Source organism: Trichomycterus rosablanca, chromosome 1, assembly GCF_030014385.1.
Source record: "Trichomycterus rosablanca isolate fTriRos1 chromosome 1, fTriRos1.hap1, whole genome shotgun sequence".
NCBI lineage: Eukaryota > Metazoa > Chordata > Actinopteri > Siluriformes > Trichomycteridae > Trichomycterus > Trichomycterus rosablanca.
Window position 1 is genome coordinate 69895931 of NC_085988.1, and position 144179 is coordinate 70040109.

Genomic DNA, 144179 nt, shown 5'->3' on the forward strand with positions numbered 1-144179 from the left:
ATGTGAATGTCAATCAAACGCAATGGACCAATTAGAATTGACGCAGTATTTGGTTGAGATTTTCCGCTAAAGTTCTGTCACGTTTTTAGATTATTAAAAACCAAAGCACGCTTGTTAAAAAACCTGCTGGATTTCGAAGAGGACATCTGTGGCTAACGGTGCAGTTTGTTTTATTTCATAACACTAATGGATTAAATTTTGTTGAGGATGTGAGAAATCTCCAAGCCTGGACAAGATAGATGCATTTGTTCATTTTTTATTATTTAATTGTTTCATTTTTATTGTTTATAAAAAATATTATTTATTTTTATTTTATTATTTTATTTTTTCGCTGCCTCTTCAAGGTGTAGATTTGAAAGTTGACAGATCTAGAATTTTATATTGAAATTATAATTTATTTGTTAAATACAGATAAAGTTGCACTTTAAATTTTATTTTAAATGTTTGTATGGTGCTGTTAAACAAGCCAAAACTGCTGCTAAATTTTCTGTGTGTAAAAGTGAAAATAAAAACAGCAGTTTTGCATAAGTGTGATGTTGTAGGTTCTGTATTGATTCCTTTAGAATATTTGTTTCACCGTCTGAGCATTGTTATTTAGATAGCTAGTTTAACCATGGTGCATTGAGACATGTATTATTACTGCTTAGTTGTTTGAGAGGAGAAATGACGGTATCAGATTGGTATCAGTATCGGCAGATACTCGGTTTGCAGTATCTGTATCGGACATAAAAAAGTGGTATCGAGCCAGCTCTAATATATACCCTGTGTTTGTAACCTCCCTGGTTTGTCACTGAATGTGAATGTATCTGTGTCCATGAACCTAATATTGAGATTGTGATTCTGATCCTGTCTTGTTTCCTGTCCTGACTCCTCTTATGATTGTCTCGTTCTGCTTTGTTTGTCCTTGCTTGTCTTAGTCCTGTGGTCTGTTTTGTTTTAGCTTAGTGTTGCTATTAGCTTAGTTGTTAGCATTTCCTGTTTGCTTGAGTTAATTCTTAGAGTAGCTTAGCCCAGAGATCTGTTGTATGTTTAAAGTTAGTTTAGCATTTAGAAAATTAGTATAGCATAGTGTTAGTCTGGCCTTTGCCTAGAGGAAGGGCAGGTTGGCATCCTGTCTATTAAAAATGTTCCCGTCGGCTGCTCAGGTGGCGCAGCTGTAAAATACGCTAGCACACCAGAGCTGGGATTTCAAATACATCATATGCATCTGTTGTTCACAGGGTGGGATAAGCCGGACCAGGGTTCCTCATGACTGGTGCAACTGCTGGCTGATTGATGGCAGAGTCAAGGAATAATGCTGATCAAGGTGTGGCTCTCTGTGCACAAGGCTGATTCGCATAAGAACTCACCTCGTGCAGGCGAAAAGATGCAGTCGGTACTTCACACGTGTCGGAGGGGACGTGTGTCAGTTGCGAAGCTCCTCAGTCAGCAGTGGAGGATTGTATCGGTAGAGGTGAAGCGTAAAGAAATCAGGGTAATTGAATACGACTAGATTAGGGGAGAAAATTGGGGGAAAAATTTGAGAAAACGAAAAAAAATGTTCCGGTCATTCTTCAATAATGCATAATAAGACATCTTTTTAAAGTCTTTAAAAATTAAGATCAAACTTTAATTCACAAAAGCCTTTAGACTCTTTGCTGTGGCACTGCATTTTGGTCTGGTGAATCCTGTTTGCTTTTATTAACCTGGAGAGTTCAAAGCTCACTTGGAGTCAACCTGTAGCAATTTCAATCGATTGGATTGAAAAGGTACATGCCTGAATGTGTCAATAATGACACAAACTTTACACTGAATTGTCAGCATTAAAAACAGACCCTGAAGAGCTAAGAACTGTCTGTGGATCTCAGTATGGTCAAATTATGGTTAGGACATAATATCTATGGCTTTGAGAGTTCCCGGGATCACAGTCATCTCTATCATTTTGAAATAGAAGAAGCATGGTACAACCTTATGCCTACAGTTGGTGGCCTGGCCAAATTGGGCCGTAGTCAAATGGGTAGTAAAAATCTCAACAGTCACTCTAATTGCTCCAGAAGTCATGTGCAGAGATATAAGAACCTGTTGAATGGTTGCAACCATCTCTGCACTATGTCTGACAGCAGGCAGCAGCTATGGGATCATGCTATGGTGTTGGAGTCTCTATATGTTCTAAAGTGGCCCAGCTAAAGCCCAGACTTAAACCTGATCAAACATCTGTGAAGAGACCTGAAGATGGCAGTTCCTAGACACTGCCATCTGATCAAACAGATCTGCCATGAAAAATGAGATAAAATGTCCAAATTTCTTGATGCAGCAGCGAAATGTGTTTAGAATGTGCTCTTGAGCTCATGTGGCTATGTCTATCAGTGTAGCATGACAGTTTTTTCAACAGTACAACCTGAGGGCTCAATGGTCACGCACATTCAGCAGCAGTGTCTTTGGCCTTTAATCAACAAGATTTCTCCTGACTCCCTGAATCTTTTCATGATATTATGAAGCTGTAGAAGGTGAAAGACCTAAATTCTTTGCAATCTAGCAGTGAGAAACAATTCACATATGGAATTTGACTCAAAGTGGTAAACAACAAATCCTTGCTTTGCAAAGACTAAGCCTTTGGTGGATGCTCTATGTATACTCACTCTTAAAGACTTGTTAATGACACCTGTTAAACTGCTAATTGTGAAACCTGAACAGTGTTACATTTACATTTTCAGCATTTAGCAGACGCTTTTATCCAAAGTGACTTACAGTACTGTGACAGTCTAAGCAATTGAGGATTAAAGGCCTTGCTCAAGGGCCCAACAGTGGCAACCTGGCAGTGGTGAGGCTTGAACCGGCAACCTTCCGATTACTGGACCAGTACCTTGGGCTACAACTGCCGTTTAACTGCTGTTACTTGTATAACCTTAGTCTTATTTTGCATCTGACCCAACATTGATTGTTTGTTTTGTTTTATTAGGATTTTAACGTCATCTTTTACACTCTTTGGTTACATTCATTACAGGAACGGTAGTTACTCATTACACAAGATTCATAAGTTCAGAAGGTTATATCGAACACAGTCATGGACAATTTTGTATCTCCAATTCACACTTGCATGTCTTTGGACTGTGAAACCGGAGCACCCAAAGGAAACCCACGCAGACACGGGCTAAGTGTTACCCACTTAGCCAGCGTGCTGCCCGACCCAACGTTGTATTGTTTTTGTTCTTCACAAAATACTATTCGAGTTTGTCAGTGAAAACACTGGAAATATTTTCTTTGTGCTTTTACTAGTTAAATAAAAGTTTAAGCAATTTAACAAAATACAGTTTTTAGTTTTATTGCATTTTTAGAAAATGTTCAAACTTTTCTGGAAATGGGGTTTGCAATTGTGATTCAGTCACTTGAATGTCTGGCTCCTTTTTGTGAGATGTTTGCATTATTTCATCTAACACCAGTACATTTGTACACACAGTAAGAGTTCTTAAGGGTAAAGTTTTTTGGAAGAATCTTTATACTTTTACTTGAGTACAGATTTTGTGTACTTCTGCCACCTCTGGTGGTGGAGGTGGTGATGGGGGGGGGTATAGGGTGGGGGATAGAAGACAGGAGGGTTTGCTTTGAGAGAAAGAGATACTTTGATATTTCGGAATGTTAGAAGGGTGAATGCGGAGAGCTGGAGGTTGGGGATCTAATTACCGGGCCATAATTGGGGGCTGGGGAATAGGCCGCCGTCCTCTCAACTCGCTGCAGATCAATTATGTTAAGAGAACATCTGTAAGTAGAGCTTAATGAGGTCCATTAGAGCAACATGCGCTGCCTCTCCCTAACCGGGCTTGTCAGCAGCTCCTTGGATGATCCGGAGCGCAGCTAACTGGGGACCTGCTGGAGCTGCTTAAATACCAGAGGAGGGGAGGGAGCGAAGCAAAGCAAGGGAAGGAAGGATAGGAGAGAAGAAAGCACTCAGGGTCGCTCTTACTTAGCCTTGCTGTTGTGGAAGAATCAAGCTTTTTTTCACGCATGGAGTTGGAGAAAGGAGGGATTTGAGATCTTTGCAGGAAAGGAGTTTGCTCCCGGTGTTGACGGCTGCAGACTGAACGAGACTTGGCTACACTCGTAGCGCACGAGTTCGGCATACGCAAGCGGCAACTTTCCCTCGGTACAGTACCGCACGACTTTGACACCTGAATGCATGGACTAACGAATCCTTATAGGCATTTTAGCACTAAGAATGTACAGATGTCAGTTTGATTTATTTTATTTGGTTTATTAAAGTGAAAGTAAGAGTGGTGTGGAGCGCGGTGTTAACGCACGACTTGGTGCGCGCAAACGCGTAAACACTTGAACGCACGAACGGACCTCGTGCAGTTAGTTGCGATGTGTTTGTTACTTTTTATCTGGAATTAAAAGGCTATTATTATAAATTATTATAAAACCATATCAACATTGTTTTTTTAATCTAAAAAAGTCAAAGTTTTTAGGTTTTAGTTATGATAAATGTACGGCAGCTTATGATGCAAATCCAGGTGCGCATCAAAACGCAGCCAGAGATCTGAAAGCTGCAGATCTTCTAAATACGAGTGATTATTAATTACAAGTCATTAATCAATTATGTTGTATATATTTGCATCAGGGAAAACTGCTTTGTTTTACTTGCTTTGGTCTAAATCCAGCTTTTATTCGGCTCTGTAGCCTACTGTACGAATTACACGCGTGGATGTAAGAATCGTATCCTAACAGTGTTTGTGTACACTACACTTCTATTTTTTCTTTATGAAATGAAATTAACATTACACACAGAGTGTATACATCGTAATATTCAATTACTTTAATATATATTTCACCCAAAAAGTTAAAGTAAATATGACAACTGTGCCAGTCTACAACTAAGGATTTAGAAAGATTTTATGAGATTTAAAGTTTTTAAGCCAAAGCTATATGATATCTGTTTGCCCCTGGGACACATTAGTTTGTTTTTCGCGAATATTTAACCTAGACATTAAATGGTAACTTTTCCTTAATACTGTAGCGCACGACCTAAAACACGTGGACTCACGAATACACGGTGTATGTGCTATGCTGTGTTACTTTCCCATCTCTAAAAAAGTCTGATTAATAGCAATGACTGTCTGTCCTTATTCATTATCGGAATATTAAGTAATCTATAGACCACATTAATCCAATGAATTGACAGTGTGAGCATCCACAGGTTCCTTACACTGTATTGAAAACTATGTTCAATGCAGCTTCAGGTCAGTAAGTTTTATCATTCCTCTTTAAAATACATGCAGTCAAATGATCCTAAATAAAGACTTAAGCCAGCAAATGTACGCTTGGGAATAACTCAGTATGATTATCTGGAAAGATTTACAGAGGTCGCCTATTTCAATGCTGCTGCCCTTTGGTATTCTATCTCAGACTATAAATACAACAGCAATAATAACTGTGTAATGACAGTGATAGTAAATATCCAGATAGCATGACAAAACTTTTTTTCTTCATATATTGGCTATTTATTGATCCAGTATGATCCGGTTGTCTTATAATAACTATAGTGTTTTTATTTACTAATGATTGCAATTGCAATTGTGGAACCTGAACAATGTTACTTGTATAACCAACATTTTTTGAATGTGTTGCAGGTGTCATATTCTATTGTTTTTGATATTCACAAATTACTATTCAAGTTTGTCAGTGTCACTTGTGATTGCACTCAGGACTTAACTGTATATAGCATGGAAGCTCAACACATTCCTAATCCAGAAAATGTCAGTTTGCATATGCTTGCATTAAGTGCGGCATTTCCATGAAAATGCACAAGGCATGATTTTTTAATATAAGCAATAGTTGTAAATGTTCATATATATATAGCATATGGCATATCTTAACAGTTAACAGTTTAGAACATTGTAGGATAAATAGATACTGGATCCATATTAAGTTGTCACTATGCATTAAGCGCAACTTTCTTTAATGTGGTACTGCAATACCTGAACGCAAGGATGGGCTAATCGCAATGGTCCCTGTGTAGTTACTTGTATAAGTGTGTTGTCAGTTGCCAACCTAAGCTTTCAACATTAACCCAGTTTTTATAAATCACTTTAAACTGCATAGGCTCTTGGTGGGTCCTGTTAGAACGGGAAACATTGGGTGCAAGGCAGGAACACCCTGGACAGGGCACCAAACTGTCGCAGGGCTATGGCCAAAATACATAATTGTAGACTTTATTGCGCCTGAACTTGCAGATGCGCAAATCAGGATTTTTTTTATCAGATAGATAGATAGATAGATAGATAGATAGATAGATAGATAGATAGATAGATAGATAGATACGTTATTTATCCTGAGGGAAATTATTGGTCTCCAGTAGTTTAACAAGCAAAAGAAAAGAAACTAATACAAATACAAATAAAGTAAGTAGGGTGTAAGTTGCGCAAATGTCACACTTCTTGGTTACCAAAAACATAATATTGCAAACAACGCAAATACCAAGTTTACTTATATTTCATTTATTTACATTTACATTTTCTTCAATCTTAAAAAGATGGAATAAGTTGTTTAAAGCTTTCCAGTTGTTATTGGTGGTGTTAAATGCCAATTTCAAGTGCTGGTCAGCAGGCAAGCAGACAGCAAAACATTTGTAAATTCCATGTCAATAAATGGTCTTCAGACAAGGCTTAAATAAACAAAATGTCTTCATCTGTTTGTTCTTCTTCAAAAAAAATGTAATCGATAACTAAGCTAGGCAGTGCTTTACATTTCCTCTCTGATTCTTATTCACTGAAATATATCTCATTACTGATAATATTTTGCGCTTATTGACATTTAATATAACAGTGTACTGCCACATTGTATAAGGCACTTTATTCTAGGTAGCAGGTTTAATCATATGCTCTAATTGCTGTCTGTGTATAGCTGGGTTTGTTCTATTTGTTCTAACATAAGTTTCCTCAGAGTACTCAGATCCTTCCACCCCTTAAAAACTTTAAAAATTACACGAACTAGCTACTTAAAGTTTTTAGGTGTAAATGAGTTCCACTCTGCTCTGGAAAGGACAGTTACCCCTTTAATGATGTTACTGGGAAAGCAGTCCTGATTAAAATAATTGGTTTACATAGAATTGGAGTACTCTGATTACCAGGACCACCCAAATCATTAGGACCACCTATTAAATATGTTGTCAAAACAGCTCTGATTCATTAAGACATGAACTACACAAGAGTTCATGAAGGATTCTGCTTTTATGTGGTACCAGGGCATTACCAGCAGGTCCTTTAACCTCTGTATGTTGTTGGGTGGATTGTCTTCCAGTGCATCCTGCTTGAATTCTCTTTTATGAGTAAACAATGCACGTGTCCTACATCCAGTTGATCTAAGAGACAACAGTATTCGCCAGACCAGTTAACCCTTTTCCTGATGCCTCTGTGCCCATTGTAAGTGCTTTAAACAAAAAACAGAAGTTATCATAGCCAACTATGCAGCCCCATACACAGAAAGAGTTGATGGACTGTGTGTTGTGACTAATTCTTCTAATCACCATTACTAAAATCATCTGCAGTTTGAGCCACAGCAACCCTTCTGTTGGGTTGTACCAGACACCTTAGCAACCATGTCCTCTGGCAGGAATGAGTCTTAGTCGACCGACAGCTTGTCAGCTGTTTGTGGCTTGTTCCTTCTGAGACAAGTGTCTGTTGGTACCATGACTGTCTGTAAGCACCCAATTGCGGTTTTGGCATTACTGAACCATTTCAAATTCACTAAGCTGCTGATCATATCTGCTGCATTTAACACATGAACTATGAGTAACTACCATCAGTCTAACATTATATATATTCCTGACCATCACATGCACAATTATTCTGGAACAGACATTGTCATGCACATTTTTGGGGAATGGTCTAGCAATGGTCAAGCGATCCACTTTTTTCACACATCTGAGAATGGCACCCTCTCTAGATTATCCTTAATCATTTAAATATCTTTTGTGAATAATTGGTGTGATAATGTGATATATAATGTAGAGCCAAAAAATAAAAAAGGAAGAACAGGTTAGTGCCCCCCACCTACTCTGCCCCCTCTTCTCCTTCTTACGCGAGTAGCATGATTACGCAGATAGCTTGGCTCTGAAATAATTCAATCCATGACAAAAACCTAATTACTGGCAGGTCATATACCCTGTCAGCTTTAATGCATCTCATCACTCATAATGGTGGCGAGGAGCATTTTTATGACCCATCTCATTACAGCTGCGTTTTAGGCACGGTGATTGGCAAGAGGCCGCAATGCTAACAATTGACTACACCAAGTCTGACACCATCTTTCCCACTTCTTTTAGAAATTCGCTTAAAGAGAGGCAATTCACACTGAGAGTAAAAAGAGAACGTTTTGGCCCACTGTCAAAAGTAAAAGGCTAATTGTGCATGTGTGTATGTGTCTGTGCGAGAGAGAGTGTGTACATTATGAGTGTACATCATTCTCCACGGCAATGTTGGCATCAAAAGGCGCTAATTGGAGTGCGCAGGTGTAACCAATGGGTGAGGAATAGCTTTAGACTGCATCACACAATAAATCAGAAGAGAGATATGCACAGCATATGCAATCGCATACTTATTTACTGGAAAAAATGAAGGCTGTATTATGTAACTTTGGGGTATTTAAAGGTCTTCCTGAGATGTTTTGTTTATAAATATTATTAAAGTGTCTTAAGTTTTAAACCTCTATTAATTGCTGTATTTTCATGTACTGATTTATTCTGCTCAAAGTAGCAATTGTCCAGCACTTAGTTGTTGTATGGCACACATTGTACCTGCTGAGCCACTGCGCTATCTTAAACAGCATTTTCTAACGTGAGCACTAGTGTGCTCCATTAAGCTTTTACTTTTCCCAAAAAAACATGCATGAGCTGAACTAGCTTCTCTGCATTCATCGCCTGTGTGTGAGTGGGTAAATAAAAGATTGAACCTGTGGTGCCCTGTGATAGACATGAATCCTGACAAGATTGTATATCTGCCTTGTGTCCAGTGTTCCCTGACCTACTTCAACCCTGACCAAGGTATGGTTAGTGAAAAGTAAATGATGAATAACTGCATGTCCATGTAAGTTTGTCCCATCATGGAAAAGTAGCTGCCGGTTTCCTATTGTCTTTTGTGTTTTTACTTATCACATGTTTTGTAGCAGATAGAATCTCCAATATCTTGAGGTCCTAGTTCTTTAGCACAGAAGTTTGCCATGTTTACTTTTGTGACCAGTAAAAGTAGAAGTAGAGTAAAGGGCCCTTGAAAGCCTGTCTTAAATGTCACTGACTTGAGAGACATATAAGCCAGCCCAAACTCTTTCAAGTGTTGTTTTTGATATGATGAGTTTGCTTGAATAAAGATTTGCATTCATATCATTTGTTTCCTATTTTTACCACATGGGCACTGCAGGAAGTGTCAGTGCAACACAGCTCCAGAAGTTCAGTCTCACTTCTGGTTACTGCCTGTGTCTATGTTTTTCATGTCCATGCTTCCGGCTTATTTCAATTGCCCTTACATCTGAAAGAGTGTGAGTGAGCGAGTGAGTAAGCGAACTAGCACCTGTACCCCTATTTTGTTTATTGGATAGGTTTCTGACCCATCATGAACGTGAGCTGGATAAAATGGTTATTGAAGATAACTAACGATAAGTTTATGTTTCTCATGCACAAACTGACTGTATACACTCCCAGTCCGACCGCTAATGCCAGTGTGTGTTTGTGTGTGCGCAGATGAAATGAAATAAATGTATTCTGGTCTAGGTATTTAGATTTAATCCTAAGTGGTTATTATTGTATGTAAAGCTTTGTCCAGGATACACCTGACAACCCTGACAAGGATAAGTGATTACTGAAGATAAAAAAAGTGTAATTTAATGGAATTGTGTGTATCTTAGCATTGGAAAATCACAAATTCAGCCCATGAAGCCCCATAATTAGCTGATGAATTCATTGCTAACATGGAGCCTGACAAAACAATAGGATAGCTTTGCTCAAGACCAATACCTGTGCAATGACTGAAGTGTGCTGTATGTATAGCCTATTGAAATACAAGCTAAACCTTTAAGTTATATTGGAAAATATATAGAATAGCTAGTGTGATTATAAAATGCTACAACATATTGCAATAGCAAGTGCTTAAATGTGGTATCCTAGCTGGTAAAGGACACCTTTAATATTGAAAATATAGCATTTTTTTTTGTTTGTTTTATTAGGATTTTAACGTCATGTTTTACACTTTGGTTACATTCATGACAGACATGGTAGTTACACAAGATTATATCAAACACAGTCTTGGACAATTTAGTGTCTCTAATTCACCTCACTTGCATGTCTTTGGACTGTGGGAGGAAACCCACGCAGACACAGGGAGAACATGCAAACTCCACACAGAAAGGACCCGGACCGCCCCACCTGGGGATGGAACCCAGGACCTTCTTGCTGTGAGGCGACAGTGCTACCCACTTAGCCACCGTGCTGCCCAGGATATAAATTATTATAAGATATAAATTATGTTCTAGTATTAAGTTCTATTAGTACTTTTGTAACCAATATGTAATTGATTTTTAGCTTGACTGACAAATGCTAAATAGTACACTAGTAGAAACCCATGCCTAAAAATAAAATTTAATAGCCTAATCAGCTGAACCAGTTTTATGGTGGTTTTAGCTTGTTTGGTTTGCTAGTTTTAGCTTGTTGGGACTAGTTAAGCTGGTCTCCCAGTGTGGAAAACCTAGTACTGGTATGTTCCACTTCGTTTTACAGACTGCCCAGCTAGAACAAGTCTGAGCAGCATCTAAAACCTCTGTAAAACCAATAAAGCCAGTCAGGGGTCTGACATAGCTAAAACCAGCTTGTTGTGCCCATGTTGTTTTTACTTTTTTTATTTTAACAACCAGTATTTAAGTTGTTATATGTCATGTTACAGGTACATTACAGTTGTCTAAATGTTACAATAAATATAACATTGCACAACGACGCAGTTAATCCCTCAAAAGGTTTTAGGCTATAATAATGATCTAGCGACGGTTATACAAGGCTGCAGATCCCGTATGTAAATTAGCAGTAGGAACGAGGCCGAGGCAGAGCTCGCGTGTGCGCGCATTCAGTGAGGAGAGGGCAAATTTGTTCTCGGGAGCACGCACCACTTCTCCTCATGTCTGTGATTAAACTAAAGATGTTCTTCCCCCGTCGGGCGGTGTGTTACCGGTATAAGACTGGCTTTATCAGATCATGAAGCCAGACTTCGGTAATCTCGCGTTCTGACTCGCTGCTGAGGAAACTGTTCTGAGCTTTTCCGCTGTGCTCAGTTCGTGATCAGTCGTGTGAAAACACCTGTAGATTTCAGCGCGATCCAGCCGGACCTTGTTAGTTTCGCGCTATAGATCGTTGTGGTTCTGCACTGTGATCTGGGGTTTATGAACATTTTTGGCTCTGAGGAATACAGAGTGGGAGTGTGCACCGAGCATTAAAGTTCAGCCTGCCGGATAACTTTGGTAAGAAGATGAGTGCTGGGTTATCCAGATTCTGATTGTGATCTGCATCTTGTATTTAATACATATATGCATAATATTCTTAAGACTGCATTATTGGTTTGATTTAGTAATGCTGTGTGCATGGCTTCATTTGCACAAGTTGGTTATTTGCATTTTGCAAGCTTAATATCAAAAACTAGATGCTTTGGTGCTGTGTAAGTTTATATTTAAATTAAAGTCTTAAACGTGCATGCTGTATTCAGATTTTAAATTGTCTACCAAACAATGCATGTATTTAATGTTGCAGTGTTAAGACACAACTGGATAAATGTCATGTTTTGTTTATTTTCTAAGTAGGATACGTTTTAACACATTTTCTATAGAAATAAACCACTACAAATTGTAATGCACAATTACTGTTTGCTAATTTTATTTATTAAGAGAAAATAAAACATGTAATAGGGCATTTGAAACTCTTTTATTGATTTGTTTTTGCATATATTTCCCAAAATAACAATTTCAGCAAATAAACAGAAAGGGTTTATTAACATTTGCAGGCAAATGTCATATTTAAATGCATTCACTGAATAGATATAAGATTATTTTTACGTATAGTTATAAGATGTTTCTGAGCTTGACTGTATTGAAAAAAAGCTGTGGTGCATTCAATTTCTGACTGTTTTTACTTCTTTGTGAAGTTCAGCCTGCTAAGCAAGTTAAAAATATTTAAGTGCTGGGATGGCAAGAATAATTTAGAAAAAAAAACTAAAAACTAGAGCTTTCCTAAAGAAAGGTTCTAATCTTAGGTTTAAAGAAACACACGTGGTACTATGGTGGTGCTCTTAATAAGAAAAATCTACATAAATATCTGTGCATTTATGTTTATTATAATTTGAATTGCTTGTACATACACAAATGTCACTGTTGTGTAAGCGCTGGACATGATTATAGACTGGAATTTTCACATATCTGAGGTTTTACTACACAACTTAACAAATTATGAAAACCACTTGTTGTGGGGCTGGTACTTTTAGTTTTAGAAATATTATTATTATTATTATTATTATTATTACAACGTAAGGTAAGTAACCAGGCACTAATCATGAGTGTTACACACTTCTAACTGACCGTACAGATAAAGTTTCTCTTAAAATAAGGTGAGGAGGCAACAAGGAGGCTTACTTTCACACCTTGGCAAAGAGGACACTGTTTTTAATGGGCAGCAAAAAAGGCCAACTAGTCCTATTTATACTGTGTGTACACTGAAATCACCAGACATTGTCAACTATGGTAATTAACAAGGAATTATGAGGCAGGTAAAATGACATACTAATATCAAAATTCATATTCCTTTGACCGACTACATTCTCAAAAAATATTTTAAAAAGTTTTAATCAGACAGAAAAGGAACAGGTGCAAAATCAGTGATAAAATTTCTCTTTCAAGAAAGTGTAAACACATTTTCACTTTTTACTATGTTGTTTGTACATATGCAAGCATAAATGTATATGTTTATACATTTTTGCAGTGAAATAATGTGGTAGTGTTTTATTGCTCTATATGTTTAATACAGTATTTCTCTTTTTATAGTGGGAGAACAATTAGAAGCAAATCACGGCTGATTGGATTAGTTTGATTATCAAACTTGGTTTTGAAACCAAATGGTATTGTTTTGTCAAATATACCAACACTATGTTCTTTTAGTCTAGCACGAATTGATACGCAGAACAGCTTGCTCCACTTACAGCTCAATTTTCAATCAAACCAAGTGGGACTGGAAATGATTTAACCAAAGCATGTGTAAAACACTCTAGTGTGCTGGCTTTATTCAGTGACGAATAACCATGTAAGGCCAAAATTATGTGGACACACCTATTCATAACTGAGTTCAAGTGCTTTTATGTATTGCTGCAACTGTATGGGAACAGTTTAGGGATGGCACTCATGACTGTACCCCGGTGCATAAAATAAATCTGTTTTACAGGGACTTCTATACCTCATTAAACACGTTTGGGATAAAATTCCGCAATCAAAATGCGAAACAATATTAATGGCACCAAGTTTTAGCAAGACGACAGTGAACAAGACTGCATAGGACTGTATTAAATAGTTTACTGTAGTAAATGATATGCAATTTAGGACACAACCTGGAAAGCAGGTCAGTGGCAGCCAGGGAGGATGTTGCTTATAAACTCACAGTTAAAACAAGTCTGATTCAGCATCCAACACTTGCCAGTTTAGGTAATATCAAACATGTATTATTAGTTTCGACTTTTATATTGTGCTGATTACATTTGTCTTCAGACTAGGGAAATGTTTTGTCAAAATAAAAAATAAAAAGGTTGTCAAACAAATGCATTCGCGGTCCGGGCTGGTGTGATAGGAGCGGAGCTGTTAGTGCAGTGTGATTAGGGGATGACGGAGCGGAGGGGAGCGCTGCTGAGCGGAGGGGTGAAGAGTGCGCCTTTGTCGTCCGCTGTCATTCTGCTTCTCGCCTCCTCCTCCTCCGCTACTGCTGCTACTACTGCTGCTTCTGCTGCCGCTGCCTTTCCACCTCGTTTCATTCATACCCGAGCACTGATGAGCGGCTTGTAACCGGCGAGCTGTTCTGTACACGATCTCCGTTTGTGCGTGGTTTTCGCTTCACGCTGTTTTTGCTGCTGAATCGGTTGTTTGCTGTTAATCTAACAAAAGCGAGGCGCTCCGTACAGCCGCTCGATTCACTGAGAACGAGGAGTCGCATGGTGGTGTTTTCAGGACCAATGCAGAAAAGGGAGAAAAGTTTCGGTAAGATCGCAATGCGTAATTACATGTTTTATTGGCATACACGGGTGAAATCGGTTCTTTTTTAGATTTGCTATTGGGGGCAGAAGGATTTGTGTGTGTCCTTTAAACTGAGCTGTAGTATCGGAAACGATGTAGTAGTTTACGAGCGTGTTTTGTTTATTTGTTTCATTTTCTTATTATCATGTAGTGTATTGCCAGTCATTTATATATTTATATATTGAGTGAGTCCATGTCAACCTTTGGCGTTTGTCCGGTGTATGCTGATCTCCTCCGTTTCAGAGTTAAATGCTGATCATCCCTGCAGTTTCAGTTAAAATTGGGCTCGCTTGTATCCAATCTGTTGGCCTTTTGCGAGCTCCGCTGCCATGGCAACAGTAATTAAACTGATAAACGGGTGAAATGTCAGCATCCAGGAGACCGGCACATTAAATTGGTAGCCTACTCCCAGTCCGATACCACAATACATTCTGAACCATTCAGCAGATCTTACTTGTTCGATCACACACACACACACACACACACACACGCAGGACATAATTGCGTTTTTAATGCGCCAAACGAATCTATTGTTCACCCTTGACTCCGATTAACAATCAATGAATCGAACACGTATCGACCCGCACAAACTCAGTGCAGCATCCATTCAGTTTGATTCGGTTAGAAGCTCCACACAGGCTCGACTCCAGAGAAACTTTGCTTGGTTTGGACATGAAGCGCATCGGTACTTGTAGTGCACATCTGTAGCTCTTATTTGCACGTTAAAAGATCAGCTAACCTGCTTAAACCCTTAAACACTTAGATGCCCATGAGGTAGTTTTAACAGGATTAGTCTTAACACCCTTCTAGCATTTATGAATAGGCAGTAACCACAGTCACGTAAATCCCAGTTACCATGCATAGTGCAGTGTCAAACCAGTAGCTGGAAAGTTAGTGGTCAGCCAAAAACAGTACAGATGTTATTAAGTGAAAGAGTTTGGTTGAGAATATTAATGCTTTTGTGATAGACATTTTAGCAATGGTATAATAAATATTACATTATCATAAGATTTATTGTGTAAATTAAACTCTTTTTCTCTCTTTTACTAAAGTTATAAACATTACATAACATACATAACATCTACTTATCTACAATTTAATATGGTTATTTTACATTTATCTATGTTACTAGGGATCAGTAAGTAAATAATAGTAAATAATGCCTGCCATAAACATGTATTCATAAAAGGTAGGTCTATTCTGGACTGGGTGTATCCACAGTTACATCCACTGTTCCTGGCATGAGCTTCATGTTCACCAAGAACATGATCAGGATAAGAAAGTGACTAAACATAACAGAACAAATGAAAAAAGTGATGAAAACATGTTGTGGCAACATAATGCATACATATTATTGTGCACTGGCCACTTTAGCCAGCCTCAATTCATTGTCATTTGCATCATGTAATTGCTGCTGATTTTTCCCCATAGTGCTCTGTTTCAGATTCAGATCTGTTAACTGGTGAGGCCAATAAAGTACATTCAGCTCATCATCGTGTTCCTGTGCTTTGTGAGATAAAGCTATATAATGCTGGATTAATTGTGCCAATAAAGAATGCACATAGTCAGCGATGATATCCAAAGGAGTTGTGGCATTCAGTTAATACCTGGTTGGTATTGGGGGCACATAAATACACCACAAGTGTCCTAAACCTTTTACCCAAAGCAGATTGAATCCATGTATTCATGCTGTTATGGCATAACACAACAGTGTGCATGTCACAGTGTAAATCAACCCAATGTAGCCTCAGATTCCTGTTCTTGGCTGACAGAAGTGGTGTAGCCAATATGTGTTAAGGTTTGTGAATAGAAGAAGAACCTTTATTGTCATTGTACTTGCATACAACGAAATTTAGTTTGACACTCTCCGAAAGATAAAAAGATGCTCTCCGTACCTTTGAATATGATGAGCAGCAAGATGTTTTCCATAGTTGTAATAGTGGTTATTTGAGTTACTGTCATCCAGCTGCCAGGCCATTATTTTTGTACTTCTCTTATTAACATGGTCTTAACACTTAGAGAACAGCCCTTCACTGGATGTTTTTTGTTTGTTTATTAAACACCTCTTTGTAAATTAAAGATTTTCTTACATTAATTCTTTTGCAAATGTTTTTTGAACCAGCAACCATGGTCACTCAAATCAGATTTTTTTCCTATTCTGATGTGTGATGTGATTATTAACCAAAGCTGTTGACCCATGTCTGTATGATTTTTTGCAATGAATAATGGCTAATTGTCAAATTCTGTGAATGAGCAAGTGTGTCTAATAAAGTGACTAGTAAGGGTGTATTATTTTTTTTTAATTAAAGCAAGTCAAATAATTAGGATTCAACAATTGTGTAATAATTGCAACATGCTACTTATTAGTCAGCCAAAAACAAGGATTTGTATTATTGACTTTAGCAATATGCATCAGTTTGTCATCATATTTTTGTTCTTGTTTAAGTCCTTTAAATTATAAACTATTTGTGTCATAGTCCAAAAGGTTTCTATACACATGTGGTTGTTGATATCTAATTAACTTATTTGCATTTATATAATTAGTTTTTATATATTTTAATTATTAATTGTGCTTTTCTTATTTATTTTTTATATAGCATCTAAATGAAAGATATAAGTTTAGGTTTCTTATATGGTGATGTTAATAAATTATTGCTTTGCAGTATATGACTTATAATACTACTGTCCGAGGTATGTATGTAAAAGTGACACAAAGTCAGCAAGAAAGATAATTTTTGTATGGAAATTAATTAATAATTAAAATGTTTTGGTGACTTTTTAAAAATTATGAACAAAAAGTAAATAGTGTAAATTTCACAGACCAGGTCCAGGCTCACTTTGCTCAACACATAAATAAGTATGGTAATAAGCTTATGGCCTGGGTTAGTGGCCATACTTTTCCTAACAACAATTCGTCCATTGGTCAGTCCATTGGATGGTTTCCAATGGCACCTAATTACCCCTTCCGATCTTATAGTCACAAACACCAATGTCATATTTCCACTTGCTTGTTTACTCTGTCACTTTCAGTTTCGGCACTCTGTGGCAGGTGGGTGAGGCAGACCATTTTGGCCTCAGCACAACAGGCAGGAATCAGGCACGCTTCTAATGGACGACACAAACTATTAGGGTAGCACAAAAGGGGAACAGGAGTGCAGACGTGGGGTAGAGCTCACTCCTCTCTGTATGGAAGTAGAATACTAATTATGGGCCGTTTGCATGAGCCCACATTGTTCCCTTTCAACTCGACAAAGCCCTTTCACAGCCTAAATAGGGGCCACACAATGGCCGGTCTGGGGGCAAAGCTTTTCCTGGTCCCTCATTTAATAGAGGTGGGGTGCGAGAAACAGAAAAAAAGAGCGAGTTAGAAAATCCAGCAGCTGTGAATAGATTTTTGTTTGTTAGACAGTAGCAGTATGTTTGCATTCTGAATGTTCATTCCAGTTGTTTGGCTGACAGTTTTGTTATTTTGGTAACAGCATGTTCACATGTGCATTGTTTAACGTGTCAGGTGTTGTCAGTTAATGGTTGTGTTCTCATACTTCTCAACCTCATGTTATTTTCCTTGGCAGGTATACAAATGCTTTCCGTCCAGCCGGACACCAAGCCAAAGGGCTGTGCCGGCTGCAACCGGAAGATCAAGGACCGCTACCTACTGAAGGCCCTGGACAAGTACTGGCATGAAGACTGCCTAAAATGTGCATGCTGTGACTGCCGCCTGGGTGAGGTCGGCTCCACGCTCTACACAAAGGCCAACCTCATCTTATGCCGGCGGGATTACCTACGGTAGGAGTCTCCACCACACCAGCAGCACCAGACTTTTAATATTGATTCTATTTGGATGTAGCATATTCTATCTATCCACAAAGTTGAATCAGTTCATCTGGACACAAGTTTGTTGTAGAGATACGTTTCGTCACTCAATCCGAATGACTTCTCCAGACTGAGACTGAAGACTGAAGACTGAAGACTGAAGAAGTCATTCGGATTGAGTGACGAAACGTATCTCTACAACAAACTTGTGTCCAGATGAACTGATTCAACTTTGTGGATTTGTGTACCTGGATTATTGAGCATGCATCAACATATTCTATCTAGTCTATTTTTTAATTTCTATTTCTATTATCTTGTATTGTGTTATATGACTACAAAATTGTGGCAACAGTATGGGGGAAAACCCCTTTCTTTCCCAGCATCTCTGTTCTCCTGCATGGAAAGCAAGGTTCATAAACATTTGGTTTGACAAGTTTGGTGTGCAAGGACTCCAGCAGCTCTTCAAAGGACCCTGACCCCAACCCTGTAAAAATAATAACATTTAGGAGCCAGGTGTTCTCATCCAACATCAGTGCCTGACCTTGCAAATTTGAATGAATGGGCACAAATTCCTACATATTCAGCTTAAAATCTTCTAGTGATAGCTTAGTGGTTTAGGTACTAGACTAGGTAAAGAATAGAATAGAATAGAATGCCTTTATTTGTCATATATACATATACAGACGTACAGTACAACGAATTTCTTTCTTCACATGTCCCAACTTGTTTGGAAGCTGGGGTCAGAGTACAGGGTCAGCCATTGTACAGCGCCCCTGGAGCAGACAGGGTTAAGGGTCTTGCTCAAGGGTCCAACAGTGGCTGCATGGCAGAGCTGGGATTCGATTTACCAATTTCTATATATTGTATAAATGCATTTGCCAGACACTTGGTGGGTTAGAACTAGAAACCTTCAACAGTCCAGTATCTAAACCCATCCAGCCAATAGCACTCGGTCGGCCATTAGCTTAATAGACCCCTGTGCCACCCAAGCCATCCACACACACACACACACCTTATTATGATAAGTTAATATGTAAATATATGAACGTAAGTATTGTTAAGTATAATTTCTGATTCCATGCTATGAAACAGCAAACTAAAAATGTGGGATATTCCACTAGCACACCTGCGCCGAGATTCTGAACTCCTCGGTTCGAAACTCGGCATTGCCACTGGTTGACTGGGTGCCATCTAGCAGGCAGAATTGGCAGTGGGGATGACTGATCTATGTGGGCAGGGTCTTCAAACTCTGTGTAAGGACCCTGATTAGCAGATAGAGAGGCACCTGTGCAGAGTGCATAGGTGAAAAAGAGTTCTGCTAAGGGCAGCATGCGGGTCGGAGGAGGTGTGAGCTGCAATATACCGCAAGCAGGGATCCCCCAGCAGCGGAAGACAAATTGACTACGCTAAATTGGAGAAAATGGGAGAAAATGTATAAATAAAATAGAAAAAAAAGAGCCTTACTAAAAGAAATATGAAAAAAAACAACTTAAAAATAAATATAAAATACTTTTAAAAATAGAAATTAAATAGAAACAAAACCAATTGAATATAATACAAATCAAAAAAATAATAACAATTAAAAATCATTATTATCAGAATAAACTGTCACTGGCACTTAAAATATATATACACTTTAACTGATGCATTTAGTAGAGCAACATGAGTAAGTTACCTCCAGAGCAAGTACATGTTCCATTTGCCTCTAAATAGAGGCGTCTGCAACTCTTTTGCTACCCATTAATGTTAAAATTAGATTCAACAACAAAAGCAGGATATGAAGAGGTTCAGCCTTTTACTTTTATTGGTGCCTAATGAATAAAACAGCACCTAAAGAAAACAGACACATTAAAGGATTCAGGAATCTTGCAAAGCAAAACAGAAAGAAAGAGGCGACACGAGAACTAAACAATGGGCCGGAATTGGGCTTGTAGTTTGAATAGCGCTAAATAGGCTATTTGCAAATCAAGGCATCGCTTTAACGGATAAAAGTGGACCTGAAGTTTCTACTTGATTGACGCTACAAATCAATTCAGCAGATCTTCATTCTGAAAAAGTACGTCCTCATGGCTGCATTCAATACTTACACAAAAGTGCTCTGTCTGGTGATTCTAAACACTGTGTTAATGCCAATTTTAGCCTTGATTACTCTTCACATTGATATTCTGGGTATCCTCTCATGCTTTGCATATGCTGTTCTCTTCACTGAAAAAAAAGGATCTTTACGAGCCAATAAACCACTGGTGTTTCTCATTTAAAGGAATTCACTTGTTGGATCCAATTAGCCTGCTGGGCCACAGAAACTCCAGCATTGAGTTGAAGACCACCCCAAATTCTGTATATTTCCCATGCTAAAAGAGGACCAGGAGTGTCCAGTGTAGCGAGCACTACTCTGCTTTACCACCCAGACTGACGTGGCTTCATTTGTTTGCAAACGTTTCATTATAGTTTGGCTTAGCTGTAAGCAGCCTGAGGTGGCCCATTTATAAGCTCTGATATTTATACAGGTTATACTGTATGATTATATTGATACAAGCCTAATATTTGTATAAAATGTTTTATTTAAAATGAACACAAAACACAGTAGAATGGAAGTCGACATGATCAAAACATTTCCTTTTTTGGAAGCATCCCTAATGTTTTGCAGCAGTAACAAGCATCTGGGCCTTGTGTTTAATCCTGTTATAATATACAAACTGTGTATTCAGCACCTGGGTGGCGCCTGGGTGGCACAGCAGTCCATTACACTATCCCGCCACAGCTGAGATTTAAACCCGATGCTATCGACTGGCCGGGTATCTACATAGACATAACAGATTATGTCTGAAGAGGGGGGGGGGGTTTGAAACCCTGTGGAACTGGACCTGCCCTGACCAAGATAGAGACGTTGATAAAATAGACGTTGAGTCAAAATATAGCTTCGGCAGCACTACACCTATTAACCTATATCTATGGAAATCCTAATTTAATTATACTAAGTATAATTCTGTAATATTAAATATGGGAAATTATGTTTACAATTTCTCATGCTCTTTTTCTTAATTTTTTTTCTATATTATTAACGCATTTTCTACGCCCAATTTAGCGTAGTCAGTTTGTTTTCCGCCGCTGGGGGATCCCTGATTGCAGTCGAGGTGGGTATATTGCTGCTCATGCCTCCTAAGACCCGCGCTCAGCCCTTAGTGGAACCCTTTTTCACCCATGCATTCTGCACAGCATTTGAAGACCTCACCCACATAGTCCGGGCATCCCGCCCTAGCAGAAACGTGTCTGCTGCAGGCAACGGCAAGTTTTGAACCCAAGAGTTCAGAATCTCGGCACTGGAGTGCTAGCGAAATATCCTGCTGCGCCACCTGGGTGCCTTCTTAAAATATATAATATATAATTAATAATAATAATAATTAAAAAAAATAAAAAATAAAGTAAAATAAAAAATATATACATATATATATATATATATATATATATATATATATATATATATATATATATATGTATTATAATTTTTATTACATAAATAGTTTTTCTTTATGTATCAGTGCAATTTTAGGTAAAAATGATAATTTAAAGGATTAAGTCAGAATGAGAACATGTCATGTGACAGGCTCAGCTAAGAACCTGTAATAGACCAGTTTTAATACAAATTGAAAGTAGAAATGTTAAGCTTTAATGGTAGCTTGGATGTCCATATGATGTTTTAGGAGCTAATATTAATGTATTGGGCATGGGGGGTGGGTAGTGTGCCACACAGCTCCAAGTGCTGTCTATAGAGAGTTTGTGTTCTTCTTGTGTCCAGACCAGACACATAGGGTGGGATGGCTACTCTAAATTGCCCTTAGGTGTGAGTAATTAAGTGAATTGTTAATCGTGCATTGCTTTTCTAGGATTGATGCCTACTTCAGCAGGATCAGTTACAGAAGATAAACTGGTGGGATAAATACTTTTATTTTCGACTCGTCTGTGGTTCTTTGATCCTTAGCAGAGTCCTCATAAATATGTGGAATGCAACTACATATCACAAAAAAATCATTTTGGGTGCATTTACCCTTTTAATGATAAGCAAACATGGCAGAGGCCTGGCTTCTGACGTCACATTTAAATCACAAATAAAAAGCTGTGTCTACCTACAAGACTTCAAATTGATTTACAGATCAGCCTAACAAACCTCAGCATATGGTACTACCCATCCTCATTTCCTTAAGTAGCACTGCAGCTGGATGCAGATAAAGAAAAGACCCGATCCTACTCTTGCTTTCTTTGTTCAGTTTCGGCTTCCTATTTAAAAGTGAATTATGCCTGGATTTATTATACACAGGCTCCCCTTCCCCCCTCACACTGAATCAATCCGGTCCTGTTTAGCAGGGTGGCATGTTATTAAAGGCTGACATAACCAGGGTTAATAGAATTCTTCAGGGGTCTACAACCATGAGCGACCAAGAGCAATGTGATCCCACCAGCTGAGAAATAATAATCCCTATCGCACACGTGCACAAAAACAAATTAAATAAGGACGGGGACAAAATTCAGGCTTTTCCTACCCCCATCTCTTTGGCTGGGTATTGCATTATCAAATAGAGTACAGGCGTTAACAGCTGACTGTCAGTGGGCAGAGAATATGACTCAATTTATATTCAGAGCACTGAGGAGGTAATTACTGGTGTCGCACGAAGTTTCATTCTTTTGTTGCATTAGGGTAACACTTAAATCACACATCGGATCTCGATGAGCAAACGCTTCAAGTTGAAAATCTTTAGTGATATAAATTGTGCAGTTTGTAGAGAACAAAATGACGTAACAATGGTCAGTGGAAACCAAAATCATCGACCCACTGAGGCCTGGATAAATACTCACACCGAAACTTAAAGTAAAGAAAAGACTGATTAAATTTGTTTGAATTTGAAGATAATTCAGTAGTGTATATGGGGCAGTTGTAGCCTAGTGGTTAAGATACTGGAATAGTAATGAAACGGTAGCTGGTTCAAGTTCCACCACTGCCAGGTTGCCACTGTTTGGCCCTTAAGCAAGGCCCTTAACCCTCAATTGCTTATACGATATACTGTCACAGTACTGTAAGTTGCTTTGGATAAAAGTGTCTGCTAAACGCTGAAAATATAAATGTAGTGTGTACATTGCCTGTATGCACTACCGACAACATCTGGGCATGCTCCTGATGCATCCTGTGGATGGTGTCCTGGCAGATCTTCTTCCAGACCTGGATCAGGGCATCAGTGAGCTCCTGGACAGTCCATGGTGCTGCTTAGCAGCATCAGATGCATTTGAATCCAACTGAGAACATAACAACCCACCCCAAAGGTTCTCAGTTGGATTCAGATCTGAGAAACCTGACAGCCCGAGAATGGCATCAATGCCTTTCTCATCTAGGAAGTGCCTACTCACTCTGGCCTCTTGAGGCCAGGCATTGTCCTGCACCAGGAGGAACCCAGGGTCCACTGCACCAGTGTAAGGTCTGACAATAGCTATGAGAATTTCATCCTGGTACATAACAGCAGTCAGGGTAGCATTGGCAATCATGTGGAGGTTTGTGCGACCCTCCAACGATATGACTCCCCAGACCATCACTGACACATGTGCTTAAGGTGAAGCCGCTCAGTGAAAAGAACTGGGCACCAATGGCAGACCTTCCAATTCTGGTGTTCTCTGGTAGATGCTGGACTGTGAACACAGGTTCCACTAAAGGGTGTCATGCCCTCATGTCAGTTACAAATAACAGTAGAGAGTAATTGTCTATGGCCACCACTTGCAAAATTCCCATTTTTGAGGTTGTCCTACTGTTGCCCATCCAGTGCTTTTGCTCACAATTACTTATGCTGCCTAACTGGACAGATTGAATCCTAAAGTTTAATTGACTTGGTGTTATATTGTGATGATTAAGTGTTTATTTAATTATATAGTTATATATTATACACCGATCAGCCATAACATTAAAACCACTTTCTTATTTCTACACTCACAGTCCATTTTATCAGCTCCACTTACCATATAGAAGCACTTGGTAGTTCTGACTGCACTGACTGTAGTCCATTTGTTTCTCTGCATGCTTTGTTAGCCCCCTTTCATGCTGTTCTTCAATGGTCAGGACCCCAACAGGACCACCACAGAGCAGGTATTATTTAGGTGGTGGATCATTCTCAGCATTGCAGTGACAGTGACATGGTGGTGGTGTGCTAATGTGTGTTGTGCTGGTATGAGTGGATCAGACACAGTTTTTAAATACTCAATGTCCACTCTATTAGACACTCCTACCTAGTTGGAGATCTTTATCAGTGGTCACAGGACGCTGCCCATGGGGCGCTGTTGGCTGGATATATTTGGTTGGTGGACTATTCTCAGTCCAGCAGGGACAGTGAGGTGTTTAAAAACTCCATCAGCGCTGCTGTGTCTGATCCACTCATACAGCACAACACACACCAACACACCACCACCATGTCAGTGTCACTGCAGTGCTGAGAATGATCCACCACCCAAATAATACCTGCTCTGTAGTGGTCATGCGAGAGTCCTGACCATTGAAGAACAGGGTGAAAGCAGGCCAAAAAAGTATGTAAAGAAATAGATGGACTACAGTCAGTCATTGTAGAACTACAAAGTGCTTCTATATGGTAAGTGGAGCTGATAAAATGGACAGTTAGTGTAGAAATAAGGATGTGGTTTTAATGTTATGTTTGACTGGTGTATAGAGCAGTATATATGATTATTTAGATACTGTGTTGACGTCTTTTATGATAAAGCATAGCAGCATCAAGCAGTGTTTTCACTGATGTTACTGCCTTACAGAGCAGTGATAAGGTTAAAAGCATCAGACAAAAAAAGGGAGACCGACACATTTTAGTTGACAAGGTGGCCGAAAGAAAATCATGCAGCCAGCAGAGAGTAGCCACAGACAGGGAAGCAATCCGCCAAGGCCAGGATGCGAGCAGGGGAGGGGGAGCTGTTAGGCATCAGTTAATGGAAAACTGTAAATTTCAGACATCCATTTTAAAGACAGCACTGGGAGACCAGTTATTTATTTATCTATCTATTCATTCATTTTTTTTGCTTAATCCTACTTCAATTTTCCTCTACAGTGGTTTTACTAAGATTGTAAATGCATGCAAACTCACAGAAGCCGTCGACACGACTGGATTTATTACCATTTCAGACGCAGGCTATCGGTGAAAGATAACCGACATGTGAAGCTTGGTTCAGTTGTAATAACTTCTAGTCCTCGCTTACTTATTCGAAAGCAACTTTGCGCATCACGTCCACCTTGTACTGTATAAACACATGGAAATGAACCAGGAAAATGTATCTTTTGAGTTTTTATTAATTTTTTATATGTATGCATCAGCCATATCGTTTGTCGGTTGTACAGGGGATCAATCGAGGGTTTCAGGTTTTTTCGGCTTATCTGAAGAACTGGAAAAAACTGAAATATATTTTACATACCTGTCGTACTATTTATCATGTTTTAGTTTGGCAAGTCTAGCATTTCTGATATGGCAAATCTCCACAAACACACATAAAGGAACGCCTAAAGGAATAAAAATAAAGTGGCACAATTTCCCCTAACTCCAAACGTAGCCTCTGTTGCATAAACTGCATTTCTAAATCATATCAGACTTTTAAAATATGTTTAAAATTATATCGTTTGTACCGCTGAGATTTACATTTTCAGCATTTAGCAGATGCCTTTATCCAAAGCGACTTACATTACAGTCACAGTATACAGTCTGAGCAATTGAGGGTTAAGGGCCTTGCTCAAGGGCCCAACAGCAGCAACCTGGCAGTGGTCGGGCTTGAACCAGTGACCTTCTTATTACTAGTCCAGTACCTTAATCACTTGGCTACGGCTTGAGATCTTGAGCTCATACGTTTAAATCTTACCTCTGCTATCAGCCAGCCAGGCGCCTATATAGGGAGACGGGGAATAATAGAGAGCAGTGCGTGACTCTCCATAAGTGATATTGATTCCTGTGTAAGGTCATGCAGGTGAAAAGAAACAGTTGACCACTGCACACGTGTTAGGTATCGCCCTCCTTGGTAAAGATAGGGGTCTGTAGCAGTAGAGATACAACAGGGTAAATTGATATTGACTAGTTTGGAAGAAAAAGGAAAAAAATGCATACATTAGAATTAAATAAATAAATAAAGTAATACAATGTGATTACAATCGCACAATGGCAGGTTCGTTTTCCCTGGAATCACTGGGCACAGTGCAGTGACGCACCCCGGATAGGACGCCAATCCATTGTGTGGCCTTGCCACTCATCCCCCTTTCCCCAGACACAGTCAATCATGTCTGTATGTAGACTTCAACACTGCTGGGGATTCGAACCTGGAATCCAGCAGCAGTGGACTAGGTAAAATGTATAATTTTACCCTTGTGCACACCCTGATTATCACTAAGTCCAACAAGACTTAAAGGAAGCCAGCAATAATGCTTTTAATCACCTAGCATCGAAAAGCAACATTTGTTTAACTGTTTTGGTTTAATGGTTTTGTTGGAGTCCATTTTTCAGACTGTCCATGCACTGCAAGCTGCTGGGCCACGTCCGGCAGCAAAGTCTGCTGCTAAAATATACCATATAATATGTTTTATGGCCTGGCACACTGCATTTATTACAGTAATCTGCAGCTAAACAAACTGTTCACCTTCTAGTCAGCATAACTGTGTAATCTGTTGCTAAATATTGATTTACTCTGTAAGGACACCAGACCATAAGCTTGTTGAAAATCTTGTTCCAACTACTCAGGGATTACATTTACAGCATTTAGCAGACAAAAAGTGACTTGCAATTTTAACAAGACAATTTAAGAGCTTTGCGTAGAGGCCCAACAGTGGCAGCTTGGCGATGGTGGGGCTTGAATCAGCAACCTTTTTAGTACTAGTTCAGGCTTAGCATTAACAAGGAGTACATACATTCAGATCAGCAGCAATTTTTTTTTACCTCTTGTCGCCTGAATCGCTGATCGCTCATCACCTTGTGTTCACACCGGAAGCATCATCACCACCTGTGAGGGTTTAGTGGCCATTAATTAACACCAAGCAAAAAATGTGTTTCTCTTCCATCTCTAGTAGGACCTACAAGGGTTCTTCAAAAAGTTTTCGCACTTTTTAAAAAACTCTATTAAGAATTTTAAAAACTTAATACATCATTTTTTGCAATATAATCATCTTTGTTTGCGATGCATTTTCCCAGCATTGTACCAAGATTTCAATGCCATCAGCAAAAATGTTTTTGGTTGAGCGTGTAACCACTGATGCATCACCGCTTTCACATTATCATCACATGAAAATTATTTTCCCCTTAAAGCTTCTTTGAGCAGACCAAAAAGGTGGTATCAAATGGCACTAAATCCAGACTATGAGCTCTCTCCCAGTCTCTAAGACACAACCAATTACTACTCCTCCCACCCTCACCGTTTCCAATCAAAATATAAAAGTGCGGAAACTTTTTGAAGAACCATAAACGAAGCATACTGTTTCACGGTGGCGGAGATAATGCTCATACCACCTGACTTAATTCTCAGTTCCTATTGGTAATAGCCACATCGGTTTGCTTCTAATTTGTTAAACTTTGCTCAAGTTTTTGGCATCGACAACCGAAAATCACCAGCTCTAATTAAAAAGGGTCAGACCCCATTTTCAGCTAAACAGCCCTCACTGCTCTGAATAGGCTTTCTGCAAGATTTTGAAGTGTCCGGTGGAACGTGGGGCCATTTAGCCAAACAGCATTTTGTTAGGTTTGTCAGGGCTGTGTGTGAAGGCCATTGGATTTCCTTCACACCAAATTTTTGAAACCTGATTGTCAGTTAGTTTAATATAATAGAATTTATACACCGGGTAGCATTGGGTGTGGACGAATCACATGAGCTGAATTATTAGGAGGGTGCCAAATAGCCATATTGGGTTTAATTCTCGCTTTTTCTTATTATTAGGCACATGTTTACGTAGGTTGCCATTTAGGCACTCTGGTTTCTCCCCCAATGTTCACAAACATGCCAAGATAAATTGGCTGGTTTAAATTACCCCTGGGGGTAAGTAAGTGAAGATATGAGTGTGTGCTGCCTTGTGATAGATTGGCGCCCTGGATATTACCGGGAGGGAGAAGTTAGAAAACTATATGAATAAATAGGGCAAATATTAAGATTTATTCTCAGAACGACCACAGACAAAGCATAATTTCAAGATATTTCATTAGATTCTTATGTTGTGCAGGTGTTCAGCTGTTTTTAAACAGTCTGTTTAGCATTTTGCCTGACACAGTTCCAAAGAAGGCATGTAGGACTTCTACAAACTCGGTCAAAAACTTTCATACCACCCATTCGTCACTGGGATAAATTAATCACTATGTAATAATTCTCATGTCAGCTCATTAATAGGTTGCTGATGACACAGTGCAGCAGTGTCATCTGAGAAAGGTTAGCGTGGGCTTTCCGCGGGGATTAGAACCGTGCAGCCGGTCGCAGTTTGTCATGAGCTCTCCCCAGGTTCCTCTGAGGCTAGCTGAAAGATTGAGGCCAGATCTCTTCCTAATGGCCGGTTCATATTGAGTTCTCTAACTGCACTGTAGGGCAGGAAGCACTTTCTCTTTTGTCACCTTCCTAAAAGCCTAAGCCTAAGAGGATCAGTCTTTGCAAGCTAGCTCGTGGTCACAACTTTGTGAGAAAATTTTCTATTAGTTCAAAAAGAACATTTATTAATGCACAATTACAAATGATTTGTTTTTCCTGTCTACCATACATAGTAGTATGAAAAGATTCGGGGAAATCTGAAAATAAATAAATGACAGATTCTTGTTTTTATTGCGTTTTACAAAACGTCTCAACTTTTCCGACAATGGTGTTTGTATATTAGTGTAATGATGAGTGGTTTTAAATCCAATCTGTTGGTTTAAATTAAGTAACATAAAACAGTTTATCTTTAGGTGCTGCAACAAATGGCATTCCACAAGGCTCAGCTCTGAGTCTGTAGCTATTCTCCAAGTTTATGCTATTTTGTGTTTTATTAATTAAACATGAGGTGTAGTAATTCATCATACAAGTGCCCTTATCACTTAGTTCTCAGGTGAAATCTATAGACATACTGGTATTTGTACCAATACGAACTGCTGACTGGATGTTTCATTTTCCTACGCTGTTAAAACACATCCGCTAGCTTTCTTTAAATAACTGAGTGTAATTACTGTAAGCACGGATAGTGTAAGCACTGATCTCTTATGCAAAGGCTACTTTTGTAGGATGATTATACTAATACTGAATGGAATTCCGCCTTAAAACCAGACTCAGGTTTTTGTGGCATGGGGTCCACATGGCTAAATGATTTCATAGCATAATTCCTGCAAGATTCCTGCAAATTCATGCTATAAATCTCATTTTACCTTTTCCCAAAAGTCTGCTGTTCGATTCAGATCTGCTAACTTAAGAGACCTTTAAAATACACAGAACTTGTCATGTTTATTTGACAAGTTGGAAATGACCTGTGCTTTGTAATATGCTTTATAATGTTGGATGTAGCCATTTTAAGATGAGACATAAGATGTGTTTAGAAAAAGGAACACATGGTCAGCAACAGTACATTGATAGTCTTGGGCATTCAAACTCAAATGCTCGGTTAGTATTAGGATTTAAATGTGTGCCAAGAAACTATTTTTCCCAATAAAACACTCCAATTACCAGCCTAAACTATTGACTCATGTTGGATCCATGGATTCATCCCTTGATCAAAGTAAATGTGTTGTTTGGATTGCAATGTATTTGTTTTTTTCATTAACCACTTTATCCTGGTCAATGTAGTGATAAGTCTGGATCGACCAGGAAACACTGGGTGTAAAGCCGGAACACCCTAGACAGGACGGCGATCCATCACCAGACTTCGCTTCCCTCCCATCCCGCCACATCAGACATGGCAAATCACGTCTGTGTAGACACCCGGCAGTTTGATAGCATATATAATGGTGGGCTAACTTAACAGACCATTGTGTTTAATACAGTATGTCATTCTATAGTATTTGTGCACAATATTTGTGCATTAAAATGTACCCAGGCTTGTTTTTCAATTTTACCTTTTCATGTTTTACCACTACTTTATTCAGGTCAGGGTCAGCAGTGGGTCCAATTTCCCTGGAATCACTGGGCACAATGCAGTAACACACCCCAAACTGGACGCCAGTCCATCGCAGGGCTTTAGTCGGCCGATAGCCTATACAGTGATGAGCTACCGTAATAGCACTGCTGGGGGTTTAAACCAATATTCCATTGGTTTAATTCCAACATTCAATTTATAATATTTACAATAATTTATAATATTTAATATTTTAATAAATGCTACCAAAAGTAGCACAGAAACAGTAACAAAAGACTTATCAAGAGAGTACATATCAAGAGAAATTCTGCAAGTGGGCAGATTACATCAAAAGAAGCAAACTGTTATATTTCCTCTTCCTGTTTTCTTGGCATTTGCTGGCTTGTTTTCATGAGCTACAAGAGAGAAATAATTTATATGTGATACCATTTATTTTCTGATTGCCTCCAGTTACTGCAACACATAAAATATTCAAATTTCAAACTGGATTTGTACCCAGCATGCATATAAAGCTTAGCTTGAGCTAAGATAATGAGACACATGAAAACAGATTTTACTGTGTGTTGCTTTGGCTTCTTTCAGCCAAAACTTTAGGTCAGTTAAAAAAAAAAGAAAGAAGAAAAAGTCACTTGTTAAACTCTCATCATTTCTTTAATCACCCAGCACAGACATGGATTTGGATAGAGGATGTTTCATTGGCTTTAAGGAGGTAAATCCTTATGGAGAGCATACTCTATTAGGAGTAGCCTTTAGTCTAGTGGGTTTAGAAGCACTTGAGGTGAGGATTCAGCGGCTGTGCAGTGCTTTTTAGCCAAGGATAACCCTCAGACTCTGCGGCACTTGTTACAATAGAACACTCAGTGTGTATAAAGGCCTCTCCTGCTGGAGATTTTAATGGGCAGCACTGGACTCTTTACCAACTTATCCTGTCTGTCTCATTAGAAAGCCCTGTATTGCCTCTTGTTCCTTACTGCTAAGCCCACGTCCTCACCGGCACTCCTCAAGGGTCCTTGTCAAGACATTTTTTCCTAAGCAGCCTAGTTATGCTGTTGTTGTCTCTATCAACAGCAAATTTGTGTTGCCCATAAAGAGTATGTGGCAGTTTTGAAAATAACACATTTCTGGAGGGAGAAGAGCTCTGCTTACAGGCAGTTAGGAGACTTTTGGGAGGTTTACAGAAACTACTGTGCACAAACAAATGTCAAGATAAAGATGCTTGACTTTTTAAGCATTTTTAAAAAAGGTTTTTTTTATTATAGTTGCAGTTTTATTCATTATTTTTATTTGTGACACAGCAGTCTTTTACACTAGCCCAACACTGCTGGGGTCTGAGTTAGAATCTTAGTGGTGCTGTCGACTAGGTGAGCATCTACACAGACATGATTGGCTGCATATGGGGGAATAAGGGTATAGCAGAAGCCCTACGAAACATTGGCTCTGCAAAATTCCTGCCTTGCACCCAGTGTTTATTTTGGTGGACATGCCACAACCCTGACCAGGACTTTATTTTTTTCATTTCATTTTCATGTTGTTCCACCGCTTAATCCTGGTCATGGTCGCAGTAGGTCCATGGTCCAGGTTTTTCCGGAGTTACTAAGTGCAGTGTACACACCACTCCAGACATAGCCAACCCTGTTTGTATGTAGATACCCGGCCGACTGATAGCACCAGGGGGTGGGCCCTCCACGACATGAACTCAACCCCCCACCACACTGCCCCTCCATTGGCTGCACTTGCCATGTCGTTAATTTTGTATTACAATATTGTAGTGGTGATATGTGAGTGACATTCAGCTCAGCCAGTCAGAATGCAGCACCCGGTTTATACATGTGCGTTCAGACATTCTGAGGTTAGTTAGTTTTGTATATGAGACTCGCCGTATGGCCCCAGCATTGAACCCAGTAGGTATTTCGGGTGCTGGGGCTAGGCAGTCTAAAGTGTTGTAACGCTCATTGAAGTCCAGACTAAACAGTTAAAGTGAACTCTACCTTGTCGTGTGCCTTTATTCCCACACCTCCACCACCGCACGCAGCAAAAGACCCATGGCATCCCCGCCGGACGAGCAGCTCTCGCAGCCGCTAGGTGAGCCGACCCTCTACAGTGGCAAGTGGCTAATGCTAGCGGTAAAGTGCGGCGATAATGAATGTAAAAACACGATTTTATATATGAAATTTGTCGAGGGGGCCCAAATTTTTTTTTTGCACTGGGGCCCACGAGCTCCTAGTTATGCCACTGGATAGCACCACTGGGGAATCAAGCATAATTTACTGCCGCATCACATTGACTTTATTATATAGAATTAAAAATACTAACGTGAATTATTAGACCATAATCAATCTGATTTATTTGCCACCCTACACAAATCACTTGATAAATAAAAAACAGCTTTGGAAAAAATTATGAAATGATGTACAATTATGAATGGATTATTACAAAGTTTTACTCCAGAGCCAGCTGGGTACACCTGTTTAGCTGAAGCCTGCACCCTGTTTGGTGCCAGGAAACATATTTAAAAATTATACATAAAAATGAAATCATTACTGCCTGCTGGTTTCAAATGCAGGTGGTCTGACAAATTTGAGTTCCATATCTTGGAGACAGAGCAATTCAGACCAAATTGAAGGTTTATATCAAAAGAAAAATGCTTGATTTGAGTCAGGGTTGTTTGATAAGGTGTTTTAAGAGCATTTATATGTGCAGAGCAGCTGAGTGGTTACATACAGCCTGATTGGTGAGTAAATTGCCATTAACACAACATTAAACAGCTTTAGTGTGTGATTACAATCTGATTTTAAGGGCCTGTAAACAAAAGTCTACCTTGTAAATGTAAACGTAGGTAATCAGGGGACTAACAACTCAGAGCCTTTTTAAGGCACCTGATCATTGCGACTGAAAACCTTTCCACTCGCCCCATTTCTGTTTCTAGCTCATCAGCAGCTGTATTATTTGTTGCCTGTGGTTCACTGCATGATTCCTGCCCCCGGAGACTATCGAGCCGGCCTGCGAGTTGCAGCGGCCTCTCCATCGCCACAAGGTGAACTATTCCCCGCTGCGCGTTAGTATTAATAACTGTCAGCCAGAGGGGGTCACCCACGACAACTCCATGAAAAGAACCTAGGGCGAGGCAAGTAGGCCGCAGCTGGGTGCCTTGTAAAACAATAACCCCCCTCCCTCCCCCCTCTTACATCCGCCTCCTTAGAGGATCAGTGCTTAGGGCAGGAATAATGCATGGGGCGAGCGGGGACCAGCGAACGGCCATGTTTGCAGCCGTGAAAAATTAAGATGTCACCACCTGGCAATGTTAAGCATACTCTTTTTTTTTGCCAGAGCATAGGAGCTATCTCCCAGAATAGAGCAGGGTGCAACTTGGAATCTCTTTTTTGCCAACCTGCAATGCTTTTTACTCTTGTTTCAAGTTTCTTCATCAGTGTTTAGTATTGCAGAAATGCTACAGAATCACATGGGTGCTGCAGATTGAATGAATTGTGTATAGCTCCTTGTGCTCACAACCTGCTGTGTTAAGAACAGGAGTTTATTTTAAAGTTTATGGACAGTGCCTTAAGAACGTAATCACTCACTCACTGTCTTAACTGCTTATTCAATTAGGGTCGCAGGGGGGTGGGTGGTGCTTGAGCCTATCCCAGCTTTTCAATGGGCGCAAAGCACACAATAACACCCTGGACGGGGCACCAGTCCATCGCAGGGCAGACACACATTCACACACACACCCACACATACACACACCCATTCAACGATAGGGCAATTCAGTGTCTCCAATAAACCTGACCGTACGTTTTTGGACTGTGGGAGGAAACCCACGCAGACACAGGGAGAACATGCAAACTCTGCACAGAAAGGACCTGGACCTCCCCTCCTGAGGATCGAACCCAGGACCTTCTTGCTGTGAGGTGACAGTGCTACCCACCGAGCCACCGTGCCGCCCAAGAATGTAATCAGCCCCTACATTATTTGTTTGATTGTTTTTATTGTTATAGATTACAAATTTAAAATATAGTATTATAACGTTTTTTCTGTTTGTTTGAAAACTTTTAACAGATATTTAAAATACTGAAATAAAGAAATTTTTAATTTTGTACAATAAAAAAGTGACTCCTTTCAAAAATCCAGGGTTTGAACTCCCAGTGGTGCTATTGGTTTGTCATTCGTCTACATACTGACACTTTGGCTATGTCTGAGAATGGGGCAATGGCCAAGTCCCCATGATGGATTGGCGTCATTTCAGGTTACTGCACTGTGCCCACTGATTCCGGGGAAACCAGACCCACCAGTAAAACATGAAATTATTTATTTATTAGGATTTTAACGTCGCTCATATATTGCTGCTGTTTGAGTTGGTCATCTTCTAGACCTTCATCAGTGTTCACAGGACGCCGCCCACGGGGCGCTGTTGGCTGGATATATTTTTGGTTGGTGGACTATTCTCAGTCCAGCAGTGACAGTGAGGTGTTTAAAAACTCCATCAGCGCTGCTGTGTCTTATCCACTCATACCAGCACAGCACACACTAACATATCCATGTCACTGCAGTGCTGAGAATGACCCACCACTCAAATAATACCTACTCTGTAGTGGTCCTGGGAGAGTCCTGACCATTGAAGAACAGCATGAAAGGGGGCTAACTGTAGAACTACAAAGTGCTTCTAAAATGGACAGTGAGTGTAGAAACAAGGAGGTGGTTTTAATGTTATGGCTGATGTGTGTACATCTAATTAAATAATAGAAAAAGGAACACTATATATAAACATATTAACAGTATTGAATAAACAATACAGCAGTAACAAAAAACAGTATAGTATCTGGCGAAGTGTGCAATGAAGATGTACAGTGCACTGTGCACATTTTTCAGACGTATCAAAAATGATTATTAGCTTTTAAACTTTTATATCTGCCAGAGCTTTGTCAACCAAGTAATATACAGGGGAATGAATACTTCTCCCGACCCCCCTTCCCAAAATAAAATCTTGATTCTAAAATGAAACATAGTTAAATTACCACCAATACTAGATTGAGACAGTAATTTATGTGCCAGAATAGTTGGGGAATGAATACTTAGTCAAAGCACCGTATTTTTAACATAATGTTATTCCCAGTGTGTGGTTGTACCTGGAGTATGTAACGCTGTGTGTATTTGAGGTTGTATTTGGATGAGGCTGGATAACGACAGCTATTTATTCATGCCTCCCTCCCCTCCTGTGTACTTTCTTTTTGAATGCATTACAAATCCCACTTTAATTTTCCCAACGGTACCACATAGACATCCAACTACATCAGTCCAATCTCTTCAAATAAAATTGGTTTCGGAGGGGTCAGAGTTTGGTGAGTTGATGTGTGTTATGATTTCCATCTAATCTGGGAGAGGAATATAAAAGCGTAATCTTCCCTACCTTTTTCAGCCACGGTTACATTCTCGTGATGGGCGAGGAAAGCCATAGAAGAAGTGGTGATGCTGGAGGGGAGCAAGAGGGGTATGGGGGGTGCAGTTTTTCTCTCCCTATTTGTTTTGTGGATTTATGGGAAGCGAAATGTCGGGCGGCTCTGACTGTGCCATGCGTGGACAGACTCCATGAGTCTGTGGCTAGATTAAATGTCAACTTTGACCCTGCTGCTGATCAGAAAGGGCCACCCAGGGGCTGGAGATGGGGTTGATTTGGTCCGGAGGTGGAAACAGAGTGCCTGTGGATTTATTGCCTGGGACCACTGCTGTTGCACTGAATTCTCTCACTGACACATTTTTCATAGTCGTCTTATTATAGACTGTCCTTATTATATATGTCCTCAAATTAAAAAAAAGAAATCGGTTCTTATTCTAAAGAGCATAAATGAGAATTATTAAGAAATAAGGCACTTATCACTTCAGTATCATCAGAGCTCATCAAGTATCACTTGTTTTAAAATGTGCTCTGACGTAATTGACCAACGTCCAGATCAGGGTTGTAGTGGGTCCAGAGCATATACTAGATACACTGGGGCAAGCAAGGAATACACCCTTGCACTACCTGCCCACTTATACCTAGAGTTTTTAGATTTACTAAAACAACTAGTAGAATTATTAGTACAGAGATTTGTTTGCAATCCCACCTAGAATTTTAACACATATGGATGAACACACTTTGCTCTCCTACTCCTCAACCACAGAGACAGTAGGAGCTGCTGTTGCAGCAAAAAGTAGGTGACTTCATTTTTATCCTTTACTTTATTAAACACAGCCAGTTGTGTCTGTTGAGTTCCTGACCAGGCCAGTGGCAACACTGGTAGCCCAACAATGGTGGGACGTTGTATTCGACAGGGCAATTGTAGCCTAGCGGTTAGGCTACTGGACTAGTAATCGGAAGGTTGCTGTTTCAAGCCCCGCCAGATTGCCACTGTTGGGCCCTTAAGCAAGGCCCCTAACCCTCAAATGCTTAGACAATATACTGTCAAAGTACTGCAAGACACTTTGGATAAAAGCGTCTGCTAAATGCCGAAAGTGTAATGTAAATGTAGACTGATGCGCCACCTAGCGCCCTTATTTATAAAAAAAAAAAAACTAATTTAAACCAGGATACATGCAAGGTTGTACATATTGTATTTTATAAGGACCCTTTCCCATAATACATGGGAATGCTAACTGTTATTTAAATCACTACAAGCATTGCACTGATCATATTTTTATGTTGTAGTGATCATAGTTTGTTTATTTTCCCCATCAGTCAACCGTACTGCCCAAAAATATGTGTGACAATGTCTTTTTTGTAACATTTGTGCATAACACAGCCAGGGATATTGATAAGAGGCAAATTGCAATGGTCAGACGACTGGGTTGGAGTATCTCTGAAACACCAGGGGTGCTCACACGCAGCCGAGGCAGCCGTGGTAGTCCAACAAGTGACAAACTACAAACCGAGCTGATCAGTATCTGTATTAGTTGCTGCCTGTAGTTCACTGCATGATTCCTGCCTCCGGAGACTATTGAGTCACAGACAGGTTGTTGGGTGGCCAAGGCTCATTGATTCCAGATGACATAAAGGCTATGGTGGCTGGTACAGACCAACAAATTGCAGACACTTTTAATACCGGTGATGAGGTAAATGTGTCACAATAGTGCATTGAACGCTATTGTATATGGGGCTGTGTAGTCGCAGACCAGTCAAAGTGTCCATGTTAACTCCTGTCCACCATTGAAAGCACCTACAATGGGCTTGTGTGCATCAACTGGACATCAGAATAATGGAAGAGGGACGACTGGTCTGATCCACCTTGCAACATACAGTCGAAGGGCCTGCTGGTGGAATGCCTTTATTTGTCATATACATATACAGACATACAGTACAACACAATTCTTTATTCGTGTATTCCATCTTGTTTGTCAGAGCGCAGGGTCAGCCATCGTATGGCGCACCTGGAGCAGAGAGGGTTAAGTTCCTTGCTCAAGGACCCAACAGTGGCTGCATGGCAGAGCTGGGAGTCAAACTCTCAACCTTTTAGTTGATAGCCCAAAGCTTTACCCACTAGGCTACCACTGTCCCAGTGGTCCTGGTACCCTTGTCCCACTTGTAAAGTCCTGGTAGCCGATACCACAAGACTACTTCAAATATCTTGTGGAGTCTGTGTCTTGGTGGCTCAGTGAGTTAGGCGGGTGGTCTTAATGTTTTGGCTCATCTGTGTACGTGAAAGCCCTATGGAAAATTCCTTCAAATGACAGTATTTTGCACGCGGTTGTAATTTTGAATCGACTGCGGTGAGGTTGCGCTATCTTTTCAAAGGCTTGTGGATATATCTGAGCAGCGTTCTATCAGAAGAAGTCAGTCTGACACCTACTGAGCGCAATATTATCTTTTATCATCCCAGCAGTGGAGGAAACTGTTTATCTGCAGCTTCCTATTGCTTGTTGTTTTTGGCATATCGATCTCTACCATTACACTGCCATTCCTTGCTATGTCGTGATACAATTCACCAAGGTTTGATTTGTATTGACAGAGCAAAGGCAGTGAACATAAGCTAAGCTATTAATGCTATTCATTACCTTCTTGTGCTCTGTGTCCCATTGTTTGTACTGCCACCAGTGCTTGCAGTGTCTCTGTGATTGCCTTCTAATTTCAGTCATGCTTGTTAAAGAGTCCCTAGCTTCCGTTTATTGTTTTGCTCATTTATATTAGGTTAAATCTTTACACTTGTTATAGTTAAATGTGCTTCTGGTTATAATCAAAAGTTCCTGGAAAGCAGAGCTCAAGAATGCAAGCAAGGAAGCTAGTGGAAGAGATGGGGAGTACGTCAAAGAGGGCGAGTTGAATTTTAGATATAGTGCCACCAGGAATAGCGAGTAACATGTAATGGTGTGTGGTGAATGCTTTGAAAAAAGAACTACGCCTTCTGTCAACCTGCTGATGTTGGTATGGTCAGAACAGGACCTTCTACACCTTCTGTCGACCTGCTTATGTTGGTATGGTCAGAACAGGACCTTCTACACCTTCTGTCGACCTGCTGATGTTGGTATGGTCAGAACAGGACCTTCTACACCTTCTGTCGACCTGCTGATGTTGGTATGGTCAGAACAGGACCTTCTACACCTTCTGTCGACCTGCTGATGTTGGTATGGTCAGAACAGGACCTTCTACACCTTCTGTCGACCTGCTGATGTTGGTATGGTCAGAACAGGACCTTCTACACCTTCTGTCGACCTGCTGATGTTGGTATGGTCAGAACAGCACCTTCTACACCTTCTGTCGACCTGCTGATGCTGGTATGGTCAGAACAGGACCTTCTACACCTTCTGTCGACCTGCTGATGCTGGTATGGTCAGAACAGGACCTTCTACACCTTCTGTCGACCTGCTGATGCTGGTATGGTCAGAACAGGACCTTCTACACCTTCTGTCAACCTGCTAATCAGTGTTGGTATGGTCAGAACAGGAAGTAACAAAAGGCAAACGAGAAGCCAGCCATGATCCAAAGGCATCAGTTAGGATTCTTCTATAATAGGGAACTTTCTTTCGATTTTTTGCTACATGGTCCCTAAATGTCGAAAGATTTCAAATTCATTAACACCAAGGGATGTAATTATTCATCCTTTTACATGTTGTGGCACATATATAGTCATTTTCTAAAACTGCAGCAATCTTAATGAGAAAATTAAATCAAGCCCTTGCTGACTGCACTCCCAGGGACGATGGTGTCTGCTCTCCGACAGACAAATTTAACATTCGCTAGCAGACATTCTTAATCATTTCTTTCTCTTGGCCTCCAAACCATTTGATATCTTTACTCCTCAGAGATTAACCTTTATGTCCTACATAAATGGCCTGGATCGACATCAAAGGGACAGGGAAGATGGCGGACAGCCTTCTGGGAAGGGGGTCTCACGCGTTCCTGAATAAGCTAGGCCCAGCTTCCCTATACTAAGAGTGGGCGAGCCAATTGGAAATTACAGTCTTCTTTGTCTTTTTAATTAAACTCCAGAACAGTTTGGAGGCTGTTTGACCTTTCCCAGCCCCCTTTTGTGAGGATTGCTGCAGGTCATTTCCATGCATATATTAGCGGTGGTTTGCCGCTCTTTTCTTCTCAATTGGCCATGATCTAGGGTTTTACAGATTAAGTTTTAGCCAGTTCTTATACGCAGCCTTATGAGTCTGTTTTAAAAAAGAAGGGAATGATATATGATATTAAATGACATTTTGCATTTATGGCATTTATTAGACTGTTTTTAAACAATTGAAGAGCCATGCCCAGGGTCCCAACAGTGACACTTGGCGGTTAAACCAGCAACCTTTAGATTATTGGCCCAGTATCCTTACCAATGAGCTACCACTGCCTAAAATCAAGTGTACTCATTCACTTACTTTTATCATTTCATTTTCATGCTTACCACTGCTTTGTCCTGGTCAGGGTCACGGTCGGTAGAGTTTTCTGGGAATCACTGGGTGCATTTCAGTAGCACACCCTGGACAGGAAGCCAGTTCATCTCAGGGCCTCAACAACCTACCTGCCAGACATAGTCAATCGTGTCTGTATGTAGACATCCGACCAGCCAACCAGCGGAATCGAACACTGGATCCCAGTGGCTGTTGGCTAGTGTAATTTACCACTGCGCCAACCAGACGTATGCTGATATGATGAAAAGCGCTTATTTATTTATTTATTTATTTTGGTACAGTTTGCTCCTGGATGAACAAATTAACACACATGAACAAATGTATCTTCTTCTCTTTTCGGCTGCTCCCATTAGGGGTCGCCGCAGTGGATAATTTTTAATGTCCTGAACATCCTCATTTGTCACCCCAACCACCTGCATGTCATCCCTCACCTCCCTCTTCGGCCTCCTTCGGGCTCCATCCTCAGCACCCTTTCCCAATGTAACTCTCATTCCTTCTCTGCACATGCCCAAACCCTCTCAATCTCACCTTACTATCTTTGCCTCCAGAACATCCTACCTGTGCTATCCCTCAGAACAAACTCATTCCAAATCTTGCCCATCCTCATCAATCCCATCAGAAATTACAGCAGCACCAGGTGTAAGTTGTCTGGTTGTTTCATAAATGTCTGAAGTTATAATATTGGTGTGACTAAATTGCCTTGGTGTGTCAGTGGTGTGACTAGGAACATTTCTGTGTTAGGACCACAGGATGGCGGTGCCACAACAAGGCAACTGCACACTTACAGTGGGGTCAAAAAGTATTTAGTCAGCCACTGATTGTGCAGGTTCTCCTACTTAGAAAGATGAGAGAGGTCTGTAATTTTCATCATAGGTACACTTCAACTATGAGAGACAAAATGAGAAAAAAAAATCCAGGAAATCACATTGTAGGATTTTTAAAGAATTTATTTGTAAATTATGGTGGAAAATAAGTATTTGGTCAATAACAAAAGTTCAACTCAATACTTTGTAACATAACCTTTGTTGGCAATGACAGAGGTCAAACGTTTCCTGTAAGTCTTCACCAGGTTTGCACACACTGTAGCTGGTATTTTGGCCCATTCCTCCATGCAGATCTCCTCTAGAGCAGTGATGTTTTGGGGCTGTCGCTGGGCAACACGGACTCCACAAATTTTCTATGGGGTTGAGGTCTGGAGACTGGCTAGGCCACTCCAGGACCTTGAAATGCTTTTTACGGAGCCACTCCTTCGTTGCCCGAGCGGTGTGTTTGGGATCATTGTCATGCTGGAAGACCCAGCCACGTTCCATCTTCAATGCTCTCACTGATGGAAGGAGGTTTTGGCTTAAAATCTCACGATACATGGCCCCGTTCATTCTTCCCTTAACACAGATCAGTCGTCCTGTCCCCTTTGCAGAAAAACAGCCCCAAAGCATGATGTTTCCACCCCCATGCTTCACAGTAGGTATGGTGTTCTTGGGTTCTTCTTCTTCCTCCAAACACGACGAGTTGAGTTTTTACCAAAAAGTTCCATTTTGGTTTCATCTGACCACATGATATTCTCCCAATCCTCTTCTGGATCATCCATATGCTCTCTGGCAAACTTCAGACGGGCCTGGACATGTACTGGCTTAAGCAGGGGGACACGCCTGGCACTGCAGGATTTGAGTCCCTCTCGGCGTAGTGTGTTTACTGATGGTAGCCTTTGTTACTTTGGTCCCAGCTCTCTGCAGGTCATTCATCAGGTCCCTCCGTGTAGTTCTGGGATTTTTGCTCACCGTTCTCATGATCATTTTGACCCCACGGGATGAGATCTTGACCCCAAGGGAGATTATCAATGGTTTTGTATGTCTTCCATTTTCTTGCAATTGCTCCCACAGTTGATTTATTCACACCAACCTGCTTGCCTATTGTAGAATCACTCTACCCAGGCTGGTGCAGGTCTACAATTTTCTTCCTGGTGTCCTTCGACAGCTCTTTGGTCTTGGCCATGGTTGAGTTTGGAGTCTGACTGTTTGAGGCTGTGGACAGGTGTCTTTTATACAGATAACGAGGTCAAACAGATCACGATGTTTCACACGGACGACTTTCACTTTCACAACGTGTTCACGCTGTGGGCAGGTGACGTGAAGAAGCCGAGGGTTGCATCCGAAATCTTATACTTAAACAGTACCTAACAGGACTTAAACGGGTACTTTTCACATACAGATCAATGAAAACTACGTATTAGGACACATTCGCCGCTCCTGCGTAGTGTTCAGTATGAAAGTAGCGATTTGAAACATAGCCGAGATTTGATAACGCGGACTGCAAAATGGAGAGAGAGAGAGAGAGAGAGAGAGAGAGAGAGAGAGAGAGAGAGAGAGAGAGAGAGAGAGAGAGAGAGAGAGAGAGAGAAAATAGCGAGGGGCGAACAGAGAAGATGGGACAGAGAAAACCTCAGAAAGTTTGAGATCATTTTAAGCTGGAAAAAAGGAAAACTCAGAACAACATCCACACCATCAGAGCGTCTTGTTGATATGCTTACTTTTCTTCATTGCAGCCACAATTTACATTCACATTTTCGGCATTTAGCAGACGCCTTTATCCAAAGCGACTTACATTATAGTTACAGTCTGAGCAATTGAGGGTTAAGGGCCTTTCTCAAGGGCCCAGCAGGAGCAACCTGGCAGTGGTGGGGCTTGAACCAGCGACCTTCTGGTTACTAGTCCAGTACCTTAACCACTAGGCTATGGCTTGCCACCAAATGCTTTTTTGCAGGTTTAGGCAAACACACATGTAGACGCACACAAATGCCAAATCTATCTGATCTAGGAGATACAATCCTGACAGAACCTCCTACAAATGCCACAAAGCCTCCCAACACATTATTAAAGGTTTATGTTCTGCGTGAGCTGTAGCTGACTTTTAGTTCTGAAAGTTGCACAAATTAGAGGCTTATGTATTATTGTTTATTATTATTTATGCCTTAGTTTTAGGTTGCCTGTATACATTTTAAAAGTGATTTGATTTATTTTTGTTTTTGCATTTCAGTAATGTTCTCTTTAAACTGTCCTGTATGCAAGGAATAAAAATGTACAGTTTGTTTTAAGAGACGTCTTATTTAATCTTATATGTATTTATTTTTGCTCTTTATTAAAGAAAAAATATTTCTTATCCGATTACTCGATTAATCGCTGGAATAATCGATAGAATACTCGATTACAAAAATAATCGATAGCTGCAGCCCTAGTGTATTACAAACACAACGTATGTGTTCATCTCTCCTGATTACTGACTTCAGGTATTTTTGCTACACCAAATGTAATAAATGTTTTATCAGTTATATAAGATAAAACATATCCTTTCAACATTGTAGCAACAGTTTGGGAAAGTCTCTTTTTAAGTATTGACTTACCTTTGACAATATAGGGTACATTGCTCCTCTCATTCAGGTGCAATAGTGTTTACTTTTACACAAATAGCATATACTTCAGTGTTTTAGTTGTGCTAAACAAACCAAAAACACAGCTCACACAAGTCACGATTGTGTTATGAAAAGAAATTGGACATCACTTACCTCTCAGATCTAAAAAGCGTACTGTGTATGGTTTCGTGTACAGAGGTGGTCGTGTTAATTAAAGATCAGTGGCAGCTTTCGAAAAGCCTGCTGCAGCCCTGCCTGGTTGTATAGGGGGATGGTGAGACGTACTTGGCTGGTATTTCCTTTCTGCCGGCATGTGAGAGTGTGATAACCAGCCTTGCCGTTTGACACGCGCAGACATGCAGGCCCCCCGCTGCCTCCAGAGCTTTGGCAGAAACCGATCAGCTTTTGTTTCTGGACTCGGAGCTTTGGAATCAGGCCGCCGTCCTGGCTCGACACACCAAAGCCATCCAGAATGCTTGCAGCTTAGCCTCCAACTGGCACAGTCCCTCCAAAACATACACTCCTCTCACCTGAGATAAAGCAACACAAGCATTAGGGGAATACTCAGAACGGTGGTGCAGCTTTCACAAAATAGAGGCATTCCTTTGAGGTTTGAGCTAAAGCGGGAGCTTGGTCTTACTGCCTTTTGGCTCATCGGTTTTGCCTTTAGACCAGCAGCATTTGAGAAAGTCGACCTGCAGTTGTTCCTTCATATCAGGCTGAACACACTGCAGCCTGGAACAGTCTGCCTTCAGAAAAGTGTAGAAGGGTAAGAAACCAATTTACACTGATCAGCCATAACATTAAAACCACCTCCTTGTTTCTACACTCACTGTCCATTTTATCAGCTCCACTTATCATAAAGAAGCACTTTGTAGTTCTACAATTAGTTTTTCTGCATACTTTTTTTTAGCCTGCTTTCACTCTGTTCTTCAATGGTCAGGACCTCCACAGGACCACCACAGAGCAGGTATTATTTAGGTGGTGGGTCATTCTCAGCACTGCAGTGACACTGACATGGTGGTGGTTTGTTAGTGTGTGTTGTGCTGGTATGAGTGGATCAGACACAGCAGCGCTGCTGGAGTTTTTAAAATACCATGTCCACTCACTGTCCACTCTATTAGACACTCCTACCTAGTTGGTCCACCTTGAAGTTGCTGCTGTTTGAGTTGGTGATCTTCTAGACCTTCATCAGTGGTCACAGGACGCTGCCCACGGGGCGCTATTCTCAGTCCAGCAGTGACAGTGAGGTGTTTAAGAACTCCATCAGCGCTGCTGTGTCTTATCCACTCATTCCAGCACAACACACACTAACACACCACCACTATGTCAGTGTCACTGCAGTGCTGAAAATTACCCACCACCCAAATAATACCTACTCTGTAGTGGTCCTGTGGGGGTCCTGACCATTGAAGAACAGGGTGAAAGCAAGTTAAAAAAGTATGTAGAGAAACAGGTGGACTACAGTCAGTAATTGTAGAACTACAAAGTGCTTCTATATGGTAAGTGGAGCTGATAAAATGGACAGTGAGTGTAGAAATAAGGAGGTGGTTTTAAAGTTATGGCTGTTCAATATATATATATATATATATATATATATAAAGCTCACTGAAATTCTGCACCCACCAGTGTGTCAAATTTCACAAGTGCACCACTAGTGTTTAGCTAGTACTAAACGAGAAAGAGCGGGTGGCTGCTGGCCCCGCCTCCCAATATGACGAGTGTTTTACGAAGATGAAGTAATGGCAGATCGAAAAGTGAACCCCACAGCTCTTATCAATGTGCTCAGGGAGAAAAAACCTCCAGATGGTGATTGGTCCATGTCAGGCCTATTTACGCAAGTTTGATTTGGATAGGGAGTGAAGTGTGGCCTCCCCCTAGCCAAACGAAACCCCTGAGTGACTTCTCAATTAGTGTGCGGCCTAGCGGAACTGCAAGACATCGCTAGTTGTTCCGAGCGACGCCTGCCCCTGAGATCTCTCCTGCTCCGGCCTGGACGGGGTTATTTTACTGCAGATATGAAATAAGTACACATGCATATATTAAGCATAACAGAGCTTGTATCCAAGCGTCAGGTTCTAGCACAATGGCAGCAGGTTACAGGATTAACAAGTGGAAATTTAAAAAAATAAATCTACAAATCTTCACCTGATGCAATGATGCTGAAAGGATGCTGAGCTTTACTCACTGCTGTATTCAATAGAGGAAAAATGTATAGTACAGTCCAAATTGACCGTTTATTTTCTTTCAGCTTGCATAAATCCGTCTTTACCAGTCACTCAGCTGTGACTACTTGTGTTAAATTAGATGTAAATGCAGCCGTTTTAACAACCTGACTTATTCATGAGGAAGCCAAAAGAGGGGGGAGGAATGCAAATGAGCAGCTCTGGCTCTGCCCTTGGCCCGGGCGCAGCCACAAACAGACCCGTCTTAGTGAAGGAATTAATAGCTTTATTACATTATCTGACAGTATGCCCTGCACATGACAGCTACCTCTACTTCCTGTGCGAATGCTGATGTCATCAGCTACTATTTCAAAGCTTTGTGGACTTGTGCAGCTTGACATGTGCAGCGCTGAGTGGAATATCAAACATTCTGTTTAATTGGTGTTGTTTTCTGGTTTTATTGTTGAGAGGGGCAGCATGGTGGTTCCATGAGTAGCACGGTCACCTCACAGCATGAAGGTCCTGGGTTCGATTCCCCAGGTGGGGTGATCCGGGTCCTTTCTGAGTGAAATTTGCTTGTGTTCTCCAGTGTTATTTTTTTATCCCCCCACCACCAATTTATCTTCCAATCTGGTCACTTCCAATTCCTGATGGTGAATCTGCTGCTTTATGCACAACCCCTAGTTCAAATCACCTCATGCCTCCTCCAACAAGTGTCCAGTCTGTGGCCGCTTCTTATCACCTGCCAGTGTCGTGTGTTTGCGGAAGGGAAGGTCGGACGGGGTCTCTTCCCGCTGCCCCTGTGATATGTGATCTCCGGGACTGGTCCGAGAGCCTGTAAGACTGGGACTGAGGGAGTCATTTCCAATTCCCGATTGTGAATCTGCTGCTTTATACACAATCCCCAATCTGATCAAGGAGATTCGAATCACTTCAAGTCTCCACAAAAAAGTGTCCAGTCTGTGGCCGCTTCTTATCACCTGCCAGTGTCGTGTGTTTGCGGAAGGGAAGGTTGGACGGGGTCTCTTCCCGCTGCCCCTGCGATATGTGATCTCCAGGACTGGTTTGAGTGCCTGTGAGATTGGGATTGGTGGAGTCATTTCCAATTCCTGATTGTGAATCTGCTGCTTTGTGCTTAACCACCAATCTGATCAAGGAGATTCGAATCACTTCAAGTCTCCACAAACAAGTGTCCAGTCTGTCGCCACTTCTTATCATCTGTCAGTGTCATGTGTTTGCGGAAGGGAAGGTCGGACAGGGTGTCTTCACGCTGCCCCTACAATATATGATCTCCGGGACTGGTCCGAATGTCTGTGAGACTGGGATTGGGGCAGTCACATAGCGCTTAACTAGGCTCTCTGTGTGGGAACCCAACACTGGATTTCTGAGGGGCATGTGGTGATCAGACTCTCCTTGATCAGATTGGGGTGGAAATGAAATGATTGGGAGATAAGGAGGGGAAATCCAATAGAAAAAACCTTATTTCACACTCAGATAGGTCTACTTTTAGTAGCATAATACAACTGCAGTCAGTCCAATGTGCAAGTCATTTCAACGGAATTTGTCATGGTTATCAGTTTAGTGCTGCGGGAAATTCCTGTGGAAGTTAATTTGAAATTGTGGAACATTGACCTGCAAATTCACATCATTTAGCTGTAGCAGAATAGCAGAGCTGCTTTGATCTGCGGACTGCATGAGAAATGCATCAGAAGCTAGCTTCCACACTTGGTAACTTTGCTATCTGGCAAAGCAGTTTGCAGGTTTGATATTTTAATGAAACTATAAATTACTGGCTGGATTATATATGGCTGGATTTGATGGTTTAGGTGTCATTTATTTAGGTGCCATTTAGTCTTTGTGGGTGCCAGGTTGGCTAGCTTGGAGCATTGATTGTGCTGCCTTTTCTGCCACTTTCCTATACACTCTTAATCTCTCTGAAATGCTAAAGAGGCAATCAAAAAAAAAATCTGTGTGTGTGTGCCTTAAGGAGAACTAGAGTGCAAACCAGCTTGTTTAACAGGTTTACGTGCAAAACCTCGATCATGACAAACCTTAAGAGTTTACATTTAGTGACCTCCGGTGTAGCCTAGTTTGCTTCGCAGTGGTAGGCTGCATTATTTGATACTTATTTTGACTGTAATTACCTAGACTAAATAAAAGCATAGATGTTCTAGTTGTTTCCTGAACAACACATCACACCCCCTTCATGACCTGCTGGTCAGACAGTGGAGCACTTACAGTAACAGACTCATCCAGCTCTGCTGTAACAAGGAACGGTACTGGAGATCAGGTGTACCAACAGCAATCACACTATACAATGATCTAAAATAAATAAGACACATTCTTTTTGTTTCCTGTACAACACCACACCCCCTCCATGACCTGCTGGTCAGACAGTGGAGCACTTACAGTAACAGTCTCATCCAGCTCTGTGGTAACAAGGAACGGTACAAGAGATTGTGTGTACCAACAGCAATCACGCTATACAACATTTCTTCACTGTCCCGGCCCCTCCGACACATGTCCAGTCTGCGGTTGTTTCTTATCACCTGCAAGTAAAGTTGAGATGTTCTAGCTGTTTACTGAACAACATGCTGGTCAGACAGTGTCGAAATGCCGAAACAGTGGAGCACTTTCAGTAACATACTCATCCTGCTCTGCTGTAACAAGGAACGGTACAAGAGATTGTGTGTACCAACAGCAATCATGCTATACAACACCTCTTCACTGTTCCGGCCCCTCAGACACATATCCAATCTGCAAGGCAAGGCAAGGCAAGTTTATTTGTATAGCACCTTTCATACACAGTGGCAATTCAAAGTGCTTTACATAAGGAAAAATTAAAAGCATTAAAACATTCCTGAGATCTAGAACCTCAGAAAGACTTCTTGCAAACATTTAGTTACAATTAAGACAACATGAAATTCAAACAAGAGAGATAAAAATTAAGAACATGAAAAATTAAAAGAAAATATTGTAAAATATACCCTACAATTTGGGAAATACGAAATTAAAACAAGAGAGATAAGCAATTAAAACATGAAAACTAAAAGAAAATATAGTAAAATATACACTATAATTTAGAATGTACACTACTCTATAAAAAGAATTATTAAGAGCATGAAAAACTAAAAGAAATAGGGTAATAGCAAAAATTTCGAACTCAATCATAGGCACAAGAAAAAAGAAAAGTTTTTAACCTGCAGCCACGTCTTATCACAGTGTCGTGTGTTTGCGGAAGGGAAAGTAATGATCTAAAATAAATAAAAGTAAAGTGAAGATGTTCTAGCTGTTTCACATGAACAACACATTCTTTTTGTTTCCTGTACAACACATCACACCCTCTGCATGATCTGCTGGTCAGACAGTGGAGCACTTTCAGTAACATACTCATCCAGCTCTGCGGTAACAAGGAACGGTACAGGAGATTGTGTGTACCAACAGCAATCATGCTATACAACACCTCTTCACTGTGTTGGCTTTTCCGAAACATGTTCAGTCTGCGGCCGTTTCTTATCACCTGCCAGTGTCGTTTGTTTGCGGAAGGGAAGGTAATGACCTAAAATAAATACAAGTAAAGTTGAGATGTTCTAGTTGTTTCCTGAACAACATCACACCCCTTTCATGACCTGCTGGTCAGACAGTGGAGCACTTACAGTAACAGACTCATCCAGCACTGTGGTAACAAGGAATGGTACAAGAGATCGTGTGTACCAACAGCAATCACGCTATACAACACCTCTTCACTGTGTCGGCCCCTCAGACACATGTCCAGTCTGCGGCCGCTTTCTAGTTGTGTCCTGAACAACACATCACACCCCTTCCACGACCTGCTGGTCAGACAGTAAATCACTTCCAGCAACCGACTCATCCAGCTTCGCTACTGGAGATCATGTGTATCAACAGCAATCATGCTATACAACATCTCTTCACTGTTCCGGCCCCTCTGACACACATCAAATTTGTGACCGCTTCTTATCACCTACCAGTGTCGTGTGTTTGTTGAAGGGAAGGTAATGACCTAAAATAAATAAGTTAAGATGTTCTAGCTGTTTTCTGAACAACATCACACCTCCTGCAAGACCTACTGGTCGTACAGTGGGTCACTTTCAGTAACAGTATCATCTCCGTGGTAACAAGAAACAGTACTGGAGATTGTTTGTAACAACAGCAATCACATCATAGTACACCAGGCCACTATCAGGACTATCAGAACAGGCTAATGTAGCCGATCTGCCACTTTTTTTATGTATCCTACATTTGCACATCAATTTAAATTTACTGCACACGATACTTTCATGATAGTTTATTATATTCATATTACATATCTTTATTCTATTCATACACCTGTATAGTAGTGTACAGTAATACTTGCTTACCTTTGTTTTACTTTAATGCACCTTGAGCTGCTGTAATTTTTGATCTTGTCTTTGGGATTTAATAAAGTGATCTATCTTTTTATCTGTCTGTCTGTCTGTCCGTCCGTCCGTCCGTCCATCGATCCATCCATCCATCCATCCATCAATCCAATCATCCATCCATCCATCCAATCATCCATCCATTCATCCATCCAATCATCCATTCATCCATCCATCCAATCATCCATTCATCCATCCATCTATCCATCCACTCATCCATCCATCCATCCATCCATCCATCCAATCATCCATCCATTCGTCCATCCATCCATCAATCCATCCATTCATCCATCCATCCATTCATCCATCCATTCATCCATCCAATCATCTATTCAATCATCTATTCATCCATCCATCCATCCATCCAATCATTCATCCATGCATCCATCCAATCATCCATCCACCCGTTTGTCCTTGTGCCTGAGGTGATTTAGTGACAAAGTATTTTGGATAACTGAAATGCATTTAGGAAGCTGAATGACAGAATTAATTCTCAAATTCTTGAAATAGCCACTCCACTTTCTGTATTTTTGGCAGTCTGCAGATTGGAAGCCAAGCCTTTTCAGGCAGTTCTGACAGTGCCTGACCTCAGAACTGACTCACAATCATTCAGAATCAAAAATCATTTGGAAACCCTTCCAAAACATTTAAGTGTTTTCTACCTGCAACTTCTTATGAAAGCGTACAGTTTTGGAATAGATGCTCAGGAGTCCACGCTAGTGTTCATCCAGCGCACATGTGTATTGTGTGGATGTGGGGGAGGGTTGTGCTGAAGGGATGTGAGTAATCAATGCAGTCCTCAAATCACATTCTGCCTCTTCATTAAAGGCCTATCTGACTGCGGGGAAATAAGGGCACGGGATTAATCCAGCTGTCTGTGTGTTGTTGTGTGTTTGTGTGTGTGTGTGTATGTATGTGTGTGTGCACAAGTGTGTGAATGAGAAAGAGAGGGAGTAGTAGCCGAGGCGGTGGTTGGTGGTTCTGCCGCAGCATTGATTGTGCTGAATCTCCGCCACTTTTCCATACACGTTTAATCTCTCTGAAATGCTAAATAGGCAATCAAAAGGAATCACCAGTGTGTGTGTGTGTGTGTGTGTGTGTGTGTCTGGTAGCTGAGCAGTACTGTAGTGCAGCTATGCAGAGTGGGACTCTTTGGGTGCCTGAGCACCTGCCTTTTTGCCCCCTGTGTCCATTGGGCCCTTTTAAAAAGTTTACTCACTTAAAACGTGCCAGAGGCAACATTTCTATAATTAATAATTAAATTATAGCTGCAAATAAAATACAATACTTGTCGTTTGAACAGTAATAATAGGGATGGGTCATGAACAAAAGCAGACTAGTTTAGTTGGGAATGGAGTTGATTTCAAAGATTCTGAGTCAGTTCACCAAATTGATTCAGTTTAGCTTCTGAGACAGTTCACCAAATTGATTCAGTTTAGCTTCTGAGTCAGTTCACCAAATAGATTCAGTTTAGCTTCTGAGTCAGTTCACCAAATAGATTCAGTTTAGCTTCCGAGTCAGTTCACCAAATTAATTCAGTTTAGCTTCTGAGTCGGCTCACCAAATTGATTTAGTTTAGCTTTTAAGTCAGTTCATCAAATTGATTCAGTTTAGCTTCTGAGTCAGTTCACCGTATTTATTCAGTTTAGCTTCTGAGTCAGTTCACCAAATTGATTCAGTTTAGCTTCTGAGTCAGATCACCAAATTGATTCAGTTTAGCTTCTGAGTCAGTTCACCAAATAGATTCAGTTTAGCTTCTGAGTCAGTTCACCAAATTAATTCAGTTTAGCTTCTGAGTCGGCTCACCAAATTGATTCAGTTTAGCTTTTAAGTCAGTTCATCAAATTGATTCAGTTTAGCTTCTGAGTCAGTTCACCGTATTTATTCAGTTTAGCTTCTGAGTCAGTTCACCAAATTGATTCAGTTTAGCTTCTGAGTCAGATCACCAAATTGATTCAGTTTAGTTTCTGAGTCATTTCACCATATTGAAATTGAAATTGTTTAAATATGCTATATATTGTACACGGTGTGAACATAAACCTTGTCACTTAAAAACCTGGGCAGCTCTTTTTTATTACTTTGAGCACAAGATCCATCTGATCAATGGTTTACAAGTACGCTAGCCCACTAGCGCTCACTAGTTTCGAATCTCAGCAGTGCTATCAGTCAGTCAGGTATGTACACAAAGATTGTGGCTAGAAAGCCTAGCTATTGTAAGCTACGCTTGTCCTTGTCAGTGCGCTCTCAGCAGCGGTCCATGGGCGGCACGGTGGCTAAGTGGGTAGCACTGTCGCCTCACAGCAAGAAGGTCCTGGGTTTGATCCCCAGGCGGGGCGGTCCGGGTCCTTTCTGTGTGGTTTGCATGTTCTCCCCGTGTCCGCGTGGGTTTCCTCCGGGTGCTCCGGTTTCCTCCCACAGTCCAAAGACATGCAAGTGAGATGGAGACACTAAATTGTCCATGACTGTGTTTGATATAACCTTGTGAACTGATGAATCTTGTGTAATGAGTCACTAACATTCCTGTCATGAATGTAACCAAAGTCTAAAACATGACATTAAAATCCTAATAAACAATCAAAGAAACTCAGTGGCGGTCCCAAACCCGGATGAAAATAAGTTGGACTGCATCCGAAAGTAACTGTGCCAGTTCAGGTATATCGACCAGAATACTCCACTGTGGTGACACTTAAATACAGGAGCAGCTGATAGAAAAAAATAGACATGTGTATAGTTCCTTAAATGAAAAGGTACACTATAATAAAACAGTTGAATCATTTTATCATTTTTGTCCAACTTATTGCAGCACAGCTTGTCTAACAGTCTAACAGCAGCAGCTATTTGGATTCAGGCCTCAGGCTTTTGTGTGCTTTTATTAAAATAATTGGCTGCTTTTGGTCCATTCATTAGAGACTCCTCTATTGTTAGGAATGGGTAGCGAGATCATTTGCCCTGATTCTTTCCTCCCTGCCACACATCGGAATAATAAAGAGACATCGCACCCGGGGAAGTGAAGCCGCCGCACTCTGTACCGCGTTACTCTGTACGTTCCTGGCACAAAGCGGCGCAGGCTTTTGATACTGAGAGGGGGTGTGGGTAATTAATTTGATTTTCAAACGAGCACTGGAAGGAGAAGCGTATTGATCACGAGTTCATTTGGCTTTATCTTTATTCAACTAATTACTTTTAGTCTGAAGAACATTAGGGGGGATTTTTATTTTAAATAACAGTGGGTGTTTTGGAGAATAGAAAATCCCCTTCTGTATTTTACCAGTGATTAAAACATTTCAATCATTACTTCTGCAAAGACTAACCTCCATGCGGGAGCTGTTCAAAATCACATCTAATTAAAAACCTATATTGAGTATTTTTTTTATCCAGAATAAATGCATTTAATGTCCGGAAGGTTGAAATTTGTGTTTAAGTATTGATTCGAAAAACAGGATGCTGGCTGAAAGCTGTTTAGGGTAAACATATTTTCTCAGCTCAAGCAGTGGTTGCCTTGTGGATTGAAAAATCTGATTAAGCAAGTCTGGTTTAAGCATTAAATTATGCCTGAATGAAATGACAGAATGATATTAATATTGCAATTTAATATAATTGTTTTATAATACAGTTATCATAATAATGTAGGTGCTGTCAGTTGTTAGTGCTTTTATGAGTCCATCACTACTCTCTTTACCACCACAAAGGTATTATAAGGAACTGAACGAAATGATTAGCATTAGCCTTTATTACTTCATGAAAATCTAGAAATCTAGAAAACCAGCCAGACATTTAAAACACATGATTGGCTGTGTCTGAGGAAGGAAGGTTGAGGGGGGTTTTCATTCTTGCTGCAAATGCGACCTCTTACACACATTAGCTGCGTCTAAAATCACATACTTAAACAGTAAGTACTAAATTGGAGGCAGTGCGCACTACTAGCTGGTAAAGCAGTCAGCTTTTTCAGTACGTATGCACGCAACTTCAGACGTACTATGTCCGCCATCTTACTAATGTCACATGATGCATGACATCACATCGCCTCAGTTATAGCATTTACATTTTTGTCTTACTCTCATTCTTTGCTTCAGTTGAATTATGGGATAGATTAGCGGACCGCCAGTGTGCTGTGTTTGCATATTCGAAAACGGCTGCCCGTGCAGTAGGTCACCCAGGTCCTTTTTGCGTACTGTTTAATTAATACTATGTATTCTGACACACTACCTGTTCTTGCGTACTGCTTTCACGGACTGTTCAGTATGGAAGTATTTGATTTCGGACGCAGCTGAAATGTTATGTTACAAATTCATGCATTTTTTTTCTAGAATCTCATATTTAACTAAACGGAACTAATCAAGGCCAAACAGCTCAAGGGCAAATTGGTTACTAACAAAACAGTGACATACACCGACCAGGCATAACATTATGACCACTGACAGGTGAAGTGAATAACACTGATTATCTCTTTATCACGGCACCTGTTAGTGGGTGGGATATATTAGGCAGCAAGTGAACATTTTATTCTCAAAGTTGATGTGTTAGAAGCAGGAAAAATGGGCAAGCGTATAGATTTGGGCGAGTTTGACAAGGGCCGAATTGTGATGGCTAGACGACTGGGTCAGAGCATCTCCAAAACTGCAGCTTTTGTGGGGTGTTCCCGGTCTTCAGTGGTCAGTGTCTATCAAGAGGAACAAGTAAGGAACAGTGGTAAACTGGCGACAGGGTCATGGGCGGCCAAGACTCATTGATGCACGTGGGGACTGAAGGCTGGCCTGTGTGGTCCGGTTCTGATAGAAAGGTGTCAGAATACACAGTGCATCGCAGTTGCAGGGCTGTTATGGCAGCAAAAGGGGGACCAACACAATATGAGGAAGGTGGTCATAATGTTATGCCTAATCGGTGTATATATGCAATGAATAACTGTTTTAAATTTTGAACACAATGTTGTCTAAGCTTGTTTGTCCAGAAATTATTATCTGCGAGGGCGTACATAGAAAATTACTCCAACTAGTTTACTTCTTATAGACAATTTGTCAGTTATTGCAAAGCAGACAGTAAGACAATAAAAGCTCTTACACAAAGAAATAAGGGCGCCTGTTGCTACTCTGTTTTGTATTTTACTGCGCCTTGTAATTGCTATGTTGTGCTTGGAAAAAAAGCTTGACCACCATTAACCTCTCTCCGCTACAATCCACTTACCATGTCGGGCACTTAGGCAATAATGTCCATTTTTGCAAATGTGTGTGTTCTTGACTTGCTGTAATTAAATTGAGCTTTTCACACGTCATCTGGAAATTTAAAGAGGTCGGAATGGGCGCCTGCTTTCTCCATCTGTCGAATAGAAGTATAAACACTTTGTTCTGTGTTTTTTTTTACTACGCTGTGTTGATGATGAAAGCATCGCTGTTTTAGTTAATGGTTCAAGGGCTTTTTTTCAGACCTGGAATAAAGGAGGGGTTTGCAATTACTGCATGAATAGGTGTGTTGATACTGTATTTGGGTTATATTTTTAGGGTCGACTGGTGGTGGGGCTCGATGTAATGTCTTTTTATGGGGCCTAAACTGCTCGACAGCGCCCCTGACTGTGTGGTTTTCATATTCATAAGTCGTATTTTTAGTAATACTAACAACAATTAAGAAATAGCTTACATTTCACTTACATTAGTGAAATTTGTGTTAAAACCACCTCCTTGTTTCTACACTCACTGTCCATTTTATCAGCTCCACTTACCATATAGAAGCACTTTGTAGTTCTACAATTACTGACAATTACTATCTGATTCTCTGCATGCTTTGTTAGGCCCCTTTTCTTGCTGTTCTTCAATGGTCAGGACTCTCACAGGACCACTACAGAGCAGGTATTATTTGGGTGGTGGATCATTCTCAGCATTGCAGTGACACAGACATGGTGGTGGTGTGTTAGTGTGTGTTGTGCTGGTATGAGTGTAAGACACAGCAGCACTGCTGGAGTTTTTAAACACCTCACTGTCACTGCTGGACTGAGAATAGTCCACCAACCAAAAATATATCCAGCCAACAGCTCCCTGTGGACAGCGTCCTGTGATCACTGATGAAGATCTCAAAGATGACCGACTCAAACAGCAGCAATAGATGAGCGATCGTCTCTGACTTTACATCTACAAGGTGGACCAACTAGGTAGGAGTGTCTAATAGAGTGGACAGTGAGTGGACACGGTATTTAAAAACTCCAGCAGCGCTGCTGTGTCTGATCCACTCATACCAGCACCATGTCATTGTCACTGCAGTGCTGAGAATCATCCACCACCTAAATAATATGTGCTTTGTGGTGGTCCTGTGGGGGTCCTGACCATTGAAGAACAGGGTGAAAGCAGGCTATAAAGTATGTAGAGAAATCGATGGACTACAGTAAGTAATTGTAGAACTACAAAGCGCTTCTATATGGTAAGTGGAGCTGATAAAATGGACAGTGAGTGTAGAAACAAGGAGGTGCTTTTAATGTTATGGCTGATTGGTGTAGATGGATGGATGGATGTGCTGATATTGCCTCTATACCCCATAAAACTAGCATTGTGACTCTGACCTCTCATGAAAACCTCTATATCTTTTTCAGAGCAACACTGTCCCCCTCTAACATTTAGTTTCCAGCTGCTAAAGATCACAACACTGGCATTTCCATTTAAACGAAACGATTTGGACATCAGTTGACTGGACACATTATGTTTTTGGATGGCCCCCTCCAGTCGAGATTAGCTTAATTAGCTGTGAAGATCACTGACTCGTGGTGGAAGGCGTGTTTGCTGCAGACAATTACAGGCCTGGTGTGGCACACCCTGGCGCTCAGCTCGCGATTTGCAGGTGGGTTGGCACTATCTGTAAGTGCACATCTGGGCCCTGCGGGAGTTAAAAAGTTTCATTACATCCTCTTCAAAATGCCTCACACTCCCCAATCCTGAAACGGAATACTGCCAAATGTATTAGCTGAAAGGCCAAGCTTTTGGACAGTTTGATATGGTGTGTGGAGCATAATTATTTTCTCTTTGTTTCAGTGATGAAAGAGTGACAAACCGGAAAGCTGTACAGTCATTTCTCTCAGTTTTGTCTGTGCTTTTGCACTGAAATGCAAATATTTGGCTTTGCTTATTTCTCAGCAGGCAATTTAAGCCTCCGTCTTATCTGATATTTGTTCATCTACGTTATCTCACTCATAATGCAGCCATTTTCCCAACCTGTTGTCTCCTTACAAAACTGTTTACAATTAATTATCTTGTAGAGGCAAACAGAACTGGTAACCTTTGCTGTCGGGAAACAATTACCCTCTTTAGCGAGTACGTTTCTATGGATTAAATCTCGTGCCTGGCCTGCTGAATCGTGCCTGCTGACATCCAGGAGAGAGAAAGTACAGAGAGATGGGCAGAGGGAGAGATGAAACCTAATGAGTGAGAAATAGCCTCGAGATGCTCGAGAGCCTGAAAAACAATCAAGGCTAAATGTAATAAGCCTTTTGCCCTTGGTTTTAGCCCTAAAACGTCCACCAAAAATCACATTGTCAATGATAATATCCTAAGTGAGCCATTGAGACTTGCACAAAGTTTCAAAGAAAAAACAATGATATATCATGGGACACATAGATAAATAGGAAGGTAGAAAAGTAGGTAGGTAGGTAGGTAGGTAGGTAGGTAGGTAGATAGATAGATAGATAGATAGATAGATAGATAGATAGATAGATAGATAGATAGATAGATAGATAGATAGATAGATAGATAGATAGATGCATTTTTGTTGGGTAGCCTTGATTCTCATTCTAAATGTGACTGCACTGGTTTTCTCACGGTTCTCCAGTTTCCTCCAACCCCAAACTAGTAGGTGAATCAGCTTCTCCAAATTGTCCATAGGTGTAAGCGGGTGGATGGATGTATCAGTAATGGATTGGCACCCTGTCCACTTTGTACTCTGGCCTTGGCACAGTGTTTTCTAGTACATGAAAAATTTGGATCCGGATTAACTGGTCATTGGATGAATAAATCTTAATAAAAAACAATTGATAGATTGATAGATGGAAAGATTGATAGATGCTGATGGATGGATGGATGGATAAATGAATGGCCGGGCAGATAGATGGACGGATAGATGGACAGATAGACACTTTATTCATCTCATGGGAAATTATTGGCCTCCAATGGTCATTGGATAAATAAATCTTAATGATAAATTATTGGATAGATAGACTAATAGATGGATGGATGGATGGATGGATGGGTGGATGGGCAGGCAGGTGGCCTGACAGATGGACAGACACTTTATTCATCCCAATGGAAATTATTGGCCTCCAGTAGTTTAAATATAATAATATAATATAGATATAATATAAAATATCAGATAAAATAGAATGAATGCCTTTATTTGTCATATATACATATAACGGTGTACAGTACAACGAAATTCTTACTTTGCATATCCAAGCTTGTTTAGAAGCTGGGGTCAGAGCGCAGGGTCAGCCGTTGTACGGTGCCCCTGGAGCAGAGCGGGGTAAGGGCCTTGCTCAGAGGCCCAACAGTGGCAGCATGGCAGAGCCAGGATGCAACAGAACCCAAAGCTCTACTCACTAGGCTACCACTGTCCCTATAATATTAGATATAGGTATATACAGGGTGTTCCTAAAGTCTGGACACATAGGAAATATCACTAACTATATAGTAGTTAGTAACTATATGTTTACTAAAATATACACACATACATATTGTGTCACAAATAGTGGAAAACACATTAAACATGTTATTGATTAATATTCTAATGAAATAAAATGTTAAAATGTGTTGTGAACATGCATTTGCCTGTGTCCAGACTTTAGGAACACCCTGTATATCTATATCTAATAGAAGCAATAGAATAGGTTGCTGTGTAAAGATTATTTTAAAATTATTTATTGGGACAGAATTTTTTAAACTGCTGATCTGTTGAACCTGTTGTTTCATGCCAGTTAGGCATTCCACACTTAAATAAACCGTAGTGCTAAGTGCACTTTAATCTGCATCATTTCACCTTCGACAGTTTATCCCTTAGTCTTTCTAGCGAACGGCTCAGATCCGCCTGACAGTCAGGTGGAAATCTGCGCTGTCCATTCCGCGGCAGCAACAGGAAAAGCGAGAGGCGCATAATTCATCATTAGGATATCAGAGTCCAGGTGCAGATTAAAACTGATCCAGCCAGCAGCCAGCCAAAAGCGGCCACTCAAGGAGGGAAATCTTATCCTGCAGCCAATTCCCAGAGCATGGCTGCCCTAATTGAAATAATTTTACCCTGAGTGTTGCTTAATCTTCAGAAATCGCACATTGCGGGAGGGTGTGAATTGAAGTGTGCAGAAGTCCGATCGCATCTGCCAGGCCTGTCCACTCTCTATCAGCCTGCCCCTCCTTCTCTTTCTGAACTTTCTCACTAAACACTGAGGTTTTAAAAGCTTACCGCATCCCGGCGCTGGGCGCCCGCTGCTCGAGACGCAACAAATCATTTGTCTGTTATTAACCCTGAGCCTGTAATTATGCAGATTGCCATAGATTTTCCCTGGGTGCTTGGAAGTGAGATCCAGGGGTTGCTCTCAGCATGGCAGGCGGACGAGGCAACGGCCGTGCATTACTGAACTTGCCACATTCATCATGTTGACTGATGGCACGCGGAGCCGGTCCCCGGGTCCCGGTGGTTAATGTAGTGGGTAATTAACTGTCATTTGCCTGGTAATAGGCCGATGATCAATGGTTTGTGAGGAAACAAATTCTAATTCAGCAGCTGATGAATGCACGCTGAGGCCAAAGCAATTGAAGTGGCGGGGGTGGCAGAGGGGAAGGGAAGGAAGGAGAGAGAGGGAGTCACTGTCAGAATTTCTAATGCCTCCGGAGGTGCCGCTGATACTGCTCTTTCTTTTCTTCCTTTTAAGAAAATAATTAATGTGTGCTTAATTCGACTTTGATGTTAAGAGATAGGGGTTTAAAAAAAGCTTGTTTAGCTTAATTTTTTTATCATAATTTTTTGCACCTCTCCGTATAGCTTTGCATTTTTAAAGCAAACCTGAAACTCACAATTCTACAAGTATTATCTTAGCTTAAAGCCATCTGGGCAAATTAGCTGTTAGCTGTCAGCGTAAAACACATTTAGGTCTGTTTTGAAATAATTAGCTATTAAATTCATCATTAATAGTTTAATAATGCAATTAGGATGAAGTCACACTTGTGAGATTTAGCTATTTGGCTACTTTGTGAGCTAATTGCTAATCACAAACAGTTTACCATCTCAGGTCCAAGTACTACACATGACACAGCAAGTAGTGCACTATTTTAACATACAATTCAGTGCTAATTACTCATATTATTTATTAGGGATGTAACGATGCACCACAAGACAGTTAAAAATCGATTCACATGTGTAACGATTCAAATCGGTTTACATGTATAATGAATCGATATTCACTTTAAACAGCAGAGGGCACTGGCACTATTCACCTCGCCTAGTTGACGTCACTACAGGGTTGCCAGGTTCGGAATTTTCCAGCCAAATTTATTCATGTGAGGATACTTTCTTTATTTGTATTATTCATTTATTTATTTAATGTGGGATTTGTTTAAAAATTGTATTTCATTTTTTTTTTTTTTTTTTACACATAAAGGGAAATGTGTAACATTGTTTTGCATAGTTTGTACCTACCTCAGAAATAAAAGGGCATTCATTATTTAGATAAATAAAAGATAAGCACAAATACAGTATTTTATTTTATTGTTTAAAGAGAAATACTAAAAGGAAACTTTGGCATAATTTGTCTTCAATTTCATTTTGTTTAAAAAATTGGGAATAAATCGTATTATGAACACAGTATCATGAATCGCATCGCACCATGGGTAGAGTGTATCGTTACATCCCTACTATTTATTAAAAGTAAAGATGTAATGTATTTATATCTATTTATTTTTTTCTTAACCATAAAAACCCAATATATTATTTTAATAGATTACAATAACCAATTCTGATGCACATTAAGTTTAAATAAAGGCAAAAATGAGCTCTGTTTGACTTTCGGTAAATAACTACTTATGTAACTTATGTAAGTGCACGTCGAGGTCCACACTTGTGCATTTCCAGCAGGGTGCTGGCTAATCATTACATGCTAGCCGAGTGCCTGGATTTTGCTAGTGTGCCCACTGGGCTAAAACCTTGTGGAATAATTTAATTGGTGTCTGTTTTTCTCTCATCAAATAGCTACCATTCAGCCATGAAGTGCTGCTGTGCACCTTTCTCCAGTAAGGTGCTGCTGATTGGGCATTCTCTTTCAAATTGGAAATCTGCACCGCCATGAATTTTGATTTTGCTTCGCCTCTTTAGCCTATTTAAATATACATGCTATTTTGTCAAACTTTGACTCTGAGTGAATGTGATTTCCTCTGTAACGGGCCCCCTACTAGCTTTCTGACTCAAAAGCTAACCGTGCTTTGAGTTAATCCCCTGACTCAGTGTAAAGAGTAAAAAGCTGAAGAAACATTTGAATGTTTTGTCCTTGTCGTGAAAATGCTAAGAGCTGGTCTGTTTTTTTTTTTACCTGGTCTTCTCAGAGGGCACATTTGTGGAACATGTGCCCTTTGAATTCATTACTAGCCAAGCACACTTAATTTGCTGCCTCCCCTGAGAGACATTAGCGTCTGTGGTAGCAAACTGAGTGGCAGGTGGGGCTTCATTTCGCCTCTTTTTTTCTCCTCAGGAGCCATAAAAGAGTAACAGGTTGTTGCAAGTTAAAATAGAACAGATTTTATTTTTGATTTAGGAGTTCATTTCTTATTTTTTATGATGATGCATAAATAACTCAAGGAACGATCTAAAACGAATACATTCCTTGTGTTAAATGTACAATGCTCTCATTGTTTTGAATTTTATTTATATAATTTATGCAATTTTAATACAAATACAAAAAAAATTATTAGTTTATTTCCTCACAAAAAAGGCACAGCCATATTCACACACTCCTGTTTAGTTTAGATCTGTTTTAGCTGTTACTGTAGCGTCTGATTATCAGCGGCTGTGTTTCAAATCAATCTTCTCAATCTTGGACCATTTTGGCTGAGACAGATGTAGAAGCAAAAAAATAAGCTAGAAATGTTATGGGTAATGTTATGGTTATATAGCACATTTATAAAAGTCAAGGGTCAAAAACAAAACAATCGCCGCTCAGGTGGCGCAGCGATAAAACACACCAGAGTGGAGATTTCAAACACTGGACTGGGCGGCTACATGAACAACGATTGGCTGTTGTTCACATGGTGGGAAAGCCAGACCAGGGTTTCTCATAACTGATGCAGCTACGACCTCTGCTGGCTGATTGATGGCTCCTGCGCAGAGTCGAGGAATAATGTGGACAGGGTGTGGCTCTCCGTACACAAAGCTGATCCACATATGAGGTGCAGGTGAAAAGATGCAGTCGATACTGCACACGTGTTGGAGGGGGCCTGTGTCAGTTGCAGTGCTCCTCAGTCAGCAGTGAAGGGTAGCATCGGTACAAAGGAAGTGTAATGCAATCTGGGTAATTGAATACGACTAGATTAGAGTTTGGTTCTTTGCTAGTGTTTGAGTCACTCTATATTCCTTCACAGTGTACATAACCCTTTGATGCTCAACCTGGGTCAAAAGTGACCCAACTGAGTTTTTATTTTCTATATCTTTGCAATAAATTAATTTCGTCATTCAAGCTTCCATGAATTTTTCAATTAACTTGTTTTTGATCATCACAAATCCTTATTTCAGTTTTATATTTTTTGCTTTTTTAATAAAAATCATTTTTGTATCACTACCCTTCTAATGCACAACATATGGCAAAAATTACCCTTATGTATTTACTATGGAATTTGACAGAAACTACTGACATTTGTAAGTGTTTGTAGTCAAAAACATATTTACTGATCTTTTGAAAGACAACCAAAGATTAGGCTCTGGAATCTTGAATATGTCCAATACTATTTGCTTACTAGCTGTTTACATATTCTAGTATAGATAGCTTTTATTAGCTAAGACAGCAAATACATGAATAACTGACAAATGTGCATATGAAAATATTCTTGAATGGATGAATATGGGTCATTTTTGACCCATGTTGTGCATTAGAAGGGGTTTGCTTAGCTTGTGCATCAAAGTTAAACCCACAACAACCCTGACCTGCATAAAACTGTAGTAAAACATAAAAAATGCTCTACCCTGTCAATAAAAGGAAATGTATCACCGTATAAGCATACTAGTAGACTTATATCCAAAAGTATTTGGACACCTGAGCATGAGCTCTGCATGCTATTTTTTATTTTTCTATTTCTGCATTTTTCCTGTTTTGTCTCCAATCTGGGTTCATCCAGTTACTACAGTTGTAATTCTACTGCTTCAGGCCTCTTTTCTGACTGAGGAGGGATGTACCTAACACACACCCCCTCTGACACGTGTGGTAGCCAACTGCTTCTTTTCACCTGCATGAAGAGGTTTCCCTTAGGGATCAGTATGGCGTACAAAGAGTCACGCACTGATCTCCATTAATCCCCGTCTCTTCAGGCACCTTCAACCAGCCAGCAGAGGTCGCAAGTGCAGCATCAATATAAAACTGTTTACATATTCATTTATACCACCACTTTATTCTATTAAGGGTAACAGTGGGTTTAATTCACTGGGCAAAAAATAGGAAACACCCCGGACAGGTGGCCAGTCCATCACAGGGCAAACACACATTGGCACACACACTCATACCTAAAGCTGTTTTAATAGCTACAAATAAAACTGCATGTATTTGGACTTCCGAAGAAAACCCACGCAGGAGACCATGCAAGCCTTTCCACCTTGGAACCGAATCCTGGACCTTCTTGCTGTGAGGTGACAGTGCTACCCACCGAGCCACCGTGCCGCCTACATATAAATTCCATTGATTTCATATGATTTCTTCTGGCATTTGCACAGAAAATAATATGGGACAAGAGATGTATCTATACATAGACAGCTCAAACAGAAATGTATAATTTTTTTACATTATATTAGCACTAAACCAACAGCTGAAGTTTAATTCTAGAGTTATTCATAAGAACACTATTTTCCCAGTTTTCTTGCCTGTGGGGAACATGCTTTCCAAAGGTTAATAAACAACCCTACATACTGTATCCCAGGCCTGGAGATCATTTATTAGATTGTGATCTCTTACAGACTCCGAGAGTGGCGTGCAGTTTTATCTTTTTAACAGTGACGGCTAAAAGTGCCTGGAGAGGCTCGCCTAATAGCTTATTTTGTTATATGATTTTGTTATCAGATCTTTCTTTTTCTCCCCTCTATTACTTAGGCTAGGTCATTGCACACGTCCAACCTTGAATCCATAATGAATCCTTTCTCTTCAAAGCCCCAAGAACAGGATTTAAAACAAGAGCTTAGTCCACCCTGCTTGGTCTTCATAAGCTTGTCGAGATAATATCTCATATCTTCAAAAGTATTTGGACACCTCACCATGAGCTTGTTGGATATTCCATTTAAAATAATAACAAAAAATAACAACAGCCACTTATTTGAGAAGCCTTTAAAGTATGTCTGTGGGAATTTGTGCCCATTTAGTCAAAAGAGCATTTGTGCTGATTTGTAATGGGCACTGATGTTGGTCAAGAAAGCCTAAATTTATGTTTCAGTTCATTCCAGGGCTGTTCAGTGGGGCTGTGTGCAGGTCACTCTAGTTTTTTTAAACCAAGCTTTTCTTCATATCTTATCATTTTTAATTGAGTAAAAATAAAAAAAGAAGCAGTAACTATATCACATATCAAAGCAAGGCAAGAATAAAACCATAAACAGGGTGACAATACATTGTGGGAAGGTACACACTTAGACCTGCACACACTTCAATCTAGAGGTAATTTATAGCAGCCAATCCAAGTCAAGTCAAATTTATTTATATAGTGCTTTTTACAATGGACATTGTCTCAAAGCAACTTTACAGAATCCAGGACCAACAGACCAAAAACCCCTATTGAGCAAGCCGAGGGCGACAGTGGCAAGGAAAAACTCACTTAAAATTACAGGAAGAACCCTTGAGAGGAACCAGACTCAGCAGGGACTCATCCTTCAGGGACCCATCCACCTCTTGCATGTTTTGAAGATGGGTGAAGACCACCATATTCAACTTCACACAATGAGAAAAAAATGCTGCCTTTCTTAGAGACAGTGCCCAAAGGCATTGATTGAACCCAAGTAATCAGTGTGACACCAACTCTAGCAGCTGCTTCATTTAAGGTTACTCATCTGTTTATAACCAACTGAAGTGTCCTCATTTTTAGGCTTCTCACAAGACTTTAAAGTATGTCCGTTGGAATTTGTGTTAATTCAGTCAAAAGAGCATTTGTATGGGTGGGCACTGATGTTGGTCAAGCAAGTCTCAAGTGATGTTCCAGTTCATTCCAGAGCTGTTCAGTGGGGCTGAGGTCACTGGAGTTTCTTTAAACCAAGCTTTTCTTTATGTGTTTATAAAGCTTGCTTTATGCACATGGGGTACAGTCATGCTGGAACGGGAAAGCGCCTTCTCTAAGCTGTTGCTGCAAAGTTGGAAGAATATAATTTACTTTATATAATTGATTTATTATACCTGTTAGTAATTGTTGTGGCTGGAAAACATAAAAGTAATAATTAGAAGTGGTATCCCAATGCAGTGTATGTGACTGGGAGTAAACATGGTCTTTACATGTTATAGGCAATTAATTGCAATTGACCTGTCACTCAGGCCTATAAAATTAATTTATTTGCTTATTTAGTTAGTTAGTTAGTTAGTTAGTTAGGTAGGTAGTTAGTTCATTATTTAGTTTGTTTGTTAGTTAATAAATGTAATTTAATTTATTTGCCTTTTTTAGATTCCAGACAATAGATGGTACCATTGTTGTGCTACTGATATTTTGCTCTCAGTTGTTTCAATCAGGCTGAATCTTTGTGTGTCTTGTTTTTAGGTTGTTCGGTGTGACGGGGAACTGTGCAGCCTGCAGCAAGCTCATACCTGCCTTCGAGATGGTCATGAGGGCCAAGGAAAACGTCTATCACCTGGACTGCTTTGCCTGCCAGCTCTGTAACCAGAGGTGAGCACTGCCAGTCTGGCCCTGTCCAAAGTGTGATGTTTGATGGAAGTTATATCAGTTATAGTATGCTAATCATCGGCCCCTCACTGCCTAATTCTGTGCACCTGAGCTTACAAACACCCAACATTAGGCAGTGAGCAGTGCCAGTTATGCTCTTTTGGAGCCATGTGGCATTATCAATGAACTGTTTCACCACTTAAAAGCCATAATCTGTTCATAAAAAACAACCGTATCCATACATCCATGTTCGTACTGGCTTTTACACACACTCTTTTTCCTACTCTAGACTTCTGTAATCCGAGAGTTCAGTGTGTTTAAGCAAACGTAGAGATCTAAGGCTGGATGCACGTGATAAGCATTTTGCGCTTCATTTAGCACAAGGCTGGGCGTACACTGCGGCTTATCACAGCGCTTCAGCATTTTTACGTCATCAGACCAACAATTTGACACTTTACTTGCATGCAGTTTCATAGGGAAAAGCATTTTATTTCATAACAAAACTACACAAAAAGCTCTGGCTATAGTCGTCATTTCAAGACATGAGAAAATAAAGATCTGACGAGCTAATGAAACTTCTTCGCTTTGCCAAGCTGAGACCAAGTTTAATCTTATTACAGAGCTTTGAAGCCATGACGAACGATTCTAGGGATACTTTAGGCTTCATGAAAACATGTTTGACAGGGAACTGTTTTAACCCTCATGTTCTGTTCAGAGCCTCATTGACAGCTCACAAAATACACATAAGTCTCTTTCAATCAGCTTGATAATTTATTAATTCAAGAGGTTCAAGATTTAAGAGATTCAAAAGTTTATTGTCGGGACAAGAGTTTATTGTCAGGCCAGTGGTAGCCTAGTGGGTAGAGCTTTGGGCTGTCAATTAAAAGGTTAAGAGTTTGAATCCAAACAAGCAGGGATATTTGAAAAAAAAAAATCACTGGACTGCACACTTGTATGTGTATATATGACAAATGAAGGCATTCTTATTTTCATATCCACAGTAAACAGTAACACTGAACAACCAATTACAGTGGTACCTTGAAACTCAACGTCAATTGGTTCTGGGACTGGCGTTGAGTTTCAAGGTATTTTTTCCCATAAGGATGTATGGGAAACCTGTTAATGCGTTCCATGGTCCTGTGAACTTGCATATATTTTAGGCTTATGTAAAATAATGGGGTTGTTTTTGACACTTATACACTAAAATAACACAGAAATAAAAAGCTGATTCTTACAATTTCTCAGAACCCCGAGCTGTAACACAAGTTTAAAAGTGAAACAGTGAGGAAAATCCAGCTAAACACAGATACATGTGGTTGCTTTCAGCGTGAATTTGTGTGTTAATCCACACAAATGCATTTGTCTCATATGCACACTTTGATGACGTATTACTGCACTGCTCAAGCCGAGCTCTGAACAAAGCAACTGTTTATTGTTAATTAAATAAACAGTTCTAAAAAAAAACTAACTGAACACATTGAGTTTAGGGGAAATGCTGAGTTTAAGGGTACACATTTCTCTACGAAGATTTTGAGTTTAGGGGACGTAGAGTTACAAGGAGACATTGTACTCTGCATTTCTTCTTTTTCAACTAGAATTAAGTAAAAATTAAATAAAAGAACTAAAAAGACGCAGAATAAAACTATAAACTGGGTTACAATCCATTGTGGGAAAGTACACACTTAGACATTCACACACTCAAATCTAGAGGTAATTTATAGGAGCCGATCCACCTCGTGCATGTTTTGAAGGTGGGTGAAAACCACCGTATTCAAGGAACTCCACGCAATGAGAAAAAATGCTGCCTTTCTTAGAGACAGACAGTGACCAGAGGCATGGGATCGAACCCAAGTTATCAGTGCGACACCCACTCTTAATTTAAGGTTACTTATCTGTTTAAAACCAACTGAATTTTTCTCATTTTCTGTTCCAGTTTTCCCCCTAATCTACTTGTTATATCTTTCCATACAAAGTTAATTGCTGTGTCAATCCACTTACACCGTGAGAGAAAACCATTTGTCATCTTACGACAGATAACAGTGGAAAAGCGAGGTCAGTGTAGCATCCAAACCTTTCACACGAGCTCCAGCGCAGACAGTTGAATGAATACCTTTGTTTTTTTCTCTCAGTTCTTCAGCACACACACACACACACACGTACACACACACTACAAGCATTGCACATCAGAGAAGCAGATTGCTGGCTCTGGTTACGCACAATTAGCACCGGGTTATTGTCTTGCCACTTCACTTGTCTGCCCGAGACACACTCGCCTAATGCAAAGAGTCAGCTAATCTTCATCAGCGAAAGGCCTAGCCTGGTCCACTGGTCTGGCCAGCATTAAAACCTATTTAGACTCAGGCAAATCTTTCTTTTTACATTAGGCCAGCCAATCAACTGTTTAATAAAATCGACATCAGGTCTGTGCTGAGGCCTCTCCACGCTGCTTGCCTGCCCATCACGATTTTACCCGCCCTCACAACAAGATTTATGGCGTAGTGTCTGCGCTAATTGCTGTTGTTTCTCACCCAGAGGCTTAACATCTTTTGCAGTTTCTTAGCTCATTAATGCAGGGATGTTTAAAGAGCATTTATAGGAGCGGTCGAAAGGCCTGGATTGCACAGTATCAACATAAGCAATGGGTATATTTGAGAAAAACAATGAATAAAACTATGCTAGGCTCAGGTTCTTTTCAAATGTGACTTGGAATTTCTGTTTAAAAACTTCTGAATTCAGATTTAATTTGCCTACCATCAAGAGATTGTACATTCTGCCAATGGCAATGCCATAGGGATGCTACAGTACATGACCATGCTGTCAGGGTAAGTAAGTAGTGGCAGTCCTATCAATCAAAGTCGATCTCTGTGCTCATGTGTATAAGCAATTAGCATTCTTTTTTAGCACATAATCTGTCCAGATGTGTATGAAAAGAAAAAAGTGCATAAACTGATTTCAATTACAAGGTGTCACTAATGTCCAATAATAGCCTATATAAGATACATCATGTAGCCAAAATTATGCCAATTGACCCACTAAAATTACGGCTATGACAACCTATGGACGCCATTTTTTACATTTTAAAACATGACTTGCTAGATTTTCTCCTTTTTAGCCACAAATGTTTGTTTGTTTATTTATTAGGATTTTAACGTCATGTTTTACACACTTCGGTTACATTCATGACAGACACGGTAGTTACTCGTTACACAAGATTCATCAGTTCACAAGCTTATAGCAAACACAGTCATGGACAATTTTATATCCAATTCACCTTTAATGCATGTCTTTGGACTGGGGGAGGAAACCAGAGCACCCGGGGGGAACCCACGCAGACATGGGGAGAACATGCAAACTCCACACAGAAAGGATCCGGACCGCCCCATCTGGGGATCGAACCCAGGATCTTCTTGCTGTGAGGCGACAGTGCTACCCACTTAGCCACCGTGCCGCCCCTAGCCATGAATGCATGTCTGATGAAATCAGGTGATGACAACAGGAAATGGCCTGGCTTAGAGTCAATTCAATTGATCTCAGTGGTGTTCAGGTTCTCCCACTTTAAATTCTGCAAACAATTTCTGATTGACCTTGGTTTGTGCAGAGGGTTGTTGTTATGCTTTAATAGGGATGGGCAATCCCCAAACTGCTAGTTGGAAGCACACAGATCTCTAAAATTTCATTGTTTTGTACCATCTGTAAATTTTTGACTCTAAATAAGGGGTCCAGCATACATCAAAATCCTCTCATTATTATTTCTCCTTCACACAAATGCCAAACCCAGATTTGTTAGTCAGAATCCCAGTTGTATGTGAAGTATGATTTAACAGTTGTATTTCCACTGCTCCAGAGCTCTCTCACTTACTGCACATGTTGATCTTAGGTTTGTGTGCTCAGCCATGGAAGCCCAGTCACATCCCTTGCAGTGAATTGGCTCACTAATGTATAGTTGACAAATGCTTTTAGACATTTTAATTTTATAATAATAGACTTGAGTATCATGGTGGCTCAGTGGGTAGCACTGTCGCCTCACAGCAATAAGGTCCTGGGTTTGATCACAGGTGGAGCGGTCTGGGTCCTTTCTGTGTGGAGTTGCATGTTCTCCCTGTGTCCATGTGGGTTTCCTTGAGGAGCTTCAGACTCCTTCCACAGCCCAGGTAAATTGGAGATCCTAAAATTGCCCTTAAATGTGTTTGACACATTTAAGGGCAATTTGTGACTGCCTTGCAATGGACTGGCGTCCTGTCCAGGGTGTTTCTGTGTGCCTTGTGCCCATTGTGCCCCCCACAACGACCCTAATTAGGATAAGCGGCATAGAGTGAATGAGATTGAGTGAGTGATAATAGACTTAACTAGGGCATCTCTAGTTGGTCATAATTTTCATTAACTAAGTGAAAATTAGTGAGTGTATGTCTACATATGTTTCTGTCTTGTACCCAGTGTTTCTAGGTGGCATCAGTATCTATTCTGACTTGTTTTCCAGGATCAAGCTGTTACTAAAATAAAAAATGACTGATAAAAAAGGTTAAAATCCAAGACAAGTTGTCTATTTTACTGCCATGGTTTGTAAGGCTGAGTAAAAGCTTACATACATGTACGCCTGATCTTCTACGTTAGCTACAATTATAAATGAACTAGCCAATTCCAGTTAGAAGCCATGTTTACATGTATTTTAATAACCAGGAGGTACACAAGCTAATCTTAAATACACATTTTCTTAAAGCAGAGATTTCCAGCTGTGTTAGTCCACCTGGTGCTGTCAGTGCAGAAAAGCTGATTGCCTCAGACCTCCGTTGAGAAAGCAGGACTCTGGAGAAATGAACATCGCCAGTGTGATATGTAAATCATACCTCCCCAAATGCCATTTCGGCACGCATAAATTCATTTGTCAACAACTTGACAAGATATTATCTCAACAGACACGCGTACACATGCCGTCTGACACTTCCATACAGCTGTCCTGTTCCTGCCTCAAAAGCTTTTAAAAGGCTTTTCTGTACGCATCTCTCTGAAGGAAAGGAAAATAGAGAAATGGCCAGTATCTTTATTAGACTTATGCCACTGTGATTTGCTTATCAGGGGCTTCCACAGCAGTGCACTCTGGGCAGACTTTCCACATTTGGTTCTGGAGAGGATAGTACAAAGAAGCCAAAATTGAAACTCACAACCGTGAAAATAAACCATGACAGGTTGGTGAAAAATAAACAACATATTTTAATCACCTAGTAGCACGCTCTATAAAGATCTGTTTAGCAGGGAAGCCCAGTTTTTGAGCCAACAGCTACTGGGAACTGGGAGGTAGGTGTGCAGTTTTTTTTAGTCAGACCCAGATTTACTAAAGGTTGGAAAACCTATAAAAGTCCAAAATTGTTTTATTTATCATTTACATGCTATTTTTAAAACGTCAGTTGCTTGTGGCAATTAAGGGCATTTTCACACCTATAGTTTGTTTAAATTGGTCTGGATCAGTTGATGAGTTTGTTAACTTGGAGCGTTTTCCCTTTGTTTTTTGTTTTTTTCACAAAACGCAACATTGAGATGCAAAAGTTGAATGTGGGCAGCTACGGGAAGCCAGTGAAGAGAGTTAGGCAGCTGCATTTTGAATCAGTTGTAGGGGTCTGATTGTGGACATGGGAAGATCTGCTGGGAGGGAGTTGCAGACTCATAACGACAAGAGAGATAAGAATCTGAGTGGCTTCCAAAGAAGGGAATAGTAAAATGAGTTGTAGTGGAGGAACTGGCATGATTGTGTAAGGTTAGAATCATAAGATGAGAAAGACCCACCTCTTCACTAAGCACTTAGGCTGAGAACTAGCTCTGTTCAAAACTAAATAAATAAAATAAAAAAAATCTATCAGGAATTTCTAGCAGGTTTGTATCCTTGGACTGTTGTCTATTAAAACTGGAGTAGTGAAATGTTCACTTCTGTAAGTCACCTGGGAAAAAAGCTAAATGCCAAAAATGTAAATGTAAATGAGAGACTAGGCGTCCAGTTTAAAACAATGATGCTCACCTACAAGGCTAAAAATTAACCAGCCCCAAACTACCTCAAAGAACTCATAGAACCCCGCTCTGTACCACAACCTCCAAGCTCATCTTGCTCATCTTGATCGTCCACACAGAACTCAAGGAAGACTATTTTCTATTAGTACTATTTTCTGTACTAGTGCCCAAGTGGTGGAACAAACTTTCCCTGTCTGTGCGCACATCTGAGCCTCTTACCATCTTCAAAAGACAGTTAAAGATCCACCTCTTCACTAAGCACTTAAGCTGAGAATTAGCATGCACTTACTTATCTTCTGTCTGTCCAAAAATATATAATAAATAAAATAAAAATCTACTTATCATCTAATCATCTACTTATTTATTTTAACAGTGCTTCAGCAGGTTTGTGTCCTTGGACTGTTGTCTACTTAAGCTTGAGTAGGGAAATGTTTACTCTAGAAGCACTTCTGTAAGTCGCTCTGCGTAAGACTAGGCCTTAGCGTGGAGAAAATCTTCAGGAATATACTGTATATGAGCTTGGGCTTACTGTCAAAATAATACCAATATACAGTGGCATACTGATTTGTAGTGTACATAAACTTTGTAGTATAATAGTATGTGCTTTGGGACACATTCCTTGTAGTAAATAGAACTTTAAGACCAAAGTATACGTTAGGATATGACTTTGCTGTTGTTGTACCAAGTACTCTACATCACTATGTCAACTTTTAAATCCACTATTTTTCTGTGATCTTTTTTTTAAAAACAATTGATTTAACTACACATTCAAATTCAGTATACATTAGCTCGATTAGCAAACGGTTTAAAAAATCTGAGTATGTAACCTAATTTCCCTAGTCTATCTGGTGCCTCAACTATTTCATTATCCCGCATCAACCACACATAACAAAAGGCCTCAGCCTTTCAAACCAACGTCTAATCCATCTTTTAAAATGGCCTTCATGCTCTAACTGCGAGTTTGTGATGCACAGAGATGGCTATTGGAGGTTAGCAGGGTTCATATCATGTAATTCTTCTTCTTCTGAAGGGTCAACCATGGCCCAACATTGGTGTTCTGTGGTTAAATGGCTACAATCATACACATACTAAACACACCCCCCCCCGACACACACACACACGTCAGCACAGCCATCATCTCCTTTAAAGCAGGTTTATTAGTCACTGCAGCTCACACAAAAGCACAGCTGAGAGAAGAGAATGTTAGATCGTGTCGATAATTATCCCGATTTCATCTCAGCAAGCTACACTGAAATATGCTGAATAACTGAATGCTTCGCTCAGGTACTCAATAGAAGCCATTTGTGCTGTACATTTTTTTAATAAAAATATGAAACCGAATCTATTTCCCTAGATAAACAAATTGTAAGTCATTCATTCACATAACAGCACGATTTAGATCTGAATGAATCAAAATGCCACCATCAGCATAAGGACAAAACTACTGCTGCGATCTCGAGGTCTTAGGTTTGAATCTCAGCTGTGCTGTTGACCAGCCAGGCACCCGCACAAGCATTATTGGCTGATGCAATTGTAAATGAGAGAAGTGACTAGGCCTCAGTGTGGAGAAAATCTCAGCATAGAAATATATCAGCTTGGTCTTACTGTCAACACCAATATACAGTGGCATACTGATTGGTAGCATACATAAACTATGTAGTATAATAGTATATGGTTAAATAAGCTTTCAGGTTTGAATCTTAGCTGTGCTGTTGACCAGCCAGGCACCCACACAGACACAGTTGGATGCAATTGTGGCTTCTGCTGGCCTGTATACGGGATGGTTGATTCACGGGTAGAGCTGCATGAGTCATGATACATGATACGAATATGTCACTCCAAATAGTGGCTCTCCTCTAAATAGTCATCTATCTATCTATCTATCTATCTATCTATCTATCTATCTATCTATCTATCTATCTATCTATCTATCTATCTATCTATCTATCTATCTATCTATCTATCTATCTATCTATCTATCAGCCATAACATTAAAACCACCTCCTTGTTTCTACACACAGTGTCCATTTTATCAGGTCCCTTACCATATAGAAGCGCTTTGTACGTAGTTCTACAATTACTGACTGTAGTCCATCTGTTTCTCTGCATGCTTTGTTAGCCCTCTTTCACCCTGTTCTTCAATGGTCAGGACCCCCACAGGACCACCACAGAGCAGGTATTATTTGGGTGATGGATGATTCTCAGCACTGCAGTGACACTGACATGGTGGTGGTGTGTTAGTGTGTGTTGTGCTGGTATGAGTGGATCAGACACAGCAGCGCTGCTGGAGTTTTTAAATACCATATCCACTGTATTAGACACTCCTACCTAGTTGGTCCACCTTGTAGATGTAAAGTCAGAGACGATCGCTCATCTATTGCTGCTGTTTGAGTTGGTCATCTTCTAGACCTTCATCAGTGGTCACAGGACGCTGCCCATGGGGCGCTGTTGGCTGGATGCTTTTGGTTGGTGGATTATTCTCAGTCCAGCAGGGACAGTGAGGTGTTTAAAAATTCCATCAGCGCTGCTGTGTCTGATCCACTCATACCAGCACAACACACACTAACACACCACCACCATGTCAGTGTCAATGCAGTGCTGAGAATGATCCACCACCCAAATAATACCTGCTCTGTAGTGGTCCTGTGGGGGTCCTGACCATTGAAGAACAGGGTGAAAGCAGGCTAAAAAAAAGTATGCATAGAAACAGATGTACTACAGTTAGTAATTGTAGAACTACAAAGTGCTTCTATATGGTAAGTGGAGCTGATAACGTGGACAGTGAGTGTAGAAACAAGGAGGTGGTTTTAATGTTATGGTTGATCGGTGTATATTGTGGGAAAATGTGTGTACATAATGTGTGTGTTTTAAAGTGTGGTACATAGACAAGAAGGTTACCTTTGAGCAGTTGTAGCTCAGTGGTTAAGGTGCTGGACTAGTAATCATAAACTTACCAGGTCAAGCTCCATCATCGTCGAGTTGCCCCTGAGCAAAGCCCTTAACCCTCAATTGCTCAAATTGAATTTAGTTATAATTGTAAGTCACTTTGGATAAAAGCATCTGCTAAATGCTGCAAATGTAAATGTAATTAAGCTCTTAACATAATTTAGGCTGCGGCAAAGCTGGTGTTTAGAGATTGCTTTTAATAAAGTATTAATGCTGAAGAGAGTGCCATTCTCTTCCACATTTCTTGCTGTTCTAATGAACATCCCAGACTTTTAAACAATTGTGATGGGTGCTTCTTAGAAGCTATTTTGATGAAGCATAAACCAGACTTCATCCTTAGGGGTTGGATCAGAGTCTCACCACCCAGCTCGGAGTTATTTCCTCAGCGTAGTTAATGGCTACTGGCCTGTCATTGTGTGTGTGCGTGTTAGATTTTGAGTGACTCTAGCGAGCCATTAGCCACAGATTAGAAGTAGAGGAACAGCTAATCGATGAGTCTGTCATCCACTCTGGCCTCATCAGGCCAGTACAGACAGCTCGCCTTGTGCTGATGAGTCTGGCTACCTCTCCCAAGAGGCTCTCTGGGGACTAGCACAGGGGCCCAGGGCATAGATGCCAGGCTCGAGAAGGTCACTAGTACAGGTCACGCTGTCCAAAGCATGGGGGGTAGTTGGGGCCAAATTGGGCTGTACGCTGCCTCAGGGACCAAACTTCTGCGATCCTTGAGCCCAAATGATCATCTCCAAACTCAAAATCACACCATATCACCGTATTGGTGTAGCTTTACTTTGGTTCCGTAGATCTATACCATTTTGATTCTATTCTCTCCAGCTTACACATAGTGTGCCAGCTTTACTTTTATCCCTGCCTATCATTTCACAGAGATGTTACAACTATAGTTAACATGGACCTCCGAGGCAAATCGCAGACGTAGTCATACATCATTAAGTGTGCTGCCGTGGAAGCTATCTTTTCTTCAGCTAGATGGGTCTCGATAGACATATTTATCATGACTGTCAGACCAGAGGGGGCATGTAACAGGCAGGAGAAAGAATTAAGAGGGAAAAAAGTTAAAGAAAGTAAGGAAAGATGGAAGAAATGGAAAAATGTAGCTATAAAATCAGGAAAAAAATTCACTATTAATACAAAACATACCCAGAAGTGGCAGACCTACATTCTCTATTCAAGTAAAAGTACTACTAATCTGATTGAAAAAATATATATGACATATATTCTACTTAAGCAGAAGCATAAAAGTAAAAGCTACTTTATGTCCTTAAAGTAAAAAGTATTTTTTTAAAAGACCCATTCTAATTTTTAAAACAGGATGTCTTTTATTGTGGGTAAGTGGTACACATTATTATAATTGTTATATACGTATATATATATATATATATCCCCGATTTTGCAGTTGAGGAGGGTATATTGCTGCTCACGGCTCCTCCGACCCACGCGCAGCCCTTAACGGAACCGTTTTCCACCCATGCACTCTGCACAGGCACCTCTATCCGCCACTCAGGGTCCTTACACAGTGTTTGAAGACCCCGCCCACATATTCCGGTCATCCCTCCCTGCAGGCACTGCTAATTATGCCTGCTAGATGGTGCCCAGCCGACCGGTGGCAACGCCGAGTTTCGAACTGAGGATTTCAAAATCTCGGCGCTGGTGTGCTAGCGGAATATCCTGCTGCGCCACCTGGGCGCCGAGTGGTACACATTAATGACACTGAGGGCACATAATGGTTTGTACGGCATGAATCAACTGCAAAAATCATACAAAAGACATTATCATCTTTAACTAACCACAGAAAATAAACACGAGGAACCAAAATATACAAAATACTTTGGATTTTTTTTTTTATAAATGCTGCTAAATTGCTCATAACTAGACATGCCAGTATTCAGTAATGCAGTATATTATGATATTTAACTATACTATAAAGCTCTAGTTATCATCGACTCTTTGAAACACTGTCACTGCATTTTAGTCAAACAAACTTTTATCAATATTTTAGAGCAGTTCTTCTTTTAAAGTAATGAAGTGCTTCTGATAAGTAAATTACAGATACCTCAGAAAATAATTAAGTACAGTAAAAAAATACTTGTACTGTTGGTTGGTTGAGCAAGGCCCTTAACCCTCAATTGCTTACATTGTATACTGCCACAACTGTAAGTCGCTTTGGAAAAAAGCATCTGCTAAATGCTGAAAATTTAATGTAAATTATTTTGTTCATGCATTTTCCCCCCTTGTTTCTCCCAACTTTTTCTCCCAATTGCATTACGCTTTCTCTCTACTGATGTTGACCTCCATTCTAAATGAGGAGAGCGTGACTAATACGTGTGCAGTAGCCTACTGCATTTTTTCAGCTTTTGAGTACGGAGAACCACACCCTGATCAGCATTATCCCTCGTTTCTGTGCAGGCGCCATCAATCAGCCAGCAGAGGTCGTAATTGCATCAGTTATGAGGAATTCCCATCCGGCTCCCACACTGTATGAACAACAGCCAATCGTTGTTCATGTAGTCGCCCAGCCTGCCGGATAGCCGAGCTGAGATTTGAAATGACAAGTTCGAAATATCAGCTCTGATGTGCTAGTGTGTTTTTTCCGCTGCACCACCTGAGCGCCTGGATAGTTGGTTGGTTGTTTGGTTTGTAGGATATTTGGTTGGATGGTTGGTTGGTTGTTTGGTTTGTAGGATATTTGGTTGTTTGGATAGTTGGTTGGTTGTTTGGTTTGTAGGATATTTGGTTGTTTGGATAGTTGGTTGGTTGTTTGGTTTGTAGGATATTTGGTTGTTTGGATAGTTGGTTGGTTGGTTGGTTGGAGCAGGAAGGAAGAAAAAATCTTAATCTAGTACTTAAGTGCTATAATCAGATCTGCACTGTGAAGGTGTGAGCAACAAGGTAGTGTTTAGGTAAAATATCCAAAACGTGCTGCGTCAAACCACACTTATACTGTACAGTGTGCAACATAAGTACAATCTTAAAATTGGTGGCTAAATAATTGAGGACATCATATTGGCTATTTTAAATCACTGGTCTAGTGGCAGGATAGAGCACTTGACTGACTGCTGGTCATTTTAAACATGCTAAAACAATCAGAGGATCAATGACTTTTCAGCTGGAAAAATCAGGTCACGTAGCAAGTGCTCATCACAGGAACACACCCAGTCTAGCCACTAATCCCGTGGAAACTCTGGACACCTCCCCATTTTGAGTTAGCAACTGGAAAATGTGACCAACAATTCTGTAGTGTTCATGAGAAGATGCTACTGATGGAGGTGTGTTGGGGGCTGGCAGACACAAATCGGAGGCCCAACAGAACATGCGCTTATTTAAAAAAATTTCAAGAACTGCAAGACGGTGAGGGCGACACAGGGGCATTTATTGCTGCTACCTCTGATGGGCTGCCTGCAAAATCCGCGTCATAATTGGCACTCAGATGCCATGAGCGATGTTGACATTTCACCGAGCAGAAACAATTTGAAGCCGTGAAAGAGGGTGGCGACGGGACTAAAAGGTGCCGAAAACACAGGCTTTAAATAAACACAGAAGGTTCCTATTAGCGGAGACAGTGAGTGAGAGGAATGGAGGTATGAGAAAGAGAAGGAGGAGGAGGACAGGACCCGAGTGTCAGAGAAGATGGACACTAATAGATTCCTTGGAAGGATGTGTCATTTAAAGAGGACGTTTTTATTGGTGGCATTGACACCATTACGTTAAGTATGCCTCTGCTTTGCGTTAATTACCATGTCAACAGGCACAATTAATGGATATTACCTGTTGGTATTTGATCCCCGTTGATGGCTTCGGCTGTCGGTTGACGCCGTCGCCTGAGACTCAAACTTTTAAAAAGTTTTCAAGAGAAACTAGGGAAGATTAAGCACAGTTTATTCTGAACATTCTTTCTAGCTTGTTATTTTGTTAGAAAAATAGAAAGGTTAACACACTTGTGATCGATTGATCTTTCTATTCCCTAAAACAATGCAGTAGTTCAACATAACATGTTTAAGAGCTCCTAATTGGAGGCCAATGGGCACACAGGGGATTGAAGCCTATTTCATTGTTTGCGCTCCTGTTACGGCCTCAAGCTGAGAAGAGAACTAGTCTTTTAATCTTCCAGCTAAAATGGTGATGCGGGAGTCTCAGGTATAAACACACTTTGAGAAAGAGCGTGGCGAGGCACATGAGTAAACGAAAATGCACACTTGTAGTCTGACCTTGTCGAACTGGCTGTGAGCAAGATAAGCAGCCCTTAGGACAACTCAACACACAGAGGACCTCTTGCTCCAGCTCTCGCTCGCCCCTGTTTTATCTTTTACCCTATTTTTTCTCGGACTCTTTCCACGTCTGCCTGACTCTCTGGTTCTGTCTTTTTTCCTGCCTCTGTCTTACATGTTATTACCCTTCTCACACTCTTTGTCTTTCTCTCCCGGCCAACGTAATCTTCCCTCTAAAAGGTCAAGTAGAGGCCAGGCTCTGATTTATTCATGTAGTAGTTGCAGGTAGCTCCATGCTACTGATACGCCCTGAAGATATGCAATGTAAACAGCACCTTACCTAAGGTCAGGTCAGTTTTATGAGCTTGTACGAACTTTCACTCAGTAATAAAAGAAGCTATGGAAGCAGTGACTAAGGCCTAGTCTATACAAACATGGGTAAATAAAAAAACAACCTTTTTATGTTGGTAGCCTTTCTACACACATTTAAACATCATTTAAATTTTCTCTAACATTTTTACAAATTAAAGTGTTTTTTAAGTTGACCCATAAGCTCCCATATCTATTACATACAGTACAGTATCTAACATTAGCATCCTAGCTAGTCTGTAAGCAAGACCTCAACCAAGATAAATATTTATCATCTATATTGCAAATAAACTAAAAAAAAAAAAAAAACAGAAAACAATTGGCTCTATAACTAACAATTCCAGCCAAATGGGTGAATCCTAAATGACTTATACTTATACTGGTTGCACAGAGCACCAGGCACTTGGATGACACAGCAAAAAATTACATTAGCCCACTACCGCTGGGATCCAGGGTTTGAATCTACATACAGACATTACTGGTTATGTCTAAGATGGGGGGCGAAGCCCCTTGATGGATTGCCGTATTGTCTGGGGTGTGTTACTGCATTGTGCCCAGTGATTCCGGGAAAATGACCCTGACCAGGATAAAGCGGTTGTAAAAAATGAAAATGAAATGAACATTGTGCACCACATAGTGCACGTGTCAAACTCAAGGCCCGCGTGCCAAATCCGGCCCGCCACGCCATTTTATGTGGCCCGTGAGAGCTTAAAAGACGTATGATTGTCTTAAAATACACTGTAAAATCGTACATAAACTGCATCTCCCACAATGCATGCCGATTTTGTGACCCGCAAAGTGACCGCATCCCACCACTAGATGGCAGAGTTTTCACATCAGCGTTTAACTGAGGCAGTTTTCCAAAAAGTGATGTTAAGAAATATTTACTAATAATCCCAAAATGTACAAGAAGAGAAAATTGAAGCAGAAGGAGGTAATTTAATGAAAGATGGGAAAATGAATACAAGGATCCAGGGTTTAAACCCACATTGGTGCTCTCAGCCAGTCAGACTTCTATGTATAATTATGATTGGCTATGCCTGGGAGGTTGAGGTCCCTCAATGGATTGGTAGGGTACCAATCTGAATTGCAGACCCATTGCTGACCAGAAAGAATCGATGGTAATACTTTGGTGTTACTTTGAATTCTAGATTGCATGTGACGTGTAAAACTTGTAAGGACTTCATTCTAAATTTTAAGCTTCTAGTGATTTACCCTAATGATGCTCATGAAGTGACCATTGTGACTTACATATTTAATAAACCTCTCTTTTTTTCTGTCTGTCTCTTCATTTCTTAGGTTTTGCGTAGGAGACAAATTCTTTCTGAAGAACAACATGATTTTGTGTCAGACAGACTACGAAGAAGGGCTGATGAAGGAAGGCTACGCCCCGCAGGTCCGCTGACCCCTAGGCGATCCCTTGACTCGTTATGGAGAGGGCTGGAAGATGACCTGAAAGACAGTCACCGAAAGCACTCTCATCTTTTCCAGCCCCTGTCCATGATAATGTACATAAGAAAAGCCCAACTATGGGGCATTGCTGTACAGAATAGCCATAAAGACTGGTTATAAGTGAAGGTTTTTACAAATCCACCAGAGCAAACTAATGCTAGTCTTGGGACATTGATTTGGCTCTTTCTTCTACCCTGCATCCATACCTACCCAGCTTTTTAAAGCCAGCCCAACCTAAGAGCTAAAAGCTCCACTGTAAACCTATAGACACACATTCAACCCTGCAAAATGCAACAATTTTAGTAGATCCATTTCATTTCCATTAAATTGAGGACTATGAAAAAAAGCAAACAGTCAGTAGATTAAAGTGCAAAGGGTAAAAAGTGTAGTGCTTTGGGCTGAGAGCCATGTGAACATCTCAGGTTCAGGTGGGTTCCTTATTTATTTTAGTAAAGAAAAAGTGATTGGCAGTCATCATTCGCCTGGTCCAGCCGGTCCATGTGCGATCGCTACACAACTTAATCAAAATTATACAAAAGCTTTGTATCAAACACAATCTTTAGAATTTATAGAATGGATTTTTGTTGGGACACTGTGGGGATCTGAATGGATATGTGGGGTCTGTTTAATTCTTTTATATGGTGTATTTATTTGATTCTTTTCTCTTTTTGCCAGTGTGTATCATACTGAGGCTTTGTCCTTGACATGTTTATACTTGAATTGGATCACTGTCCGGTTGCCGAGCCTCTCGTCCTGCACACCGATACTTGTGCTAGTATCAGTAGACCAAGTCATAACCAAGGGATGTTTGTGGAACCCTTGTAACTCTTAAAGCTTGGGGCTTTTTTTCTCTTTGAGAGGCACCGAACTAAGTGCAAATCAGCGCTACTGTACCATGCTTAAGCAAAGTTTACCGTCAGTTATGGACAAAGCCTAATAAAAAGAAACTGTTTTGTAAATGTTGATTGTACATATTGATTAAAAAACCTTTTTGCTTGCTGTTATATAATGATTTTCTTTTAATGTGTCACTCAGCATGAGATGTTTATTTTTAGGATGTGTAAATACTGTACTGTAATCATTTTAAGCACAAATGTAATACAGTTTTATTGTGTTACTGTGTGTCTCGGTGGTCTTTTTCTCTTCTTCTTCACACGTGTCGTGTCCTTGTGAGGCGTTTGAGTCGCCTGGCTTACGCCTCCATCCATTTGCACCTCCGAGTGTTTACTGAAGCAATTTAGGTTAAGTGCCTTATCGAAGGGCACAAGTATAGATGCAAAGAAGCCAGCGGAGGCCCCTGCAGTCGCCACTCCATTAGCCTAGCCACCAGACCATGCTATGCTCTCTGCTCTATGATTGATCGTAAGTGCAATCATTTTTGTCAGCCATTTGGTTGTCATCGCAACTCAAAATTTGCCAACTCCTTCCTCCCCCACCTTACGCTGAAATGCAGAGAGTTCAGAGAGAAAAACAGATCTGCCAGGGAATCTGTCAGTGCTAAAGTGCGTTTAGTGGATCAGCTGAATGGAGGAGTGTAGATAAACACCTACAGCTAAAACGTTGGGGCTTTTAATGTATTGTTAAGTGAGAAGAATGCAGCAGAAAGTGGCTGCAAGTTGATGCCTGCTACTCAAGTCTTAGCAAACTTGTGCGAACTTGAAAAATAAATTTATTAGACAAAAATACACTGATCAGCCATAACATTAAAACCACCTCCTTGTTTCTACACTCACTGTCCATTTTATCAGCTCCACTTACCATATAGAATGCATTTTGTAGTTTCACAATTACTGACTGTAGTCCATCTGTTTCTCTGCATGCTTTGTTAGCCCCCTTTCATGCAGGACCACTACAGAGCAGGTATTATTTAGGTGGTGGATCATTCTCAGCACTGCAGTGACACTGACATGGTGGTGGTGTGTTAATGTGTGTTGTGCTGGTATGAGTGGATAAGACAAGGCAGCGCTGATGGAATTTTTAAACACATCACTGCACATCACTGCTGGACTGAGAATAGTCCACCAACCAAAAATATCCAGCCAACAGAATTTAGAGCACACTGACAAATGCACTTCCCAGTGGTTAGGCTGTTTCAGCCACGTCCTTTGTCTGCCATTAGCCAACCATGAGATAGAACCACTGAGATTTGTTCCCTAAATTTCACAGATAGGGGCCGAGCCTAATTTTATTGACATAAACATTTAATATTAGTTGACTAAATTTGATGTATTGAGCATTGATGTGCAATGTGCATTTTTCTCTGGGTAGTCCAGTCCACCTGGTTAATTATCTACATTTAAATTGCCATATGGTGCTTTGACATTAAAAGCATTTTACACTTAGTTTACCACAAGACTGGGCGCATTTTACTGCATTCTGCATCGCCTTTCACATGATATGTGGCAAATCTGCTTTCTGATGCCTCTGCTACTGAGCGGTAAGCTTGAAATAATAAACACTATTTAAAATACAGTAGTACCTTGTAACTCAACGTCCCCTAAACTCAAAATCTTTGAAACTCGACTTTTGTCGAGAAATTTGTACCCTTAAACTCAACATTTCCCTTAAATATGGTATTCCAAGATCAAGCATCTCCACGATTAAGAAGCTTAAGGGAAACAATAAAGAAGTAAAAGAAAAGTGCAGGTTTTATTATGTTTTCTTATTGATTTTTAACTGTTTTTAATTGTATTTCAGTGTTTTTTATTATTATATTTGTGTTATTTTTAATATATAAGTGTCAAAAACAACCCCATTATTTTACATTAGTCTAAAATCTATGCAGTTTCACATTAACAGGTTTCCAAAACATCCCTATGGGACAAATACCTTGAAACTCAATACCATTTAAACTCAATGCCACTCCCAGAATCAGCTGTGAATAGACTAGAATTATGAGAATAAAGTCAAAATGATTATGATAATAAAGTCAAAATGCTTTTGAGAATAAAGGCGAAATGATTATGATAATAAAGTCAAAATAACTATGATAATAAAGTCAAAATGATTTTGAGAATAAAGTCGAAATGATTATGATAATAAAGTCAAAATGATTATGATAAAGTCGAAATGATTTTAGGAATAAAGTCGAAATGATTTTGAGAATAAAGTCAAAATAATTATGATAATGAAGTCGAAATGATTATGAGAATAAAGTCAAAATGATTATGAGAATAAAGTCAAAATGATTATGAGAATAAAGTCGAAATGATTTTGAGAATAAAGTCGAAATATTATGGCCAGAGAGTGTGCAGCCGTTGTAGACTTGTCAGTTCAGAGAAGCACGGTCTCAGTACCTGTATCGGCACGCAAGCACTGAGGGCAGCCTCCAATGTGCGTTACTGTGGTTATACAACTTATACAACTGTATTCTTGAAATAATTTCAACTTTATTCTCGAAATCGAGACTTATATGACTTTATTCTTGAAATTGTAACTTAAATATATGTTGTTTTTTTTACAGTGGCCCTAATGCGCTGTCAGAGTACTGCGAAACAGTGAGAATCATACAGACAATTCGTCTTTTTGGTGCGCTTTAACAAGGTCAGCAAGTCTCCACACCTCACTTTATAGGAAACAATGGCACAGCCTTCATAAAAATGCAGCCTTAGGTGAAAGAAAATGAGATTGTACCTTTTTGAACCTGGTATCAGTTTGGGTGTTAAAAAACAGGGTGGTAATATCTAATTATACCAGCTCTGCAGTCCTACTGAGTCTAACACGTGAACCTTAAATCCTGTTGTAGTTTGGCTTATTAACGCAGCCAAATATCTTCCATACTGAACCAGTAAAAGAATAAGATTAAAGCCTTTATTCTAATTAGGCAGGCAGTTTGAAGGAGCCTGTAAAGTTTGACAATAGGAGCACAGTCATCTCATTATGGTCCATAATAAGCAGACCAATTAAACTAATTGAATTGCTTTTGCTTGAAACACATCGGGGAGAGTGTCTTTGATTAGACTCAAGCTGTTAAGTCCTTTATTGGAGAGAAAGTGCTCTGAAACTGCACTGAGTCTGGAAGAACTGGTGTGAAAATTTAACTTTGGAAATTCAAATGATACATCACAGTGAGCAAACACTGTACAATCCTGAGCAAAAGAAATGGGCCAAACCTAAAACTGTACTAATCTTTGAGGGAAAAAAACAACCCAAAAGATATAAAAAACTTTGATCACCCAGTAATTTCTATTTATTAATCGTAATTAACCGAATTAACCGTTTAAATATTTTCTTTATGTACAAATTTATCTTCATGTACATGAAGACAATACATTTCCTGGTTTCCCACATTTTCCCCCTGAATGTTCACTGCAGAAATGAGCAGTAATGAGCAGATTATAGCACAGGTTTCAGGAGCGGTTACATTTACTTAGTTCTTGCTTATTTTCTGACCAGTTAATAGTTATCTAGGACCATTTAAAGAAAATTTGACTTTGGCCCATTTTTAATTGTATTTATTTATATTTTTTTATTTACTTTTACTTACTTACTAACTTACTTATTACGTACTCACTTATTACTTACTCACTCACTCACATATTACTTACTTACTAACCAGTGGCGATTTCTCTAAGACTGCAAGGGAAGCTCAGCTTCCCCTAAAATGTCAAAAATTAAATGGTCAAATATGTACACTTGTGTTAACATTTCATTGACTACAAATGCGTTAGAACACGTTCATCTCGAAGACGAGTTCGTTCAGAATCAGCTACTTATCACAAATCGACTGACTCGAACTTCTCATACTTCTCAAGTTCGAGTCAGTCGATTTGTGATAAGTAGCTGATTCTGAACGAACTCGTCTTCGAGATGAACGTGTTCTAACGCATCTGTAGCGTCAATGCATTTGCCCGCAGAAGCTGAGCGTCTATTCACTTCAACGGGACTGCATGGAACGGTTTTTTTCATTGCTTCGAAACTCGCCGGTCATTGGATAAATGCCACGATTTTGTCCCGCCCCCGGACGCTGAGCGTCTCTGGGGGTGAATGGAGCTGTGGGCGGGTCTGGACGCGGAGCTTCTGCAAGATGATTGGCGGATCAGTCGAAAGGCTGAATCCCGTTTTGATTGACAGCTATTTTGAGATCTACACTGTCACTTAATCACTGGGAGCTTCAGTCCCATCGCGGATTTTGCGAGTGAAGTCGAAAGACAAACTGCAGCCCATTTCTTCGATAGGATCACAGGCCATTTTCTTGAAAAGGAACGGAGGGCAGAATTTATGTATAAATAAATTGACAAATTTTATGATGTAAGCCAACAATGAGCTTCCCCTCTTTGAAAGACCAGCAGCCGCCACTGTCACTAACCTATTACTTACTAACTTATTACTTACTTCCTTACCTGCTCACTCATTTACTTATTTAGTTATTACTTACTTATTTACTAACTTAGTCACTCACTCACTAACTTACTAATTTTTTTTTATTACTTACCCACTAACTTACTTACTTATTACGTACTCACTTATTACTTACTTATCTATTACTTCTTATCTATTACTTATTTACTTACTTACTTATTACTTACTTCTCTATTACTTACTTATTTTCTTACTTATCTATTACTTACTTATTTACTTACTTACTTATTACTTCTCTATTACTTACTTATTTTCTTACTTATCTATTACTTACTTACTTATCTATTACTTATCCATTACTTCCTTATCTATTACTTACTTACTTACTTATTACTTACTTACTTACTTATTTATCACTCACTCACACTTTTTTATTTTTGCCCAGGAATGTATACTACAAAATTGAATATTTCTGACTTCAGATTTGTATAAGCTTTGATTTCTGTCTCTTGGATCACTGTAAAGCAGCCATCCCACCCACTGGAATGTTTTAAAAAGTATCTAGAGAAAACCAGCATAGACATGGGGACTGCTGCTCTACTTGATAACTGCATTGCAGTGTATTTTAAATGTGAAGAAGCTCATGGACCTTACTCGTAACAAACATATGCACATTTTACTCACATTTAGCACATGTAAGCATAAATGAGAGCTACCAGTGTTGTAGTCTGTGCTTTGCATCAGTGACTTTGTGTGTCCTTGTTAAGATAAATGCATCCCAAATGGCTCACCTTCTAACTTTATTGTAGCTGTGAACAAAGACAAGTTTCATCAGTTTCTTCTGATCCTTCAGGAATTCAGCTAAAGAGCGTGTGACTTGTGAAAGCAAGTGGAGAAGCAACATGTTCACTGTTTTATTTACTATGCTGCTGATATTATATCAGACAGTTTTACTCACCTGGGTACTTGTTAAAGATATAACATAACGAGAGAAACAAAAGAAAGGGCAACGAAAAAAATGCATCTCGGTTTTGGACGCCCTCAGCAATGAAAGGCTGACAAAGCACAGAGGAAGATCAGGAAAAATAAAAAGCATGCAGGTTTCTTCCACAGAATCATTAGGAGCATTTAGAAAGCACATTAACTGCCAGGCCATGTGTCGTTAGCGGCCTCATCCCCGTGAAGCGGCTGACCCCGGAGTGTGTGCTTACTCGGCCTGCACGTCCGTTAGCCCGTCTCTCTTTGTATGGCAAACGACTCCAGGGGTGAAAATAATGATCTATACAGACATGCCAATGCTATCTGGACCAGATAGCGCTGCCTTAATGACTCCTTATCCTTCAACTCCTTTTGTAGAGATGAGTGCCTTGGCAAATGTATTCCCACTGTTGGGTCATTATCTTTATTGCAGCAAAAATATACTCCAGTATTTTGGTTCAGATTTGTGTACGGCTGCTTACGTGGCAAATAAAAAAGATACATTAGTGAGTCTTCAGAAAGAACACATAGTGTTGAGAATATAATCAAAGATTTAGTCACTAGTAACAACTGGCACAACTCTTTCAATCAGGTTGATATGGTGAGAGATTAATATTAATGCTTAATTGAGGTTTATTTGAAATTCTGCCTGTTGTTCTGACGAAGAAGAACAAAAATCTCCATAGAAAAATCTCCCTAAATTTATTTATTAATTTATTACAATTTTAACGTCATGTTTTACACTTTGGTTACATTCATGACAGGAACGGTAGTTACTTATTACACAAGATTCATCAGTTCACAAGTTTAATGTCAAACACAGTCATGGACAATTTTGCATTTCCAATTTACCTCACTTGCATGTCTTTGGACTGTGGGAGGAAACCGGAGCTCCCGGAGGAAACCCACACAGACACAGGGAGAACATGCAAACTCCACACAGAAAGCACCCAGGCCGTTCCACTTGGGGATCGAATCCAGGATCTTCTTGAAGTGAGGCGACAATGCTCATCTAGGATCAAAAATTGGCTTCTTGGTGCCCAGGTGGTGCAGCGTGATATCCCACCAGCGCAGCAGCAACTCTGGGAGTTGCTAAACTGTCTGAGTTTGAATCCCAGCTTTGCTACTGGTTGGCTGGGTGCCACGTAGCAAACACAACTGGCAGCAGACAAAATTGGCTACTCAAGACTGCTGGGAGGCGTCCAGGTGGTGCAGCGAGATATTCCGCTAGCACACCAGCGTTGAGATTCTGAACTCACCATTGCCACTGGTCGGCTGGGCACCATCTAGCAAGCATAATTGGCAGTGCCTGCAGCAGACACGTTTCTGCAAGGGCGGGATGACCGGACTATGTGGGTGGGGTCTTCAAACGCTGTGTAATGACCCTGATTGGCAGATAGAGAGGCATCTGTGCAGAATGCATAGGTATAACAAAGGGTTCCGCTAGGGGCTGCACGCGGGTCGGAGGAGGCCCCCAGCAGCGGAAGACAAATTGACTATGCTAAATTGGGATAAATAAAATAGAAAAAAAAAGACTGCTGTGTGGGAAAAGACAGGACTAAAAACGGGGTGGGGCCTTCGTTGCTGTGTAAGAACCCTGGTTAGTACAGAAGTGGAGGAACATGGAGATCAGCACATGGCTCTCCATGCGCGAGACTGGCCTCACACATGAATCCATCAAGAATAAGAAGTGGTCGGTAGACTGCACACGCTTGTAGGGTGGCATGACCCCTAAAGGCTGCACGCGGGTCGGAGAAGTCATAAATGTAAATAATAATAAATCAAATCAAATAACATAGAAACAAAAAGACTGCTGGGTGGGAAAAGACAGGACTAAAAAGGCGGTGGGGCCTTCGTTGCTGTGTAAGGACCCTGGTTAGTACAGAAGTGGAGGAACGTGGAGATCAGCACGTGACTCTCCATGCGTGAGACTGGCCTCATGCACGAATCCACCAAAGTACGGGCGAACAAGAAGTGGTCAGTAGACTACGCACACATCGGAGGGAGCGTCTATCAGGCAAATATACCCTCCTCGGATGTTATCGGGGTCCCCTGCAGCAGAAGACTAATTGGCTATGCTAAATTTGGAGAAAAAAGGGAGAACATGCATTAAAAAATAGTAAAAACTTCTTTTATGTTGGACAGATTAGATCAGATCTATTTTTACTAGCTTGAGGAATTCTCAACCAAACCTTGCTCATTACAGGCATGCAAGATTAAAGCCATTCAGTAATTCAGCAGCAGAAATCAATCAAGATAATTGGCGTGACGCTCCTGCACCTGACCTAACACATACAGATACGCTGACATTCTGTGTTATTCATTTTCAGGTTTAAAAAATCTATTTAAAATTTAAAGGTTGAAATAAGTGGCTGACATAATAAACTGGAAGCTGGAAAGTTATTTCACCTAAAACATTCAAATGCCACTGGCAGTTTCTTTCATCACTCTACGTCCACTGATATGTCATTTAAAGAATGTAAGGCGTATTATCAGCACTGAGTGATCTGCAAAAGCAGCCGTCTATTATGAGGAATGTGCTCTGGATAGCATAGCACAGCGCAAATGACTCAAGGAGATGGGATATGGGAGTTTCAGATGCAGTACGTCTCTCTGAAGTCCTTGCTTTGATGTGGCACACTAACCTATTCCAGATGCACCAAGTTTACATCAGTTTTTTTGTCTTACACATACAGTAGTAAAGAAATATTTCTTTTTTTCTTATTTTCTTTACGCATTTTCTCCCCTTTTTCTCCCTTTTTAGCGCGTCCAATTGCCTGATTGCATCATGCTTCCTCTCCACCAATGCCGATCACTGCTCTGATTGAGGAGAACGAAGCTAACCCACGCCCCCTCCGACACGTTGGCAGCATGCTGTATGCATTTTATTACCTGCACTTTGACGAGTGCAGTGCAGCTCAGCGTTGTGTACGGCGAGAACACACCCTGAGAGCACTCTTTTCTCATCTCTGTGCAGGCGCCATCAATCAGCCAGTAGAGGTCGTAATTGCACCAGTCATAGGAGAGAGGCCCCATCCAACTTAGTCCCGCCCATATCTGAACAACAGGCCAATCGTTGTTCATGTGGCCGCTCAGCCTTAGCCGGTAGGCAGAGCTGAGATTCGATACGATGTATTCGAGATCCCAGCTCTGGTTCCAGCATGTGTTTTTACCGCTGCGCCATTTGAGCGGCCCGCAAAGAAATATTTCTAATAATAAGGAATGACCCACATTAATGCATTTATTATTCATAAAATGTATCTGATCTGATTAAATCATAACAATAAATAAACACAGTTTACCCAAACCAATAACCTGAACTTATGAGCTAACACTGTCTTAAGAAGCCAGGTTTGTTTGTTTGTTTATTTGTTTATTAGGATTTTAACGTCATGCTTTACACTTTGGTTACATTCATGACAGCAAACGGTAGTTACTCATTCTCACTCACACAACATCAGTTCACAAGGTTATATTGAACACAGTCATGGACAATTTAGTATCTCCAGTTCACCTCACTTGCACGTCTTTGGACTGTGGGGGGAAACCGGAGCACCCGGAGGAAACCCACGCGGACACGGGGAGAACATGCAAACTCCACACAGAAAGGACTCGGACAGCCCCACCTGGGGATCGAACCCAGGACCTTCTTGCTGTAAGGCGACAGTGCTAGCCACCGTGCCGCCCTAAGAGGCCAGGTACTAAAACAAATACAATTATGTGATGTCTATAAAAGGAAGGTTTTGTTTTATTAAAAAAACATGCTAGTGCACTACCACTGAGATCTGGGTTCAAACCTCAGCTGTGCTATTGTGCTATGTCTACACAGACATGGTTAACAATGTTTAAGAGGGGATGGCCAAAGCCCTGAGATGGATTGGCAACCTGTCCTGGGTATTCCTGCTTTGCACCCAGTTTTGCCCAGTCCCAGTGGGACCAGACTTTCCATGACTCAGGATAAAGAAAATAAAATAGAAAGGTTACAAAGATGAATTATGCTAAATGGCTACAACAGCATTTTTTAAGAGACTTTTTGTTATGATTGGGGAAGGAAGGACCCAAGGATGCAGAGGAAGTTGGATAAAGGGTTTTATTTACTAAATAATAAACACAATATACAAGAAAATAAACAGAATAACACAAATAACAAAAAGGGGAAGCGTGAGGCGCGAACCCTGGTCGCTCACCTCCTGGCTGGGAGCTAACGCAGCCTGCCACAGCAGCGCTGAAAGCAAAACCGCTCCCAGCACTAAAGAGGTGAAGCGACCGGGTTCGCGAGGTGGAAAACCTCGCGCTGTTGGCCGGAGAGGGGGGAAAAAACACGGGCTTTTTACAAGCCCGGGTGTTACGGTCGGCAGCAAGGATTGCTGGAACGCAACCGCGTCATTACGCTACAGAACACAGCGGCGCTGTCACCAGCCAAGTTGGCTGGGAAGTGGCCGCTGTAATAGCGCTCCAGACGGCGGAACGCGACGCTGTCACCAGCGGTTTACGCTGGGAGGGGATCGCGTTCCTCTGGGCGCGTTAACAGGATCTCATGGTGGCGGCGGCACGGCGGCTCGACGGCTCGGCGGCAGCGGCCCGACGGCGACCTGAAGGCAGCGACCAGGCGGCGGCGGCGGCGGCACGACAGCGGTGCCTCAAATGGCGGCAGCTTGGCGGCGGCGGCGGCCTGGTGGCGCCCCAATACCGGTGGCCCGGCGGCAGCGGCACAGCGGCGGCGGCACAGTGCGGCGGCACAATCTAGAGATAAAACAAATAAAAAAACATAAAAGGGCACCGCAGTGCCAAACAAACTGAAAGAAAGAAAAAGGCCAACAAACACAGAAGATGCGACGGCTGCAGCTCTGCGCCTATCCCTTAAATAGGGGAAGGCACAGGACACAGCTGCTGCGCATTCGCCCTAACGAGCTGGCCAGGTATTTCAGCCAGCTCGTTCACTGCTCTGTAAGGCCTGTGGCGTCAGGGAGAGATGGCACATTCCCCTGACGCCACAGAACCTAACACTTTTTATCAATTCCTAACAGAATGTCTACAGACTGAGGAAAATTCAGTATTGTTGTGACTCAGCCTTGGAATGGAAGATCTGCAAAGATCACAAGGATAAAAACAATAACAAAAAAAACCCTGAAGAATCTGTAGAAGCCATTGTAAGAGGAGAATTTTTAATAAATTCATAAAGTTTGCAAAATAAATAGATAAATAAATAATTATTAATAATAATAACAAACACTGGATTACTGACAGTACTTCTGGTACAGTGCTTTGTGGATAAGTACAACAAAAGTTGGTACAAACCTTTGCTAGATATGCACAGTATTAAATAACAACTTTTGAGTTTTGATTTCTTTATGCCACTCACTAACAGTGCTGTAAGGCAGTGGTCCCCAGCCGTGGACCAGTACCGGTCCGTGGGTCATTTATTACCGGGCCACACAGAAAGAATAAATAATTAAAGATCGCCTACAAGAACAATTTAATTTCCAAAACTCTTTGGGTGTTATTGTCTTCAATCACCACTAGGTGGGAGAAGCGTCTCATTGCATCTCAAAAAGCTCAGGATTCACACTGATTTTCCATTTTATAGTAATTCTAATTTAAATCCTCCCTCCCTCGCCGGTCCGTGAAATTATATCTTATATGAAACCGGTCCGTGGTGCAAAACAGGTTGGGGACCGCTGCTGTAAGGTCTCCAGGAGGCATAGTTGTAATCTTTCAATCAAACACACTTAAAACTCTTATGATTTCAATTAGGTGTTCAGAATGACATTTGTCATTTGTACATTTGTATTGTACTACTGGGGAGAAACTTAATTTACCTTGTGTGGTGGAGATGTTTTTTTCTCGTGATCATATAGTGGGGACTCAGAGTATCTATTATTTTGAGTCTGAAGCACTGCTGGTGGCTACTGGAGCAGTGCTGGTGCATAACTAAGCATTAGAACTTTAAGCATGAAAAATTAAGCATAAAACATTCAAAAACAGGTGAGAACAAAGCGAGCCTTCCAACAAAATAAAGCCTATCACTTATATAAACAGAGAAATGTGCGCTGGCTAGTGGACAATTAATGACGGACATTTGGTTTTCCAGATTTTGTCCGTTAAATCCAAAATCCGTTAAATGGAGGTCAGTTAAATTGAGGTTCCACTGCATTTTAAAATAAAGATAAATTGTTACTTAGTAGGCAAACTTAGTATCTTATTTTCATTTTGTTTGACCCCAGTGACGTTGAGTAATAGCACAACATCAATTCTTGCCACATATGACTCAGAATTAGCTGGTACTGTGTACAACAGCTCCAACACAATTTGTTTTAAGTGAGAGCTGGTTATTTAGGGCAACACGGGGCAGAATTGAAATTAGTTAGCTGAGCTTAAAAATCATTTTGTTAATTATTAGATTTTCAGCTTTTGGTTTTCTTGTTTATTTAATTCAATTATGCAATAATTAACAACGTTTTAATTTCCTAAGACTTACTGCTAGCAGTAGTTGTGTTGTCATATTCGTACAATAAGCACTGAGTAAACTCAAATGTCCCTATTTATTCTTATTTTTTTAATGATTTAGATTAGGCATAAAATTGTAACAAGATTTGTGGAAGGAGTGGGAAGCAGAAAATACAGCTAAAAATGATTAATATTTATGACTTTGGTACTTGCTTAATTTTAAAGTATATATATATTTTTTTAATCTGTTGTTCGACTCAAGGTTTTTGCATTAATAATTTTATAGGGTATAAATAAATTTTTAGTTACAATTCCATCTCTTAAACTTAAAAAAGTGTTTTGTTTCCACCATTACAAAATGATTGCCATAAACACACAAAACAACTGCTGTCCAAATTAAAAACAAATATCATTTATCATCCTATAAATGATCGCTTATTATTATGACGATTCTTACATGAATAATTCTAAAGTTATCCAAGCGTTGTACTTACACACACACACACACACACAATACTGTGTCCACTCACTGTCCACTCTATTAGACACTCCTACCTAGTTCCACTCCTACCTGGTCCACCTTGTAGATGTAAAGTCAGAGACGATCGTTCATCTATTGCTGCTGTTTGAGTTGGTCATCTTCTAGACCTTCATCAGTGGTCACGGGACGCTGCCCACGGGGCGCTGTTGGCTGTGTATTTTTGGTTGGTGGACTATTCTCAGTCCAGCAGTGACAGTGAGGTGTTTAAAACTCCAGCAGTGCTGCTGTGTCTGATCACAACACACACTAACACACCACCACCATGTCAGTGTCACTGCAGTGCTGAGAATGATCCACCACCCAAATAATACCTGCTCTGTTATGGTCCTGGGAGAGTCCTGACCATTGAGGAACAGCATGAAAGGGGGCTAACAAAGCATGCAGAAAAAAGATGGACTACAGTCAGTAATTGTAGAACTACAAAGTGCTTCTATATGGTGAGTGTAGCTGACAAAATGGACAGTGAGTGTAGAAACAAGGAGGTGGTTTTAATGTTATGGCTGATCAGTGCATATATATATATATATATATATATATATATATATATATATATATATACTGTATATATATATATATATATATATATACTGGTGCTGGTCATAAAATTAGAATATCATGAAAAAGTTGATTTATTTCAGTAATTCCATTCAAAAAGTGAAACTTGTATATTATATTCATTCATTACACACAGACTGATATATTTCAAATGTTTATTTCTTTTAATGTTGATGATTATAACTGACAACTAGTGAAAACCCCAAATTCAGTATCTCAGAAAATTAGAATATTGTGACAAGGTACAATATTGAAGACACCTGGTGCCACACTCTAATCAGCTAATTAACTCAAAACACCTGCAAAGGCCTTTAAATGGTCTCTCAGTCTAGTTCTGTAGGCTACACAATCATGGGGAAGACTGCTGACTTGACAGTTGTTCAAAAGACGACCATTGACACCTTGCACAAGGAGGGCAAGACACAAAAGGTCATTGCTAAAGAGGCTGGCTGTTCACAGAGCTCTGTGTCCAAGCACATTAATAGAGAGGCGAAGGGAAGGAAAAGATGTGGTAGAAAAAAGTGTACAAGCAATAGGGATAACCGCACCCTGGAGAGGATTGTGAAACAAAACCCATTCAAAAATGTGGGGGAGATTCACAAAGAGTGGACTGCAGCTGGAGTCAGTGCTTCAAGAACCACCACGCACAGACGTATGCAAGACATGGGTTTCAGCTGTCGCATTCCTTGTGTCAAGCCACTCTTGAACAAGAGACAGCGTCAGAAGCGTCTCACCTGGGCTAAAGACAAAAAGGACTGCTGAGTGGTCCAAAGTTATGTTCTCTGATGAAAGTAAATTTACCTTTGCATTACCTTTGGAAATCAAGGTCCCAGAGTCTGGAGGAAGAGAGGAGAGGCACAGAATCCAGGTTGCTTGAGGTCCAGTGTAAAGTTTCCACAGTCAGTGATGGTTTGGAGTGCCATGTCATCTGCTGGTGTTGGTCCACTGTGTTTTCTGAGGTCCAAGGTCAACGCAGCCGTCTACCAGGAAGTTTTAGAGCACTTCATGCTTCCTGCTGCTGACCAACTTTATGGAGATGCAGATTTCATTTTCTAACAGGACTTGGCACCTGCACACAGTGCCAAAGCTACCAGTACCTGGTTTAAGGACCATGGTATCCCTGTTCTTAATTGGCCAGCAAACTCGCCTGACCTTAACCCCATAGAAAATCTATGTGGTATTGTGATGAGGAAGATGCGATACGCCAGACCCAACAATTCAGAAGAGCTGAAGGCCACTATCAGAGCAACCTGGGCTCTCATAACACCTGAGCAGTGCCACAGACTGATGGACTCCATGCCACGCCGCATTGCTGCAGTAATCCAGGCAAAAGGAGCCCCAACTAAGTATTGAGTGCTGTACATGCTCATACTTTTCATGTTCATACTTTTCAGTTGGCCAACATTTCTAAAAATTATTTTTTTGTATTGGTCTTAAGTAATATTCTAATTTTCTGAGATACTGAATTTGGGGTTTTCATTAGTTGTCAGTTATAATCATCAACATTAAAAGAAATAAACATTTGAAATATATCAGTCTGTGTGTAACGAATGAATGTAATATACAAGTTTCACTGTTTGAATGGAATTACTGAAATAAATCAACTTTTTCATGATATTATAATTTTATGATCAGCACCAGTATATATATATATATATATACAGTATATATATATATATATATATATATATATATATATATATGTATATATATATATATATATATATATATATATATATATATATATATATATATATATATATATATATATATATATATATATATATACAGTATATATACTGTATATACGTATATGTGTGTGTGTGTGTGTGTATGTATATATATATATATATATATATATATATATATATATATATATATATATATATATATACAGTATATATACAGTATATGTATATATATATATATATATATATATATATATATACAGTAAATATATATACAGTAAATACCTGAAAAACAACGCAGTGCATCCTGATACATCTTCTTTTCAGAAGTTCTGATGCACTTTGTAGAACTGCACAGCTGTTTTAATTTAACTACGACGACACGTTATCTCTGCAGTAGTACGTGGTTGTATTTGGGTGCCTCGGTGAACGCTCTTATTGGCAGTTTCACAGCTAGAAACCCATCAGTCCTTATAGGAGCCGTGTTTGTTTATTGCACACTATTTCCATTTAGCCTAATCTTGAATTGGAGAGATGATTGTATTCAGCAGGGTTGCAGGAACCATAAATGCCTACAATAACCTTCGCAAAATCCTTCAAAGAAGAGATACAAGACGATTCAAGGCAATTTCTATGGTTCCTGTTTTCAGTTGGCGAGGACAAATAAACTTACTTTGTATTTTCCCGCATCTCATTCTCGCCCCGCTCGGAAACATGCACAGTCCTCAGAGGGCTATTGGAAGATGATGGGCTCGTTATCTCAGTCACAAATACCAAAAAGAGGTGATGAACGAGAAGGGGAGGGTATGAATCTGCTAGGCATTAGCACATAGCGCAGCCTATTGTCTACCTATGGCCTTGAGAGCGAGTTTGAAGCTGTAACAGTATGTCAGGCTGTATCCTCCTGCGGATAAGGGCTTTATGTCAGGTGGATAATTGGACTCCTGGCTTTTATGGTCTTATTTGCCGAGAGGGGGAGGGGAGTCATGGCTTATGTATACAACAACAGCTGAAGGTTATGTTTGTAGCGTCTGTAGGATTGCCCAATGTGTATAAACCAACTGCTTCTTCACAAAACTTGAGTGGACTCTGCAAACATCAAAAAGCCCTGACCCTTTTCTGACCGTAACCTTTAGCTTGTGGGCATTGTTGGGCCCTGCATCAGTTTGTTAGCTGAAACTCTTTCAAAGGAGAGTGCTGAGCATAATCAAAACAGTTCTTAATGGCCACTCAGGAGACCCAAGGCCAAAAGTTCCTTCCAGTCAGCTGCATAATTTCCTAAAACACGCAAAAAGCATTTATCTCTTCCATGTTAACTTCACAAAGTCTGCAATACTCACACCTTAATTACACTAACGATATACAGTTGCAGTCAAAATTATTCAGCCCCTATTGGTTTACTAGCAAGATTTATTTAGTTGTTAGCTATAAGTTTTGCTAATGAACCTAATCTGCATTACAACTGTATTTATAAGAAATGACAGGTAAAAACAGAATTTTTTATATTTTATATAAATAACAAAAATACACCAGAACTGATACATTAGGGAAAAAAACAATGGCAACACCATAACAAAACATGACTATTTCAGTTTAGATATTTTAATAAAACAGTAAAGTAAAAACAGCCAAAATGAATTGTACAGCAGTTAATGCCCCATTTACGTAGAGCTTCTTTTTTTTATTAAGCTACAATTAATAAATAATCCTCCATATGTAACTATCATACAGTGACTGAGAATAAAATCTATCTATCTATATATCTGTCTGTCTGTCTATCTATGTATCTGTCCGTTTATCTATCTATCGATCGGTCGGTCGGTCGATCGGTCTGTCTGTCTGTCTGTCTGTCTATCTGTCCATTTATCTATCTATCTGTCTGTCTGTCTATCTATCTATCTATCTATCTATCTATCTATCTATCTATCTATCTATCTATCTATCTATCTATCTATCTATCTATCTGTCCGTTTATCTATCTATCTGTCTGTCTACCTATCTATCTGTCTCTCTATATGTCTGCCTGTCTGTCTATCTATCTATCTACAGCTATCTATCTATCTATCTATCTATCTATCTATCTATCTATCTATCTATCTATCTATCTATCTATCTATCTATCTATCTATCTATCTGTCCATTTATCTATCTATCTATATGTCTGTCTGTCTGTCTGTCTGTCTATCTGTCTCTCTATATGGCTGCCTGTCTGTCTATCTGTTTATCTATCTGTCTGTCTATCAATCTATCTATCTGTCTGTCTATCTATTTGTCTGTCTATCTATATATCTATCTATCTGTCTGTCTGTGTATCTGTCTGTCTGTCTGTCTGTCTGTCTATCTACCTATCTATCTGTCTCTCTATGTCTGCCTGTCTATCTATCTATCTATCTATCTATCTATCTATCTATCTATCTATCTATCTATCTATCTATCTATCTATCTATCTATCTATCTATCTGTCTGTCTGTCTGTCTGTCTGTCTATCTATCTTGCTGCCTTTCTGTCTGTCTATTTATTTAACCTACAGAAATGTGTCATAGCACTACTGACAGCACTGTTAGTGCACTTATTAGTTTTTTCCCTTTAGTTTTCCTGCTTTCATATTATAGAAGTCTTTTCACTATATAGACGTCTAGTGTAGGATTTGCACAAGTTTGAATTCTCTACTTGTGAAGGTGCAGAAGTAACAATCTGTAAATGTAGCAATTTGCTTAAAAATCTTAATGAAGTCAAACTTAAAGTTGACTTAAATATTTTTCACTTAAGTACTGTAATGAAGTACTTTATGACTTTACACCCCAGCCTGGAACACACATCAGCACCAGATCAGCTTTTCATATCACATTCAAATCATTCCCCCTAAACTCTGTAGTCATACTCAACAGAACGAAGGAAGTTGCTGTCCGTTCTGTCTTCCTGTTTATCGTCTTTTGTATTTGTATGTTAGCTATGTTTGTATTAGCGAAGGTGAAAAAAGACGACTATTACCCGCCTTGATTTGTGACCTGTGACTCTTTGGTAAAGCTCGCCCACACACATGCTGAGCATTGTGGGCTCAAACAGCTGCAGGTTACGTACGTGGGATGGATAATGTGTATGTGTGTGCAGCTCTGTGTATGTCTTCTTCAACCTCCAAGCGAGAGCTATAAAATGATTACATTTCTTAGGTTCTGATATAAGACAAGATTAATATTTAGACTTATATATTCCAGTACAACAATAAAACACGTTCACTTAAATAAATTATGCAAATATTTTGCATTTAGTACAAATTAATGAACATTTATGACTTACTTACTTACTAAATATACTAATAGAATAATTATGCCTGAACTAATAACATTCATGTATTCATTTTTTTTCCTTTTTCCTTTTTGTTAGGGAAAACATGAACAGGGACTATACCAAGTACAGTGCCTTGCAAAAGTATTCAGCCCCCTTAAACTTTTCAACCTTTTGCCACATTTCAGGCTTCAAACATAACGATATGAAATTGTAATTTTTTGTGAAGAATCAACAACAAGTGGGACACAATCGTGAAGTGGAACGAAATTTATTGGATATTTTAAACTTTTTTTAGAAATAAAAAACTAAAAAGTGGGGCGTGCAATATTATTCAGCCCCTTTACTTTCAGTGCAGCAAACTCACTCCAGAAGTTCAGTGAGGATCTCTGAATGATCCAATGTTGACCTAAATGACTGATGGTGATAAATAGAATCCACCTGTGTGTAATCAAGTCTCCGTATAAATGCACCTGCTCTGTGACAGTCTCAGAGTTCTGTTTAAAGCGCAGAGAGCATCATGAAGACCAAGGAACACACCAGGCAGGTCCGAGATACTGTTGTGGAGAAGTTTAAAGCCGGATTTGGATACAAAAAGATTTCCCAGGCTTTAAACATCTCAAGGAGCACTGTGCAAGCGATCATATTGAAATGGAAGGAGTATCAGACCACTGCAAATCTACCAAGACCCGGCCGTCCCTCTAAACTTTCAGCTCAAACAAGGAGAAGACTGATCAGAGATGCAGCCAAGAGGCCCATGATCACTCTGAATGAACTGCAGAGATCTACAGCTGAGGTGGGAGACTCTGTCCATAGGACACAATCAGTCGTACACTGCACAAATCTGGCCTTTATGGAAGAGTGGCAAGAAGAAAGCCATTTCTCAAAGATATCTATAAAAAGTCACCTGGGAGACACACCAAACATGTGGAAGAAGGTGCTCTGGTCAGATGAAACCAAAATCGAACTTTTTGGCCACAATGCAAAACGTTATGTTTGGCGTAAAAGCAACACAGCTCATCACCCTGAACACACCATCCCCACTGTCAAACATGGTGGTGGCAGCATCATGGTTTGGGCCTGCTTTTCTTCAGCAGGGACAGGGAAGATGGTTAAAATTGATGGGAAGATGGATGGAGCCAAATACAGGACCATTCTGGAAGAAAACCTGTTGCAGTCTGCAAAAGACCTGAGACTGGGACGGAGATTTATCTTCCAACAAGACAATGATCCAAAACATAAAACAAAATCTACAATGGAATGGTTCACAAATAAACGTATCCAGGTGTTAGAATGGCCAAGTCAAAGTCCAGACCTGAATCCCATCGAGAATCTGTGGAAAGAGCTGAAAACTGCTGTTCACAAACGCTCTCCATCCAACCTCACTGAGCTCGAGCTGTTTTGCAAGGAAGAATGGGCAAAAATTTCTGTCTCTCGATGTGCAAAACTGATAGAGACATACCCCAAGCGACTTGCAGCTATAATCACAGCAAAAGGTGGCGCTACAAAGTATTAACGCAAGGGGGCTGAATAATATTGCACGCCCCACTTTTCAGTTTTTTATTTCTAAAAAAAGTTTAAAATATCCAATAAATTTCGTTCCACTTCACGATTGTGTCCCACTTGTTGTTGATTCTTCACAAAAAATTACAATTTCATATCGTTATGTTTGAAGCCTGAAATGTGGCAAAAGGTTGAAAAGTTTAAGGGGGCTGAATACTTTTGCAAGGCACTGTATATCTAGAGATTTCTGCAAGTATTTAGTTTCATTTAGGGTCTGTTTCATGTCTATCATGCATAATGTACATCATATTGTGAACAACTGGTGTGATCTTTGCAAGACACACTCCCAGAGGAAGTGTAGAACTGATGGATTTCCTAAATTAGTAAAACAAATGATTAAACTGGTAAATAAATCAATACCTAGGTACCAAAGAAATATTTTTATTGATGTTTCCAGCTTCATGCATCTTGAAAAGTTCTTCTGTTGATGTACTCAAAAATTAGTTTGATCAGGTCATGGTTTACATGTTGTATCTTCATACGGCAGGGCACCTCTAAAACCCCACATTGTGCTGCAAACTTCAATTAGCTTTTGAATTGATATCATTCATAAACATAATCTATCAATGCTGAAATTGTGCCTTTAGAATAAACAAAAAGAAGTTGATTAGTCAGTACTAATATGTATACACCGATCAGCCATAACATTAAAACCACCTCCTTGTTTCTACACTCACAGTTTATTTTATCATCTCCACTTACCATATAGAAGCACTTTGTAGTTCTACAATTACTGACTGTAGTCCATCTGTTTCTCTGCATGCTTTGTTAGCCCCTTTTTATGCTGTTCATCAATGGTCAGGACTCTCCCAGGACCACTACAGAGTAGGTATTATTTATGTGGTGGATCACTCTCAGCACTGCAGTGACACTGACATGGTGGTGGTGTGTTAGTGTGTGTTGTGCTGGTATGAGTGGATCAGACACAGACATACTGCTGGAGTTTTTAAACACCTCACTGTCACTGCTGGACTGAGAATAGTCCACCAACCAAAAATATATCCAGCCAACAGCGCCCAGTGGGCAGCGTCCTGTGACCACTGATGAAGGTCTAGAAGATGACCAACTCAAACAGCAGCAATAGATGAGCAATCGTCTCTGACTTTACATCTACAAGGTGGACCAACTAGGTAGGAGTGTCTAATAGAGTGGACAGTGAGTGGACATGGTATTTAAAAACTCCAGCAGCGCTGCTGTGTCTGATCCACTCATACAAGCACAACACACACTAACACACCACCACCATGTCAGTGTCACTGCAGTGCTGAGAATGATCCACCACCTAAATAATACCTGCTCTGTGGTGGTCCTGTGGGGGTCCTGACTATTGAAGAACAGGGTGAAAGCAGGCTAAAACAGTATGTAGAGAAACAGATGGACTACAGTCAGTAATTGTAGAACTACAAAGTGCTTCTATATGGTAAGTGGAGCTGATAAAATGGACAGTGAGTGTAGAAACAAGGAGGTGGTTTTAATGTTATGGCTGATCAGTGTATATACGTATAATAACATATTATGTCAGTACTAAATAATAGTGTAATTTTTTAATTCCAAATTGTAAATTATTTTTCATTCAAAAATGAAAAATCATTTTTCAATCAATGATCTACTACATCATCAACTTCTGTAATCGTACCTATAATTATTGACGTTCAGTTTCCTAAACATCAAAGTCTCCTACGTCTTAAAAATCCAAAAGTGTGTTTAAAGCAGAAGCTAATTAGGACCATTTGGAACAAACTACAACCAGCAAATCAGCAGGTCATGGCATTTATTACCCATGCTAATAAAGAGAGAATTAACATCTGCTAGGCCTAATCACATCCTATAATAATAGTGCTTTTGTCCTTATTGAGGACATTGTGTTTCCAACAGAACTATTTTACAGGGGAAAACATCCCTCTGGACAATAAACAACCAGTATCCCGCTACCCTAGCACCCAATCAAAAGGCTCATTGAAGGACTATATATTAAAAGTGGCATTTACCTTTCTCAGTCTCTGTCCTCTGTGCTTCTCCCCAAACTTAATCAAGTGATGAGGTGGAAACAAGGCCCAGTAGATAAAAGTGTTGGAGATGGTAATGATGCCAAGTAATGATTTCCCCTGAGGAAAACTGATCTATTGCCATGGGGAAGAGAAGGAGAAGAAAGACCTGAGAGAGAGAAAGAGGAGAGGGAACGAGGGAAAAGAGAGAAGGGGGAATCCACATCAGCATTTCATAAGATGCACCTCAGCCATGAAAGTAAGCTAGTGAGGGAGGTAGAGGCCATATTAAAAGCAGAATGATTCTCATCACCCCTTGGGTGCCTCGTTCCCTCGCTCCCTATTTGCTTTTTTGAAGGAGGAGGAGAAATAAAGTTTTTGTGTACACTCGGGGAGCCACGGGTGGAAGCGCCGGGTGAAATTAAACAGCTGAAAGGTATGATTTAACAATGCTCAAAACTCAATAAGTATAAGATAAGCTGCAAATTAGATGTGTCTGTGTCAAGGAGATGGAAGGGAGGTGAAAAAAATCTCCCCCAATCGATCGCATCGTCAAAAATTAATCTTCTGCCCTGTACCTTGGTCTCTCTGCCAAGGTTGGTGAGAAGGAAAGTAATAAGCACACCAAGAAAATAACTATCCTCTCTTGGCCCTCATCTTTTTTTCCTTTATCTCTGAACCTGATTTCAGTTAAGAATGATGTTATTAACAGATGTTTTTAACATTTGTACAAACCTAATTTAAAAAAAAAGTTGGAACAGTGGGTCACTAACATTTAAAAAAATATATATTTTCTTTATGCATTTTCTCCCCTTTTTTCTCCCCTTTTTTCTCCCTTTTTAGCGTGTCCAATTGCCCAATTGCATCATGCTTCCTCTCCACCAATGCTCTGATTGAGGTCGTAATTGCACCAGTCAGGAGAGAGAGACCCCATCCAACTTAGTCACACCCATATCTGAACAACAGGCCAATCGTTGTTCATGTGGCCGCTCAGCCTTAGCCGGCAGGCAGAGCTGAGATTCGATACGATGTATTCGAGATCCCAGCTCTGGTTCCAGCATGTGTTTTTACCGCTGCGCCACCTGAGTGGCCCGGGTCACTAACATTTAAATAAAAACAGAAAGCAGTGATTTCGAAACGACCCTTTTACAGTTATTAAATTAAAATAAAGCATAAAAAGGAGGTTTGTGGAATAATCAAAAACACCTCTGAATTTTCCCAGTAGTAACACAAGTGATTCTAGTGTGATTGGGTATAAAAAATAGCATTAAATAAATGCCTATCTGTGTACAGTTGCATTCAGAATTATCAACCCCCTATTGCAAATTACAACCCCAAATCAGAAAAAGTTGGGGCAGCATGGAAAATGCAAATAATAAAAAAAACACAGAGTTTCTTATATTATTTTTATTTCATTTTGTTAAAAAAAATGCATGGACGTCCCTGGAAAAGATGACGTCTTGAAGGCAGCTGTACTTTTCTGCATTAATGCTGCCATCACAGAAGTGTAAATGACCTTTGCCAATGGCACTGACACAGCCCCATACCATGACAGACCCTGGCTTTTGGACTTGTAGCTGTTAACAGTCTGGATGGTCCTTTTCGTCTTTGGTCCGGAGCACACGGCGTCCATTTTTCCAAAAAAGTCCTGGAATGCTGATTCATGTGACGACAATACACGTTTCCATTGTGTGATGGTCCATCCTAGATGCCTCAGAGCCCAGAGAAGTCAATGCCACTTCTTGACATGGTTAACATAAGGCTTCTTTTTTGCACAGTAAAGTTTTAAGTGTAAAGTTAACTCCGTATTGTAGAGCTTGACAAAGGTTTGCCAAAGTAATCCCTTGACCATGTGGTTATATCAGCTATTGCTGAGTTGATGCAGTGCCGTCTGAGGGATCATAGATCATGGGCGTTCAGCTTAAGCTTGTACCCTTAGCCTTTATGCACTGAAATTCCTCCCAATTCCTTGAATCGTTTAATGATATTATGCACAGTAGAGGGAGAAATATGCAAATCCCTTCCAATCTTTCTTTGATTTCATTGTTTTTAAACATTTCAATAATTTTGTCATGCATTTGTTGACAAACTGTTCCGTCTTTGCTCATCAAAGACGTCCTTTCCTGGATGCTGCTTTTATACCAAACCATGATTACAATCACCTGTTTGGAATCACATCATTATTTAGTTTTTTCACCTCATTACTAGCCCTAAATTGCCTCCGTCCCAACTTTTTTTGGAATGTGTTGCATGCTTGAAATGCAGGAATGAGGGTATAATAACAAATGAAATGAAGTTGAGCAGACAAAACATGAAATATCTCGGGTTCAAACTGTCTGCAATCAAATAAACGTCAAAGTAAATGTTAGGAACACTGCATTTTTATTTTATTTGCATTTTCCATACTGTCCCAACTTTTTCTGATTTGGGGTTGTACATTCATTAGCAAAAATGTAAACCATTCAGCTGTATGCAATAAACCAACCAACCAATTTATTCATTCATTGTCTGTTTTACCATATTTGTAATTTTTGTAAGAAAAGTTGAGTCGCACTGAATGCTGGGATTGCCTTCAGCACTAAGGAAGCATCTGATGCTTCCTTGTCATTCAGTCAATTTATAGCTTCGAAATGATTAGTTGGCAGCATTTTAAGGCATTTAAGAATTTAGACAGGCTTCTTCTTGGGAGCGCGCAAAGGATGACGTAAAATGCCGTCTATGTACAGAGTTCACTAGGTTTTCAGACAGACCCTGTGATTTTGCAAATAACAGTAAGTATATTTACACAGTTTTGCAGATGCTGCTTTTAAAAAATATAGTGGGTGAATCTGCTGCATTTATCAATGTGGGGTAATAATGCATTAGGCCCAAAGGTGACAGCACTTTTAGGCCCATTTACACTGCATTAAAAGCAGTATGTGGCAGAAAGTGCATTTCTGTATTTAACCCCCTTTTTACCCTAAAATAATGGAGCTTTTCGCAGCTCTGCAAGGCTTTCACGATCTTTTAACAGTGTGCCATTATCACATAGCGCTTGGCTTTCTGAGTACTTCCCAAATGATTTCCAGAAGGAATTCTGCCATTGTTTGTGTCACAGTTTGTACACTCTGAGCTGTAGCACACTACTGCACTTTACTAAACCCAAGTCACCATTAGAGCTGCTATTAGCCAAACAAGTGCTAAATGTTCAAAATACACCAAGGAGGCCTGAAAGATGTATTTATCTGGCACAAACAGTTACAGCATTGATTAAATGGCTAAAATTGCAAGAGGAGTTTCTGAAGCCCAGATTTATGAATTAATAACTCCAAATAAGTGGTCTACAATTCTAGTTGCACAGATTGTTCTGCTTTCCAGGTCATTATTAAACATGTTTCCAAGTCTAAGCTGGAACATCTAGCTTGTAAACCTCTGTAACAACAACTTCTATTTCAATAAATTCAAGTAAAGTGAAGGTGTGGGGTGTAGTGGTGCCCTGCCTTTAAAAAGGCACACAAAGATTTGTTACTTAATTGAAAAGATGCATTAAGCTAAAAAAGCTACAAAACTCTGTGTATTTACCAACCCATGCAAAGACAAAATGTCTGCGAATTAAAAAAAAAAAAATGTACCATGGCTATACAGTGGTACCTTGTAACTCAATGTCCCCTAAACCCGAAATCTTTGAAACTCGACACCCTTCATTGAGAAATTTGTACCCTTAAACTTGACGATTACCTTAAACTCAACATGTGTGTGACTGCTGTTTTGTTCAGCTTGAGCGGTGAGGTGAAACGTCATCAAAGTGCGACTATAAGACGAATCTGCATTTGTGTGGAATAACCGTTAAATCCACTCTGAAAGCATTCACATGTATCTGTGTTTAGCTGGATTTTCCTCCTGTTTCACTTTTAAACTTGTGTTATCGCTCGGTGTGATGAGAAATTGTGAGAATCAGCTTTTTTGAGAGAGTCTAAACCGCTTATTATTAAAAAAAAAGACAATAAGTAGTTTGTTCATTATCATTAGTTGTAGCCTAGCAGGTAAGGTACTGCACTAGTAATCAAAAGGTTGCTGGTTCAAGCCCTACCACTACCAGGTTGCCACTGTTGGGCTCTTGAACAAGGTCCTTAACTCTCAATTGCTTAGACAATATACTGTCACAGTACTGTCCTTAAAAAAAAAGTCTCTTTGCCGATTGTCAAAAATGTGTAAATCTAAATGATTATGCAGGTGGCACAGTAGCGCAGTTTGTAGCACTGACGCCTCTCAGCAAGAAGGACTTGGGTTTGAATCCCCCCACTGTTTTTCCTGCCTTTTGCTCAGTGAATCAGACCCACTGCAACCTTGACCAGGATAATAATACAGTGGATAGATAGATTATGCAGATGTGTATGGAAATAAGGTAATGGGAAGCAATTGAGATGTTCTTTTAAAGGCCTCTTGGTATTCAGGCAGGAATTTATTTCGCTTCCAAATTAGTTTCCTCTGTGTTCTTGCATGCTCTGAAACTGTGTGTGTGTGTGTGTGTGTGTGTGTGTGTGTGTGTGTGTGTAAGCTATTATCCTTGGTCGGTTCAATTATTGATTGTTGAGTGCCAAAGGGTGAGGGAGAGCCGAGTATGCTCTGGCCAAATAAATCTTTGTTTGGACTTTTTTGGGCTGTGTCTCCAACTCTCTCTCTCTCTCTCTTTTTGGTTATGCCCAAAAAATGGTTGAGAGTTGAATGAGGAGTTTAAGCATTATGAAATAAGCATTGCATCTTCTATTCACATCACAGGTCGCCAGTCCATCACAGAACAAACACACAAATGCATGTTTTTAAAGAAACACGCGTAGACACGGGGGGAACATGCAAACTCCACACAGAAAGGACCCAGACTGCTCCACCTCAGAATCGAACCCAGGACCTTCTTGTTGGGAGGTGACAGTGTTACCCATTGAGCTACCGTGCCGCCTGCGAAGTGATTTTTAAAAGCAATTGTTTCAACATTTTGTCATTTATGGCAGAAGTATACAGCGGGATATTCCGCTAGCACACCACTGCCGAGATTCTGAAGTCCTTGGTTCAAAACTCGCCATTGCCACTGGTCGGCTGGGCGCCATCTGGCGGGCATAATCGGCAGTGCCTGCAGCAGATACTAATTGGCCACTGTATCTGCAGGGTGGGGACCGGACTATGTGTGGGTGGGTGGGTCCTTATACGCTGTGTAAGGACCCTGATTGGCGGAAGAGACGTCTGTGCAGAATGCATGGGCTGTGCACGTGTCGGAAGAGGCGTGTACAGTGATGTGCTGTCTTTGGATGCAATCGGGTATCCCTCAGCAGCGGAAGACAAATTGACTGCACTAAATCGGGAGGAAAATGGGGAGAAAATGCATTTTAAAAAATGCTCTGGTAAACGTTTCACTAAAATTTTCACTAAAATAAAAGTTTAAAAGTATAAACTTTTAATTTTCTTACAGTAGAAGAGGCAGAGTATCAGTTCATTTATTATTATTAAAGTTCATACTAGTCATGGTCAGAGTTGGTCCAGCATCACTCAGAAACTGTGTGTGAGGTGGGAATACACCAAGGACGCCAATCCATCAAATGAAATATTTGGTGTCAGTTCTCAGCGATGCACTAGATTAACATCATACAATGTCCTACTGTCTGAAGCAAGAATCACTGGAATAGGTACAATCTGTTCACTGCTTTTGAAACCTGGAATGAACTCCACATGGTCGCCACTGTTCATTAGAAATTGCATCAGACTCAGTTTTGGTTATGTATGTGTTTCCTTAGAATCATACACAACCACAAGCTGGAAAAGTACTACTATCTTTAAAAGGACAAATTATACATAGACATAGGATTTGGCAATTTTAGGCATCATCTTAGTGGTGTAATACCACTCATCATCACTGCCACTGGAATTTGGAGCCTGATGAATCAAGCTTCACCCTCTAGCACAGGGGTGTCAAACTCATTTTCACCGAGGGTGAAAATCTGCAATATGGTGGCCTTCAAAGGGCCGATTGTAACTTGGTGTTAAAATGCCTTTAAACTGTATATTTATAATGTACTGTATATCTACATTTATATTGTACTCCTTTACCACAGACAGGGCCTCATAACACAAGAGACGTACCAGTTTTTCTTCTTAAGGCACAAACTTGTATTCACTTTCCCATCTTTCATTAAATTTCTCTTCTTGTACATTTTGGGATTATTTGTAAATATTTCTCAACATCACTTGTTGGAAAACTGTTTCAGTTAAACGCTGATGTGGAAACACTGCCATCTAGTGGCGGGATGTGGTCACTTTGCGGGTCACAAAATCGGCATGCATTGTGGGAGATGCAGTTTATGTACGATTTTACAGTGTATTTTAATACAATCATACGTCTTTTAAGCTCTCGCGGGCTACATAAAATGACGTAACAGGCCAGATTTGGCCCACGGGCCTTGAGTTTGACACACGTGCTCTAGCAGTATAAAGAACAAATAGAAATGTTTCAGCTGGCTACTACAGTGGTGGAACTAAGTACTAAGTGGAACTCCAAAAACATAATGCTACAGCATACAGTGACATTCTAGATAACATTTGTAGGTTTTAGCATTGCAATATCTCCCATATACAAGACAAGTCTCATTAAGAGAAGGTTTCCTAAGATTGGTGAGCTATGATGGACTGGTGGTCTGTCCGGGGTGTTTCCGGCCTTTCGCCCTGTGAATCAGACCCTCTGCGATCCTGACTAGGATAAAGCGGTGGTACAACAGACAATGAAAGAATGAGTGAATGCATGAGGAAGTGCATGAGTGGCTTACAGAAAGCCCTGATCTTAGTCACATTCAACATCAACTGCGAGCTGGACTTTGTCACCCTACATTAGGGCCCGTCCTCACTAATTCTCCTCTGAGTGACTAGAAATAAATCCCTTCAGGTATTTTTAACATTCCAGATAAATAAAAATGTTAAAATACTTTCAAACTTTCAAATTTTAAAGCATCAGTTTTATATATAGGAGAAAAGAACCATACTTGTTTAAGATGGTAACAGCCCACATTCTGAAAATGAGTCATATTCCCTTGTTTACCTTTTTATTATCTCATGGAGATTTTATTTCATTCATCAATGCAGTCATATTTATCCATTATTAATTCTGCTACTCATAATGTTCACATTTCATGTAGTGCTGAGACAGGGTTAAATGATTTGCAGTTAATTAGCCTGCCTCCAGGTTATTGATTTTCCTTCAGGACACCGTGTGGCTCCAAACAGCCACTACAAACGGCTCCGGTTTACTCTGTGGTTGCTAGAGTTTAGATGAAGTGCTGGTCTGCTGGTCAAACATAATCCAGCTAAGAAGGTAAAATGCTGTTCACTTTGAATGACTTTTGGTATGGTTTATTTCACGTTTGGAAGACACCCTTTAAATAAAACACTATTACAGAAGCTTAATTCCAGTATTCACTTATTCCTTTATTTATTTGCTTTCTCATTTACAACCCCAAATCAGAAAAAAGTTGGGACAGCATGGAAAATGCAAATAATAAAAAACACAGTTTCTTACATTTACTTTGACTTTTATTTCATTGCAGACAGGATGATCCTGAGATATTTCATGTTTTATCTGCTTAACTTAATTTCATTTATTAATAAACCTCCATTCCTGCATTTCAGGCCTGCAACAAAGTTGGAACAGTAAAGCATTTACCACCAATGTTGCCATTCCTTTTCACCACACCTAGAAGACATTTTGGTACTGAGGATACCAAGTGATTTAGTGTTTCAGTTTTTATTTTGTCCCATTCTTCCTGCAAGCACGTCAACAGTACAGGGTCGTCATTGTTACATTTTTCATTTCAAAATTCTCCACACATTCTCTATTGGGGACAGGTCAGGACTGCAGGCAGGCCAGTCCAGACAAAATTAGATTATCAGATTTTATTTAGTTAAGAAGTTAATTTAGGAAAACAAGAAAATAATTTGATTACCCCAGGCTCTGTAAACAGATGAAAAACCAAACAGAGGTAAAAATGTTGCCAATCAGCACAGGAAGGAATTCCACCCGCCTGTCAATCATGTTTGCATGGCCAATTAGGCATTCTGAACATTTGTGTTGTTGTGTGTTGAGGCTTTGGAGGAAACTAGAGGGATGGGCTAAAAATGAATAAGTCTACATTTTTAAAACTATGATTTAATTAAATTTTTACACACAAAATGTACCCAAATATCCTGATAACTGTTTACAGAAAAAAGAAAAAAAATATTATAGACTTTGGTTGAAAACCTCGACCTTAAATGTTATCAACAGATAACATGAAACACACTGATCAATGGTAATTAATTAAATAATTCATTTATTTATTCATTTATTCTTTTGTTCATTAATTCATTTATTCATTCATTTATTTATTCATTCTTTTGTTTATTCATTCATTCTTTTGTTTATTCATTCATTCATTCATGTATTCATTCATTTATTTATTCATTCATTCTTTTGTTCATTCATTCATTCATTCTTTTGTTCATTCATTCATTCATTCATTCATGTATTCATTCATTTATTTATTCATTCATTCTTTTGTTCATTCATTCATTCATTCTTTTGTTCATTCATTTATTTATTCATTCATTATTTTGTTCATTCATTCATTCATTCATTCTTTTGTTCATTTATTCATTTATTCATTCATTCTTTTGTTTATTCATTCATTTATTCATTCATTTGTTTATTCATTTATTTATTCATGTATTCATTCTTTTGTTTATTCATTCATTCATGTATTCATTCTTTTATTTATGTATTCATTCCTTCATGTATTCATTCATTTGTTTATTTATTTATGTATTCATTCCTTCATGTATTCATTCATTTGTTTATTTATTTATGTATTCATTCATTCATGTATTCATTAATTTGTTTATTCATTCATCTATTTGTTTATTCATTCATTTATTCATTCATTTATTTATTCATTAATTCTTTTGCTAATTCATTCATTCATGTATTCATTCATTTGTTTATTCATTTATTTATTTATTTATTTATTCATTCATTGTTTGTTTTACCACTGCTTTATCCTATTTCAACTCACTGGACAGGTCACCAGTCCATCACAGGGCAAACACACACACACACACACACACACACACACACACACACACACACACATTAGTATCTCCAATTAATCAGACTGCATGTTGTTGGACTGTGGGAGGAAGCTGGAGCTCCCAGAGGAAACCCACGCAGACACGGGGAAAATATGCAAACTCCACACAAAAAGGACCTGGACAGCTCCAGCTGGGGATCAAACTTAGGACCTTTTTGCTGTGAGGAGACAGTGCTACCCACCGTGTCACAAATCAGATTATTATCACAGTTGATAGTGCTGACACCTCTCAGCAAGAAGAGCTGGGGTTTGATTCCCCCACCGGCCGGCCAGGGTCTTTTCTGTGTCAAGTTTGCATGTTATCTCCATGTGAGGGTGTGTATTCTTCAGGTGCTCTGATTGTGAGTGTGAGTGAAAGTGTGTGTTTTCCCTGGTGACCTGTCCAATGTTTTTTCTGCCTTTTGCTCCACCTGGGAACCAAACCCAGAACCTTCTTGCTGTGAGGCGCTCGAGAAATAAAAGTTCACACATTCACAGTGACTTAAGTGAGCGTGTACATATTAAGCATACACACAAACAAACACAGGGTAAATCAAGTGGAGCTGTAGGTCTTTATCACATAGTAAGGCCCTGTGCGTATGATGTAGACATGCCCAGTGGGATCATGAAACATGTTGTGGTTGGTTTTGTGTGAGCAGCAGTTTATAGGTCTCTACTGCTCAGCATGTTGACACAAATAAAAGGGTGTAAAAACTCATTTGCCCTGATCGATACAACAATATAGTCAACTAAATCACATGTGTGCCACATATTATTTTCTATGGACTCTCTTTCAGCCCTGTGGCCATTTCACTCTGGCTAAATATATTACAAACAAAATGTTTAAAGGTGGCTGTTGAAAACCTGATCTTGTGTATGATCGTGTGTGTATTAAAAAATGTAGTAGACATTTGAACAGTAATGATTTAAAAAAATTAAGAAATTGAAAAGTTATGTACTCAAAATAATAGGTATTTCATAAAGACTATAGCTGACAATATCCAGGATGAATGAAAAATATGCTATGCATCAATTATAATCAATAATTTCCCTCCAGGGATTAAAAATGCTTAATTTCACCTCATCTTATCTTATCTTAAAGTCAAATGTTAGTCTGTAAGACCTGAAGTTGGGATACAACATGATAATACCATTAGAAACTCAATAACCAACCATAATTTGCTTTAGTTGTGATGTGTTATATAAACACCACTCAGAGATTTAAGTGTTTAAGGTGTGTTGCAACTGGTTAAAACTAATAAGCTGTCACAAAACCTGAGAGCGGAGATCATGGCATGAAACTCAGCTGTGCCATCTGACAGGCTGGGCAGCTACACGAACAACAATTGGCTGATGACAGGGTGGAAGCCGGATAGGGACCTCATAACTGGTGCAATTACGACCTCTGCTGGCTGATTGATGCCGTTTGCACAGAGTCGGGAAATAATGCGTTAATCTGGCTCTCCGTACACAAAGCTGCTCCGCATATGAACTCGCCTTGTGCAGGTGAAAAGATGCAGTCGAAGGGGGCATGTGACAGTCTTGCTCACCTCAATCAGGAGTGGAGATCAGCATCGGTAGAGAGGAAGCGCAGTGCAATCAGGTAATTGGATACGACTAGATTGAAGTAAAGTTCAAAAAGATCATTTAATAACCAGGAACTTCATGGCTGGAATCCACAACACACGCCACTCTTGACCAAGAAGTACAGGAAGGATTGACTGGAATACAAAAGCCAGAATTTGGATAGACTTACAGAGCTCTGGGTAAGAGTTCTATGGAGTGCCGAATCAAAACTGGAACTACTGAGATGCTGCTTGTCTGATGCAAGAAAGTTGAGGCTTATGGCCAGATGAATACTATCATCATGGTCAAGCATGGAGGTGGATCAGTGATGATATGGGGATGTAGTTCTGCTCCAGAAACTGGCAGTCCTGCCTGTGTAACTGGCATCATGGATTCATGGAAATACAAGAAGGACAATAACTTTTTTTAAGGAGGACTGTTATGCCTTCTGTGGTGAAATGTGTCAGTGGTCACCATTAGAAAATCATTTAACTACCAAGAACTTCGTGGCTGGAATCCACAGCACACGCCACTCTTGACCAAGAAGTACAAGGACGGTTGACTGGAATACACCTGCTAGAATTCGGATAGACCTGCAGAGTTCTGGGTAACAGTTCTATGAAGTGACAAATCAAAACTGGAACTATTGATATACTGCTTGTTTAATGCAAAATAGGTGAGACCAGACGAAGACCAGAAGAACACTATCCTAATGGTCAAGCGTGGAGGTGGGTCAGGGATGATAAGGAGATGTAGTTCTGCTCCAGGCATCATGGAGCCATGGAAATAACAAAGAGGATAACAACATTTTAAGGAAGAATGTTATGCTTTCTGTGGTGAAATTAAACCTTGATGATAACTGAACTTTCCAGCAAGAAAGCTATGGCCAGACAACTGGGTTGAAGTTTCACTAAAGCAGTGGAGAATACCCACTGACAGTGGCCCAAGGACAGACAACACCCAATAGTACATTTATGTACATTTATGTATTTTCTGCTAGTTTGTGGCTGAGTTACAATAATTAAATGCCTTTATTAGGCCTACTCACTAGGCTACCACTGTCTCTAGTGGACATGCTAATTGAGTTGATGCTACCTTTAACAATAGCAGTGGTTAGAGTTGACCAATGCAGCTCTAGATGGCAGAAATACATGTGTACAGTACAACAAAATTCTTTCTTTCATTCTTTCATATCCTAGCTTGTTTGGAAGCTGAGGTCAGAGCGCAGGGTCAGCCATATTATGGTGCAGACAGGGTTAAGAGCCTTGCTCAAGGGCCCAACAGTGGCTGCATGGCACTTTCAGTTGATAGCCCAAAGCCTTACCCACTAGGCTACCACTGTCGCTAATGGACATGCTAATGGAGTCAGTGATACCTTTAACAATAGCAGTGGTTAGAGTCAGAGATGGGGACTCGAGTCTGCGACTCAAGTTCGAGTTGCAAGTAAGTCGCACACACAGCGACTTCAGACTCGACTCGTTTCAAATGACTCAGACTCGACTCGAAAAAAATGCCTCGTAAACAACGAGTCCCTAGCGTCAGCATGTGTTAACAATTAGTTACGTGTGACAATTATATATGTTCATATAGACAAGTATAGACTTGTGACTTGACTCAGACTCTAGTCTAAAGACTTGTGACTTGACTCAGACTCTAGCCTAAAGACTTGTGACTTGACTCAGACTTTAGTCTAAAGACTTGTGACTTGACTCAGACTCTAGCCTAAAGACTTGTGACTTGACTCAGACTCTAGCCTAAAGACTTGACCCGGACTCGTATTTTGTGACTTGTAAACATCTCTGGTTAGAGTTGACCAGTTGCACTGGAGGGCAGAAATTATTAAAACTAATTATTATTTGTAAGGGTGGCACCATGAAAAGTCACCAATCTTCTTAGTATGTCCAGTTTAACTGCTAGTGTTTGTCTGTGAAGATGTCCATTATTGTTTTATATTCTGTACCTGTAAATATAAGTTGCTTTAGTCAACCAGACCGAGAAACCAGAAACTAGAAAAGTGCCATTCGTTGTTATTAGGCCATCAAAGAGTGATGGCTTACTCTCATTTGAGTCTATTCTCTGCTTCATCAATGTTTTAGAATTGAGTAATGAAGTCGAAAGTCTACATTCCATCTCATGACAGTTGTTATCTCGTCTGTTTCTCTCTCTTTTCCAACACTCCTACAGCAAAAAGAATGAAATATGGTGATACCCCCCTTACTCTTCTTCTACCTAGGTGGGCTCCCTGACAAGCATAAATTATGTTAATAGAAGAGAATAAAAAACACTTTATTCCAAAGGTTTTAGTACTTTGAAATGTCAGGATGATCTAGTGCGCTACCTGGAGAGAAGTCTGAAGCTAACTTAGAGCGCTAAAATATTAAAACATGGAATTTGCACAATCTCCCGAGAAGCGTCAGTGGAAGATGAAGAATGCACTTGCATGTTCTCCCACGTGGACCATTTATTTCTCTCATCCTTAATTGATCAGAGCACCAAAAATAACTCCACATAATGGCACAACGAGTGGGTACTCATAGATAGTGCAAAATATATTTTGATGGAGCTTTTATAAAAGGAAATGTCATTAGTCCTGTGTTTTGTCCTGTTTCACACCTCACTTTACTCAGTCAATGTTATCTAAATGCCAAATTATAAGCATAGCGCAAATTAGACCTTTCGATATAAAGAAAGTTGATTAACTTGAAGTTATTTTACATTTGGGAAGAGTTATCTGGTGAAAGGTACTGATGAAATATTGCTTTCTTTCATTATTCTTGTCTAGTTAAGACCTTTTTTTCATAACTGCCAATATAGACACGCCATGCTAATGGAAAAATGTGGACAAAATCAATGTGAGCAAAATTCACACTAAGATTTTGTAAAGTTCATCAAAGAAGTCATCTTTGGTGTCCTAATTTAGCTAAGGAAACAAGAACTGCATATGTATCATCCAGATTACCTTATGCCACAATGTACACAAAGCCCTCAAATTTCTATAATTATTTGTATAAAGCATATTAAATTCTAATACAGATTCATATTCATTATACAGTCTCCTTTTTTTCTTTCTTTTTTATTCTGGTCCATATATCTTGGAATTTTTATTCGGCTGGGGACCAGCACTGAGAGCGCACTTCCTAATGCACCTCCTAATGACTAGGCTGTGTGGTCACACCCATCCCCCTTAGACATAGCAATGTCATGTCTGTGTAGATGCCTGACCAGCCAGTAGCACCACTGAGATTTGAACCCCGGTAGTGGGCTATCATATTTTACAGCTGTAGATAGATAGATAGATCAATAGGTTGGTAGGTAGGTGGTAGGTAGGTAGGTGAGGAAATAGATAGATAGATAGATAGATAGATAGATAGATAGATAGATAGATAGATAGATAGATAGATAGATAGATAGATAGATAGATAGATAGATAGATAGATAGATAGATAGAAAAAGAGCCATGCAAAACTTGAGTGCACACAGAAAGAAACTCAACACAGACTCTGAGTAAGCTTCCAGTGTAATACATGGAGGGTCGAGTTTGTATAGAGGAGATAAGAATATGTTTATAAGAATATGAACCTATGTCCAAGCTTAGTTGTCGGGACCAACGAGAATTATTCACAAGCAGAACCAAGTTAATATTTAGGGGTGTTGGGTTGTTTAACATTCAGAGAGGGAACAGGTTCTGTGGTTAACTATAACTGAAATGAGCAGAAGAGGTCAGAAGAGAACGACAGGTTACCAAAAGTTTATGGACATCATGATATTATACCTAACAGTACGCAGAAGCGAAGTGTAGCAAAGGGTGCAGAATTCAATAATTAAGAAATGTGTCCTCATACTTTTTTTTATGTAGTGTATCACTTTAACAAGAGCTACAAACAAGAGCTTTTAAGACTCTGGGCCAACCACAGTGGGAGTCATTATATTTAAATTAATAATACTTGGTACTGTGATGAATCTTCCCTGAAGTGACCAGCCTACTGGAGCACATTACTAACCTTTGCATGAAATTTAAAAAGAACCCAGACAAACATTTAAGACACTGCAGGCCTGGCTTGCTCCAGGTCAGATCAGAATTTGTAAGTATAAGGTCCATGGCACTTAAGAGGGTGAGGGCATAATGATCATTTCTTTCAAAATCCAATGTTAATAAAGTTTTGGCCCATAAGACCCTGGATAACCACACCTCTTGTGTGTGTGGTCACTTCAAGCCAACCAAAGTAATTGCCTCAACCTAGTGTAATGACTTTTATATTGAATGAAAACTGGTTCTATATATTTTGTTTGTATTTATATTTATTATTTGTCTATTACATGTGAAATGAAGCGTGGGCCAATGTTTTTTAATCCAAAAAATGAATTTTAGTCAGGCAGTTCGACTAAAAGAGCAGCAGAGGTTGAGAGCGGTGAGAAGAGAAGGTTAAAGCATTAGAAAAGTATGGGAAGGCTTGGTTGAGGTGTTCAATTACTTCAGCCGTGAGGTTAAATCAATACCATTTAAATTGCTTATGCTAATCACCAGCGTTCCAATCACTGCGATCAGCATAAGCAATCTGCTGACCCCAGCCAACTTTAACACAACCTACACAACAGCACTCCTAATCTCCACCCGAAACATACTCGCAGAGGTCACCTATCTGATCCTGTGGGGTTTAAGCAGAGAGGGGTATGATTAATGCCGGATGCTCTATGGGAATTCAACTGACGTCTGTGCCTGGACTTTTTTCTGGAGGAACAGCCTGTGGAAAATCCTCTAAACAGCTGTTGGTTGACAGTCCAGTTAACATATGCCATTTTTTGATATGGCTGAGTGGTTGCTTTCTGTCAGTCTAAAGTTTAAGATTTTTATGGGTTTATGAATTGTCCATTAAATTATTGACAGTTCTTTTCTATCAATCTTTACCACAGATTAGGACTACACTCGGTTGGCTGTTGAAACACTATCCAGGCAAAAAGTTCATTTTATCCTCCTGTTGACTGAAAATTAGGGTCTAGTTGGGTGGAAACATAAAAGTACACGGCATGGACACCTTTGGGTTTTGTAAGGGGCACGTGGAAAATTGCAAAGACAGAGAGAACACTGAAAATTAAGACATTCATATTAAAATGCTATCATGTAACAGGGCCATCTGTTGACTCCAGAACACCCTTTGTTTTCTCTTGGATTGTTGTCATACAAGACCTGATTGATCTGGGGTTGATCTAACCTAATTCATCTAGTCTATTTCTTTAATGTATTAAAAAGGTTGAGATATACCTTGTTGTCTATGGCCCTCCAGTGCTGAGATTTCGAGCTCTCGAGTTGAATCTTAGCTCTGCTATATGATTGGCAGATATGATTGACTAACGTCTGCCATGAAGAAAAGTTTCCTCATCACAGCAAAAAGGTTCTGGGTTTGATTCCCAGGTGGAGTGGTTTTGGTCCTTTCCCTTTGGTGTTTGCACATTCTTCCCGTGTCGGCATGGGTTTCTTCCAGGAGCTCCAGTTTCCTCCAACACCCCAAAGACGTGCAGTCAGGTTAATTAAAGATAAAATATTGCCCTATATATAGGTGTGTGTCCTGCCCTGTCATAAACTGGCAACTTGTCCAGGGTGTTTTCTACCTTTTGCTCACTGAATTGTACTTACCACAACCCTAAATAGGATAAAGCAGTGGTAAAACAAACAATGAATCAATAATGGCTGCAATTACGGCCTCTGCTGGCTGGTAAACGGTGACGGATAATGGAGATCAGTGAACCCTTCGCGTGCAGGTGAAAAGCAGCTGTAGGCAACTGCACAGGTGTTGGAGGGGGCATGTCTTAGATACGGCCTTTCTTCGGCCATGGTTGGGGTCTACAGATGTGGAGGAGATATACAACCACGTATATGACTAGATTGGGAGAAGTAGGTAAAATCAAATTAATATTTGTGATTATGCAGTACATGGAGGGTTGATAAATTGCTTTATGCTAGTGTTTTCAGGAGACTCTTTCAGCAGTATGTATGTGAGCATGGGTGTTTGCATCATATGAGGTACCTACAGGGTTGTTGCCGGATGTATGACCATGTCAAGGAGGCAGACATTCATTTTCTTATTTTCCTTCAGGATTAATAAAGTATCTATCTATCTATCTATCTATCTATCTATCTATCTATCTATCTATCTATCTATCTATCTATCTATCTATCTATCTATCTATCTATCTATCTATCTATCTATCTATCTATCTATCTATCTATCTTTAGACCTAATAATTTCCACATAATGGCTGCCCTACCCATTTAGAACTCCACTGTACTTAAACGTTGGCTGCAAACGTTGGCTGTGGGTTAAAGGCATGCTTTAGCAGTGGCAAATTGTTATTACAATTTTTGTTTCTATTTTATTTATGCATTTTCTTCCCAATTCAGCGTTGTCAGTTTGTCTTCCAAGCTGATCGCAGGGGATCCCTGATTGCAGTCGAAGTGGGTATATTGCTGCTCACGCCTCCTCCGACCCGTGCGCAGCCCTTTGCGGAACCCTTTTTCACCTATGCACTCTGCACAGGCGCCTCTCTATCTGCTAATCGGGGTCCTTACACAGCCTTTGAAGACCCCACCCACATAGTCCGGTCATCCCGCCCTAGCAGAAACGTGTCTGCTGCAGGCACTGCCAATTATATGGCACCCAGCCGACTGGTCGCAACGCCAAGTTTCGAACAGGGGAGTTCAGAATCTCGGTGCTGGTGTGCTAGCGGAATATCCCTTCTTTAATTACTTTCTTAATTTTACAGATCTGGTCCCATTATAATTAATAGGCACAACATTTCTAAAAATATAGATTGAAAAATGTATTTAATCAAATTTCTATTGACTGACTGATTTGATCGATATTATCTCAAAAGGAAATTGTTGTGTTACAGCAATACACAAACATCACAAGCATCACACAAACCCACCAATGTAGAGCAAAGGAAATAAAATTAAATTAAAATGTAATTACATCAATAATGAGAATCTGTACTGTTACTATCTTGTTTGCTCCCAAGAAATAAATCAGGCTCCTCCACATATTCAGCTTCTGCCTAGTAACCCTAGCTCTTGGTACCCCAATTCCTGTCCTGGGGGGTAAGGGGGGGCACAAGTCCAGAACAAGTGATTTTCATGCTTCATTCTTCATCAGCTCTGAGAGACTTACTAAACCTTGGGTTACTATCAGCTGTATTTAAATTGTGCTAGAATCTGGCCACCTAGGGCAGACACATTGGAACTAAAGAAATAACTGGTAGAGAAACATCAACATTGTCATCTGCATCCAGAAAAAGTCTAATCACAAGTTTAATAGTAGAGCCGCATTGAATAAACTACACACGGACATAACTGTGTATTTATTTTTGCTCATACTAGTAAATTATATGCTCTGTTTGAGCCAGGTGACAGTTGCCATATGTAGAGCTGTATTACGTACTGGCTGTGCCAGAATAGCTTTGAACTGCTGCTTTATCATATCCCTCATTGAAAGCTAATAGGTTGTAGCAAGTGTTTGCAGTACCATTATGGACGGGCGTCTGGTTCAGTGAGGCCTGTTCCATCATATCTAGATGAAGCACCGTCAGTCCACACATTACCTCAGACTCAACCTCTATACAATCATCACCTGCAATCACCATGTGCCCTCAAATCGTCCGCGCTGCCAGGTCCGGCGGCTAGCAGACAGCAAGGCTTAAACTAAAATTGATTTATAATGCAGAGCGTCGGCTCTAAGTCGGATCTCGGCTAAGCGTTCATTAATTTTTCAGGACCCGGGGAGCCATTGTGTGATATAAATCTCTGCCACACCTCAGCGCCAGCCTGCGCCACCACTTTGAAGTTCTGCCTAATTAAGCCCCTGTACAGTTAATAACCCGAACAATAAGGCAGTGGCCTGATCTGAGAGATATATGATGTCTACTTAATACAAAGACAAAGAGCGAGGAAGCATTCTGACAGATATGGAGGTGAAAAGGTAGTCTGGCAGAACTCAACTTTTCATCAGAAGGATTGAAAACACCATTAGATAACATAGCCAGGGCTAACTAAAATAAAAATACAATTAATAAAAAAAACACCATTCAGTTTTTAGTAAACGATTTAAGATTTAACCATTTTATTTTGATCAGGGTCACAATGTTCCACATCCTACTGGTGGAACTGGTGGAACAAGACGGAAACACACATTGACATTGTTCCAGTACATTACAGGACATCACACATTTACCCAGTCACTTTGTGTAACCACAGGTAGTACAATTGGTAGAAGTTGTGCTGCAAGGCTTTTTTTTCTATTTTATTTATGCATTTTCTCCCAATTTAGCGTAGCCGATTTGTCTTCCGCTGCTGGGGGATCCCTGATTGCAGTCAAGGTGGGTATATTGCTGCTCACACCTCCTCCGACCCACGTGCAGCACTTAGCGGAACCCCTTTTTCATCCATGCATTCTGCACAGGCGCCTCTATCTGCCAATCAGTGTCCTTACACAGCGTTTGAAGACCCCCACCCACATAGTCCAGTCATCCTGCCCTAGCAGAAACATGTCTGCTGCAGGCATTGCCAATTATGCTCGCTATATGGCACCCAGCTGACTGGTGGCATCGTCGAGTTTTGAATCGAGGAGTTCAGAATCAAGGAGTTCAGAATCTCGGTGCTGGTGCGCTAGTGGAATATCCCGCTGCGCCACCTGGGCGCTGCTGTGCGGCAAAGCTAAATAGGTTTTAAGGAATATTCAGTCACTGTCTGTGAGGGGTTTGACACATTCTCCATGTGCCCATGTGGATTTCCTCTTAGTAATTCTTTCCCAGCTCCTGAAACATTCAGGTGAACTGGTAACATTGCACCCAGATGTAAGTCATTACAAAAAAAGTAAAAAGTATTTGGACACCTGACCATAAGTTTGTTAGACATTCCATTTCAAATACAAATCATATTAAAATGTATTTATTTATTTATTAGGATTTTAACATCATGTTTTACACTTTGGTTACAGAAACGATAGTTACTTGTCACACAAGATTCATCAGTTCACAAGTTTAATGTCAAACACAGTCATGGACAATTTTGTATCTCCAATTAACCTGACTGCATGTCTTTGGACTGTGAGAGGAAACTTGAGCTCCTGAAGGAAACCCACGCAGACACGGGGAGAACATGCAAACTCCACACAGAAAGCACCCGGACTGCTCCACCTGGGGATCGAACCCAGGACCTTCTTACTGTGAGGCGACAGTGCTACCCACTGAGCCACCGTGCCGCCCTGGTATTAAAATAGAGTGACCACTATGTGATATTTAAGTGATGTGGTCAGAAAAGCTTCATTTAATATTCCAGTTCATTTCAAAGCTGTTGAGTGGGGCTGAGGTCAGGGCTTTGTGCAGGCCACTGGAGTTTCTTTAAACCGAGCTTCCTTTCATGTCTTTCTTCATGTACACCTTACTTTGTCATAGGAAAGGGCTTTCACTGAACTAAAGTTAAAAGCATAGCATTTTCTTTAATATAATTGATTAATTGCACTACTAAGCAAATGTTGTAGCTAAAACACATGAATTCAATGATTAAGAGGTGTGTCTAAATACTTTTGTCCATACAATGTATGTTGCCCTGCAATTGACTGGTGTCTGTGCAGGGTGTATTTCTGACTTGCGCCCAGTGCTCCCGCACTGCACCAGACCTAACGCAACCCTGCTTAAGATTTTGCTTTTAGATTAAAATCACTGACTCACTTACTCAAACCAAGAGATAATTTGGAGTGGTCAGTTTACCTTGAAAACCTGAATACATGAAAATCAGAAAAAACATGGACACAAGGACATGTTGATTTCCCAGAACCCTGGAGCTACAGTGGGGCCAAAAAGTATTTAGTCAGCCACTGATTGTGCAAGTTCTCCTACTTAGAAAGAGGAGAGAGGTCTGTAATTTTCATCATAGGTACACTTCAACTATGAGAGACAAAATGAGAAAAAAAAATCCAGGAAATCACATTGTAGGATTTTTAAAGAATTTATTTGTAAATTATGGTGGAAAATAAGTATTTGGTCACCCACAAACAAGCAAGATTTCTGGCTCTCACAGACCTGTAACTTCTTCTTTAAGAAGCTCTTCTGTCCTCCACTCGTTACCTGTATTAATGGCACCTGTTTGACCTCGTTATCTGTATAAAAGACACCTGTCCACAGCCTCAAACAGTCAGACTCCAAACTCAACCATGGCCAAGACCAAAGAGCTGTCGAAGGACACCAGGAAGAAAATTGTAGACCTGCACCAGGCTGGGAAGAGTGAATCTACAATAGGCAAGCAGGTTGGTGTGAATAAATCAACTGTGGGAGCAATTGTAAGAAAATGGAAGACATACAAGACCATTGATAATCTCCCTTGATCTGGGGCCCCACGCAAGATCTCATCCCGTGGGGTCAAAATGATCATGAGAACGGTGAGCAAAAATCCCAGAACTACACGGAGGGACCTGATGAATGACGTGCAGAGAGCTGGAACAAAAGTAACAAAGGCTACCATCAGTAACACACTACGCCGAGAGGGACTCAAATCCTGCAGTGCCAGGCGTGTCCCCCTGCTTAAGCCAGTACATGTCCAGGCCCGTCTGATGTTTGCCAGAGAGCATATGGATGATCCAGAAGAGGATTGGGAGAATATCATGTGGTCAGATGAAACCAAAATGGAACTTTTTGGTAAAAACTCAACTCGTCGTGTTTGGAGGAAGAAGAATGCTGAGTAAACACCATACCTACTGTAAAGCATGGGGGTGGAAACATCATGCTTTGGGGCTGTTTTTCTGCAAAGGGGACAGGACGACTGATCCGTGTTAAGGGAAGAATGAACGGGGCCATGTATCGTGAGATTTTAAGCCAAAACCTCCTTCCATCAGTGAGAGCATTAAAGATGGAACGTGGCTGGGTCTTCCAGCATGACAATGATCCCAAACACACTGCTCGGGCAACGAAGGAGTGGCTCCGTAAAAAGCATTTCAAGGTCCTGGAGTGGCCTAGCCAGTCTCCAGACCTCAACCCCATAGAAAATTTGTGGAGGGAGTTGAAAGTCCATGTTGCCCAGCGACAGCCCCAAAACATCACTGCTCTAGAGGAGATCTGCATGGAGGAATGGGCCAAAATACCAGCTACAGTGTGTGCAAACCTGGTGAAGACGTTTGACCTCTGTCATTGCCAACAAAGGTTATGTTACAAAGTATTGAGTTGAACTTTTGTTATTGACCAAATACTTATTTTCCACCATAATTTACAAATAATTTTTTTTTAAATCCTACAATGTGATTTCCTGGATTTTTTTTTCTCATTTTGTCTCTCATAGTTGAAGTGTACCTATGATGAAAATTACAGACCTCTCTCATCTTTCTAAGTAGGAGAACTTGCACAATCAGTGGCTGACTAAATACTTTTTGGCCCCACTGTATACATAAGCCACTCTTACTGCTGTGTCACAATGCTCCTTCTAAACGAATACACTAGAAAATAGGTAAAAGAGTTTTTAAAACTTAAAATTAAAAATGTGTCTCAAATACAAACTGAAAGGTAAACAATAATGCTGAAAATAGTGGCTAGCAGGAAAAGAGAGTTTATGTGAATAAACTGTGTAAATTGATTCACATCGACAAATCATACAAGCTAATTTAACAACAAGGTCAACAGATTGTTTTTTTTTTTTACATATATTATAGTTCAGTTATTAATTAACATTTAACCTTTAAATTTGTAATTTGTACTCAAAGAGTGCAAATTACATGTAGTGTCAATCCAAACAGATTGATACAGACTTTAAGATATAGATTTTAAGGGTAGTTTTAGACTTTAATGAGTTTGTTTGTGCCATTCTGAGACCACAAAGGCATGTTGGGTTGTTCACAGTTGTGGATGCCCTGCTGATTTCTTTTACCATTAGCCAATATAGGCAAGCATTTTGTTATAGAACATGCTTTCTTACTTTCTCACACTTTTTTACATATTTGCTGTTAATTACACAGATAGTATTGAGTAAAATACATTACACAGGCACTACACTATAAATATAAATCCCCCCCCCCCCCCCCACACACACACACACTGTATCGAACAACATGATGGTGCTTTACACTTCTTAACATATTAGTAAGGTTTTTTGCCAACTAAGACCATATTTTTCATAAAAATAGAACGTTTTTAGAGTTAGGTGACTTAGTTAATGACTTAAATTATGACAATGGGAAATGACTAAAATGACAAATAAAAACCAATAACTATAATAAATATAAATATCCCCCCCCCCCACACACACACACATATATATATATACAGTATATATATATATTATATCTTGCTACAGAGCCTGGTTTAAGCGTTGCTCATTTAAATAGTAAAATATTTTAAATAAATACTTGCATAAATACAAAACTACACATGTTTTATTCATAGTATGTTTTAAGCCATTTGCTATTACAAAAATTGTTACAAATATAACTTCATACAGACACAAAGAAGAAAGGCTTCATATTGTGGAACATAATGTTTTATCTTGATGTAGGATTAACACATTTATGTGTGTCATGCACACAGTTGCATATTTAGGGCAAATTCATTTAATTTTAGGACGTTTTGAAAATATGTCAGCGTTATGGTTTCATTTATTTATTTCTAATACAGATCTGATTGTTAATGTCATTTATGTCATTTTCATTTGTTCTATTAATGAATACTAATTTGCATGTTCATCTTAATTGAGAGTACATGGAGTGTGTGTGTGTGTGTGTGTGTGTGTGTGTGGGTGTGTAATAATCCTATAAACCCCTTCTGTTACGCTAGACTTTGATACTAACTTAATTACATTTTGAGTGAGTGGGGAATCTACATATTTACAAATTATAGAACCCAACAAGTAACTTGAATTAGGGTTGATTATAATAAATGTATAAATCTGTTTCTGGTGGACATATTGTTTGTCAGCAAGAGTTAAGTATCAGTCTAAATGCATTTATTAAGTTAGACAGAGCTTTGCTTTATTTTGCACCTTCATTTACAGATTCTATCAATCTGTTGTTACTTTGCCTTTTTATAAGACACGTTACTAAGACTAAGACTTTTAGTAAATGAGCTTTCCTTTCTTTTATATATTTTCATGTTTGCACGTTTTTAACAATTCGTTTTATTTAATTGGGGGGTTCATGTGGGACTTAATTTTTTTATTTTATTTACCTTTCTTTTTCTTTAAAAAAAAAAATTTAAAATTAAATTCTGACAAATTTGCTTCCTAAAGTCCAACTTCAGCTGGTCTGACTGTTCAACCATATTTTCAGATCAAGCAAAGAGCCATTTATTCATATTTATTCATATTCAGCTCTATAAATGTATAGAAGTTTTCTTTAAGGTTGAATGCTTTACGATAGTAACACAGGGATTTGCCAATTTTACGCTGCTAATGTACAACATGTCACTACCTCATGAACCATTGTACCATCTATTCACCATCATGTACTAACACTTGTCTTTAGTCCTGTCTTCTAAGTACTTGTTTAGATTAGGGATAATTAGGAATATCTTTTGTAGTTATTTATTATAGGATTTTTTGTATTATTGTTGTATTTGCACTGTTTTGTATTGTCTTGCACTTTTTGTACCGTGTTACACCGTGATCCTAGAGGAACGCTGTTTCGTTTCAATATGTACTTGTATGTAGCTGAAATGACAATAAAACCTCTCTGACTCTCTCTGACTCTGACTCTGGGATGCAAAGCACTCATACGCCTGGCTGATAAAATAGTTTGGGTTTTCAAACACCCCCCTCTAGTGGACAATTGACAAATCACTTTCATTAACATGACATTTACAGCGCGGGAGCTCATAAAGTCAGTTTTTATTTAAGTTAATTATTTTAATGCAGCATTAATTTACTCAAACACTTTTATACTTTAATAAATATATTATTATTTTTAATATTATTTTTAAATGTAGTGGCTTCCTATTTTCATGTCTTTAACTTCAAATATATATATTTATATATATTGTCTTTTATGTGTTACTTTTTTCTGCCACTTTATTCTGGCCAGGGTCGAGTGTGGATCAGGCCTCCCTGGGATCAATAGGAGCAATGCAGTAATGCAGTAACACACCCCAGAAAGCACACCATATTTAGGGCAAATTCATTTAATTTTAGAATGCTTCTGAAAATATATCAGCATTATGGTTTCATTAAGTTATTTTTAATACAGATCTGATTGTTAATGTAATTTTCATTTGTTTTATTAATGAATACTAATTTGCATGTTCATCTTGAGTGTACATGGTTTATGTGTTATACTCCTATAAACCTCATCTGTTATACTAGACTTGGATACTAACTTAATGTCATTATCATGTTTTTTCCACCACTTTATTCTGGCCAGGGTGTGGGTGGGTCGGGCCTTCCTGGGATCACTGGGAGCAATGCATTAACACACCCCGGAAAGACACCAGACCTATGAGGGGCCGTGGACAAACCGGTCATATCCAGTCAAGTCTGTATGAATATGAATATGTTATTAGGAAACACATCGTACAACACGATTGTGCTTTAAAGTTCCTAACATATTAGTAAGGTCTTTTGCCAACTAAGACCTTGTTTTTCATAAAAACAGAACGTTTTTAGAGCCATTTAGAGAGCATGTTTCAGTGTCTTAGTGTTAAGGCTTTTACAGCAGCATTAGTTTAGTATTTGAAATTCATTTTAATATACTATACATTCACACACCTTTCATAAATGTCTCATCTTTTACACATTTGCTTAAAAAAAAACGTTGTGGCAAATCCAGAACTCATCCCAGAAATACTGGGCAGGAATACAGTGGTACCTTGAAACTCAACATTAATTGGAATACAGTGGTACCTTGAAACTCAATGTTAATTGGAATACAGTGGTACCTTGAAACTCAACGTTAATTGGAATACAGTGGTACCTTGAAACTCAACGTTAATTGGAATACAGAGGTACCTTGAAACTTTAACGTTAATTGGTTCTGGGACTGGCGTTGAGTGTAAAGGTCTTGAGTTTCAAGGTATTTTTTCCCACAAGAATGTTTGGTAAACCTGTTAATGTGTTCCATGGTCCCTTGGACTTGCATATATTTTGCCTGTCTATCACAAAAAAACCATACTCATATGTAATATTTACACTGTAACCGAAAGGCAAGTACCTGTGTAGTGGCGGGTATTTAAGGTGGGACTGAAGTGCCCAGATGTAACTCAATCAGTCTGTTAAAAATAATGAAACTGCAGCAGTGATTTAGTTTAAAACCATTTTAATTAATGTCATCATTTACTTAAACCCTCCAGAATGTACTGGATTTTTACACTTCACTTTAAATGACAACAGGAATCAATAAGATTTTACCTTTACCATATAGTTTACCAGTGTAAGAATAGAATGTAGTACTGAGTACCTAAGTGGTGATGCCAGTTCAGTATTCAGTGCTTCACATTTACACAAGTGTTTATTCATTTATCATTTCACATTAAACCCAATGTTTATAGGTAAAACACCTTGGCAAGGACATGAAATGCCATGGAGAAAGTAGTACCCAAACCCAAAATAAAAACTAAAGCCCTGCTGGGCTGTGGTAGTGCCATCACATACACCACTGTGTGCACCAAGCGTGAACCCACAAACAGGCGGAAGTGCAGTAGAGCAGTGGAGAGGTCAGGTCCAGTCAGAGCATAAAGCAGACCAACTAATACAAAAGGAACTATGTTCTCCAGATCATTCAGATGGCATCTGTGGGTACAGTCAGAATCAATACTGAACTCTTAATGAATATGCATTATAAAGCATTGTACAAGAGATATTCAAAAAGTTTCCGCACTTTTATATTTTTGTTGGAAACAGTGAGGGTGGGAGGAGTAGTAATTGGTCGTGTCTTAGAGACTGAGAGAGAGCTTATAGTCCGGATTTAGCGCCATCTGATTTACACCATTTTGGACTGCTCAAAGAAGCTTTAAGGGGAAGAAGATTTTAACGTGGTGATGATGGGAAAGCCGCGGTGCATCAGTGGCTACGTGCTCAACCAAAAAAATTTTTTTTGCTGATGCCATTAAAAAGTTGGTATGACGCTGGGAAAAATGCATTGGAAAGTGATTATGTAAAAAAGTTATGTAATTTGTTTTTACAATTCTTCATTAATGGAGTTTTAAAAAGTGCAGAACCCTCGTATTGTCGATCTTAGAAGACAAATATTGTCGACTAATTGTCAGATTGATGTCCCAGATCAATCAGACTACTTTTATACTGGACAAAGATGACTGAAGTAAACTTAAACTGCTTTTCCTTAAATGATCATTTTATTTACTGAAGAAAAATGCTGCTTAACTTTACCTTCCACATGGCTAATAAAGATTTTGAAAATATCTTTAAATTCAATAAATTCAATGATAATTAAGAGCTGCATTTTTACTAGTTTTTATCTTGTATTGAAATTGGGTTTAAAATCTGAAAAATTTAAGTGACTTATTAGCAGAAAGAAAGTGGGTGGGGGCAAATACTTTTTTACAACATTGTATTTAAAAATTAATTACTTATATGCAGTTTAAAAAGACAATACCTCCGTACTCTCTCAACATCTGGATCCACCCTAATCATCATCTTTCTTTCCTCTGCAGAGCCAAAAGTGTCTTCCATGTTGGCGAACACCTGAAACAAAACCGGAATATAACCAGAATCACAGAACAGTCACAGACTCAATAATATTGTCTACATTTTGATATTTGGCCTACACAATGGCTCACCTTTTTACTTAGACGATAGTATGCAGTCAGGGGAGCCATTAACATCATTTTGAGGATGACAATGGTGGCATAGGTGGTGAAGGCCAAGAACACATCGCTGCCAGTTAGGTTCACCGCTTCTGCCATTTTCACTTTTTAGAAGTCTCACAATTTACTGTTAACCTGAAGTCAAAGTGTAAAAAACTTTATTATCATGTTGTATTATAAATATATTTACAAACCCTATTTGTAAAATGCAATAAAAAGAAGAATGTTATATAACCAGCAAAAGTAAGAGTTCCAATGTTTTCACTGGTCAAATTTATTGTACAGTATTTTGTAAATATAAACACATTTAGATTTTGATGTCTTTAACACACTTAAAAAAAGGCGTGTTTAAGACGTGTTCCATGTGAGGTGTGTTTCATCAACTTTCTGATTAATTATACTTTTTAATGGTTTAGTAACTAAGGACACTAAATGTTGTAGTTTTGCAAGTGAGATTTTTTTCCCCCATTTTTGCTGTATACAGGACTTCAGCTGCTCACCAGTCTGTGGTCGTCGTCTGATTCTCCTCTTCATGATGTTCCATACATTTTCAACAGGGGACAGATCTGAACTATGGCAGACCAGTCAAGCACACACACTCTGTGTCTACAAAGCCCTGCTGTTGTAGCGTGTGCTAAGTGAGGACTGCCGTTGTGAAATAATCATGATGTTTAAGGGAAAAGACGTCACCTTGATGGCAGCATTTGTCTTTTAAAATTCCATTACACACCTCAATGTCAAAGGTACCTTCACACATATGCAAGTCAGTCATGCTGTGGGCACAGATGCACTCCCATACCATGTAATGAAGTCATGATTACGTCACCTCTTAACAATTCATCTGCTTATTATGGAATGTTACTTGTTACTGTAACTTGTGTTTATATTTACAGAATATAAAGAAGTTAATCAGTTGAACTCCTTTAGTCAGTTAAATAAAACTTTAAAACAGTTAAATAAGAGAATTAACAAATCACAGATTCTTCTTTTTATTGCATTTTACAAATGTCCCAGCTTTTTTGGAAATGGGGTTTGCAGGTAAATACCATAAATAAATAAACTGCACACTGTGTCTTCCTAACAGTTTCGTTCTGATTTATAGAAAAACACATAATAAAATGTAACCATAAAGAAGTGGTTACAGTAGCAGTATGTAGTATACAGTATTACAGTAGCAGTATGTAGTATACATTATTACTGGTGCAGTATGTAGTATACAGTATTACAGTATTACAGTAGCAGTATGTAGTATACAGTATTACAGTAGCAGTATGTAGTATACAGTATGTACTGGAGTGGTATGTAGTATACAGTATTACAGTAGCAGTATGTAGTATACAGTATTACAGTAGCAGTATGTAGTATACAGTATTACAGTAGCAGTATGTAGTATACAGTATGTACTGGAGTGGTATGTAGTATACAGTATTACAGTAGCAGTATGTAGTATACAGTATGTACTGGAGAGATGTGTAGTATACAGTATTACAGTAGCAGTATGTAGTATACAGTATGTACTGGAGAGGTGTGTAGTATAGAGTATTACAATAGCAGTATGTTGTATACAGTATTACAGTAGCAGTATGTTGTATACAGTATTACAGTAGCAGTATGTAGTATACAGTATGTACTGAAGTGGTGTGTAGTATACAGTATTACAGTAGCAGTATGTAGTATACATTATTACTGGTGCAGTATGTAGTATACAGTATTACAGTAGCAGTATGTAGTATACAGTATGTACTGGAGAGGTGTGTAGTATACTGTATTACAGTAGCAGTATGTAGTATACATTATTACAGTAGCAGTATGTAGTATACAGTATTACAGTAGCAGTATGTAGTATACAGTATGTACTGGAGAGGTGTGTAGTATACAGTATTACAGTAGCAGTATGTAGTATACATTATTACAGTAGCAGTATGTAGTATACAGTATTACAGTAGCAGTATGTAGTATACAGTATTACAGTAGCAGTATGTAGTATACAGTATGTACTGAAGTGGTGTGTAGTATACAGTATTACAGTAGCAGTATGTAGTATACAGTATTACAGTAGCAGTATGTAGTATACAGTATGTACTAAAGTGGTGTGTAGTATACAGTGTTACAGTAGCATGATGTACATACAGTATGTACTTGAGAGGTGTGTAGTATATAGTATTATAGTAGCAGTATGTAGTATACAGTATGTACTGGAGTATTGTGTAGTTAACATTCTTACAGCAGCAGTATACATTATTACTGTAGCAGTAGTATACAGTATTAGGTAGTATACAGTATTAAAGCAGCAGTATGATGTATACGTTATTACCGGTGCAGTATGTAGTATACAGTATGTACAGGAGCAGTATGTAGTATACATTAATGCAGCCACAGTGGCTAAGTGGGTAGCACTGTCTTGCCTCACAGCAAGAAGGTCCTGGGTTCGATTCCCAGGTGGGGCGGTCCGGGTCCTTTCTGTGTGGAGTTTTCATGTTCTCCCAGTGTCTGCGTAGGTTTACTTCGGGTGCTCCGGTTTCCTCCCATAGTCCAAAGACATGCAAGTGAGGTGAATTGGAGACAATAAATTGTCCATGACTGTGTTTGATATAACCTTGTGAACTGATGAACCTTGTTTAATGAGTAACTACCATTCCTGTCATGAATGTAACCAAAAGTGTAAAACATGACATTAAAATCCTAATAAACAAACATTATTGCAGCAGCAGTGTGTAGTATACAGTATGTACTGGGGTGGTGTGTAGTATACATTATTACAGTAGCAGTATGTAGTATACGGTATGTACAGGAGCAGTATGTAGTATACAGTATGTACTGGGATTTTGTGTAGTGTACATTATTACAGTAGCAGTATGTAGTATACAGTATGTACAGGAGCAGTATGTAGTATACAGTATGTACTGGAGTGGTGTGTAGTATACATTATTACAGTAGCAGTATGTTGTATACAGTATGTACTGGAGTGGTGTGCAGTGTACATTATTACAGTAGCAGTATGTAGTATACAGTATGTACTGGGGTGGTGTGTAGTATACAGTATTACAGTAGCAGTATGTAGTATACAGTATGTACAGGAGCAGTATGTAGTATACAGTATGTACTGGAGTGGTGTGCAGTGTACATTATTACAGTAGCAGTATGTAGTATACAGTATGTACTGGGGTGGTGTGTAGTATACATTATTACAGTAGCAGTATGTAGTATACAGTATGTACAGGAGCAGTATGTAGTATACAGTATGTACTGGAGCAGTGTGGTATACTAGAGACATGGCATGAATTATAGAAATAAAGTGTAAAGTAAATTAGTTTTACATATTACACAACAGTAATAAAGTGTAGTTTTTTGTTGTTGTTTTTTTGTTCTCACTGCACCCATTTAAAAATAAAAAATATTAAATACCTAAAATATTAAACCCTAACCCAACCCCACCAAAAAATGTGGAAATGTGTGTTTTGCAATCAGATATCAAACGGATAGCACTTTGTCTATCTGCTGGTAATGAAAACGGTAAAGTTATAAACCTTAAAAATGCAAATACTTCAGCAATTAATATGATAGCTAAAAGAAAAGCTAAATAACTACACTAAATATTTACATTTTCAATGCATTTCCTACCTTGAACGTGCACTTGCAACGGCACACTTTCACTCTTTTTCTGTGGTCAAGTCCAGTTTGTGGGCGTGTCTACCAGGCTGTTACAAAACTACAGTGTGATGTGATGCAACATTTATAACGAACTACTGTAACTACTGCTGCTACTACCACTACTAATAATAACTTTCTGTTAAAGCTTCTAAACTATGCTCTTCTCCAAACCTCTTTTAACACTAAATAGTTTAAGATGACTTTAATTACCAAACCTGTGTGTTTATAGTACTTATTGTTGATTTGTTTCTTTATACTTACACGTTTTAACTGTTACTGTGTACTTTATTTCTATAGAGTTAACATTTGAATAAAAATGTAGAAATAATTATCAGTGAAACATTCTCCTGTTATTTCTAAGAAGTTGTAGAACACAGAATTTTTTTCATCACTTTTTTATGCAGAATATTTAATACTGCTTTATATTGTTATATATAGACTTTATATTCTCATATAGGTCCTGGTTCGTTCTGTGTGGAGTTTGCATGTTCTCCCCATGTCTGCGTGGGTTTCCTCCAAGAACTCCAGTTTCCTCCCACAGTCCAAAGACATGCAAGTGAGCTGAATTGGAGATACAAAATTGTCCATGACTGTGTTTGACATGAAACTTGTGAACTGATGAATCTTGTTTAATGAGTAACTTACTGTTCCTGTCATGAATGTAACCACAGTGTGTAAAACATGACGTTAAAATCCTAATAAGAAAATACATTTACAAATTAAACTTTACTACATTTAATCCTTCTATATGAATACAACCTGAAGATAACATTACAAAGTATCACACATCACAGAGTGTTACACAATTTATTTAGCAATTTCACATAGAAACAAATTACAGAATACAAGTCATCTACTGGCATGTTTTTGAGATGTGGGAGTTTCCAGAGTAAATTAAAAGGAGAGAACTGCACACGTACTGTAACCTAGATCACGTACAAGGTTTAGGATCAAACCCAGCATTACATTTGGGACCCTGGAACTGTTGCACCACCACTTTCTGCTGCAGCACTTTGATTTTACACGCTATGGAAATAACAGACACTTAGATGTCTTTTACAACACACAGATTTCCTGTTTCGGCAAACAGTTGCAAGTAGTGATTTAACACATTGAAACGTGTCCGCCCAATGAATTACTGTACTACACTGTGGAATTCTGCAATGTCATGATGAGATAAATAACTTGATGTCATGCTATATTTTACTTGTGCTGGCTTGCACAATGTAGCTGCCGGTATGCTTACACAACACTACTGACACAAACTATTGTTGCAAAGGCTGGGGCTTACAAATAACTAGCCTAATAATCATTTAGTATAACATCACAAAACTTCAATAAAACTAACTAGCTGAAATAATTGTTTTAAATTCCTTGCAAACAATTTCTAATTACAGCCAAGTTTATTTATATATATTTTTTTACTACTATGAAAATATATTAAATAATTATTTATTAAATAATATATTAAATAATTTATTAATTAATAAATATGAAATTATGAACGTACATTTGTGGTAAAACTACAGTGCACATTTAGCTTGCATTCATTCACCTTGAATTTATATCAGTCAAGCGTGCACTTAAGTTTAAAGTTGCAGGTAAAACTAAAGTTAACAGGACACGTAAACTATAGGACCAGCATTAAAAGACATTGTTTTAATAGACATATTTTAAGCTTTTATTATTAGATTTACTTGATGACAAAATCAGAACAATTTTAGTATACATTATTTTTGCTTTAGTATAAAATTCAACAATTTCTTACAAGTTTGAAATGCCCATTAAAAAAAGAAAAAAATAAGCTTGTCATAATCACAGACATACATGGATCAGCCATAACATTAAAACCACCTCCTCGTTTCTACACTCATTGTCCATTTTATCAGCTCCACTTACCATATAGAAGCACTTTGTAGCTCTACAATTACTGACTGTAGTCCATCTTTTTCTCTACATACTTTTTGAACCTGCTTTCACCATGTTATTCAATGGTCAGGACCCTCACAGAGCAGGTATTATTTAAGTGGTGGATCATTCTCAGCACTGCAGTGACACTGACATGGTGGTGGTGTGTTAGTGTGTGTTGTGCTGGTGTGAGTGGATCAGACACAGCAGCGCTGCTGGAGTTTTTAAATACCACGTCCACTCACTGTCCACTCTATTAGACACTCCTACCTAGTTGGTCCACCTTGTAGATATAAGGTCAGAGCTGTTCGCTCATCTACTGCTGCTGTTTGAGTTGGTCATCTTCTGGACCACCCCACGGGGCGCTGTTGGCTATATATTTTTGGTTGGTGGACTATTCTCAGTCCAGCAGTGACAGTGAGGTGTTTAAAAACTCCAGCAGCATTGCTGTCTGATCCACTCATACCAGCACAACACACACTAACACACCACCACCATGTCAGTGTCACTGAAGTGCTGAGAATGATCCACCACCCAAATAATACCTGCTCTGTAGTGGTCCTGGGACAGTCCTGATCATTGAAGAACAGGGTGAAAGGAAGCTAACAAAGCATACAGAGAAACAGATAGATTACAGTCAGTAATTGTAGAACTACAAAGTGCTCCTATATGATCAGTGGAGCTGATAAAATGGACAGTAAGTGTAGAAAAAATGAGGTGGTTTTAATGTTATGGCTGATCAGTGTATAGCACCAGTTTAAATTGTGTTTTCTCCCTACAGCAGCAGTGAAGTTGTGAGAATACGGAAGGCCATGGAGAAAATGACGCCCATGCCTACCATCCAGGCTAGACCTCTTAGTGGATGAGGCATTGCATTTATATATGCCACTGTGTACACCAGACGTGAAGCTACAAATATGCGAAAATGCATCAGAGCGCTGGAGAGGTTGGGCCCCGTTAGAGCGTAAAGCAAACCAACCATGACGAAAGGAACAATGTTCTCCAAGTGATTCAGATGGCATCTGCAGACAAAGACAAAAGTCATTTTAACATACTATGCATATGCATTATTACTGTCAGATGCAAGGGTTTTAAAGATGCCGGACCTTCGCACGCGTTCCACATCTTCATCAACACGATGCATCTTTTTCTTCTCCTCTGGAGTTTTGCCTAAGTTAGTGTCCTCGGGGTTTGCAAATGCCTGGTAATGGTTGAAGAGGATAAAAAAGAACACCATTATTTTATTCAAAACAATGCAATGAACATGCAGCCAGAGCCAAAAGTCTGAGACCACTAGCATTTAGCATTTTCTTAAATTTAATAGAGTGGTTTTCATTACAAATCATATCATCAGCAGAACTTGAGTGGAAAGTTGCATCTCTGAAAAATACCTACTGTAAGGGTGTGTTCGAAAACCTAGTGAGCTGCCTTGCTGTCTTACTGCCTACATAGGCAGCTCCCTAAGCAGAGAGGATTCTAATAAGTCATTGACTTATTATGCTGGGATTGCCTTCAACACTAGGGCAGCATCGGATGCTTACTCGTTCTTGAGTCAAAATACTGTTGAAATTTTAAGATACCTTACTAGTGAGCATATTAAGGCATCTAGGATTTCGAACAGTTGTAGCCTAGTGGTTAAGGTACTGGACCAGTAATTGAAAGGTCGCTGGTTCAAGCCCCACCACTGCCAGGTTGGCACTGTTGGGCCCTTGAGCAAGGCCCTTAACCCTCAATTGCTTAGACTGTATACTGTCACAGTACTGTAAGTCGCTTTGGATAAAAGCGTCTGCTAAATGTCGAAAATGTAAATGTAAATGAACAGCCTACTTTTAGGGATTGTGCGTAGGATGACGTAAAATGTTTTCTATGTAGAAAGCTCACTAGGTTTTCAAACACACCCTAAGTCTTTCCTAAGCTCAAGTTAGCACATTTATAAGATTGCCCTGTCAGTTCCTTTGGACAAAAGGTCAGATTACCTTAAGTCTTACCCTTTTCTTTGGAGCACATGCTTAGATGACTTTGGGAATGTGAATTTGATCGACCAATAAAAGCCTCATTTAACTCACCTGTTATAAATATGATCATATCAAGGAAATTCTGTGTACAAATTTCAAAAATTTAGTTTTACACTCAAGTTGTTATGCTGATCATATGATTTGTAATAAAACATTGTACAGTGGTACCTTGAAACTCAATGTCAATTGGTTCTGGGACTGGTGTTGAGTTTAAAAGACGTTGAGTTTCAAGGTACGTATTTTTTCCCATAAGGATGTATGGAAAACCTGTTAATGCATTCCATGGTCCCGTGGACTTGCATATATTTTAGGCTTATGTAAAATAATGGGGTTGTTTTTGAAACTTATACACTGAAAATAGCACATATAATATAAAGCTGATTCTTACAATTTCTCAGAACCCTGAGCTATAACACAAGTGAAACGGTGAGGAAAATCCAGCTAAACACAGATACATGTGGACGCTTTCAGAGTGAATCTGATGGTTATTCCATACAAATGCAGATTCGTCTCATATGCACACTGTAGTGACGTATTACCGCACCGCTCAAGCTGAGTGCTGAACAAAGCAACTGTTCATTGTTTATTTGAAATTAAATAAATAAATTTATATATAAAAGGGGTACAAATTTCTCGATAAAGGATGTTGAGTTTCAAAGATTTTGAGTTTAGGGGACATTGAGTTGCAAGGTACCACTGTATTGAATCAGACAAAAGAAAATTAAAAAGCAAAATAAAAGCATTTCCACTAGTCTTATACTTCTTAATACTTGAATAATGAATGCAAACATAATTAATGGACCCCTGTTTTTATTTCTGCTGTTGTATTGTTGTCTTTTATATACACACACACTATTTTTTATATAATATACTATATACCATACAGTGGACCATACAGTTCTCAAATACCTGGGCAATACAGCAAAAATGTGTATCCTTATGTACAGTACCTTTCTGGTGACTCGGAAGTATGCAGTCAGAGGAGCCATTAACATCATCTTGAGAATAGCAATAGTGGCATAAGTGCAGAAGGCCATGAAAACATCGCTCTCAATTGGCTGAGCCATTTTTTTATTTGTCGAAGGTGCTGTCATTAAAAAAGAAATATATACTTTAATTCAAAGTCAACTGTTTCATCAAAACACTTTCTTTGAAATATGCTATTTGTTTTAATTGGAGAAACTCTGCTGTAAGTAAGTATGATTTATTGATCCTGTGAGTAGTTAATCATAATCCAGGACTGACCCACAATGTTAACATGATTTTTCCCGAGTCATTGTAAACTTTGTCCCTACTACACCAGTCATCAAACAAATGCTGCTTCATAAAAAACACAATGACTAAGCAATGCACAATGCTGCACATGTAAAGCAGCTTTGATAGAATACTTACTAAATATATACTGTATTTAATGTAGTTAAATAGTTTTAAATTAGATCAGAAAAGTATTTTTTTAAAAGCATGAAAGCCTAAAGGTAAAACAGAAATCAAAATTTGTGTATGATGTTAAAGTATATACCGATCAGGCATAACATTATGACCACCTTCCTTATATTGTATTGGTCCTACTTTGCTGCCCCATACACAACAAACTGTGATGCACTGTGTATTCTGACACCTTTCTATCAGAACCAGCATTAACTTCTTCAGCAATTTAAGCTACAGTAGCTCGTCTTGGTCACCCATGACCCTGTCACCGGTTTACCTCTGTTCCTTCCTTGGACCACTTTTGATATATACTGACCACTGCAGACCGGGAACACCCCACAAGAGCAGTTTTGGAGATGCACTGGCCCAGTCGTCTAGCCATCACAATTTGGCTCTGGTCAAACTCGCTCAAATCCCTACGCTTGCCTATTTTTCCTGCTTCTAACACATCAACTTTATAAGGATAAATAAGGATAAAATGTTCACTTGCTGTGTATATCCCACCCACTAACAGGTGCCATGATGAAGAGATAATCAGTGTTATTCACTTCACCTGTCAGTGCTCATAATGTTATGCCTTGGTGTATTTTTCAAAACATTTTTATTTAAGCTATAAATTATGTAAAAAGCTGTATTGTTCTAAAAATAACAATATTTTAAATGTATCTTTATACTGAATATGAATACTTAAAAATGTATGTATGTTGTTAAAATACAACCCCGAATCACAAAAAGTTTTACTCTATGGAAAATGCAAAAACACAAACACTTTGTCTTTTATTTCATTGCAAACAGTATGAAATTGACCAAACAAACATGACCAGGCAAAACATTTCTGGTATAAAGGATTCAGTGGATTTAGTGTTCTCCCTGTGTCTGTTTTTTTCTAAATATTTCAGTTCCCTCCCACACCCAAAAACATGCATAGTGTGGACTGGCTGCTCTTAACTGCCGCTAGATTTAAGTTAGTAAACAACTGTGGGCCCCCTACACTTCTGGAATGAACGAATGAATTAATAAAATAACTGATCAATTAAGGAAGACTACATTGTTCTAAATGGGTTTAACCTCCTCGTTCCAAATGTCCAGTATACTGCACACTGAATAACTCACAGTCCCCATGCAAATGTATTTATTTTTGTATAATGTCATTTAAAAGGCTGAAATGAACAAGTGTTGTTGCAGGATATTGTTTGTTTTTAAAGTGTCCAATCTCGGGAGTGAGGAGGTTAAATGTAAATATTCAAATAATAATGTAAAAAAGTGTAACATATACAGAAAACATTTGGAATGTAGATTGAAAAGTCACATTGTGGTCCTAGGGGCCTAAAACATGTTGTGTTCAAATTCCAACAAATGGACGAGTAATTTTAAGTAGACAAGTTTCACAAAACAAATGTGCCTCTGACAGCTTTCTATAAGCTTACCTTAAGAGTGGAAGACCAGTTTTTTTTTTTTACTTTAATGTAAAAAGCATGAACAAAATTGATGCAAAAAAATATGCTAATTTTTAAACTGAGCAAAATCTGCAAGTTTGTAAGTAAACTATTGGGGTTTTTTTGTTTGTTTGTTTGTTTCTTGTTTTTATTTTTACAATTATATTTAAGCTTTTTAAGTATTTGAAAAGAAAGACTAAACTTAAAACTGACACATATTCTAAATGCTGTCTTTAAACAGTAACTTGGATAAAGTACGTCTAGGTTAACCTACTCATTTGGGAATTAAGTTCAGACTATTATTTTCAGTCTAGCAGCAGAACAAAAACACTAATCTCTCCCATTGGGTAAAAGCCTGAAATACTTGCATAAAAGTTGCAAAACATGTGAAAACATTCTGACCTGCAGTTCACTTGTGCAGTTGAAACTGTTTGCCAGTGCTGTAACTGATATTGCATTAAGAAAATGCGCCAAACTTACCTCTGCAGTGAAGCAAGCTATGTTTAAATACAGAATCCTGTGGCTGATGATCTGTGGGTGTGTGCTTATATTGACTTTTCAGACAACCTAGTTGAACAGAAGCCAAAAACTTGCTCTGTCTTTGTGTGATAAAAATTAACCCAATGTTGTAACTGCTGAACTTTGATAAGATAAAGACTTATTCAAACTGAGCATGCTTTCTTCTTAAAAGTAATATCATGGTGATTAAAACAGTTTGTGTTTGAGAATATAGTGCAATCGCTTATGTGGTTTCTAAAGTTGTCTTTAATATCCATATACTTTAGCATATGCAACCATCAGATCTGATGTGAAATCAGCAACAATGTGAGCAGACCAAACAACCTCACAGTTTATAAAATAAAAATGTCTACATGGCATCACTAATTCCCAACTGTCAGTAAAAGCAACAGCACCCCAATAACTGTTTGTCAAAAACTTTATGGATTGGGTTTTATTCTAATATTCTTTTTTATTGTTATTGCACTCTTACATTTTCAAGAGTGATTAGTCATGCTTTATCATCCTGTGATCTTATAGGTGAATCTCCACTGATCAGCCATAACATTAAAACCACCTCCATGTTTCTACACTCACTGTCCATTTTATCAGCTCCACTTACCATATAGAAGCACTTTGTAGTTCTACAATTACTGACTGTAGTCCATCTGTTTCTCTACATACTTTTTTTATCCTGCTTTCACCCTGTTCTTCAATGGTCAGGTCCCCACAGGACCACCACAGAGCAGGTATTATTTAGGTGGTGGATCATTCTCAGCACTGCAGTGACACTGACATGGTGGTGGTGTGTTAGTGTGTGTTGTGCTGGTGTGAGTGGATCAGACACAGCAGCACTGCTGGAGTTTTTAAATACCGTGTCCACTCACTGTCCACTCTATTAGACACTCGTACCTAGTTGGTTCACCTTGTAGATGTAGTCAGAGACGATCGCTCATCTATTGCTGCTGTTTGAGTTGGTAATTTTCTGGACATTTATCAGTGGTCACAGGATGCTGCCTACGGGGCGCTGTTGGCTGGATATTTTTGGTTGGTGGACTATTCTCAGTCCAGCAGTGACAGTGAGGTGTTTAAAAACTCCATCAGCACTGATGTGTCTTATCCACTCATACCAGCCTCTTTCTAAAGCTATCTTAATATCCATATACTTTAGCAAATGCCACCATCAAGTTAGTTCTTTTTGCTGGTATGTGAAATCAGAAAGAATGTGAGCAGATCAAACAACCTCACAGAACATTTATAGAATAAAATCATCTACATCATGGCATTACTAATTCCCAACTGTCAGTGAAAGTAGTAAGTTTGAAGTTTTACTTCTTCAAAATACAAGGACATTCTAGAGAATTACATGCTCTTGACATTGTGGCATTAGATTTGCAAAGTCCTCTTTCTAAAGCTATCTTAATATACATATACTTTAGCATACGCAACCATCCGGTCAGTTGTTTTTGCTGGTATGTGAAATCAGCAACAATGTTAGCAGGCCAAACAACCTAACAGAACATTTATAGAACAAAATTGTCTACATCATGGCATAACTAATTCCCAGCTGTCAGTAAAAGCAACAGCACCCCAACAACTGTTTGTCAAAAAAAAATGGTCAAAAACCTATGAGTGTTGGTAAATAATGAATAGTCTGTTTTTATTTCTGGTTAATTAGTTTTAGTTATTAGAAGTTCTACTTTTACAGATTAAAAAGACATTCTAGAGAATTACATGCTTCTGACATTGTGGCATTAGATTTGCAAAGCCCTCTTTCTAAGGCTATCTGAATGTCAATATACTTTAGCATATGCCACACACCAGAAACATGTTACATTCGACTACTAAAAAGCCAGTTATTTGGGTTGGTAAAGAATGAATAGTATGTTGATATTTCTGATCATTTAGTTTTAGTATTTTGAAGTTTTACTGTCTACAAAATACAAGGACATTATAAAAAATAGCATAATTACTTTTGACCTTGTGGCATTAGCTTTGCAAAGGCCTTTTCCTCTGCCTATAAAAACTTTCAAGAAGTGGTTCGCCATGCCAAAGTTAACAGTTAACTTAACAGAACAGCCCCATACATTACTTTTAGGTTGAATTGTTAAAGCCAGACCTCAATAAAAAAAAAAGCCAGACCTCTTGTGGGTAAACAGAATTACAGTGGGGCCAAAAAGTATTTAGTCAGCCACTGATTGTGCAAGTTCTCCTACTTAGAAAGATGAGAGAGGTCTGTAATTTTCATCATATGTACACTTCAACTATGAGAGACAAAATGAGAAAAAATAATGCAGGAAGTCACATTGTAGGATTTTTAAAGAATTTATTTGTAAATTATGGTGGAAAATAAGTATTTGGTCAAT

At 39.5% G+C, this 144179-nt stretch overlaps 3 protein-coding genes across 5 annotated transcripts; 1 reads left to right on the forward strand and 2 right to left on the reverse strand.

Annotated features, from left to right (window-relative positions):
• The first annotated feature begins 11271 nt into the window (after nucleotides 1-11271).
• Nucleotides 11272-82187, forward strand: lmo3 (LIM domain only 3). Of its 2 annotated transcripts, none has more exons than XM_062995879.1 (4): nucleotides 11272-11469; nucleotides 17844-18057; nucleotides 65964-66089; nucleotides 80918-82187. In XM_062995879.1, exons 2-4 carry the CDS (start codon nucleotides 17852-17854, stop codon nucleotides 81021-81023), a joined length of 438 nt encoding a protein of 145 aa, XP_062851949.1. In that variant the 5' UTR covers nucleotides 11272-11469; nucleotides 17844-17851; the 3' UTR covers nucleotides 81024-82187. The 2 variants fall into 2 exon arrangements, with proteins under 2 accessions (XP_062851949.1, XP_062851941.1); XM_062995871.1 differs by lacking the exon at nucleotides 11272-11469 and adding an exon at nucleotides 13884-14235.
• A 47166-nt stretch (nucleotides 82188-129353) lies between these two features.
• mgst1.1 (microsomal glutathione S-transferase 1.1) lies at nucleotides 129354-134568 on the reverse strand. The gene is made up of 4 exons (XM_063006061.1): nucleotides 134499-134568; nucleotides 130851-131012; nucleotides 130667-130755; nucleotides 129354-129843 (listed from the first exon to the last, which is right to left on the reverse strand). Exons 2-4 carry the CDS (start codon nucleotides 130974-130976, stop codon nucleotides 129597-129599), a joined length of 462 nt encoding a protein of 153 aa, XP_062862131.1. The 5' UTR covers nucleotides 130977-131012; nucleotides 134499-134568; the 3' UTR covers nucleotides 129354-129596.
• Nucleotides 134569-136440: 1872 nt separating this feature from the next.
• On the reverse strand, nucleotides 136441-141835 carry LOC134324307 (microsomal glutathione S-transferase 1-like). Of its 2 annotated transcripts, none has more exons than XM_063006076.1 (4): nucleotides 141796-141835; nucleotides 139402-139538; nucleotides 137543-137637; nucleotides 136441-137458 (listed from the first exon to the last, which is right to left on the reverse strand). In XM_063006076.1, the coding sequence occupies exons 2-4, from the start codon at nucleotides 139516-139518 to the stop codon at nucleotides 137212-137214; spliced, it is 459 nt and encodes a 152-aa protein (XP_062862146.1). In that variant the 5' UTR covers nucleotides 139519-139538; nucleotides 141796-141835; the 3' UTR covers nucleotides 136441-137211. The 2 variants fall into 2 exon arrangements, with proteins under 2 accessions (XP_062862146.1, XP_062862157.1); XM_063006087.1 differs by lacking the exon at nucleotides 141796-141835 and adding an exon at nucleotides 141718-141774.
• Between the last annotated feature and the right edge of the window lie 2344 nt (nucleotides 141836-144179).

Excerpts from the sequence above, each read along its gene's own strand:
- lmo3 (XM_062995871.1), top strand. The coding sequence starts at position 14,190 with ATGGTGGTGTTTTCAGGACCAATGCAGAAAAGGGAGAAAAGTTTCG. Across the intron at positions 14,236-17,843 it reads GAAAAGGGAGAAAAGTTTCG|GTATACAAATGCTTTCCGTC; the intron begins GTAAGATCGCAA and ends TTTCCTTGGCAG. Across the intron at positions 18,058-65,963 it reads TGCCGGCGGGATTACCTACG|GTTGTTCGGTGTGACGGGGA; the intron begins GTAGGAGTCTCC and ends TCTTGTTTTTAG.
- mgst1.1 (XM_063006061.1), bottom strand. The coding sequence starts at position 130,976 with ATGGCAGAAGCGGTGAACCTAACTGGCAGCGATGTGTTCTTGGCCTTC. Across the intron at positions 130,756-130,850 it reads ACTATCGTCTAAGTAAAAAG|GTGTTCGCCAACATGGAAGA; the intron begins GTGAGCCATTGT and ends GTTTTGTTTCAG. Across the intron at positions 129,844-130,666 it reads GATGTTGAGAGAGTACGGAG|ATGCCATCTGAATGATCTGG; the intron begins GTATTGTCTTTT and ends CTGTACCCACAG.
- LOC134324307 (XM_063006076.1), bottom strand. The coding sequence starts at position 139,518 with ATGGCTCAGCCAATTGAGAGCGATGTTTTCATGGCCTTCTGCACTTAT. Across the intron at positions 137,638-139,401 it reads ACTTCCGAGTCACCAGAAAG|GCATTTGCAAACCCCGAGGA; the intron begins GTACTGTACATA and ends AACCATTACCAG. Across the intron at positions 137,459-137,542 it reads GATGTGGAACGCGTGCGAAG|ATGCCATCTGAATCACTTGG; the intron begins GTCCGGCATCTT and ends CTTTGTCTGCAG.